The 103,934-nt window shown below is 38.4% G+C and overlaps 4 protein-coding genes, 1 long non-coding RNA gene and 3 pseudogenes across 5 annotated transcripts; 3 read left to right on the top strand and 5 right to left on the bottom strand.

Moving 5' to 3' along the window:
* Nucleotides 1-2,026: 2,026 nt before the first annotated feature.
* Nucleotides 2,027-2,979, bottom strand: LOC143890644 (protein FAR1-RELATED SEQUENCE 5 pseudogene; annotated as a pseudogene).
* Nucleotides 2,980-3,063: 84 nt separating this feature from the next.
* On the bottom strand, nucleotides 3,064-3,957 carry LOC143890643 (protein FAR1-RELATED SEQUENCE 5-like). Its single transcript, XM_077395338.1, has one exon. It carries the CDS (start codon nucleotides 3,955-3,957, stop codon nucleotides 3,064-3,066), a length of 894 nt encoding a protein of 297 aa, XP_077251453.1.
* An 11,206-nt stretch (nucleotides 3,958-15,163) lies between these two features.
* Nucleotides 15,164-17,643, top strand: LOC143889646 (expansin-A10-like). The gene is made up of 4 exons (XM_077393927.1): nucleotides 15,164-15,251; nucleotides 15,405-15,538; nucleotides 15,624-15,936; nucleotides 16,913-17,643. Coding segments are annotated over exons 1-4 (756 nt in total). The 5' UTR covers nucleotides 15,164-15,249; the 3' UTR covers nucleotides 17,220-17,643.
* Nucleotides 17,644-35,896: 18,253 nt separating this feature from the next.
* Nucleotides 35,897-46,160, bottom strand: LOC143890642 (pentatricopeptide repeat-containing protein At5g39680-like; annotated as a pseudogene).
* Nucleotides 46,161-54,535: 8,375 nt separating this feature from the next.
* Nucleotides 54,536-57,304, top strand: LOC143890745 (uncharacterized). The gene is made up of 3 exons (XM_077395425.1): nucleotides 54,536-55,476; nucleotides 55,820-56,206; nucleotides 56,809-57,304. The coding sequence occupies exons 1-3, from the start codon at nucleotides 54,930-54,932 to the stop codon at nucleotides 57,051-57,053; spliced, it is 1,179 nt and encodes a 392-aa protein (XP_077251540.1). The 5' UTR covers nucleotides 54,536-54,929; the 3' UTR covers nucleotides 57,054-57,304.
* Nucleotides 57,305-65,030: 7,726 nt separating this feature from the next.
* Nucleotides 65,031-69,762, top strand: LOC143890744 (pentatricopeptide repeat-containing protein At5g39680-like). Its single transcript, XM_077395424.1, has 3 exons — nucleotides 65,031-67,379; nucleotides 67,520-67,649; nucleotides 69,638-69,762. Exon 1 carries the CDS (start codon nucleotides 65,178-65,180, stop codon nucleotides 67,272-67,274), a length of 2,097 nt encoding a protein of 698 aa, XP_077251539.1. The 5' UTR covers nucleotides 65,031-65,177; the 3' UTR covers nucleotides 67,275-67,379; nucleotides 67,520-67,649; nucleotides 69,638-69,762.
* Nucleotides 69,763-75,582: 5,820 nt separating this feature from the next.
* On the bottom strand, nucleotides 75,583-76,482 carry LOC143890743 (putative calcium-binding protein CML45 pseudogene; annotated as a pseudogene).
* A 4,424-nt stretch (nucleotides 76,483-80,906) lies between these two features.
* LOC143890534 (uncharacterized) lies at nucleotides 80,907-81,432 on the bottom strand. Its single transcript, XR_013255198.1, has 3 exons — nucleotides 81,287-81,432; nucleotides 81,131-81,186; nucleotides 80,907-81,019 (listed from the first exon to the last, which is right to left on the bottom strand). It is a non-coding gene; the product is annotated as an uncharacterized LOC143890534 (long non-coding RNA).
* Nucleotides 81,433-103,934: the final 22,502 nt, after the last annotated feature.

Raw genomic sequence — 103,934 nt, 5'->3', positions numbered from 1 at the left:
ATTCGGTTGCCACTTTTGGAACGTTGAGAAAGCGGAAGAGAGAATGAATGTTACAAAGTCAGGCACCAAGATGAATAGCAAGTGGTTAATAAAAATTCTCAAACTAGAGTCAGTTCAATGAACGAGTAAAGGAAGGTGATCTCTTCGTGGTCCCTCAGTTTTATGAGGCCACAAAAAAGGCAGGGGACAACGGCTTCGAATGGGTAGAGTTCCAAACCTCAGCATCTCCCATGAAGAGCCCTCTGGATGGGTCTCGCTCTGCCCTCAGAGGAATGCCCCTTGATGTCCTCACCAACTCCTACAGGATCTCCAACAAGGAAGCCCAAGATATCAAATACAACAGGGAACAGCAACACATCCTTTTCCCTCCTAGCGGCCGCTCTTCATCTTAAAATGAAAGTTATGCTTATAAACACCCTCTACTTGAGTTAGAGGTGTACTTATGGAGATAGATGAAGGTTTTGTTTTCCTTCTCTATGAATAAAGATGCTTATAAAGCATGCACGGGTGAGTGATGTATTTTGTTGGACTCTAGTTATAAAGATATGGCTTTCTTCTCTGTTTGTTAATCTGAGTAGTCTTTGGAGCTTTCATGAATGTTGGAATTGGGTTGTTTTCATTGATCAAATGCTCGCAAGTGACAGCATAAATAGACCAAAAATGAACTGTGTATAACTTCAACAAGTTTTAAGATCTGAAAAATACTATACAGCAGGCCCTAGGAACCTTCTACCAAAATATGTCTTGCCTGAAATTTCATATATGGAGACATGCCAAAAATGCTGTCGTGTTGAAACTTTGGTGAAAATAAGCCTGTCAAAACCTAAATTTTGGACACCTTTAAAAGCAATCTCTGGAGACAATATATCTGGTTTGTGATTTGCAGCAAGATGAATACACAGCCTTTTCTTCTTAAAAATGGTTTCATCCAAGAATGATGAACCACTCACTCACTTTGTCTGCATATGTATCTCAATACCTAAAAAAAAATAAGACCATCAATTTATCATGGCTTAAACATCAATGTGGTAATAGTATGAATTAAAAATCAGTTCTTACAACAGTAGTTCAATTTGATAATAGTAGGAATTCAATTTACAGCATGCCAAAGATTGAAATCAAAAGAGCTGCAAGCATAGCACTAAATAACAGAGCATAAGACTCCATAACATTGCCATAACATAAAGTTCAATCCATAAACATTTCCCAATTTAGTAAGCCCAAAACAATTCGCAGAATGCACACAATCTGTTTGGAACTTCAAATACCTTGCATGAACAAGAATAAGGATCATCATCAGGCCGTTACAACTGATACAAATAAACCATTTCATATGAAGTAGAAATTACCTCCATATTGTTGTTCAATCTATATTCAGTCTTCGTCTTCTTCCTCTGCCTCTTCATCTTCCTCGTCTGCCTCTTCGTCTTCCGCTACGTCTTCATCCTCCTGCACCTCCGTTGTGGGCACCTCTGTTGTGGGCATCTATCGACACATATATTAAAGAAAAAAATGTACTACATGTTAAATCCCGTGAACAATAAATATTTAAGGGAAAAAAAGAAAAATGTTAGCAGTAATCCAAACCTTCCTTTTCTTTTTACACGTTGTCTGGTAATGGCCCAAAAGACCACAAATTCCACACTTCTTCCTCTTGCGCTGGGTTTGAGACACCTCTAAAGGAGATTTATGCCGTGTTGCTTTTTTCGGGCGGCCTTTGGCTCTCTCAACTTTGGGATCGCGAATAACAATCTCAGGAGTTTCCCTGATAAAGTTAGAATCCACTTGGCTGCCACTACATGGCATTGAAATTTGCTCAACCAACTTATTTTGTTCACATTCCGCTAACCAAGCATCAAAAGCTTCATTCATCTTCTTGAAGAGACTCTTATCACTCTGCATTTCTTCTAGAAGGCGTTGATGCTTTCCTATCAGGCACCATTTCTGAAGAGGACTAGCGTCATCACTATCTTCTTCTCCTGTAGGCACTCCACCACCAACATGATATCTCGCCCCAATACTCCATCTATGTAAGATATATCTCGCAGGAATGCTCGTTAAACGCTTCAAGGTCATAATGCGGAGTATATGTCTACATAAAATCCCTTCAATTTCAAACTTCGCACATGCACATGTAGCCTTTACACCCTCTTTAGATTCCTCATACACAACCTTCGACCATTTCCATATTGGGTCATCACTGAAACCAACAATGTATTCGGTGACGTTGCCATTCTTACATGTCTCATCTTCCCACAGATCAATACTTTTAGTAAACTCGGTTTGGAATATGGTAAACAATGCCCTCGTATAAAAATCTCCTGCTTGGGCTTCTAACCGATTTTTTCCTTTCAATACAGATTTTGTTGATTTAGTATTGAAGTCTTCTTGAGATTCGGACTTACGACGAGCAACGAGTGCCCTATCATATTGTTGGACAAATTCTTGTAAAGTTGTGTTTTGATTGACGAAGCCATCAAAGAAGGCATTTATGCTCTCACTACGTGAACTGGATACCATGCCAGCAGTGAACGTGCCTCTAAAATAAACTGGCACCCAATGACTCCGCGACTCCCACATTTTCGCTATCCAGTCTTTTTCGCCAATGTTATATTTCTCAACCATCTTTTTCCACTCCATCTCAGAATCTGATATTGTTTTCCTATAAAACCAATGAGAATAATCTTTTTCGAAGTCACTAGTTGGGTCTCTAAAAGCTGGAATATGCTCAACTAGATGCTTCTTGATGTGCCAATGGCAGAACCGATGGCGAGTACTAGGGAATACACTCTGAATTGCATTTCGCATTGCCCCATCCATATCGGTAATTATGCAACCAGGAGCCTTCCCAAACATACACCTCAACCATTGCTCAAACAACCATGTAAACGTCTCTTCCTTCTCGTCTGCTAGTAGTGCGCATCCAAAGAGGGCAGACTGTCTATGATGGTTCACCCCAGTAAATGGAGCGAAAGGCATTTGATACCTATTAGTCTTGTACGTAACATCGAAAACAATTACGTCACTAAATGTTAGGTACGCAGTCCTTGCCCGTGCGTCCGCTCAAAACATAGATCTTAAATTGCCCACCTCATCCAACTCCATAGAAAAGAAGAAGTTTGGATCTTCTGATCGTTTCTTTTGGAAATGTTCTGCTACTATGACTGCTTCTCTCCCCATATTGTTCTGTCTTCGTATTCTCAGACGGAAAACCACTTGAGTGGTTGTGATTTGTTCATCTGATCCTTTACATGACTCATTAATAGCCCTCGCAATACCAGCAGGCGGCAACCCACTATCTCGGAGCAAATCTATCAAATTCTTACAGGCATTGCTCTTATGGAATCCATTATGTGAACGATGCAATCGTATTCTGTCAAGGGAAGTGAGAGCATGACAATGAGTGGGTTGAAAAGCAGTGACAACCAACTTACCATTTTTGAGTGATATCTCCAACTTCGCTTCACAACCCTCCCGCTTATGGCGACACACTTTCACTTCTTTTCCAGCCCGTCGCTTATCATTCGAGCTTCTAAACCCCTCTTTATCGCATACGAATCTCCTCCATACTACAGCTTTAGTATCCTTCTTCGAAGTAGCGGTCTTTGCTTTCCGAATTCCAAAGCCTGTAACCAATGCGTATAAATTATAATACTGATAGGCAGCTACTTCATTCTCAAATTTCAAACCAACAAATGGTACAATACGTGCATTGCTCTGAGAATCATCCTTAATATGCGTACTAAAGTTCCCACCACATCCCACATCATTATCACCTTCTACCAAAGCAGCCTCATTCAGATTTTCACCCCCATCAACCATAACTACTTCATCTCCATCAACTTTCTCATTTACTCCTTTAGCTTCTGACATTGTATCTTCAATCAAAAGTAACATATTTGCATCAATTTGATCAATAGATAACACACAAGGTTCCAACTCATTACTGCTATCCATCGGTTCTATACAACGTCTTCAATCCCTTCTCATAAGAACAACCACAGTAAATAAAAAGCCATAAGAAAATCATTCCAATCTCAAATAAACAACATTTTACTTCGAATACAAAAATAGAAATAAATGGTTCTCCCAATAGAAACAGAATATATGCTTCCTCTGCTTCCTGTATAACGATAGCTAAATATCCATTTTCATGCTAATGAGTTGTTACCAAAATCCATTTTTTTCGTAAAAACCTTCTGTTTGAAAAATAAACAATAACCATCTAGCAAAAACCATTCCAATCTCAATCTTCTGTTTGGTCAATCCAGTTTTTCCTCGAAACCAAAACAAAAACAGCAGCTAGCAAAATATGAAGACCGATGTGGATGAAACTACGGTTTCGAAACAAAACAGCAGCTATAAAAGGAAAAAAATAAACAGTAGCTAGCAAAAAACCAAAACCATCTACCAAAACCTAGAACAACAGCTAACAAAAACCCCAGTTTCGAAACAACAAAGAAACCCATCTTGAAATCCATGGATTGAAAAATGCAGGTAGGGTTTCGAACCAAAAAAGAACCCTAGCTTTCTTTTCAAAACAGCTACAGATATTTCAAAAGCTACAAATCTTTCCATGGCTTTCAATCCATGGCTTCAAAAACATCTACAGATCTTTCCGAAAAAAAAAACCTAGCTTTCAATCGATGGCTTCAAAAGAAAAAAAACGAAGAAATCCGAGAGAGATCTTGAAAGAGGAGAGAGTTAGAGAGAAAGTACCTGATTTAATGTTGAAAACGAACGAGGAAGGAGGGATCCAAGCCAAAACCCCTTTCTTTTTTCTTTTTTAAAATCTCTGGAAACTCACCCAAATCAAAACCCACAGTTGAACCATTTTTGGGTTTTGCAACGTTCAAAGCCGCACCAAGACCTGAGAAGAGAGCTCCGGCTTTGAAAAGAAAGCTTTGATTTGGGAGAGAAATTTAGCAAATGGGTTTAGATGAAATGGGTTCTCACCTGTTGAGATCCCACAGCTCCGGCTTTGATTTTTTAAATCTCTGCAAATGGGTTAGTGGGTTTTCTGGAAATGGGTTGGGTTTTGATTTGGGCGGTGAAATGGGTTTTGAGAGAATCTCTGGAAATGGGTTAGTGGGTTTTCTGGAAATGGGTTGGGTTTTGATTTGGGCGGTGAAATGGGTTTTGAGAGTCTCTGCAAATGGACGGCGAGGAGCTCTGCAAATGGGCGGTGAAATGGGTTTTCCTCGTTCGTTTTTAGCGCTGGAATGAGACTCAAATTTTATTCGATCTTTTCTCAAAAGAAATAATGGCTTGGATCACTCACTTATGATCTAACGGCTTATAAACTGGGAGGAGTAGAGTGGGTTTTCTGGTCGGCAGACCAGACTCACTTTTCTCATATATATATATATATATATATATATATATATATATATATATATATATATATATATATATATATAGAGAGAGAGAGAGAGAGAGAGAGAGAGAGAGGAAAGTGTTGGCACATTGAGGCCTACTTTGTTAGGATGATCCAAAGCATTCATTTGAAAGGCCCTTACATAGATGGGGTGTGTACCAAAAATCAGCTCCATAGGATCATCCTAACCCATCCATTTGTGGAGGTCAAAATGGACAGACATTATTTGTCCACAAATCTGCCCATTTTTGTCCTCTACAAATGAAGGGGTTAGGATGATCCTATGAAGCTGATTTTTGGTACACACCCTATCTATGATAGGGCCTTGCAAATGAATGGTTTGGATCACCACAGAAAGTGTGGGACCCATGTGATTGGGGCGCTTAAGCTCACCAACACTTTCCTCATATATATATATATATATATATATATATATATATATATATATATATATATATATACACACGTGTGTGTGCGAGCACCCAAATGGGTTACATGTACAAAGACTATAATACCCTTGCACAACGATCCTACAAGTGGTATCAAAGTCGTGTGTGGGGCATTGCTGGCACAAAGCCTAGGACCATGCGGCCAACCTCTGATTTGGGCCAGTACGCTGCCCAGGCCAACAGGTTTCACCCTCTCCCTTCGAACTTCAATTCGAAGGCTCATAGCATCTTTTGGTCCAGTCTTAACCTACTCATGTGCTCTGTTGGCCATATGCCCAACAATTGCACATTCTATGCAATAGAGAATGTTGTTAGCCACATGTTTTACCAAACAAATTGGGCCAACAGACAAGGTTCAATCCCTAGCATCAGATTAACATCACCCCAATACGGAAAGTCCAACAGATCGAGGTGAAGGGACGGAACCAATAATGTTGTTAGCCACATGTTTTGCCAAACAAATGGACCCTGGTAGCAGTGCTTTTTGTTGGGCTTTTGTGGGTCATTACTGAAATGGGCATCTGACAAAAATTCTTTTTCATTTTTAGTTTTGCATGCTTGTATGAAAGGTTCTCATTTGTGTTTCTTCCTACAGTCGTATTAAAGCTTCAAGGGTAAAAGCTCCTAGTATTGGTCAAGCTTCTCATGTAGCCATGTGAGGATCATGTGGAGAGGGCCATACTACTTCCTATATTAAATGGTGCAATGTCTTTAGCTTTGCACGAGTGCTTGATCATGTGGAGAGGGCCATTACTTCCTATATTAAATGGTGCAATGTCTTTAGCTTTGCACGAGTGCTTTCCTATTTGAATTTTGAAGCCCCAAGCATGTATGACACCTTTGTCCATGCATGCAAATAACTTTTTACAAAAACAACACTGTGTTTAATGATGCATCAACTAGTGGCACATGGGTGGTGTGTAGCTGGATCCCATTAATTAAGAAAGAGAGATGCACTCTTAGTCTCTAAACCATGTCATGCCCACAGCATCTCTACGTACGTATAGATAGTCAAAAGAAGGGGTGGGAAGTGTACTTTCTACTTGAGCTTGATTTCCTGAGATTTTCAATCGTTTTCTATAGGTAATACTGTTCCTAATTCTCTTTTGTAGTGCATGGGCCACCTTATCCACATGGTTGTAAAAGCCTTTCACCCTTGTGGTTCAAGATCAACTATGTATTTCACCCTTAAAGAATGCTACTATCTATGTCGCATACTCTTTGGTTTGGGCGTGTTGAAGTTTAAGCTGTTAAGAGTTGGTGTATTATTTATAATCATTTATAGTTAAACACTCTTCCTCATGCGTGGCTCCTTTTTTTTTTTGGTTAGTCCTTACAGGGATTTTTATTATCAAGGAATTGTTCGGTTTAATTTCAACCCAAGACTTGCCTTGTCTCTGAGACCGTGTGAAACAACCAATTACTTCAAAAGCTTAAGCTCCTAGAGTCGGTGTTATTTTATCATTTATACTTCAACACAAAGGGCCAATTTTGCAACCCCCATTGCAAAATAAAATCTCTCTTACATGTTGGATATTAATCTTAGGCTAATTTCACTAGACATGTTTTTAAATATTAAAAAGTAAAAACATGCTAAAACATGCTTTCAAAAGAATAATAGTATATCAGTTCAAAACATGACCTTTTAGTTTACAAACATGGCTTAAGAATCATAAGTTGTATGTAAGAAAACCCTCAATACCTTCACGCGAAACCTCAAACTTTATCACCAAAGTCACCTAATATCAATATAGTTTCAATTTCGAAGTTTGATAACACTTTTAGAGTGACAAACAAGTCTTAAAAGTTCTCAAAAGATCCAAAACTTGGGTGAAATCCTAAGCAAACATCAAACTCTGTGGGTTCTGTTTAGCTTTTAGGAAAATGATTTTCTCTACTCAAGAACTCCAAAAGCTTGGGCCCACACGTCCTTTTTAAAAATATTTGTATAGAATTCAGTAGCAAAAGTACCCACAAAAATACCCCTCACCCGACCTATGTTTAGTTATCTTTTCTAGCAGATCTTTTCGTTACAGCTGAACGTTTGTTATAGTAATTTACATCCATGCAATGTGATTAGGAGGGAATTTTAAATGTTTTAATCCAATGAAAGATCCATATAAAACACAATATTGAAGTGATTGTATTTTATATCTCATAGAAAGAAGAACACACATTTAATAATATTGACTGTTGAGAGAATCAGCCTTCACCTTAGATTTGTTTAGGCTGCTTATTCCTTCACAATCAAGCCATACCAGCTTCCATATTCGCTGTCTCATTGTCTTGACTTTATCCTAGGGATTCAACATTTAAATTAAGCAACACACTTAGAAATCATCGGCACGATATGTACCCGAGCTCCGAAAGAAAATGGGAGAATCTTGTCTTTATTGATAACTTCACAGTCAGTTCGATCTACATGTCGGATCTATAAGGTTCACTATCACTAGATTCTCAGTAAAATTAAGAGAGAAATTGTCCAAATTCGCTAGTTTTAAGCATCGAGTACAAGGAGTATGATGTGGTAAAATAGCCTCAATGTGTCTTGCATTGTTGATTACAAGTATAGTTATTTAGTTTGGATTCGAGAATGATTTCAAAAGGCAAATGCTCAAAAAAATTCGAAAAATATTTTGTAAGAATTAGGGAAAAAACTAAAAGATGCATGTATTTTTGTATTTACAACAGATATCTATTATGCAGAGTCATTATGTGATGTGTGTGGCAGAAAAATACTAGCCTCCATGGGGACACATCATATAAAATCTCCTATTTTGTTTACTTATTTTCTAAATAAGACAGCAAAAGGCAAGGAAGGATGGTCTGTGGGAGTGTGTGTGTGTGTGTGTGTGTGAGAGAGAGAGAGAGAGAGAGAGAGAGAGAGAGAGAGACCCTTTTGGCAGCAATCCTCCAAACTTTTACCAAAGCGTTTAGACATGGGTTTTGTGAGAACTGAGAACCTTCTGTCGGCATAACGACCCTAGTAAAATTCTTCATGATTGATATGCACACACCCCAAATGAATTGCTACTCATTAAATATCCCCATTACACCAATCTTCAACCTCAACTTTATTTTTCTTTCATGACTCTTAAAAGCATTGCCTCTAGAAGTCTGCAAAGCTCCCCAAATCATAACCCAATTTTCAATGGAATCACAATCCACCTTGGTTAATTAAAGGTTTAGAGCACTTTGAGTGTAAAGTGAGCAATTTCAAAGTAGTTAGGTTAGGAATTAGGTTAGTAAGACCAAGACCATCCAATCTATTGAGAAGATTCATCCTCTCCCTTTCATAGACAAGGTTGCATTGATCACGGAAACTTTCCATATCTAAAATCCAAGCCTTTTGTTAACATGGATTCCTTTTTCTCTATAAAAAAAAAATCAAGAGTTTGATTCTCTCTTTCAAAAATCTGTTGTGAAAGGACAACATTCAAGATCATGCCTGGTTGGCTTCTGATCTAGACTAGTCAACTCTGTCATTAACCCAAATGGGTATGTTTTTTTAGCCGAAAGTCTCAAGCAATGTGTATCAGTGTTTCACACTCTTTTATTACTTGACATAAATCCTTCAAATACATTGAATATGGTTAGTTTTTTGGAGTGAAAACAGTCAACAACCCAAATGATGTTGTTTTTTGACTTGTAGTTGAGGAGAATAATATACTCTATAACAGTTGTTCAGAAAGAAGATGAACGGTCCAGATCAAATGGAAAAAGTAGAAGAAAAGATTCCCACGTTAGTGACATGCAAAGTGCAAACGACAAGGTGGTTAGCGGGTTTATAAAAAATTGAAGTAATATATTATCTTAAAACTTTCGGAGATTTTATTGGATAATACAATCGTAGCCCTCTGATTGCACCATTGCCATTGGGGTTAAGATCAAAGGTTAGGATCATCCAAAGGAGAAGATTTTCAATGGGGCCCAATAAATGCATAGTTTGAATCATTGAACAAGTGAAGAGAAGAACAATCTCTAGTTTAAAAGGAATATGTTTACAACCATTTTTGAATTTGAAATCGGTCATGTGCTCAACTGAGTTATCGGTTGCTAAATTCTCCCTTAGAAATGGTCATTTCTTTCAAGGGAAAAAGACAACAGTTACTCAATGAATTGAAGTTTAACATTCAAAGTAGAAGTTGGTAGCTATAGCAAGTTCCCTCTAAGAATCAGGAGCAGTTAAAGAAAATTATGGTAGATATATCTATATAAAGGGATGTATTAGTTACCAAACATGTATTAGTTTATCTTTATGTTACTTTATCTTTCTTCGCTATCTTTTATTTTTCATTAGTTGTAGTTTCTTAACATGAATTGAAGATCCGATGAAATGAATTCACCAGTTATTGTGAGCATTTCTCTTTGATTCTATGTGCTTCGCACTGACATTTGTTTGTGTTCTTTTGTTAAGAATTTAATCAGATTCTTCTCTTTGAAGTCGTTTGCAATGCGTATATCAGCACTATAGCCATCACTTTGGAATCGTGTCATTTAAAAGTCCTTTTGTTTAAAAGGAAATTATAGCCCAAGGAATAGGGGACATTCTCCTCTTCTTCTCTACCACATGAAATTCATCATAGGGAATGGAAATTGATTACCCCTAGAATTGAATTTTTGACATTCGCTCCGTAAACGCACATCACACTACTCAAACCAATCGACCGCTCACTAACCTGGGTAATCACCAGAAACAATTTTTGGCATGTGGGGAGGTTGTTCATGGATATGACATGATTAGAGAGTTTTACTTATTGGATGATTCTAGTTGTATGATCAATGGCTTGTAAACGAATAATTAAGATAAATGGACATGAACCCATATTTAAATTATATGATCAAATAGTTAGTTAAGGAGATTTTATATGATGTGTGGTCGTAAGCCCACTCCATAAGATGATCCAAACCATCCATTTGTTGGGTCACAACGTAAATAGGTTGTGCCCAAAAAATCTTTTCCATAGGATGACCCTAACCCTCCGATCTATAGAGGGAATAAACATTATGAAAACCTCTACAGATATGAGGGTTAGGATAATCCTATGGGAATGATTTTTGCGGCACAACCTATTTACGTTGTGGTAAAATAAATGGACGGTTTGGATCATTGCTATGGAGTGGGCTTTTAAAACATACAGGTTTATACGGCCACACATCATGTAAAATCTCGTGAGCTAAGTTATCTACATGTTGGGGACCTCAGAACAAGGATCATGATAATCTAGAACCATGTGGGCTAAAGCCTCTCTGTATTAATTATGAATCTGGTCACATAGAAAGAGCTTTTCTCCCCAATTCGCATATTTCTAAGGAAATATATCTCACAGAGAAAATGGCCATAGCCTCTTATCCTTTTCTGAATAGACAAAGAGAACATCAAATTTTAATGGACCAAAATGCTCTTTTAAAAACATACAAATGCCTACTATTTGCTAATCTTGCTTTTAAATCCTGTTGTTCTATACATAGCCAATCCATCCAACAAGACAAAAGGAAGATAATCCTAAAGTCAATTCAGGAAATTCAAGCTGTAGTTATCAATCACCATCAATTTGCGGATGAAGTGGGGGTTTTGATGAATGCAATGGGCAAAACAGTCATTTGCAGAGAGGTCATGGAGTTTAATTTTACACCTATTGTGAAAGAGAAAAGAGTTTCTACACACCAGTGTAGATAAGTTATCTACACACTAGCTTAAAATACAGTGGATGCCGCATTATTTATCTACACACTAGCTTAAAATACAGTGGGGGCACATATCTATTTGAGGGGCCCATCAAATGAATGCTTTGGATCACCCGAACAATGTCATCCCCACTGTATTTTAAACTAGTGTGTAGATAACTTATCTACACTATTGTGTAGGAACTCTTTTCTCATATAGTGTGGTCCCCACTAGCATGTCATGTTTTAATTCTTCCAATTTTAGGGCTAAACCAGTCATTTGACCACAAGTGAACCAGGATCCTGCTATGGAATTTAGATAAGAGAAAAACAAACTCTTTTTTCTAGACAACTTACTAAAATTCTATCATTCATTTCACCCATGGAGAAATTTTTTTTCTTAAAATAAGAATTAGAAAATAAGATGTAATTTCAACCCAAGTAAAGGGGCATATTAGTCATTTTAGGGATCGTAAATTATAAGCTCCTCATCACAGGATAGTCAAATTTAGGGACAGAACCTGATTTCTGAAAATTACACTTGACTACAATTTTCAAGCTTGGAATTTGAATTCTGGTTTGTTCCTATTGTTCTCTTTGATTGAATTTATTTGGAAGTATCTGGAGAGATAAAAGGAGATATTACAAGAAAAATGGAGCCAAATGGAGGTGAGGTAGAGAAAAGAAAGGAAAAAACAAATGACAAGTACATTGGATACTTGAAAGTTAACTGGAAATGACTTTCAAGAGCTAAATGGCAGGCATACATATGAATAAAACCAAACAAGTTATTCAAACTTCTGCCATTTTTATCAGAAGAATACAAACCAACCAGACCTCAAAATCTAATGATCTTTTACGTTTTGGTGAGAAAAACAAAGTGTAGTATCAGGTGTTACCAGACATTTGTTGAACAGAACAAACCCAGTTCAAAATTCAGTTTATTTTCAAAGAAAACTGCGGCAACAATGGGCTCTGAATTTCACCTATTTTCACTCTGGTTATAAAATGCTAAAAAGCAGTAAGGGCTTGAAAAGGTAGATGTAGTAATGTTTTTTTTTTTTTTTCTAGATTTATATGGGATTTGATAACATGATGTTGAAGTATAAATGGCACACAAAACACAAACTATAACAGCTTAAGCTGTTGGAGTAATTGGTTGTTTCACATGGTATCACAGCTATTGCCTTAAGGCAGGTCCTGGGTTCAAAACCCAACAGCTCCTTGATATTAAAAATTCATGTGTACATCCAACCCAAAAAAAAGAGAGGCCACACGTGAGGGGGAGTGTTGCAAGTATAAATGTTTAACTAGCACCAACTCTAACAGCTTAAGCTTTTGGACTAATTGGTTCTTTCACACATGAAAAGGGATACAAATATGAATGACATAAAATTCCACCCAAAAAAAAAAAAAAACAGAAAGAACATATAGGACTCATAAACAAACGACAATGAGAAGGAACTATCGTCTTGTCCTTAAAGACCAAGTAAAAAAAACACCCTCCATTGAAATGTTAATTTTTACCTTTTATTTACTTTGATTCTAACTTTTGAGTGGTTGAATTAAACGTTAAATCCCTATGGCGTGATTACAGGAAATATTGTGCTGTCAATCAACCAAACCATGGATTTATCTTCATTTTTTATTTAGATTTGGACTTAAAAAATTGGTTTTTTAACAGTTTCAAATGCATTGTTTAATCTCACATTCTTAAGTTAGTTATACCTAAAGAGTAGTGCTTTTTACGTCATAGTACAATAGTACACATTGAAAAAGGTATCAAAGTCTTTAGAACAAATTAGCTGAAGAAGACACCAGATGTGGATGCAGAAAATATGCAGCAAAGTGGTTGTTGAAAAGCATTCAATGTTAAGAAAGGTTAACCACATATGGGTTTTCCTCATTTCAACATGCAATGCAATTTGCAGGTTAACTTATCAGCTTTCTAGATTTATAAAATAAAACCCAAGTGGAGGTAAGTGAATAAAATAAATGTGGAATTTCTGTTTCTCAAATGAAAGGATGCAGAGAGAGCATTCTGCAATATCAGAAATTACATTTAATGAGGGGTTTTTGAAAGAAAGAAAGAAAAAGGCAAAAAAAAGAGAAATGTGGGTCAATTCATGTTAAATTCAATTCACTTTCCCAAGTCCTCATAAACGGCTTACGGCAGTACGGCTTGACCATGAAAGTGGAGTTTTTTTTTAATGGGAAGAGGGTTGTAGTTCTTACTCTTTTTCAAAATGTGCGGTACAGCCCACTCCCTAGGATGATCTAAACCATCCATGTTTTGGGCCCCAAAAATCATTTCCATAGGATGATCCTAGCCCTCTGATCTATAGAGGGACTGCACATTATGGAAACTTCTATAGATAGGATGGCTAAGATCATCCTATGGAAATTTTTTTTCGGCCTAACCTATTTATGTTGTGGCCCAACAAATGGATGGGTTGGATCATCCTATGGACTGGGGCGAATCATACTTTTAGAAAAATACAGGTTTATACAGTCAAACATCATATAAAATCTCTGTATTTGCATTGTAATTTCCATTAAGCAAGTCAGTGTGAGATTTTGGTTGTTTATAATTCTTTGTTAGAAATGGTATCAGGCCTGAGATTGCTTCTCTAGAACTAATCAACCCATAACATGTAGCAAAGCTGATAATCAAGCCAGTTTCAAGTTAGTCTACCAGTAAAAAAAAGCTGATAATCATGTTATTAGAAAAATAAATTAATGAAGTTATGCACATAAGAAAAGAGAGATCAAAATGAGGTAACAAAGCTGAAAAAATGTTAGATTAATAAATAAAAGGAATTGCTTTTGCAAAGATGAAAATCATGTTAGAGAAATGGATAAGAAAATCTACAGGTGGCAGAGGGTTTGGTCTTTTAGCATTTAGACCTAGCCTTAAAAAAGGGTAAAAGCCAATGTAACCAAGTGACAAAACAACAGAAGGCTACTGATATTGGCACTGCCATGTTTTGATAATTGCAACAACTCAGCTTGTCTTTTCTGTTTAATTGGGTCATGAGAGCTTTTTGGGAACTGTAATAACCTTTTTTTGGTGGGTAACTGTCATAACTTTTGATAGCTGTTTAAATAATAAAATTCACAATGAGTTTGTGCAATTATTAAAACATGGTAGTGCCAGTATCATTAGCCTAAAAAAAACAAAAAGATAAAGAAAAAGAAAAAGGTTACTCCTCCTTGCTAGATGTTAAAACAGAGGTAGGGAAATTTTGGGAAGTTAAAAAGGAATCTTGGTTGGAAAATTGGAATAAGTTATTGCACTTTTACCTCCGATTCAAAACCGCTTAGCCCACTTGGTTTTGGCCTTAATACCAAAAGGAAAAGTCCAAAACCACACGGTTTCTAGCCACAAAACAACTTTCACCAAAATGCATGAGAAAAAAGAAACCTCCTTTTCAAATAACAAAACCGCCTTCCACCTAGCGGTTTTTGTCCCAACATCTAAACAAGTGTCAGTTAGTTGGGGTTACCGATATTGACACTACCATGTTTTGATAATTGCACAAAATCCTTTTGTCTTTTATTATTTAAACAACTGTCAAAGGTCATTGCAGATTTGCAGGTCCCATTAAGCTCCCAAAAGTGCCATTATCAAAACATGGTAGTGCCAATATCAGTAACCTTAGTTGGCCCCAAACATCTATTTATTCTCCCCCTCACACCCAAACTTCCTCCTCCCAACTCCTTCCTTCTCTAGTTTTCATTCTCCCCTTTATCCCAATGTAATAATTCTCCTTTTCCCCCTTAGCCTTCTGTTTCAGTTCTTTTTTTTTTTCTTCTTTTCTTTGAGAATACCGTCTCATCTCATGAGTACTAACTCAACTTGGCTTAAGCTCTATCAAAATGCTAAATAGCCCACTTTTTTTTTGTTGCAGGGAAATGGGTCATTTTGGGTTCTTTGTGGTGGGTTTTCTCTCAATCTTAAAATCTGTCTATGGATATGGTGGGGGTGGTTGGACTAATGCTCATGCCACCTTCTATGGAGGGGGTGATGCTTCTGGGACAATGGGTATGTAATAAAATGAACATTTGTGGCTTTTTTTCACAGGAACCCTTTATTTGTAATGTTGTTTGATTGATGTTTTGTTTTGTAGGTGGGGCTTGTGGTTATGGAAACCTGTATAGTCAGGGTTATGGGACTAACACAGCAGCTTTGAGCACTGCTCTCTTCAATAATGGGTTGAGCTGTGGGTCTTGTTATGAGATTAGGTGTGTGAATGACCCTAGATGGTGCCTTCCAGGCTCTATTGTGGTCACTGCTACCAATTTTTGCCCACCAAATAATGCTCTCCCAAACAATGCAGGGGGTTGGTGTAACCCTCCTCAGCAACATTTTGACCTCTCTCAGCCTGTCTTCCAACACATTGCTCAATATAGGGCTGGGATTGTACCTGTTTCTTTTAGAAGGTATATCTTTATTTAACAGTCCTGAGACATTCTTTGAATTGGGCTCTAAAGTTATGTCTTTTTTGTTTTTCCCCACATCAAATCCTCCTCCTCAGACCTAAAACCCTTTTGTTTATGTGGATGTAGTTTACTTAAAATCATCTCTTGTTAGTGATTCTCACTGAGATTATGTTTTCTCTTTGCTCTGTTTTAGAGCAGAGTATCCTTAAGTGCCATTTATTACCCAAGAAGCATAGCTTATATTTGGTTCTTTTGTGGGTTACTAAAGCCTTCTCTTCTTTCTTAGTCATACTTTTTCTCCTCGTGAATGAGTATTCATGTTGGCTATTGAGATTGGCACTACCATGTTTTAATAATTTCACAGACTCGGTTTGTCTTTTCTTTTTTATTTGGCTTTTGAGAGTTTATCGGGAACTGTAATAACCTCTGACAGCTGTTTGGAAAAGAAAAAACAAGGTGAGTTTCCCGCACTTATTAAAACATGGTAGTGCCAATATCAATAACATCACTGGAATTGATATTGGCACTACCATCTTTTCACAAACTCAGCTTGTCTATTCTTTTTAATTGGCTTTTGAGAGTTTTTTTTTGGGAACTGTAATAACGTTGACAGCTGTTTAAAAAAGAAAATACAAGCTGAGTTTGTGCAGTTATTAAAACATAGTAGTGCCAACATCACATCATTGATATTGGGACTTTGGGAGTAGTTGGGACTACCATGTTTTCACAAACTAAGCTTGTCTTTTCTTTTTAATGGTTTTTGAGAGTTTTTTTGGGAACTGTAATAACCGCTGACCGCTTTTTAAAAGAAGTAAAGACAAGCTGAGTTTGTGCAGTAATTAAAATATGGTGGTGCCAACATCACTAGACTTCTTGTTGGTTATACTGTTTCTGCTGTTATTTTCAATTTATCTTTGATGGTGATTGATTTCCCCTTTTTTGGGTGCTGAGAGCTGTTTTACTTTGGGTCTTGTAGGGTACCATGCAGGAAGAGAGGAGGCATAAGGTTCACCATCAATGGACATTCCTACTTCAACTTGGTCCTTATAACTAATGTTGGAGGGGCTGGTGATGTTCATGCTGTTTCCATCAAGGGTTCAAGGACTGGATGGCAGGCAATGTCTAGGAACTGGGGCCAAAACTGGCAAAGCAACACTTACCTCAATGGCCAAAGCCTCTCTTTCAAGGTCACCACAAGTGATGGGCTTAGTGTAGTGTCCTACAATGCTGCCCCTGCTGGTTGGTCCTTTGGGCAGACCTTCTCTGGGGCCCAATTCAACTAGACAAATGCTAAATTCCAAGGGGGTGCCTCTATATTTAGGTCTACTTGATACTAGTACAGTATAGTGATAGTTGGTATTGGTAGTATAGCTAAGTGTTGGGTCAACATGAAAAGGGCTTATTTTAAGAGGGTCCTTCTCATATTAATTTTATAGTGACTTTCTATTCCCCCTTTTTAAGGGTCTTAGGGATAGAAACTCAAAATAGTAGTGTGATGTTCTGTTTAGGCAGAGGTGGACTTTTACCACCCGCCGTTAGTATACTAATGAGAGACTTATTTTTTGTTTCTCTTCTTTTTTATTTTTGCCTTGATAAGGTCATTGTAATCAGCTGGTTGCTGAATATGTCCTTTGCTCTGTTTGAGTTACTACTCAAGACCGTAAATGTAACTCCATTTACCTAGTAATGAAAAGCAGTTTATGTTTATGTGGTGCTGTAATTTTGTCAATTTCACTATCTTCAAACTGATTTATTGACTAAAGAAGGTTTAGTTATCCATACATGCATTTCAGTTCTTGCTCAGGAGGAAAACTTTAGTTTCGAATTAGGATATGTGATGTTTGAATGACTACCATTAATCTGGAAGCCTATTGTATGATTAGAAGGATTGATGATGTGGGAGTTTACTTTCCAAATCTTTTGTTGGGCCTCTAATAATTAATACTGTTGGTGATTGCATTTTATATAAGGTATTAGAAAATATTAATTATCAGGTGTTGTCGAGCACCCCCGCCCCTTCTAACCACGTGGCACTTCTTTTATCCGACCTTTTGCTTTGCCTTGCCCACTCATGTTATTTTTGCACTAGGTTTCATTCCTATTTCTTTGGCAAAAAGAAAACCCAACGACCTCCTACGAAAGTCTTCTTTCGTACGTCCGCCATTGGTTCCATTGCCACTACCATGTTGCATGGATCCAATGCCTACCACAACGGATTTTACTTCAGAGGCTGAAGAACGTTTCCTATGTACTTACATATATATATATACTTACATCCAATCTGTTCTTCGAACAAAATTAATATTCATATGTATTTTGAACAACATTTTCCAAGATGGTCCTCTGTTATATCACAGAAATTTTGTTTTAAGGATTAGAAATATGAGATTATTTTTGTTTTCGGGATTAGAAATAAGAGAGAATATATTATCAGCAAAGGAACATTATTAGTTCCTAGTCTAAGCAATATGATATAAGAGATTATTAATTTAATAGACCATTAATTATTAGAGTGCCAATTGTGCTTGTTCTGTTGAATGTTCCAAGTAACTACGCGTCAGACTTGCCGATGTAATTTCCGACTTCTTGGTAAGTAACAAATTAATAGCTTGTTTATGCTTGTGTGCTATAGAAATGATTTAATAGGGAAAAACATTCTGTCATGGAGGCTTATGGAATCTTTCTTTCAAGCTTTTTAATATTTGTACTTGAGGAAAAGTCCTAGATTGCTAACATGGCCATCATGTTGAGCTATGAGAGGAGCTGTATATGTATATTTGCTGGATTTGCTAAGGACCATTGCAGAAGGCATTTCGCGGATGGTCTGTTGCATGAGAGAGCAGCCGCATAGGCTAACTTTTCAATAGATTTTGTCTTTATTCATGAGATGGCTGCATTCTCATGCAACAGACAGTCCACGAAATGCCTTCTGCAATGGTCCCTAGCAAATCCCATGTTTGTAACATAATATGAAAACATTGGGTTCCGATGCCTACGCTTGTCATTACTATAAAGCTTTTAAATATAAAATTTCCTATAACTATTAAACACTGGGAAATGATAAATGCGCCTCTTTTCATCCCATGGGACACCCAGTGTACGTGGCAATCAGCCCCTCTGCAGTCATTGATACATTGTTCCTGGGTATCCCAAGTGATGAAAAGGGTCGCATTTATCATTTCCCTTAAACACCTTATAAATGTAAATTTCTTAATAGCATTTAGACATCTATACTACTAAGACTAGGCAAGGGCACCACCATTGGATCCACGTCACCAGATTGCATTTATAATAGAACTGAAAAATGTAAAAGTAAATTAATATCGAATGCACTTTGGTTATGTTGATCGAATGCACTTAGATTATGTTGATCCAATGAGAGTGCCCTTGGGGCTGTTTTTTTCAAGGGTGCCGTTCACTTTAGAATTCCTCTTATACCATCATACAAGGTAGCTCTAGTACCCAATGAAATGTCTAGAACAACCACAAGTTGTTCTAGATTTGAATTGGTGGACAACCACAAGTCTAGAACAATAAGGGTGATCCCGCAACAGAATTGGATGATCCTAAATAGGGGTGCAACTTGGGTCATGGTCAAGCCAAACCCGACAGGTTCAACCTGATTCCATCTCGGGTCAGGTTGGGAAAATCCACAGGTTTAATTTTGGGTTGGGTTAGGGTTGAGGCCTTGAACAATTCGACCCAACCCGACCAAAACTGAACCTGGCCCTTTCCCCTAATTTTATCGTGATCTTCAAAATCTTAGCTACATGGTTTCTTTTATATACTTTTGTTTTCATTTTTTTGCCCCGAGCCAACCCGAACCTCCGACCTGACCCGATTTAGAAAATTGGGTTGGGGTTGCAAGATTTAGAGGCGGGTTGGGTTGGGTTGGGTTAGGGTTGATCCTCTTCAACCCGAGGCTCGGGTTGAGTCGGTTTACGATTGAGGTAATGGCATCTCAAGTTGGGCTAGGGTTGACCTCAACCCGATCCAACCCGGCCTGAGTTGCACCTCTAATCCAAAAGTGTTTATCAGTAAGGCATCTTTAACAGTCCCCCAATAGGATCTACCAAATTAAAGGTCTTAGATTACACATGTGAGGTAAGACCCAAGGTTGATCATTAAGGTCATATCTTAATGTGTTTTCCACTAGTTAACTCATAAAATTTAAGCGCCCCACTCTAAATTTTTTCCTTTTTCCCCCATAAAATATTAATCAAGAAGCACTTTTTTGAATGAATCGTGTGCTGTTTTTTGTTTAATTAACAATAAAAAAGATCCTAACAAGAGAAACTCTGCTTTTGTTTGGCCGAATAAGCAGAATTGGTAGATGAAGTTTTAATAATTTAGTTCTGTCAAATTTACTGTCTGCATTTGCACCTAGTAAAAGCGGTTTTATTTTTTGGGTAGAGAATAAATCCAAGAAAGAAAAATTTCCCTATGTGGATCTGTAGTTGGGTATACTGTCAAAGCTGTTGCAACAACCTTGAAGAATTCAACAGTGGCTTTAATGAAGGAAGTTGAAAACTTACAACCTCTGATACACATGTTTGTTAACTGTCTCTCTTCATTAATGTGATGTTGGGTCGGTGTTTGCTTGGGTTTATTACATAACACATCAGTCAAACCAGTTCTGTTTATTTCTTGTGAAAATGGTGGTCAAGGTTTCATTTTACTAACTGGGTATTTTTATGAATCAAATTTACAATTCTCTCTCTCTCTCTCACATACACACGCGCGCACACACACATCAGGTGCACTTGGTTAATGAGGCCCTGGGGCTGGATTGAAGTTGGATACCTAACAACTAGGCCAAAAGCTCCGGAACATGGAACGCCTGCCTTTAGGCTATGATCTTTAAACTTGTCACATACCAAGCTGGGTCCCACCTACTCCTATACCTAGGCAGCCTCCCACTCAGGGTGGTAAATTTCCACCACACTTCCACATTTGTCGTCCTTGGCGGCCCACTCTGTGACGGCTTTCACTATGGCCTTTTTTTTTTCTAGGTAGCCCTTTCAGAGGTCTCCCCTTCTACGGCTGCTCACTCTAGGGCAACTTTAATATTGAATTTTTGCTAGGTAGCCCTACCTCTCCACATGTTGCTCCTTTTGATACTCGAATATAGGATGATACCAAATGTTAAGTACCTAACTGTTACAACAAAAGCTCCGTAGGCAAGGCCTTTTAAACCTGTCCGATACTAGGCTGGATCCCACCTAGTCTCAAACTTAGGCAGGCCGCAGGCCCCGCTCGGAACCGTAACAATTGAGAAACAGTTTTCTGAGAGGGTAATCTAAGTCCTAGGGGCTTCCATTTTGTTAAAATATAAAAGATTAAATAACGCCATCTCCAAAAGCGAGTAAGTGGTAAGTTTTACACGATATGAGAGCGAAAGGTCCTAAATTCAAACCTCGTTGATAGCAAATATCCACATGCAATCGCCAAACCCAAAAGAGGGGCCACATGTGCCATGTGTAGGCCAGACCCAAAAGAGGGGCCACACATGAAGGGGAGTGTTAAAGTATAAAAGATTAAATAACGCCATCTCCAAGAGCTTAAGCTGTTGGAGTAACTGGTTGTTTAACACATTTTAATAGGTTTCAAGCATTTATCCTGCCTGAACAGACTAATCTACCAGAAAGAAAAAAGCTAATTTTCTGCTGTGTGTTCTTTCTTTTAAATGCCTCCCCCTTGTCTCCTCTTTCTTTGTTTTTAATGGGTTTTAGCTGTGATAGAAGCCCACTATTTTTATCAACTTTTTTTTTTTGATGACGTAGGATGTCCCCACCCCCTTCGGGAGTAGGACTAGTCCCTACGGATACACGCAATGACCCACTCACCACGTGTATAAGGTAAGTTGGGGGGAAGGGGATTCGAACACTCATCAACAGCAAACCCGTGACTTTATGCCGAAGAGCCAACGCCTCGGTGGGTTCATTTTTATCAACTTGCTATTATTTATAACATTAGGAACAATTGCCAATGGATAAGAGAACTGCCAACGGCGGACACACTTTTGAAAAATTGTTAGAGGGATTAAATGGGGGTTATCAAGTCTCTAAAAGGGGGTTATCAACCTTCTAAATGGGGTTATCAAACTCTCAAATGGGGGTTATCAACCCTCGTTAACAAATTTTCAAAATTGTGCCCCCCCCCCCCCCCCCCCCCCTCTTGTATTTTGGTATCCCATTGGCAATTTTTCCTAACATTATTTCCAGAGAATCGTTGAAGAAAAATGAAGCCCCATGTTAACCATGGCCCTTTTTTTCTAAAATTTGCTAACTAACTGCAAGTAAAACAAACACAATTTCTGGGTCTTTTCCCATTTTTTTGAAGCTTTTTTTTTAGACTTAAATTGGCTAATGAAGTGAAAAATTGATGAAATGGGTCTTCATAAAAATGGTCTTTTTCTTCTGATCTTTTAAAATTTCTAGGATGATATTTCTCTCAAACGTTACTGTTCTTCAGATTCAGATCTGAACCAGTATCTTTCTAGCAGAACATATAAACCAATCGGGTAAGAAAATGATAAGACAAGGTGGCTTTAGATAAGGTAAATGATCACAACCCAAGAAGTTTCCTGGAAATTTCAGATTGGTTCCCTGCTGTTCACGGGAGATGCGTTAGTATTTCAAGAAAAATAGATGTAAGACTATTAAAGACTATTGATATGGGCACTACAATGTTTTAATAATAGCACAAACTTAGCTTCATTTGCTTTGAGAGCTTTTTGGGAACTATAATAACCTTTGACAGCATGTACATAATAAAAGACAAGGTGAGTTAGTGCAATTATCAACATATGGTAGTGCCGATATCAGGAGGCTGTTAAAATCTCATCTTCCAAGATTTTAATTGAAACATAATCTTTTATTCTGATGGGTGTTTTGAATTTAAAATTTGCCTTTTTCACTTTTAGTTGTAGACAACACTTTTATATTTTTCTTTTATGAGTATTTTAAATTTTAGAACTTATTTAAATTTGTGTGTTTTTGTTGAAGGGGAATCAGTGACAGTGGCATGCACATGGCTGTCCTATGGTTGAATCACCTTTCCTTTTCAGGGTCCATATCATGATCTTTAATACCCAACTTGAAATTTAACTATTCATGGTGGAAAAAAAGGTAGAAAGTTAAAGCTCAGAGGACTATTTTCATGATCTTTAACAATTCAAACTTGCAGTTTTGCCTTATGGAGTAAAATTATTTCAAAATAAAGCCCATGGGCCCATTAAATTTGAAGAGATTGCATTTGAACTTCAAATTTCAACATTTTGATTCAGATCTTAAAGCAGTGGGCTGAAAAGAATTTCTAGATTTCTTTTGGCTAAATTGGGATTCTCTCTCTCTCTCTCCCTCTCTCTCACACACTGAGTAAGGAATTTAGGAGATTTTAAATGGTGTGTGGTATAGTCCAGTATTTTTCAAAAGAAACTGTACGGTCCACTCCAAAGGATGATCCAAACTGTCAATTTGTTGGGCCAGATTAGACCTGGCAAAAGCGACCCGTGCCCGCGGGTCGACCCGACCCACCCGCAAATTTCCAAGCACGGGTCTGAGTTTTAGTGACCCGTCAAAACTAATCCGCGGGTGACCCAACCCGCAAAAACATGGGTCGGGTCGGGTCAACCCGCGGGCACCCGCAAGTCACTTGGTTTTTTTAAGGGTGGTGATTTGGTTATGCTAATCTAGTTAGATGGCTTTTTTTTCTAATGCAAAGGATGGTGATTTTGTCATGCTAATCTATTTTTTAAGGGTTTGATGCCTGAATAGGTTATGGCTAGCACCATAGGTTGATCCCAACCCTCCGATTTGAATGTTAGAGGGTTGATCACTTGATCCTAACCCTCTATAGATTGGAGGGTTGGGATCAACCTATTGAAATGATTTTTGGGGCACAACCTATTTAGGCTGTGGGCCATCTAATGGACGGTTTGGATCATCCCACGGTGCCGGCCATACCCTACTTTTAAGTTTTAACATTTTCCTAAATTAAAAAAATCGTTTGAATTTAACCACTGTTTGAATTTGTGGGTGACCCGCGGGTTGACCCGACCCACTCGCGGGCCGCGCGGGTCACGTAAATTCTCACCCGCAAAAATGCGGGTCATTTCCTGACCCGACCCGTGTGACCCGCACCCGCAGGTTGACCCGGCCCGGCCCACCCGTCCAGGCCAGATCATAAATAGCCTGTGCTCCAAAAATCATTTCCATTGGAAATCCAGACCTTTTTTTTTCAATTAGGTTGTACATTCCATTTGGGTTTTGTATGGAATTTCTAACATAATTTTTATGGGTCTGTCAGTCATGAATCTTTTACATTAAGCCTGTTAGTTTTAAGATTTATGTATAAGAGGTGGAAGAAGCACATAAGTACAGAACATTTATTGGTAATGTTCTATGTGTGGAAGTAACTTTCGTTTGGTTTATGTTCTTTCATCTACTTTTCTTTTGTTTGTTGTTGGTGGAGTTCTTTGGCTTTCCATCCAAAAAAACACAAGATCATATTACATCACTATCACACTAGGTATATGGGCTTCATTAAACAAGTCCACTATAAATACAAAAGCAAGGCACATGAAATAATAAGAAACTAAGGGGTCATTTGTATATGCGGATTTTAGTTTGAAAACAGTGTAAAATAGGGTTAATGATCACTGTTATTCCTAATCTCTCTCTAGACCGTTTACAAGATTTTGACTGTTTACGCTTCCCCAGGTAAAAAGCTACTGCAGCTTTCGTTTCATCCCAAGTATCGGCGCCCATAGCTTTTGTGGCAGTATTCGATTCTTCTTTTATCGGGTAGAGAGTCTTCAATTCAAAGACGTTCCTCCCAAAATTAAATACATAGTGCTAGAGTCAAGACTCCCCCAAAATGGGTCAGAAGATCACACGGGACATGGCATGGCCCTGTCACCTTTGGTTTTCTGTTTTTCACTCTCTAGGCTCTTTTACTTTTAGAGGATTGAAAGTTATATTTGCACTCCAATTTTTAATAATGGCACTCCTCTCATACTTTCTTTTTTTTTTTTTTTTTTTTTCATATATTTTTCAAGAGGTATTCTAAACAGAAGAGCGCCCTTCCACAAAAGGGTGAAAGGGCGCCCCTGAGTTTAGCATTCCTCATTTTTCAAAATGTCATGTGAAGCATCCAAACCGTTCATTTAATGGGCCTCAACTTATAAAGGCTATAACAAGTAAATCATCTCCATAGGATGGTCCCAACCCTCAGGTCCAATAGAGGGACTGCACATTAGGGCTCCGTTCCAATCACAGTAAAACTGTCCTAAAAAAATAAAATCCTGAGTAAAACTATTACATGGTGTTCTTTGGATTTGCTAGCGTCATGGCAGAAGGCATTTCGCGGATGGTCTGTTGCATCTGACAGCAGCCACAGAGGCTCACTTTTCAGCAGGTTTTGTCTTCATTCACTCTGTGGCTGATGTCAGTTGCAACAGACCACCCGCGAAATGTCTTTTGTGATGGACGCTAGCAAATCCCTATAATCTTTTTCATTTTAAACTTTCCTCTTTTTGTGTTGATCCATAGAGAGTTGCCATGCTTATTAAGTTATTAGGGACTTTCCCTTTGAAGCTCCTTCTTTGAGGACGTTGCTAAGTTGGAGAGATAGAGAATTCCTCTCGCTCTTATGTTCCAGGCAAGCTAGATTTCCTCTTTTAAGCTCAATGTTATGTGTCGATCATCTGAGGGAGGAGCGGATTTTACCCCTAACACACACACACGTACAATAATTACGTTGTAGTTGTATCGAGAATCCAATAATTATTTGGGGAAAGAGGCCATCTCAATTAACAAGAAAATCCAAGTTGATTGTGGATTAAGCTGAAAAAATATTTCACTAATGGATGTGACCAAGTTCATGGTAGGGGTGCAACTCGGGTCGAAAAAAAGATTGGGTCGGGCCAGGTCGACTTTTCCCAACCCGGGTTGAGTTCAGGTTGAGGGTTTGGCAACCGGACCCGAGTAAAATCAGTAATTTTTTAATGATTTTTTTAGTTCTTTTAAGCTTAAAAACTCTAGTAGGGTCGGGTTCGGGATGGAAAAAAGGGTTCCTCGGGTCGGGTCGGGTCGGGTCGAACCTCGTCGGGTTAGAAATCGGGACGGGTCGGAAAAATGGGTTCCTCGCTTCAGGTCGGGTTGGCCTCAACCCAACCCAACCCAACCCGAGTTGCACCCCTAGTTCATGGGTAACTCCATGATAAAATATTTCACTAATCCAAGTTGATTGTTGATTAAGCGGATAAACAATGCCACTCTTATGAAATTCAGTTTGGCTGCTGCAAGAAACAGGTTAACAGGCCAATCCAAGGAGCTATTTCGATTCATTGAAAAAAAAATTATTAATTAAAAATTCTCTTCAAAAATATTTCATGGAAAAAAATTCCTAGGTCAAGTAGGAATCAAATTTCCTAAAGAAAATACGGAATTTTTTTTTCCTACTTCCAAACACACTGTGACTGCTTCAGCTACTTTTGTGAAATCCAGAAATGGACCTTTGAAACATTTCTACTGGCAGGATCGACCGGCCTGTGAAAATACATAATAGATCCCCTAGAATTCATATGGGCACCCAATGTAGTTATCATTGGTCCATCAATTTGACCAATAACAACACAAGATGGTATGTTCAAAGGGACCCACCAAGGAGAACTTTAAGTTTGCTAGAATTTCCCTACCGCATGAGGTTGATTTTGACAAAACATGACAAAGGAAGTGTTCTAAGATAGTCTGATTCATGCATTGCTCATAGCAAAACCGAAAGAAAATGAGGCAGTCATGAATCGAATTGGAGAGACAACATTAAAAGCATAACTAATAGAACAGAAAACCAAGGGTGGTACTTTTTAAGTACAACCTTCACGGGACTTGACAGTCGGGCATCATATAATTTCTCAGAACTTTAAACTTTGAGAGCCGGTAGGAGGACATAAAGAAAAAGGGGCCCTTGAGTTGTGGAAAGTTTGCACATTTGTTGTTTCAAATAAAATGACAAGAATAGCCTTACATTGGGGTCCTATCTATGTGGAGGACAAGAAATAAATGATTTGGAATATTGAAAAAAAATGGACCCAACAAGTATTTCTACACATATTCATTTTCTTGGAAAAAATAGTGCCACACAACATATTATTCCTCTATCAAATTCGAAGAAACTTCAATTGCTTTTTCTCATATAGAGGCTGTTGTTGGATCAAATATCAAGGGTGGTACTTTTGAAGTACAACAACCTTCAAGGTACTTTTGCTTATGTCCTCCAGGTAGAGGCTGTTGTTGGATCAAATATAAAGGCTGATACTTTTGAAGTACAACCTTCACGGGACTTGACAGTCGGGCATCATATAATTTCTCAGAACTTTGAACTTTGAGAGCCGGCAGGAGGACTTGAAGAAAAAGGGGCCCTTGAGTTGTTGAAAGTTTGGACGTTTCGTGTTTCAAATAAAATGACAAGAATAGCCCTACATTGGGGTCCTATCTATGTGGAGGACAAGAATCTATGTGGAGGACAAGAAATAAATGATTTGGATTATTGAAAAAAATGGACCCAACAAGTATTTCTACACACATTCATTTTTCTTGGAAAAAAAAGTGCCACACAACATATTATTCCTCTATCAAATTCGAAGAAACTTCAATGATATTTCTTGCTTTTTCTAATATAGAGGCTGATGTTGGATAAAATATCAAGGGTGGTACTTTTGAAGTACAACCTTCACGGGACTTGACAGTCGGGCATCATATAATTTCTGAGAACTTTAAACTTTGAGAGCCGGTAGGAGGACTTGAAGCAAAAGGGGCCCTTGAGTTGTGGAAAGTTTGCACATTTGTTGTTTCAAATAAAAGGACAAGAATAGCCCTACATTGGGGTCCTATCTATGTGGAGGACAAGAAATAAATGATATGGATTATTGAAAAAAATGGACCCAACAAGTATTTCTACACACATTCATTTTTCTTGGAAAAAATAGTGACACACGGCATATTATTCCTCTATCAAATTCGAAGAAACTTCAATGATATTTCTTGCTTTTTCTAATATAGAGGCTGCTGTTGGATCAAAAATCAAGGGTGGTACTTTTGAAGTACAACCTTCACGGTACTTTTGCTTATGTCCTCCACTTAGAGGCTACTGTTGGATAAAATATTAAGGGTGGTACTTCTGAAGTACACCCTTCACGGGACTTGAGAGTCAGGCATCATATAATTTCTCACAACTTTAAAGTTTGAGAGCCGGTAGGAGGACTTGAAGAAAAAGGGGCCCTTGAGTTGTGGAAAGTTTGCACATTTGTTGTTTCAAACAAGGTTTAAAATTTCGGACCCCACTGAAAACCAAAATTTCAGCGAAATCCGAAATTTGGTAATTTGGTTCCAAATTCCAGACCCAAATTTCGAAATTTCGGCCGAAATTTTGTAACACTTTTAAAAAGAATAAATAATACCATTAAATCGAAATTTCGGACCGAAATCCGAAATTTGGTAAATGGCGAAAAAATGAATTTCGGAAAATTTCGGTTCGGTCGGATTTCGGTCTAAATTTAAAATCATGGTTTCAAATAAAATGACAAAAATAGCCCTACATTGGGGTCCTATCTATGTGGAGGACAAGAAATAAATGATTTGGATTATTGAAAAAAATAAACCCAACAAGTATTTCTACACACATTCATTTTTCTCGGAAAAAATAGTGCCACACAACATATTATTCCTCTATCAAATTCGAAGAAACTTCAATGATATTTCTTGCTTTTTCTAATTTTCATGCCTTGAGAGAGAATTAGGGAAAGCATATGCCCACAACTACCCAAGTGTAATAACCACAGAAAACAAAAAAGCAGAATATAACGGAAGCTTCCAAGAATGACATTTTTATGTAATTTCTTATTCATAAGACCACTTCCTCTGCACTGGACTGCAACATACAAGCAATTTCCATTTAAAAGCTAATTTGATACCTTTCCAATTTTTAAAAGAACACACCTCACTCACGCACTCACTTCGTCAAAACACTCCATTTTCAGCATCTCATCAAAAACCCATCAATGATCAACCCATTTCTCTTTCTCCTCGGAGCTATTGTAATACAATGGAAAAAAAAAATTAAAAAAATCATCAGACACTATATCATCCTCTTTCTCCTTAGCTAATTTTGATGGGTTTCTCTTCCTTCACAAAATTCACATTTGGGTCATCAGATGCCAGAACTTCTATTTAATATTCCTGTCTTTTTTTCAATCTCGAGTCGAATTTTACGCTACTAAATTCAATGACATACAGTGAGAGAAAGATCAAGAATTTCGAAATGGATGAGAGGATGGATACTCTTTCAAGTCATCAACATTGCTTCAAATGGAAGGGAGGGCTAGAGCAAAGCATAGATGGTGTAGAGATGGTGATAGGAAAGCTGCGTATATTTTGTAACTCAGGGAGAGAGAAGGTTAATGAGTGTATGGATTTGGATGAGCTTTCTGTCTTGTTTGATGAGAAGGAACCAAGCTTGGAGGAAGTTTAGGAAGCTTTCTGTGTGTTTGATGAGAAAAAAAATTGGGAATTCCCCAAAAAAAAAAAAAAAAAATTGGGAACCAAGCTTTCTGTGTGTTTCATCATTAAGTTCTATTTTTGGTTTGAGAACTTGAGATACCAATTTTGATTTGTTTAAGTTCATTGAAACTCAACCACTCAGCAGAAAGCAATGGAAATCATTAGAAAACAAATCTTGAAACAAATGGTGCATAAGAAAGGAATAAGAGAAAAGAATGGTGGGAGGAGAAACTTGGGCAGTTGTTTGGTTGGGTTTTGTCCTGTTTTGTAAAGACATATCTCTTAGTTTGAATATGAGATAAGTGCGCAATTGGGATTTCTCTCTTGTAGGTTCCCAGTATCTAAGGGAAGAGAGATCTGTTTGGGAGAGAGAAAGAAAGATAGGGGTGCAAATGCCATTAATAAGGTTTGAGTATGTGAAGTTGTCAGAGGTATATTGTATGGGAAAATGAGAGTGGAGTGTGAAGTTGTAAGAGATTGATGGGCCACGGAAAACTCAAAGGGATCTTGGAGGCTTCAAAATCACATAGCAGAAATCAAGGATTTAGTTCGATTAATCCGGCCTACCAATTCAACATAGACGGTGCTCAGCGAATGAAATGGCGGACGAACTGGCAAAACAAGGTGTACTGAGGGATTCGATGTGTATTCATATCCCACTGGTTGTAACCGGGGATGGGGAAGTGCAGCCCTATCAATTATCAATGATGTAATGTAATTGGGCAATGTCGTCGCCCTGTGGGGACATCTTGTCCCCTGTTTTTTATTGCATTATGATTAATAAAAGTCAATTTTTTCAAAAAGGTGATCAAAAAAGCTTGAGGGGCGAAAAAAAGGCGATAAAAAACGCTCCCTCCCTAGGGCTTCGGCCTAGGGAGGGAGGCGGTTTCTCCCTCTCGTCTTCCTCTCTCTCGTCCCCTCTCTCTCCCACATCTTCCTCTCTCTCGTCTCGTCTCGCTCTCTCTCCCTTTCTCTCTCGCTCGTTCTCCCTCTCTCCCCATTGCTAACCCTCTTTTTACCGTCTCTCCCATGGTTGGACAAAGATAACAGCGGAAGCCCAATCGGGAACCGTGGAGGCAAGATCTGGAACATGGCTTTTTCGTAGTGGCTAGATTTAGGGCCGTGGAGGCAGGATCTGGGGCCGGGGAAGCTGGATTGGGAGCCGTGGAGGCCGAATTTGAAGCCATGGAGGCCGTGAAGCTGGATCTGGAGCAAGAAAAAACCGTGAAGGTTGCCGATGGCCGTGAAAGACCGTGAGGTGCTAGACTTGGAGCATTGGAAGGCAAGCTATAGGTGGTGCGAGGTCGTAGAGGCCGTGGATTATCGGATCCGGCGGTCTTGGAAAGCCGGGGGCTATATATAGGGTGGAATGGCCGGAGCTGGGCTCGAGAAGGCCGGATTTAATGGTGAAAGGGCCGGATCTAGTTAGGGATTGATGGAGAAAATGGATGGGGGATTTGTTGGAGGCTGTGGAAGGGGCCGATGTAAGGAAAATGGTGTTCGGATTCAGGGGAAAAGGAGGAGGTTGGATTTGGAGGTGAGGAAGGTTGTGGATAGCGGCAATGAACCTTGTAGGGTTAAGGTTTGAAGGAGGAGGAAGAGGAGGAGAGTTTTATGGTTGTTAGGATTAGAGTTGATTGAGGAAGGAGGTGGGGGAGTAGTATAGTCTTTAGGGTTACGGTTTAGGGTTAGGGCTAGGAGTATACTTTTGGAAGGGATGATTTTTGGGTTAGTGGAAGTAGGTTTTAGAGAAGATGGTGGAAGAATTTGATATATTTTTAATGGGGAGCCGTCGATGTTTGGTGGTGGTTCGAGGTGGAGGCCGCCGGAGATTGGATGATGACGTTGGGTGGTTGGCTATTGTGCACAGTTAGGGGCGCACAATAGCTCTGGGCCTTTGAGTGGGATTTTTGAAAATTGAATTTGCAAGCGGATTGCAGTGGAGAAATCGGTGTGACATGGCAGGTCACGATCTTGACTTGGGGATCCCACAAATTTGGCACTTTTTGCTGGAATTGATTAAATTGAGGCTATTGGGTAATGTAAAGGGTAATGGGTTTATCTTTTGGGCCAAGGAGAATGCTCCTGGGCAATTCATACTATGTTAATCTAGTGGGACTACTGGTCCCCATTGTAATATTGCTGGTACGAATATATTTGTCAATTTTAAAAAAATAAAAATAAAAGTCAATTTTCAAAAAAGAAAAAAAAGTTGTAAGAGATTGACCAGCATGAAGCTCTTGTAATCTTAGTGTTCTTGCTCATAGTGGAATTTATCTACTCCATAGATGTAGGATTTTACAAAGAACCACATAAATGCTCATGCTTATTTTGTGTTCTTGTGTGATTACCATTTCCTTTTTTTCTTTTTTTTGAATGGCAAAGAATTGAATTAATCATAGAAAGAGAAAAACGGGGACACCCAGCGACCGAGATGGTTACTACAAGAAGAATAAGAGCAAGAGAAAAAGAAAGAAGAAAAAAAAATACAACAAATAACATGTCAAGGAGGGCGGAAGTTGAAAATCTCTACAGGCTCCCAAGCAACTCCATCCCTGGCTAGCCTATCGGCCACCCTGTTAGCCGATCTTCTTACATGCTGGAAGGAGGTGGAAGACCCCACCAAGGAGGGGGACGACTTTCCATCAACCATCTTATAACATTGAGCGAATCACCTTCCACTATGACTTGATCAAGGGTGTTGGGATCAAGTAGCCTAATGCCTTAAAGAATAGCTCTAATATCCACCTCATTGGAATATACGATCCCAACTGGACCTGAGAAAGCCCATTTCATTTCTACACCGTTATCTCTTAGAAGACCGCCTACCCTAGTAGGCCCTAGACTCCCCAAGCTTGAACTGTCAAAGTTCAGTATTAGATAGCCTCGACTAAGAGGGACCCATGCTTGGGAAATGGGCACCCTCTGCTCGTCACTGGTGGAAACCCGTCACTGGTGGAAACCCCTTTCCACTTATGCCATAAATCAAATGCTGAGAAGAACCTGAATTTGCGTAGACCCCTCATCCAAGATATGGTGTGCGCCACTGGATCTCTTCTGGCGCTTATTTTGATCAATAAATACTAATGATTTGATCACGGAGTTGTCACCTTTTTTACGATGAAATGAGGGCTTTTTTTCTTGGCCCTTGGCATTAGCCTCTTTCAGCATTACCCAAATAGTAGTCAGCAATATCACATTCCATAGGATTTTTCCATTTGCACAATGGAGTAAAGGACCAACTTTGTAGCAGAACAGAGAGTTTGGAAGGGAAAATCCATGTTACACCAAATATGCTTAGAATTCTGCTCCACACGTACCTGGCCATTTGCAATGAATGAACATGTTTTCTACCGACTCACCAGATTCCACACATAGTGTGCAATGGTCAATGATCAGCATGTGCCGGTTGTGTAGGTGATCTACTGTTTCTTTTTTTTTAGAGCTGCTATCCACGGGAATGCACATACCCTGGGCGGAGCTTGTATTTTCCACACTTTGGCCGACGGCGGAGCTTGTATTTTCCACACTTTGGCCAACGGCGAAGCTATAGGATTGGATGCTATGATTTAGCGGACACTTTGAATTAATTGCCGGCACATGTGTGCTGCCGTGTCCGACACGACACCCGTGTCCACACTTGTCGACACTCCTTTGGACACTTTTAGACATTGCTAGAAGTGTTACACTTTATGTGGGCATGTGGACACATTTTTGTACCGTGCCAAGTGTGACATTAAGTTTTATTATTAAATATTGTGTTTACCTCTTTTATTACTAAGTATTCTTTTATTATAAATTCTTCTTTTAGCTCTTCTTTAACTAATATTTGTTGCTATATCCCCTCCCATAAACCTAAAACCCTAAACAAACTCTTATTTCACCCGTGTTGGGGGTTTTCTGTGCCCAACACTTCGTGTCCGTGTCCACAAATCATAGATTGGATGTGTAATAAGGTAGTGGAATGATTTGATGCCGAATATCCAGCTTTTGTCTTCACTAGACCTCTTGATATAACAGGTCTCTAGCATTTCTAGTAAGCTTGCAACCCTGTCCAACTCTCCACCACGACTGCAAACAAATCAAGGAAAACTTCTTTCAAAAGAACCTCTCTACACCACTTGTGAGACCAAAACTTTATCCTCTCCCCTGAATACACTGATCAAATCGCAAAACATGATAGTTAAAAAGACTATTCGGGAGATTCTCCTTAGAGATGGAGTTTCGCTGCAAGATAAGCATTATCCAAATTTCTATCTATGATTTGGAAGGTTGTTGGATCAATCTAGGATATTCTTGACAGATCAGAGGAAATAGACTTGTGTTTGTCTTTCTTGGGTTTCGTGGTTCTGTCGAGACAACGGATCTGGGAGTGGATCATCCCCACAGTGAAAATCAACTATGTATTATGGCTTGTGAAAATTGCTAGAGGTCTCTCTGGGCTAATCAACCCTACTAAGAGGTATCGTTCTCGTTTTGTTTTGTTTTGTATGGCTGCAGTCTTGTATTGTAATATCATAGTAGCAGTGAAATGACCAGCTAAGAGTCCTAAAAATCTTTGTAGGTCCCATTCCAATGATTTTCTGATCCTACGTGAATGCAAAACCTCAACTCCTAGGCATATTGGTAAAATTAATAGAATAGCTACCCTTGATTCGGTCATTTCCAATGAATCCATGGATTGCCTTGCCTCTATTTGGATTTTCTTTAATTCTACCTCTCCTTCATCAATTTTTAAAATTTACAGTTCCTCTCAACTGATCCGTTGTTGTGTCTCCCATTCTAATGGAAACTCTTCTATCTTCCTAACTGTGGGTTTATGCTAGCACCTTCTACTCTAGACCGATTCTCACATTGAATGAGGCAATGAGCCCCTATAGATGATGATTGGTTCTTGCAGCTCCCTAACTCCACCCCCTGATCATCTTTCCAAGCTTGCTTCATATGACATAACCATTCTTGTCTGTGTCACCTGGAAATCTTGTTCTCAGCCTATTCCCTTTATGTTTGGGATGAGTTGGATCAAATATATGGAGTTCTTGAATTTGGAAGTGTTTGGAATGAGCCCATTGCCATGAAACTCCACCCTCTTATCATACCCTTAAGGTTCTTTATATTCTTGAATTTGGAAGTGTGTTTGAAATGAGCATATATGGAAAACTACAATTCAGAAAAGCCCTGAAAGTGCCGAACAAAGACACCTTTGGTCACCTGTATTCTAAGGTTCAGAAAGATGGACTGGATTTAGATATTCATGTCAAGGAATCTTCCCTTGATCAGGATGGTATGGGTGAAGCACTGAAGCTAGATCCCAGCTTCACAATGCCTTGCTGGATGAAGATTACCACTGGAACATTTCCTCTATCCCTTCAGTAGATGAGATTAAAGATGTCAAATACCACAAAATAGAAGGAGATGCCCATTTCAAAAGGCTTTATCATATTCTTCGAAGAATTCGTAGGGTATGAAATGAACTGATAAAAATTCTCATGGGAAATAACATCTGAAAACACATAACTTGGGAAGTGGTCATTTGATTATCGAGTTCGACTTGGACAAGTTCATGAAAAAATCAGCAATCATACGAAAAATGATAGATTTAGTTGATTTTCCATAAAACTGGAAACCCTGGACTTGGTACTCAGGTCCAAGCCAATCAGAACTGACCCAACCAGTTCCTAGTTCAGTCAACACATATTAGAACATTGGCAACATCAACCATTCTCTTTTTTCTCCATAGTTAATCTGGGATTGAACCCACAACTTCATGGTTTTGACAGAAAGTACTTGTCCAACAAATATACAGGCTCAACCAAATCATAAGTGATGGGAGTTCAAAAGGCTAAAAAACAATTCAAACAACTTGTGCTATTGAGAGCTGAAAGAAGCTCAAGAACAGTTCATATAACTTGTGGCATGAGGTTCTTACGTGGCATCCAAATAACAAGGATTCTCAAAAGAAGCATCGAGTTTTTGGATTGCAAAGGAACCTGATTTAGCGTCATTCAACATTTTAAGGACCAGCAAAATCACGAATCTGAGTTTCATGAAATGAACCAACCCTGCATGATGGAAAGAAAATTGCTCAACTTGAGAAGGTAGTTGCGGAATCTAAATCTGTACAACTTAATTGGAAGCCATCATATAATTTGGAAGGAAAAAACAACTGCAACAAACTCAATAGTTCAGATGTAATGCTTCCCGTTTCTCAGGGACTAATTCAGATCATATGACAGCCAAAGGGCATTCTAAATCCAAACACGAAGATAAACCCTCAGCTTCGCATTAGAAAATCCCCAATAAATACATAGCTCACGTACTGTAAAGTCCTTGGCAGTCACCAATAATCCCCACAAGAACATATCCCACTTTCAAAACAGTGGAACCGGTTGGCATCTCTAACAACTATTTTTCTGTTTGACATTTGAAATGAGCTTTGCAGCATTATAGCAGTCCTCGCACATTTGTAGGTTCTTAATGACATGGTGGATCGGTGGTCCAAAAGGCATGCTAATAAGACCAAAAGCTATTGCCAACTTTTCGCTGTGATACCTAAGATACTCATCCTTTAGTTGATCATCAACATCATGAAGCACAGTAGCAAATTCAGGAACATATCCAACTAGTTTTATTTGTGCAAATAATTCTGCTAGTTTCTCATAGGTACTACTCGAATCTGGGTGTTTCCCATCTTCTGAAACGAAAACATGGGTGTCACTTCTTACTTGAATCAAGCTCACTCCATGTTCTTTCTTGAGCATAAGTGAACTCATTAGCCTGAACCCAGTCTAATTCCATTTCTACGAATCGTTTCAGTGCTTCCTCAAAGCACCCATTCAGTGTGTAAGCACTCGTGATTGCCGTCCAAGAGACAACGTTCTTGGCTAGCAACCGATCAAAAACATTCCAAGAACTTATGATCCTACCGCATTTCTTGTTAGAGGAAATTAGGTCAAGCAAGGTTGCTTGAAGCATTACACCCAAGGTATCTAGTTTGGAATACCAAGTTTGTTGCCCCCAGCCCCTATATATAGAGATACACTAGGGTTACTGATTGGTTAATGGACTCTAGCGCATGTAGGCCCACTACACCGGTCCATTATCTTACTGGGCTTATATTAGAACATACATGGGTTATATCATATACTCAACAATCTCCTCCTATGTTCTACATATAGCAAAATCCAATAGATAGATAATGTGATGTCCAAACAAATATTGAATCATCCATAGCACCATATCAAAAAAGATCTATAATCCAACTGAAAACAAGAATACTTTTAAGACTAACCAATAGTTTTAGAAATAATCTAAACTCAAACGAACGGTAGTTTCACATATAAGTGAACCCCGCCGATCTTAGATGAATTCATTCATGGGGTATGATTCTCATCGAGATCCAAAATAAAGTTCCACAAAAAAGCAAACTCTATACATACTGAAATGAAAGCATAGCTTTTATGACTTTAGAAGATTTACTCATCAAGTAAGTCATCTTCATCAAAATCCAAGTCAGGACAAGCTCCTCCTTTTTCGCCAATTCCTATGAATTACCAAATATGGATTTCATGAAAATGAATCCAATCAATTGTGTAAAACACTACAGTATCTAGTTCTACCTGAAGAAGAACTTAGTACAATTCCATAATTCACGAAAGTATCTAGTTCTACCTAAAGAAGAACTTAGTACAATTCCAAAATGACTGAAAAAGTATCAGTATCACTCTCACCATAAGCATCATTGTCAAGTTTCAATAAAGAACAAGACCTAAACAGCTTCTTTTGCAAATAACCATTCATAATTGTCAAGTTTCAATAAAGAACAAAACCAAATAGTTTCTTTTGCAAAGAACCATTTCATGTTTCTTTTTTGAAATGTTACAGTCATCTTATCCATATTTGAGTTAAGTTGTATCATCAAGTTTGGAATGTACAACCTTTCCCAAAAAAGGACATGTTATCAAATGTGGAATGACATACAACAACTGTAAACATCATCGAAACATATCAAGTGCCTATCTTAGCCAAAACAGAGGGAGATTCGAAAAATTCAAAATAACATGGATGTAGGTTAAGACATGTCTACACGGTCTTTAACCCCATCTCCCCTACAATTTTGAATATTCGATCTTTAGTCAGTCCCTGTTGTGAGAGCTTCGGCCTATTATCCTTCGATTTCGTATCAATCAAAGTGATAATCCCGTGTTCTTGAGATAATTCAGCATATGGCCTGTTGCAGCCTAAGATGTCTCCTCTTATCATTAAAGAGTGAGTTCTTCACAACCATTGTTGTAGCTTGATTATCACATAACTCACATAAGGAACTAATCCTTAACCCACTAAAGAACTAATCTTTAATCGGGTCAGTGGAATGCCATAACCATAATCAGATTTTTTATCCCTTAGCTTTCATCTATAGCTGAAGTTAGGGCATAAAGTTCCAATTCGACTTCCACACAACAACAATAAATTTGCTGTCATCTGATTCTGAGCCCCATGATACATCAGAATAAACTTCCACAATAAGTGGATGGCCACCATAGTTCAGAGCATACTCTTGAGTACACGAAAGGTATCTCATCAGCCTCATAAGAGCATTTCGATGCTTATGGCCGGGAGTGCTAGTCAAATGACTCAGCATGCCAACTATAAAGGCTTTGTCTGGTCCAGTGCAACACATAACAAACATGATACTACCAATCAGTTTAGAATAATCTAACTGATCCACACACTGTCTCTGCCTTAGAGATCAACTTCTTGGTATAATCAAAATGGTGTCTCAATCGGTTTGCACTCACTGCATCCCCATAAGGAAAGTTTTTTTTTCTTCGTATAATGGGCTAGGCCAAGGGCGATTCCTTGCCTTTCAAAAACTTACTTTCGTACCAAGAATGGTGTTAACAACACCGAGGTCTTTTCATGTCGAATTCTTTACCCAAGGTTAGTTTCACATTACTCACCACAGAGAGAGATTGGAAACAAGAATCAACATCTACATACAAGCAAATAATCATGACCTTATTTGACACAAAATGATTGGTAAAAGCATTTATCAGAGTAATTGATCAGAAAACCCAAAGCTCTTTACTACTTTGTCAAATTTTTGATGTCACAATTTAGGTGTTTGATTAAGACCATAACAAAATTTTATATAAGCACATATAAATATCTACTTACAGCCCATAGTCTTAGCCTCTTTTGGCAAATCGACTAGCTGCCAAGGTTGATTTTGTAATAGAGAGCTCATTTCATCATCAATGGCTTCTGCCCACAACAAAGAGTCCCTAGATCTCATCGCTTCCTTATAGGTTGATGGATCATTCTCTACATGGTAGGTCACAAAGTCCTCACTAAAGTTCTTGGGTACTCTATCTCTTGTAGAAACTCTTAAAGGTTCTGATTTAGAAATCAGTGTCAGGTGTCAGAAATATTCTGTTCAAACTCTACATGCGATTCTGTAACCATCTCAGTATCGCCAGGTAGGTTCAAACCATGATCTCTGAGAAATTTATTCTCAAATAATACTGCATCTCTAGATTCTATAACCAAATTGGTAGATAGATCCAAAAACCGATCAACAGCACTATCTTCTGCACCACCTAGATAAACACAAGTATTGGTTCTAGGTCCTACCTTAGGTCTCCTAGGGTCTTGTATCCTCACATAAGCACTACAACCCCAAGTCTTAAGAGTGTCATATCTACAAGGATGTTTATGCCATAACTCATACGGAGTAGAGGTCAATTTAGAGTGAGGTACTCTATTTAGGATGTGATTTGCAGGTAAAGCTGCTTCTCCCCAAATGCAATTAGGCATGCCAGCTGACATTAACATGGAGTTTAACACTTAAGTTAACGTCCTATTCTTACACTCAGCTTTGCCATTTGATTGAGGCGAGAGAGGAACAGTAGTTTCAAGGATTACGCCCTAAGAGGCATATAATTCCTTGAACTCTGTTAATGTGTATCTTCTTCTTCTCTATCACTCCTAACTCTCACACTTGTCAAATGTAATGGACATATATAATGGTATCTTATGAGTATTAGTAAGTGGAGACCATTTTCTAATAGTGCACATGTCCCAATCGGTTGTATATCAACTTAGGAATAATTAACGATGAACTATCCTAACTAACAGTCTCACTATCTAAACTCAAATCAAACACACCATCTATCAAATATGCACAATCAAAATAGTATGATTTAACAATCAAAAGTTACTCTACCACACAGAAATGAAGTACATATGCCAGCATAGTCTAAAAGACTAATAGAAATTAAATTCTTTTGAAGAGCAAGAACTACTTTAACATTTTTTTTTAAATTAGTATTTGTATTAAAGAAAGGACCAAGTTCGCAGTACCAGCGTGAGTCACCTCTACCTCTGCTCCACTGGCCACTGTAACGGTCTCTTTCGCGGCAACAACATCAACTAGTAGTTTCTTGGAGTTGCAAACATGACACGTAGCTCCTGTATCTAACCACCAATCTGAAGAAGTATTGGCCTTACCGTTTGCCCAACATAGCAATAAAACTTTTAGGCTCAGCCTTACCCACCATAATATGAGCGTCCTTCTGTGGTGTGTTAGATTTAGGCTTCTTAGGTAGCCGACAGTCTGTTGCAAAGTGTTAGTGGCCAGTGGAGCAGAGGTAGAGGTGACTCATGCTTCTTAGGTAGTTTTAATACTTTTAAGACTAATCAATAGTTTTAGAAATAATCTAAACTCAAACGAAAGGTAGTTTCACATATAAGTGAACCCCACCGATCTTAGATGAATTCATTCATGGGGTATGATTCTCATCGAGATCCAAAATAAAGTTCCACAAAAAAGTTAACTCTATACATACTGAAATGAAAGCATAGCCTTTATGACTTTAGAAGATTTACTCATCAAGTAAGTCATCTTCATCAAAATCCAAGTCAGGACAAGCTCCTCCTTTTTCGCCAATTCCTATGAATTACCAAATATGGATATCATGAAAATGAATCCAATCAATTGTGTAAAACACTAAAGTATCTAGTTCTACCTGAAGAAGAACTTAGTACAATTCCATAATTCACGAAAGTATCTGGTTCTACTTGAAGAAGAACTTAGTACAATTCCAAAATGATTGAAAAAGTATCAGTATCACTCTCACCATAAGCATCATTGTCAAGTTTCAATAAAGAACAAGACCTAAACAGCTTCTTTTGCAAATAACTATTCATAATTGTCAAGTTTCAATAAAGAACAAAACCAAATAGTTTCTTTTGCAAAGAACCATTTCATGTTTCTTTTTTGGAATGTTACAGTCGTCTTATCCATATTTGAGTTAAGCTGTATCATCAAGTTTGGAATGTACAACCTTTCCCAAAAAAGGACATGTCATCAAATGTAGAATGACATACAACAACTGTAAACATTATCGAAACATATCAAGTGCCTATCTTAGCCAAAACAGAGGGAGATTCGAAAAATTCAAAATAACATGGATGTAGGTTAAGACATGTCTACACGGTCTTTAACCCCATCTCCCCCACAATTTTGGATATTCGATCTTTGGTCAGTCCTTGTTGTGAGAGCTTCGGTCTATTATCCTTCGATTTCGTATCAATCAAAGTGATAATCCCGTGTTCTTGAGATAATTCAGCATATGGCCGTTGCAGCCTAAGATGTCTCCTCTTACCATTAAAGAGTGAGTTCTTCACCACAAAAACGCCAATCCTCCCGGCATGAACCTGAAGCTGTCGGCTACCTAAGAAGTCTTTCATACAAGTGCAGAGAGGATTTAGGCTTCTTAGGTAGCCGACAGTCTGTTGCAAAGTTTTTCTCAAAATTTGGCAATGGACCTGAAGACCGAATTTCAAATCTTTCATACAAGTGCAGAGACCAAGAATGGTGGTGTATGTGACATGGTCCCATGCCATAGACTCATTCCCCATCTTACTCAAGACTTCCAATGATTCATTGAAATATTTATGTTCTATAAGCTCATAAATCAATGAATTACAAGAAAAACTATCCACTCTTGCCATGGTCTTAAAAACTCTCAGTGCCACTTCAGCATCAGAACATCTAGAATACATATAAATAAGTGCATTCTTAACAAATGAATAGAATACCAATCCAGACTTCAATACATAAGTATGGCATTGCATACCTTCTTCTAAAGCTTGAAGGTTAGCACAAGAAGAGATAACTGTGGCAAATATATACTCATTTGGACGCGGTGAAAACTCATTGTTCATCGATACAAATAATGATAGAACCTCTGAATAAAGCCCCTGATGAAAATATCACGCCATTAATGTGCTCCAAGAAACCACATTTCGCTCAGACATTTCATCAAACAGATGGCGGGCCAATGAAATTCGCCCACATTTGGCATATAAATTAACAAGAGTGTTGTTTTGAATTATGTTGGCATCCCTTTGGGTGGTTCTGATCAAGTGGGCATGGATCATTTGACCGAATTTCACATTGGTTTTGGTAGAAACAAAGGTATTGCTTGGTTTGAATTTGAATAGAAAAGGCGCATTCTTGAGGAGGAGAGCATACCCATCTGATGTGCTCTAGTGATTTTTGGGAGAAGTGGGTGGACTTGGCTTTATTTATAATTTATATCGTAACTGTTTTTTTTCCTTTTGTGAGAACCGATTGTGAGTCTAAAACTGATTATTTGAATCAAAATTAAGGGCACGTTTTTTTGAATTGTGATAACCGACCAGAAGTCCATACTTGATTATGGGACTCAAAATTAAGGCCCTGTTCTGTTTAGACGTTGCAACCGATTGTGAGCGCCAAACCGATTATTAGACTCAAATTCGGTTTGGGACCATAATCTGTTGTCATAATGTAAAATGAGGTTAAAGATTATGATAACCTATTGTGAGTCTAAAACCAATAAAATTGAGTCCGATAGTTGGTTTTGAACTCACAATTAGTTGTCATAATCTTAAAAGTGAGCCGGTTAGTTTTGGATTTTGGAGAACCGTTTGAGTCGAAAACTGATTAGTGGACTCATATTTAATTAGTTTTGGACTCTAGTTAGGGTCCAATAATCAGTTTTGGAATAAAAACGGTTCTCAAAATCCAAAACAAACAGATCTTAATTTTGAGCCCAATAATCAGTTTTGGACCCACAATCCGTTCTAACTATCCAAAGAAAACATGCATGAACTTAAATTTGAGTGCATGAACGTAAATTTGAGTGCAATAATCAGTTTTGGACTCACAATCGGCTGCGAAATCCAAAACAAACAAACTTAAAGCTTATGGTTTGCATGTCCAACCATATGCATTTCCCACTTTTTTTTCCCTAAAGACACTTCCAAAATTGCCATTCATCTTCGGTTATTTAATTAAGGAAAATGATATTGTAATGGAGATTAAGGCCGATGTGAGAAACCAACAATCCGAGTGGGCCATGTTTATAAAAATCACACATTTTCTACCAGGCAATGAACTCATCTTATGTGCAATGAGGGACTATTTGCTTACAAAATCTTCATTCATTAAGAAAGAAATTAGTGCCACGGGCTTCCATTTCTTGTGGAGATGCATTCGGTTAGTAGTAATCCGAGCCTGAGATCTTACGATAATTCAATTAACAATCATTTGGTAATTATTGACAAGATTGGGGTGTCAATGGACTTAGACGGTCCGTTGATCTAATCTAAAAGATTGGAACTTTAATGGATAGGATTTTGGCCATGCCGCTTGGATTCGACCATGCCCATTAGATCCATTCCGTAAGGCCATGTTTGGCTACTAGGAATTTTTTCCCATGATAAATCCGTTTTACGGTAAGAGAGGGGGCAGGGTTAGTGGTGCAAATCGGGTCTGGTTGGGTCGGGTTGAGGCCAACCTGAACCCGACCCGAGGAACCATTTACTCAACCTAAATCTAACCCGAACAATTTCCAACCCGGTGAGGTTCAACCGACCAGAGGAACCCTTTTCTCCAACCCGAACCCAACTCGACTTGATTTCTCAAGCTTACTGAAAAACACGATAAAAAAAATGTCGGGGTTTCAATCGGTTCAGGTTGCCCAGCCCTCAACCCGATCCCGACCTGAACTCAACCCGGGTTGGGAAAACTCAGCTGGAACCCGAACGCGACCCGAACTCAACCGAACGCGACCTAACTTTTTTTCGGGTTGAACCCGACCCGAGTTGCACCCCTAGGCAGGGTAGGTGGGAGGAGAGACTCGAGAGGACACGATTGAGTGGAAGGTGAGGAGTGGCTAAAAAACCATGAAAAGGTCGATCATATTTTGAGTGGAGCTTTTTGTTTTCTGGTTTTTCAAGTTTTTCTTACCCTCTCGTCACTCCGTCTCTCTACCACCCTCACTCACCTTTGGATAAGCATTAATTCAAGGGGAAAAAATTCAGGATAGCCTAACATGCCCTAAGGTTTGAAATTATTTTGGATTGTAACCCATAAGTAATTAACCCCAATCCGATGAAGTGTCTTGGATCCTAATGCACATGTCAATGTACAAAATTACCCTTCATAATTTCATTTATTTATGGATATTAATGAGGGCTATTTTCATAACATTAAAAAACCATACTCAAAACCGTATATAGTGTAAGAAGACAAGTCGTAAATACACTAGAGGAAGTGGCCGGGAGAAGAAAAAGGGGCCAATGTATCTCCTCTTTTCTTTTCCAAATGCCTTATTGACATAAATAAACCAAAGAAAAGGGTCGGTCTAGTACACGAGACTCCCGCCATTGTGGGGTCTGGAGAGGGCTAGATGTACATAGCCTTATCCCTGCTTTGCAGAGAGGCTGTTTCTGTGAATCCGTGAGCACTAGATGATAATAAACCAAATCAGGGGAAATGAAAGAAAAGGTGCGAATATATCATTTCTGGAAAGAAAAATGCTACTGACGTTGACACCGTGGTTTTAAATTTTGATTGAAATCCGAAATTTCAGGTTTCGATCGAGATCGAAACCGAAATTGGGTATACCCGAAACGGTATAAAATTTCGACCGAAATTTCATCCAAAAAATTGATTTTTTCCGTCATTTAATACTTTCCCAAATTTTCGGCTGAAAATTTCTATGAAATAAAATATTATTTTATTTGATTTTGTGGATTTCGCCCAATTTGAATGGTTGACAGTATCATGTTTTGATAATTGCACAAACTCATCTTGTCTCTTATTATTTAAACACTTGTCAAAGGCTATTACATTTCTTATCAAGCTATCGGAAGCCGATAAAAAGGAAAGGACAAACTGATTCTGTTCAATTATTAAAATATGGTACTGCCAATATCAGTAATTAAGAAAAGTGTCTTTTTCTTTCCACTAAACTTTTTTGAGTACATTACGCATCGTACTGGTTTCAAAAGGTCCTGAACCATGAACTGTTGGGCTTGAATTGTTTGTTTCGAATCATCACAAAGGAGGATGGGATGGCTTGGTGACACACGTGGGGCATGTTTAGAGTTGAAAGAGGATAAAAATTGAGTGCAGACAATTCCCTCTCTGTCAGCAAAGCTCTCTCTTTATTCACTAATCAATGCAGGGAAATCTCAACAAAATCATAACTGTCCTTTTTCTTCCATTTACCCTCTCTCTCACTCATCTGGTTTATCTGTATTTGTGTAAAAAACCAATATACTCCATCACTTTCTTCATCCTCTCCTTTTTCAGCTTCTTTGGATTCGTGCGGTTTACATCTTCTGAGGTAACTTGGACATCAGTGGGATAAGATTGGGTGTTTTAAAAACCAGTCCTTTCCTCTTTTTTGGGGTTTTTTGTTTAATATTCTGGTGGGAAATCCTTTTTGGGTTTGTGGGTCGTCTTGTTCAGGGTATGTTCGGTTGCACAAAAGCCGGGATGGCTTAGGGCTTGTTTGGCTGCTTGAGGTGGCTCAGAGAGTAGTAGAAGAATAAGACAAAGGGGAGGAGACAAGCATTTGGTTCGTCTAGAAGAATAGTGGAATAGTGCAGTAATGTTTGCTTGCATGGTAGTTTTCCAGAAGAGTAGAGGAAAAAGTAGGGGTGTCATTACCAAAAAAAGAGAGTGAAGAAAAAGAGAGAGAGAGAGAGAGAGAGAGAGAGAGAGAGAGAGAGAGAGAGAGAGAGAGAGAAGGCAAACCTTTTCCACCATTCTTCTACAAAAACTTAACATTTTGGTAGAATTTGATTGGAAGATGAGGAGATGGGACATTAGTTTCACATGGGCGCCAAGTGTACAAAAAGGCAATAATGATGATGCTTAGAACATGCTGAGGAGTCAAATGAAACTTCAATGTAATATATTGGCAACCAAACATGCATGGATTTGGCATTCATTGGCATTTGAAATTCTAATGAATGCCGAGCTACCAGAATGTTTCCTGCTTGGTTACCACCACGGTTTAAAATTTCGGTTTCGGTGATCGTTTCAGACCCCACCGAAAACCGAAATTTTGGTCCAAAATTTGGTAATTTGGTTCGAAATTCCAAATCAAAATTCTGAAATTTTGGACTAAATGGTGAAAAATGAAATTTCAGTTTCGGTCCCCACCGAAATCCAAAATTTCGAATTTTGGTTTTCGGTCGAAATTTAAAACCATGGTTACCACACCAGCAAAACCCCTGTTTGGTTACCAATATAGCATTGAAATCCCTCGAGACTACCAGAGATGTCTCCTTGCTAATCATTACTTGCCGATGTGTCATCTTTGTCTCCTCCTAATAAAATCCAAGCCAAACACCCACAAAAAGCTTGTTCTTTGCTTGGATTTCTTGGGAACGCTGCTTTTTGCTCTTTTTCTCTTTCTTCTCTTTCTTCTCTTTTCTCTTTTCTCTCTATATTGGTAATGACACCCCATATCACCACTCTATGAGGTTGACAACTAAACACTACTTACCACTATTCTACCAGGTAATTAAGTTCCAGGTAAATCCAACACTTGTCGATCTCCTCCTTGTTGACTACTTACACCACTACTCTACGAGGAAAATACATGCAACCAAGAACCCCGGAAAATTGTACTTGTGTGAAATGAGAGAGAGAGAGAGAGAGAGAGAGAGAGAGAGAGAGAGAGAGTACCCTATTGTTATCTTCTTTATGTTTCTGTCCTGTATTGTTATCATCCTTTATAAGGAAAACAGTGGGAATTAATCCACCTTTTGTGTACAACTAATGTCAATGAATTCAGCTCTCTTGTACGAGTCCTTAGGTCCATATGCCTTACATCCTATCTAAATGAGTAACTCATGGAAAACAGTAGGAACCCATCTCAAAAATAGGAAAGGAACAAACAAAAAGAAGTGGAAATATTATATAATTTCCACCCCCTTTCCCGGCACTCCACCCCTTTTCTCTGTTTTCACCTGGCATAAAGTCATTTTAAGAAAAATACAAATAGAATGGGTGGAAATGCAATCATTTTAAGAAACATACAAACAGAAAAGGCTGAGAAAATGAATGTTGGAAAGGGGGGACATATCTTTTCCCTACATGTACGCATTTAAAAATCAATAAATCCAACCCTTTTCTGTTTGTTGTTTTTCAACCTTCATTGATTGTTCTGTACTTCCAATACTTGCTCAGTACTTACTGTACATACTTGAACAACATGCATGAATAATCTATTTAAAAAGAGAAGGCATTTTGTCAACATCTTCCCACTATTTTCCTACAGGTGGTTAGGTGGGATATCATAAATATGTATGTCAATAGATAGTGGTGAGGTTGGATGTTAGCATAGGAAGACAAATTCTACAAATTTCATTGGAAGGAACATTAAAAACTTACTCTCATAAGGTATCTGTTAACAGGTTGTGGGTCTTAGGTTGTTATAGTTGTCATGGTAGGCATGAGTAGTAAGTGGTATAGGAGTATAGGACCTTACCCCTCTAGTGACAAGTATTGGAGAAGTATAGGACTCTACCCCTCTAGTGACAAGTATTGGAGAAGTTAAAATTTTGAACTTTTGTACCCTGCGAGATTTTCTTGCAATAAGTGGGCAACTTCAACTCCGTTCGGTTGCCATTAAAATTTTTGTCCTAGTAAGTTTTAGTAAAATTTTGGTCCTATCCCATGTTTGGTTGCCTTTTAGCACTAGCATTTTTTTAATCCCACTCTTGTAATAATTGCCTTTTAGCCCTCCGATCTGCAGAGGGATTGTACATTATAAAAATCTCTATGGATGGAGGGTTAGGATCATCCTATGTAAACGATTTTCGGAGTACCGCCTATATACATTGTGGACCAACAAATGAATGGTTTGGATCATCCTATGAAGTGGGCCCACTGTACTTTTTGTGTTTGCACTGTGTTTTGTCTTTCTCCAGCGTGTAAGGAATACTAAAAATTGAATGTAGGACCATAGAAAAAGTTTTCTAGCTAGAAGCACATGGTTTAGGTGGGGACGACCCACAAATAAAGTTAAGGGACCTTATACTACAAGTGTCAGATATGTAAAGGGAAGGGCAAAAGCAGTTGATTTTTTACTTTTACGTCTTCAACTAAGTGTTTTAACTTGCACTTCCTTCACAAGTTTCTTCTTTTGCGTTCCTTTTCTTGAGGTTTGGTTTTGTCTTGTAGTGAGAGGCTTGGATTCCCATTAACAACAGAAGAGTTAGAGGGGGGCATTACTGTGATGGTACACCACTCTACTTCAATTTCTTGTAATCCAAGGGGACAAACCCAACAAAATCTTATGGAACAACCCTTCCCTTTATATTGTGGGCCATGCCTCACCTTGTTACCTATTTTTTTTTCTTTCTTTTCCTGCCCTTTTATGACATTGTATATGTAGATTTCATGAAGTTTGATTGCCTCAAGATCCCTCATCCTCTCTCTTAGGTCACCCATCTCAAATGTTTTTTCATCCATGTTTAATTAATATGAGCACTAATGCACACGTTTGAAATGCCTTTGCAACCATTGTTTCCTTTCCACAAGAAACCTCTCACACCATTTCCAGTAATGAGATTCCTACACAAAAACAATATCATCTCAACAGTTCTCACACCATATGACAACAGCCCCTCTAACTGCCGATGTCTCTTGTTTCACTCAGGATGGATAATTATCGTAAATACATATGATTATATCTAAATGACACACACATGATACATGCGCGTGCATCTATATACAGATCACTTGGGAATGCTTTTTTCAAGATTCAAAAACATGTAGGATTAACTGAATTTTTTCATCCTAGATAAACATATATTGTGTTTGTTAAAGTATAAAAGATTAAATAACGCCATCTCCAACAGCTTAAGCTTTTGGAGTAACTAGTAGTTTTCACATGATATTAGAGCCAAAGGTCCCGAGTTCAAACTTCCTTGATAGCAAAAATCCACATGCAATGGCGAAATCCAAAAAAGAGGTCACATGTGCCACGTACGTATAGGCCAACCCTAGAAAGAGGAGTCACACGTGAGGGGGTGTTAAAGTAGTAACGCCATCTCCAACAGCTTAAGCTTTTGGAGTAAGTGGTAGTTTTAACAGTGTTGAGGGTAAAAATTGACAGTAATCAGAGGTGGACATGTGGTGATATACGACTCGAGCTTCAGACGGTAAAGAGTAACTTCATGCCTCTTCTGAAAGCTCTAGAAACCTTAAAACTACATCCTAAAGCTACAATGACCAAATATAAACTTAGAAAAGTGGAAAACGTGTTGACTTTGCAAAAATCAACGAGTGGGGGCACCTTTGGAGCTGATTTTTGCAAGGGCACCCTTCATCCTATCATTCCTCTTATTTATAAACTTGACTAGGAATAAAGTGTTTAGGTCCCAAACTCATACAAGATTTGTGATTTAAGTGACCATGTTGGAGAAAACAAATGTGGGAATTTCAATAGTTGATTTTTTGGTAGAAGACAAACCAGGTTAGATGACAAAATCCATCCCTTCAGCTTCACTTTCCACGTGTGAGACACAATTACATGGAGGTCATTCGCATTTATTGAAACTGACATCCCATGTAAAAAGAGCAGAAGGTTTGAACCAATCAAAAAAAAGGTTTGAACCAATCAACTAATGAGAGTCTTGCAGCAACCACTTGCAACTGCTAGCCCCACGTACCATTGATAGGAGGTATAAGGGTGATTGAACACGCCAGAGAGAGAGAGAGAGAGAGAGAGAGAGAGAGAGAGAGAGCAAAACAAAAACTTCCTCGATTTTGGCCAGAGGTGGAGATTGCATAATAAAAGCAAGATATTCTCCTTTCAATTGCTTGTCAGCACATGATTTCCACCCATTCGTTTCTTTGGGAGGTCTGAAAAGTTGGAGCCTGAATGATCTCATGTCTTCCTATGAAAAACCCTTGTGGTGGTTGGAGGCCTCTCTGACACCCACTCCCTCTGTTACCTATAATACCTTCACTAGGGCTGCAACAGGGTCGGGTTGGGTGGGGTTTTTCAAAACCCTAGCGCAACCCTGGATCCCATTATCTCGACCCTGACCCGCCGGTCAGGGCCAGAAAACCTCAACCCATTGCCCGCCCTACAAGGCTCAGTGCGGCCTGGCCCACCCTGATTGGGCCGGCCCGGCCCTGTTTGACCCTAGTGCAAATACCTGTTAAGAGTGCCAAAAATAAAGCAACCACATATCATATAGAACAAAATGATCAATAAACAGAGAGAGGGAACAAAATAAGACAATATGAATTCAACAACATGACGGGCAACAGAGACAATTAATAATAATAATCTAAAGAAACATCAATCCAAGATAATAGAAAACATTAGCAAAAGAAACATGCACAGATGGTTCAATTCTATAATAGAAAACTTAGGGTCGGGCCGGGTCGGGCTGACCCGGGGTATCAACCCTGAACCCGACCCTACCCTCAGTCAGGGCTTAAAAAATGAACCCTAACTCGTCCTCAGGGTTGGAAAATCCAACCCAGACCCTGTTCGGGCTCAGGGCTGACAGGGCCAAACTTGCACCCCTAACCATCACCAATATATCTACTCTTTTTAGGTTTGCCCTAGTAAACAAACATCAAAAAGCTAAAAGAACCACTTCTAGAATCCCTTTGATGGCTCAAGGTTTCAAAGAATATGAAAACCAAAAGATTGTTATCCAATTTATCCATCTTACCAATTGCCATGAATTGATGATCAAGGACTGAAAAGACCCACTTCTATCCGAATCCAAAGCTAAATGGACGGGACCTAGACACATTACTAGGATCCATGGAAATATTTTGGATCCTGATCATATGATTCGAAAAAATTACTGATCGGATCCAAACAACTAATAAAAGCGTGCTGGACGTCCTAAAAATCCGATATTGTTATATTAATTTATGAAAATACCTTCCAATTTTTATAACATTAAGTATTATTCCAAGGGTATAGGGATTGAACTGAACTACTAAACCGCTGCTAAGGGCACCGGCCGGAAGTAGGAAAAAAACCTCCCCCTACTAGCGTGTGAGCGTTCGATAGTAGTGTGAGGGAGGCTCCACTGAACAATTTTAGAGAATAAATATAACCTAAAAAACCTATACCTATAGGCGAGTGCAGTGACGGCCCTCGGGTGAGGGACCGAACGCAATGACTCAACTGAATGTGCCCAAGAAGGATAGTGGAAAGTGAAGAGAAGGTGACCCTAGAAGAGATGAAGGAAGAGACCCAACGAGCAAAAGAGGGACCTTCAGATGAGCAGATGAGCAGATACTGCCAGCTATTGTTATTGCCCCGCGAGCAAGATTTTAGTGAAAATAATCCATATCCAATTTTTGAGCTATTTCTATTTTGAGTATTTTATCATTCATATCTCAAATCTCGAGTCGCCCTCTTCTCTTCCTTCTCTAACCTTCGACTTTAAGTCCCTAATCAGTTGCTTCATCGCCGCTGTAACTCACCCTTGCCTTCTTTTGATAATTTTAACTATGTACAACGTAAGTAGGACCTACTAGGACACTTTGATGGACGGTCCAATTTGAAATGGATAGTGACCGAGACGTGGGAAATAGGATCCAAAGAACTCTCCGAATCCGATCCGCCTAATAAGGTATTTGATTGGATCGTGACCTGAGACAGGTGGATCTGTTGGCACCCCTAACTTCTAGAATCCCTTTGATGGCTCAAGGCTTCAAAGAGTATGAGAACCCAAAAGATTGTTATCCATCTTACCAAGTGCCTTGACTTGATGATCAAGGACTAATTCTCCCATGCAAGACCCATGTGTATTAGGACATTGGTCTTTTCTAAGAAACTATGTGGATCGTTGAGATAAAAGATAACGATTGACATGGACTTATTCGACACTCAGATCCTGTATTTTACATGTCCATGAGATCGAGTCTTTTGGTTTCCGAAATATTGGAATGTAAGAAGAAGTGCTTAGAATCATATAGACCTGAGTGAGACATCAAATTTGCTTTGCTTTGATTTTTTTAAACCAGGAATGGTACACTAAGGCCTCCGGGCGGACCCAAATTTTTTATTAATGCTTAAAAGAGCGATACACAGGTTTTGAGAATCCCATCTAGATGTGACTCTATTTCTTGATTCAATTGAAGCATTATTCAATGACTATGGTATGCTTAGTGATGAAAACATTAGTTTAAAATTTCAGTCACTCAAAATACACTGAACATACATAAGATACACCCATATTCATTAAGAAAAGACTACTCTAGGGCTTGTTTGGATTGCAAGAGAAACATTTCTAGTGGAAATTTTTTCATAGAATTTTTATATTTCCACGATTTAGACGGAAATTATGCGATTATTGTTAATTTAAAGAGATAAAATAATAATTCAAGGTCCACACAAGTGAAAAAGTTAATAAGGTTGGTTCAAGTTACATTTTGTGTGTAAAAAAAATGTAGGAACTTTACAAATATTTTTCATTTCCAAACTTTTCCAAAACGTTCTTGCAATTGAAACAGGGCTTTAGTTAAACATTTTTTCTAGACCATTGCCCTCCATGGGCATAGCTACTACCCCTCCTACTATTTTGTTTTTTAAAGGATAAGATTTATTAAATAAAAGATGATTACAAGTGAACTTTCATGAGGTAGAGATTGCCCCATATACAAGGTAGTTCTAGAAGCTCCTAATTTGGCAAGGCAATCAGGGAAATCCTTAGTACTTCTAGTTAAGCACCATGCATACAAAGATCTAATCTGGGTAATGAAGATGGATAATCCCTGGTGGGGCAGTCGGACCTTGGCTTTAGAGGAATCAGTGGTTACGATAGGTCCTATGCTGGGGTCGTCATAGGAGCAATTGTCAACATTGAGTTTAATGACGTTTCTAGGAGGAGGTTTCCATTTTGCTACTGCCCCTGCTACTAATGATAGGAACCAGGAGCTCCATATCCCACTGCGGTGATTAACACATTTTGCTTTACCTAAAAAACAGAGAAGCTATTGGTTAAATAATTTTCTTTTACTGGGCAAGGTTTGTAGTTTTTCTTCTAGCCATGTTTACTAAGAAAACTGAATTAGTATTCAACATTTATTAGCTTTACAAGATGATTTTATGGAAGCCCTCCACAGAATTTTAACCTCAAATTAACACACCTACATTGATGTGTCTTCTACCAAAATCTGGAGTTTCTCAAGAACTACTAAGTATTAAATATAGGCTACTGATATTCGCACCGCCCATGTTTTGATTATTGCACTAACTTACCTTGTCTTTTATTATGTAGCCACCTGTCAAAGGTTATTACAATTCCCAACAAGTTCTCAGAAGGGAATTACAAAACAAAAGACAAGGCAAGTTAGTGTAATTGTCAAAAGATTGTAGTGCCAATATCAGGAGCCTAAATATATTTCTATTTTTATAATTTGGTAGCAAATGCTTCTTGACTGGAGCAGCCCAGTGTCTCTACCGCCAGAATTGTACATTTCTGTACCTCTGCAGTTATTAAATGAAGCGTCTCCCACTATGACTTTCATTGGTTAAAAAAAAATATTATAACTCAATTTTACATTTAGTTTTAGGAAATAAGCCTGCAGGGTGAGTACAATCCTCTGATGGGAACACAAAAATCTTCCCTTTAATGGGTTTCTTGTCTCTGCTTTACATCTGGAGAATTGGAGGTAGATTTGTCATTTTTCCCAATGCACTGAACTTTTTGACTCCTTGTGGAGAACTTGGGTTAGCCTGAGAGGCAGGACCAAAGGGCTTTTCTTGTTAATGACTAGTGATTTTTAGCAAGTAGGATGGGGACCTAGTGTTTAAGAAGCCTCAAGAAGTAAAAGAACAGTCTATTTCTAAGGGTGGCCAGAACCGAACCGGAACCGAAGAACCGAACCGGAACCGAACTGTAAAAAAATATTTTTGGTCCGGTTCGGTTCCACTGATGAAGAACCGAAATTATTCGGTTTGGTTCCGGGTCTAATGTTCTCGGTTCGGTTCCGGAACCGAAGAACCGAACTTTGAATATATATATATATATATATATATATATATATATATATATATATATAATATTTTTATATTTCTATTATACATATACTTAATAATATAAATTACTTATAATATTAATAAGTAATAGTTAATACTATTCTTATAATAAGAAAGTAACTTATATTATAACTTTAATTAAAAGTTTTTATAAATTATAATTAATAATTAATAATTAGCCATTAGAACCGAAGAACCGGACCGGACCGAACCGATTATGTTCGGTCCGGTTCGGTTCGGTCCTACTGTGTACTACGGTTCGGTTCGGTTCTTACGGTTCATGGAACCGAGAACCGAGAACCGAAAAAAAAGGAACCGAGAACCGAAAAGCCTCAATATAAAAAGGCTCCTGATATTGGCACTGCCATGTTGTAATAATTGAACTGACTTACCTAGTCCTTTGTTATTTAACCTTTTGTCAAAGGTTATTACAATTACCAAAAAGCTCTCAAAAGCCAATTAAAAAAGAAAAGACAAAGTGAGTTTGCGCAATTATCGAAACCTTTGGACTGGTTTTACTTATGGTTTTGGTATAGGGTCTCTTTAGGTGTGTTAACTGAAACCCAGGTTAAACTCTCGAGTTAAAAAAGAAAGCTCATATACAATGATTTCCATAAGGTGTTGTGTCAAAAGCACATTTTCTGCACTGAAAAGAAAGCTTTGTATAGGCCTGTGCAGCCTCATGGTAGCAGACAACACAGAGGAGGTTTTTGTCAAGGGAGTGAGAGACAAAGAAAGGGGAGAGAGAAGCAAGGTCTTCCCTTTTCACTCTACACACGTCTTCTGAGTTAACACCCACACGTGTGAATGATGTGTGTTTGTTAAAGAATAGAAAGGGAGAGTGGTATAAGAAAAAAAAAAACAAGTCCTGAACTCCTTAAATTAAAGGTCAGGTTCTGTTAGGGTGGTGAAGTCTCTCTGAGGAGAAAGAGGAGAAAACACTTCAAATGAACTCCTTGTGCTGTTTCACCTTGTTTTTCTTTCAGCCCCTTCCCTATGTTTTTCTTTCAATCTTTTCTTTTTTCTTTTTCATTCCATTTGTCTGTCAATAAAGATGACCTTGCAACAGTTCAACAACACCTCCATGTGTCATAAGGATGATGACAGCATGGCATTCAAGTATACCCATCAGCCATATAATTCTCATGACCTTACAAGTTACTCTTCTTCTTTTTGTTCTTCTCCAATGGGGATGTTTGGAGATATTGCTTCTCTTTCCATTAGTCATAGCTATGGAGCTTCAGTAGCATCTTCTTCCAAAGAGAGTTATAACTACAGTAGCTCTGAGAAAGATGGGAGAGTTTCTTGGGCATTTCCTTATATGGGAAATTGCAGAAATATCAGCTTTGAAGACCACCAAAACAATGAGATGGCTGATGGTAAGGGCTCTGATTTAAGTGATGGGTGTGAAGAAAACAATGCCATGGAAGAGAACAACCCAAATGAAGAAAACCCAAATGAGAATTTTGTAGGTGGGCAGTCAAAGCTTTGTTCCAGAGGCCATTGGAGACCTGCAGAGGACACAAAGCTGAAAGAACTTGTTGCTCTCTACGGCCCTCAGAACTGGAATCTTATAGCAGAGAAGCTTGGGTGGAGATCAGGTAAAAGAAAACACCATAAAAAACCAGACTGTCAATAAATTAGGCTAATGATATAGACACTACCATGTTTTAATAATTGCACAAACTCATCTTGTCTTTTCTTTTTTGATCAGATTATGAAAGTTTTTTGGGAGATATATTAACTTTTTGTAGCTGTTTAAATATTAAAAGACAAGAAGAGTCAGTGAAATTATCAAAACATGATAGTGCCAGTAGCAGTAGCCTAAACTCATCTGTTTTTCTTGTTTCACTATATTAGCTTGTTGGGTTTGAATAAAATCCTTTTTTTTTAAAGTTTCTACCTTTATTTATTTATTTTATTTTTGGGTTGGTGTAATTGAAGGTAAGAGCTGCAGGTTGAGATGGTTTAACCAGTTAGACCCCAGGATCAATAGAAAAGCTTTTAGTGAGGAAGAAGAAGAGAGGCTAATGGTTGCCCATAGATTATATGGTAATAAATGGGCTATGATTGCAAGGCTCTTTCCTGGTAGAACTGATAATGCAGTAAAAAACCATTGGCATGTTATCATGGCAAGGAAATACAGAGAGCATTCCAATGCTTATAGGAGGAGGAAACTGAGCCAAGCTGTTCAGAAAAGGTTGGATAAGGCTTCTATCTATGACTGCAAAGATACAACAAGTACAGAACCCATCTTTCTTGGTTCACCAAGTAACAAACTCTCTTACAATGGTTCTTGTGCAGAGGAAACACCTTTTGATTTCCTTTCTGGTGAGTCCTTTGATCTTTAAATCTCTTCTGCACTTTTGGATTTGGGTTTCTCTGCTTGCTTCTCATTGGTTTCCTTTTTTGCGGTCTACCAATTTTTTTGATTATGCTTCATGTTCTGTGCCTTGCTGTTCTTCCATTTGATTATCTTAAAGATGTAGGCATTTATGCTTTGTCCTTAACATGCACAACTGTACTAAAATCAGTTGAATTCCACCTCTATTTTATCTATTCTAACTACTTGCAAAATGTTCTCAAGACACATTTTTTTGGGGGGTAGGTAAGCTGGGATTGATCCCCTAACCTCAAGGTTGAAGAACACAGCCTTAACCAATTGAGATAGATGCTCAACCCCTTGCTCAATACACTTTCTTCCTATATAAACTCCTGATTTACTTAAAACCCAGAAGTAAGTTTTTACAACAAGAGTAGTAAATTAATCCAGAGAGAAAACCCAGAGATGTGGACATTTTAAGAAACCTTGCAGGGTTAACTTGTGCATAAAAAAAGAGAAAACCCCCACAAAATTAGTTGTTTTATGTAATAATGTAGCTGAAACAGAACGACCGTATATCTTTATTTTTTTTTCTGATCATTGTTTGCAGGTTCTAAATATTCTGAGCTGAGAAGGCACTGGGATAATCCAGTAGATGATTCCTTCACGGGTTATTACAACCCACCTCCATTGATAATGACAATGCAACATTCAAACAACCCCTATTACTTCTCAAACTCAATGACATCAACTTCTCAAGTTCCAGTCACTGAATCATCATCAGTTGCAGAGGACACATTGAACCATTTTGACACACCATCATTCATAGATTTTCTTGGAGTTGGAGCCACATGAATGGAAGAGCTCAGAAAGAAAGAAAAGGAAAGGTAACTTTTAAAGGACGGAGAGTTGATTCAAAACTAAATTGTGGTTGAAAACCCAGGTGCATTAGAGATAAAAGGATTGTATATTTAGTTCAGTTGGGTTGCTGAAACATCAGCAATAATAATTCTTTGAAGCTCCTCACACATTGGAACCCACCACTTCATGAAACCACCAAGGTGAATCCGTGAATGATAAAAAAGATATTGACTAAATTACCAAACTACATTGTCTCTTTTTCTTTTTCTTTTTTTACTGCATTAACATATGTACACAAAGGCTTAGTTGAGTTGAGTTGAGTTTAACATATGTACACAAAATAAGAAAGGGAGAAGGTAAATTTCTACTATGATATTTCAAAAGTCAAACAAGCATGTCTCTCTTCAGAATCTCTTCTTGGATGTACTCAAATTTTTTCCTTTTTTATTATGTGTTGGAAATATTTTGAAAGTAAAAGGTTTTGTTTTTAAAAATGGGTTTTTTAAGTTGTGTAGAAAGCTTGTGAAGTCTAAAATTTTGTTCCAACATGAGAAGTTTGGAAAGGTAGAGAGGGGAATATTAAGCCTCTCATATTCGAGTTTTACTTTAAAACAACAGTTTATTCACCCTGGCAAAGGCAGGATCCGATGGTCGATTACCTTGCCTATGTGAAAAGCATTTCAGATGTGTTGAGATCTGTCCATCAATCCTTATCATCCAAGGATTTGGTACTGCTCACACTCAATGATCATCTTAGTCTGAAAGCTTTGTCACTTTGGTGACCACTTGATAAGAAGGTCTCTTCTCTTTCTATTATATATCTTAATTAAAAGTTGTTTAGCCAAGAGAGTCTTCTCGAATCCCTGGACAAAAAGAAAACACATATTGCCGACTCCATTGCTTTATTGTCTTATCATGTTCGTATCCGCAATGCTCATCGTGGTGGCAGTGGACTCACTAGCTTTTCATCTATGCGCACCTCGAACCAACACGATGACTCTTTCCAACTCCCTCTTCATCGGTATCGACACAATCGTGGTGGTCATTATCACTCACATGATGGATAAGGACAATCCTCAAATGTTGATGTTTGTTAAATATGTGCTAAACATGGTCATAGCGCTCGTAATTGTTTCAAACGATGAGGTCAAGCTTTCCAGGGTGACAATGTTCCATCCTCCTCTGGGATCATGGACTTGGAGGTTACGACCTGGTATCCTGACATTCGCATGACAAATTACCTCATCGTTGATGGAAAGTTGAATCATCCAGCTATCATGGCATGGATCAGATCATGATTGGAAATGGTACTGGCTTATCGATATTTGGCACTGGTAACAGAACTCTTTTTACCTCATCACAAGCATTTAAATTAAAGAATGTGTCGCATGTACCTCATATTAAGATATATTTTTTATCTGTGGCTCAATTAGTTAGTAACAATGACAGCATCTTCGAGTTTAACACTTTCAGTTTTCGTATCAAGGACGACAGAAGAAGAAACTTCTCTTCGTGGACTGAGTAGAGGCGGACTATTCCCCATCCAATCTTCGGACTTTGGTTATTGTTTTTGTGGCATCAAAATATATTGATAGATGGCATGGATGACTTGGACATTCTATTCTTTAGAAAAATAAATGTATATTGTATATTGGTCATTGACGATTTAACAAAAAAAAGAAAGAATTCAAATGCTACCATTTTCTCCTATTTCGGTTATCACCTCTCCCTCTGAACTTGTTCATGCTGATCTTTGGGGTCTTGCTCCAATGGAGGCTCGCACGGGCCATAAAGGCTAATTTTTTGGTTGATGATTTCTCAAAAATGAAACTATGGATTGCTTTGTATCTTTTATTAATAGGGTTAAAACTCAATTTACTATAAGAAAGGGTGGCCCAGTGCACGAGGCTCCTGCCATTGCAGGGTTTGGGGATGGCTAGATGTACGCAATGTCCACAATTTACTATAATAAAACTCAGCTTACTATATGAAGGTTAAATGTCCACAATGCGACGGATGCCGTCAATTTATTAATTGTTCCTTCACAAATCTTTTGAAATCTTGTGGCATTTTACAAGAAGTATTCTTTTTCTCGGGACTGCTTGGCAAAACGGTTTTGCCGAATGCAAGCACAATCATATGAAAGAGATAGGTTTATCTATGATGTTTGCATCTTATGTACTGAATGTATATTGGCTCTGCATTTCACACATTTATCCATATTATCAATTGTCTTTCCAGTATAGGCCTTCAAAAGAAATCTTTGTATGAAGTTCTATCTAACCAACCTCCTACATATGGCTTCCTCCGTATTTTTAGTTGCACTTGTTATCCGTATTGAGGCGGGTACACGAAAGACAAAGTGGCTCTTCGCACCAAGGCTTGCATGTTTATCGGTTATCCTACTGGTGACAAGGTCTATTTATGCGCCGATATTTGCACCAATCGCACCTATATATCTCACCGCATGTTTAATGAAAACCGCTTTCCTTTTACAGGTGCCACCTCCACCATCCCGTTTGGCGATGATCTCAAAGTCTTTTGCATACATTCCTACCTGCCCCAACCGCAGTTGCTCCACCATCATTTCGAGCACTACTATTACCAACTACAACGACATGTAATGCACATTCTATTGCTCAACTTATTGAACCCCAACCAATGTTTGCTAATAAAGTCGTGCATCATGTCAATTCGAGCCCAACTCTAGTCACAAGACCAAGCCCATTCTCGCCACCATAACTGGTGCTCCCTGTAACATCCACCTTATCCCAATACTGTCAAATTGATACCAATAGCTCAGAGCTTCCTCCATCCTCTTCCTTACCCGGCAATGCTCTAATAAGTGATGATTTGTAATGCGGGTGCTTAAGAGAGGAGAAGAAGAAAAATAGAAATCAAGAACACAACAAGAGAAGAAGAAGAAAATGGGAGCAATGCTCAACCCAATTGATATTCCATCAATTACATAAGTTTCTCAACATCCAAAATCCCCTCTCAAGATAGTTTCTAACTCTTTAAATAAAAGAAAACCAAAGCAAATTCGTTCAAACTCCTCCACTAGCTAGCTTAGGGACTAATATAACATTAATTGCAAAGGAACTCACTAACTTTGACTGTTTTGGGAACCCACAGACACAGTCCACAAAAACTACCATAATTTTCTACTCTCTTGTCCAATTTTCAAGCACAAATACTTGTTGGAAAGATCTCAAAGAGACCTACAACTTTATAGTTTACCACTTTACATGATTCTTCCATTTAAAAGCTCAAAAATCAAGTTCAAAACGGGCCAGCAACATTAATGAGGGACTGCACCTTGGAACTCCACCAAAACCACCTAGGCATGACATGGCTGCAATGTTGGCACTGCATCATTATCTCCGGGTGAGAAAGAACTCGCCCACGAGTTCTCATCAAGCTCTTCATGATAAGTTATCAAGTTTGTAACATTGAAGTTGGGTGAGTATTGATATTTGGAGGGAGCTCAACCTTGAATGCATTATCCCCAATTGTCTTAAGCACTTGAAAAGGGGCATCCACATGATCTTGAAATTTGCTAAACTTCCTTGGTTCGAAAAAACTCGCCCTCGAACCTTGAAGTATCGAAGAATGATCATCAATTGAAACTTCCCAAGATCAAACTCCGCTTCATAATCTCCATGAAGAAGTGATAATTTGTCTAGATTTTGAACATGTTTGAATATATAAATATCAACTGTGAGCTTCAATGTAGGATCGAATAAAAATGGATCGATGTAATTGGATGAAAAAATTGATGTAATATTTTTCCATTCATCCATCACTTGAATATCCATCGGTTTACCTAACATGCAATCGGATCCAATTTCTTTGGTGATGAATTCATTGAATTGCCGTTGAAGTTCCTCGTACTCCTCGTTAGTTTCAACAAGTAGAGCATTGAATTTACCATTAGCATTGGTCTCTTGATCAAATTCGTTTTTGGAAAAAAGAAGTTACTCTCATACCCTTTCTTGAACCATGCAATCCGATACGGCTTTGGATGTTGTTCGGTTTTGAGCTTGTGCTTGGTCACCATTTTATGAGATACGATGTTCTCACAACTCCCACCATCGATCACAATGGAGCAAACCTTGTCATGAGATTCGCATCGAGTCTTGAAAATATCGAAACGAAGCCAATCATTATCGGATTCAACCTTTGGTGTAGCAAATGCTCTTTGGATCACCAAACTTTCTCCTCTTCGAGTTCGATTTCTTCATTTTGTATGTTATCTTCCTCATCATATATGGGTTGATTTGAATAGTCAATAAGATCCTCATCATATATGGGCTGATTTGAATCATCAACAAAATTATCATCATTTTCTTCATCACCGAAGGCAACTACTTGCCTCTTTGGACAATCTTTGAAACGATAGCCAACTTGACCACACTTGAAACAAGCATTTGAATTGTTGGGACGATTGGGCTGATTTACAACTTGATGTGTGGGGGCTGATTTTGTAGAATTTTTGTTGAAATATTCGGACGTTGACTTTGTACCTCCACAATGTGAAGATTCACCTTCGAAAGAAGGATAGAGACTACGAACATCCACATACTTTTTAGCACCACGACGAGAAAGCTTAGCCTCCACCTTCAAGGCTAGTTGATAAGCATCATTGACGCTCAATGATCGGTGCATTTTCACCTCATCACAAATGGAAAACTTCAAACCATCAACATACCTTGCCATAAGTTGATCTTCACCCTCTTGAATATCATTACGAGCCATGAGTTTGTAGAATTCTTCGGTGTAGTCCAACATACTCTTGGATTCTTGGTGTAGGTTGTTGAATTGAGAAAAGATAATTTGGGAAAAATCCAACGGAAGAAATTTCTCCTTAAGCCTTGACTTCATTTTCTCCTAAGAAGAGATCTTACGCTTTCCTTTGCGGATTCTCATCTCTTGAACCTTATCCCACCATGTTGACGAGTAGCCACGAAGCCTTGTAGCCACAAGCTTCACACGTTGGCTTTCGGGTGTCTCCTTATAATCAAAGAACTTCTCAATGGCACTAAGCCATTCAAGAAACTCTTCGGGTTGTAGACGACCATGGAACTCCGGCAAGTCAATTTTGACGGTGTTGAAATCACGATAGAACCTTCCCAACTTAGCCTCTTCACGAGTATTGGCGAAGGGATTCACATCGGATTTATCACTAGAACCTCCATGGCTTGATCTACCACACTCACTACGAGCCTCTTGGCATTCAAGTCGCATGGTAAGTTGCTCAACTTGTCTTCGAAGTGCTTGAAGTTCATCATCTCTTTCATCTCTCAAATCTTCCATCATTTGGTTACCACGCCTTCCTCTACCTCTTCGTGCCGCCATGAAAATCAAATCGAAGCTAGCCCAAGAGAGTAACGTTGGCTCTGATACCAGATAATGCGGGTGCTTAAGAGGAAAGAAGAAGAAAAATAAAAATCAAGAACACAACAAGAGAAGAAGAACCATTTCAAAAAAACAAGAGAAGAAGAAGAAAATGGGAGCAATGCTCAACCTAATTGATATTCCATCAATTACATAAGTTTCTCAACATCCAAAATCCCATCTCAAGATAGTTTCTAACTCTTTAAATAAAAGAAAACCAAAGCAAATTCGTTCAAGCTCCTCCACTAGCTAGCTTAGGGACTAACATAACATTAATTGCAAAGGAACTCACTAACATTGACTGTTTTGGGAACCCACAGACACAGTCCACAAAAACTGTCATAACTTTCTACCCTCTTGTCCAATTGTCAAGCATAAATACTTGTTGGAAAGATCTCAAAGAGACCTACAACTTTGTAGTTTACCACTTTCCATGATACTTTCATTTAGAAGCTCAAAAATCAAATTCAAAACGGGCCAGCAACATTAATGAGGGACTGCACATTGGAACTCCACCAAAACCACCTAGGCATGACATGGCTGCCATGTTTGCACTGCATCAATTTGCCTCATCAACTGCATCATTCCATGATCACTTGCTCGCAAACTAGTCACCTTAAACTGAAATAATTTTTCTCCACACTTCCATTCTCTCTTGCTACTTATTGAACATTGATGAGGTTAGAGCTACTTCTTACATGCAAACTTCCACAAATCTGTCTTGGGTGGCTATCATGCTTGATGAATTTGATGATTTGGTAAAAAAAGTTACTTGGTGTCTTGATCCTCAAGTGACTGGTTATGTATGCATGGGATCCAAATGGCTCTATATATTGAAACATAAATCTAATGCCACTATTTTTCCACGAGCAGAGCCAATCTTATATCTACTCTAGTTTCTTCGGGCTCTAAAGTCTTGAAGTGCAATGATAATACCATTTCTAATCCTCATGCATATAGTCAGTTAGTAGGTGCAATACAATATGATATTCTCATTCTATCTATAGTTCTATACCCAGTGCAGGATCCCTGCGAAGTGTATCTTGCAGTATCTCAAAGGTACCCTCTCCCATAACCTCCTTTTCACCGGCTCTTCAAATATTTTTGCAAGTGAGAGAGTCATTTTCTTTGATTCTTCTGAACATAAAAGGAGTAGACTTTTCAAACATACTTCCCTCATGAGGTTTTGCAAAAATATGTCAAGGATTCTTCTGAAGCACTTTACCTGTTTGTTATGCTTTATTTTATGATGGGTTCTCCTCCCTTCTCTCAAATAATGACTGATTTCAATTTCATGCCACCAGCATGCCATGGAAACTGAAACTTGTTTTATAATCAAATATCCAATAAGGTGATCAAAGTATCAAACTCCTACTTCATTTTTCTAAAACAAAGAGAGATAAAAAAATACAATGAGGCATGGGCTCGACCTCCTTGCCAATGAACATACCTTGGATGTGTTAGTGTGAGAAAAATGACCTGTCGAAGGCTTATAATAAATGAAGTGCATTAACACTAACTTCTTGACATGAATACATGAAAAGTGGAAAAATGAAATGCTTTTTGTGGTTTGAGACTTTGAGTATGGTTTTTTAATGTTACCAAAATACCATTCATTAATGGGCATAAATCAATGAAAATATGAAGGGTAATTTTGCAAATTGACATATCTATTCGGATCTAGGACGCTCCATCGGATTGTGGTCACGGGTCAAGATCCAAAATAATTTCAAACCTTATGGATCCCATGGACGGACATGATCGAATCCTATCGATTAACGTTTGGATCACACCAAAACTATCTATGGTTTCTTTAACTATTTTATTTTGGGCAGTGATAAATCGACCCCCCAAAATGATAAATCGACTCCCCATGTGTCTATCTCTCTCCTCTTTCTCTCTCTAACCCAGAGGAGAGAGAAAGACACATGGGGAGTCGATTTATCATACTCCCCTTTATTTTTCAAAATTTTCTGCAATAAACCATACAAAATATAAAAAATTCAACATCTCCTGAAATTTTTCCTTTGCTGAAAAATTATAGTGACATATATTTGTGACCATTGTTGTCGCCCATCAAATGAATGGTTTGGATCATCCTAAAAAGTGGGCCCCATTGTACTTTCTGAAAAATACCCCGACTTTCCGTTCCCACATCAATATAAAACCTCCTGTTATGTCCTAAGCCAAGATTGGAATGCCGGCCAGGAAATGTTTTTCTTAGGAAAATGTTTTTGGTTTCCAAAATTTACAGGTCTTTCTAGATAAAAACTAAGTTCTTTATTACATTTTTTTTTATGTGTAATCAAACACTGGAAATGCAAAAGATTTTGTAAAAGTTTTTCAAACTTTCCCAGGAAATTCTTGTAATCCAAACCATCCAAACAGGGCCCCAAGATATGCAATTAATGATATTTCAAGACAAGAATAAAAACAAAACAAAAAAAGAAAAGAAATAAAAGTGAGAATTTTCTTCTCAGGCCCTATTTGGATTCCAAGAATTTTCTGGAAAAGTTTGGATAGGAAAAATATTTCGAAAGTTCCTAAATTTTTTTATACAATAGAAAAGATAAATTGAACGAACCCAATTCAATTTTTACATAGAGGGACCTTCAATTTATGATAATATCCCTCTAAATTAATGACACTCATATCATGCACATGCCCATCTTTTCTAATGCATGACAGTTCTAAACACAATTGACCCTAAGATTTTGTTCCATGCAAACCCACAAATCCATATCAGATGGGTATGCTCTCCTCCTCAAGAACGCACCTTTTCTATTCAAGTTCAAACCAAGTAATACCTTTGTTTCTACAAAAACCAATGTGAAATTCGGTCAAATGATCCATGCCCACTTGATCAGAACCACTCAAACTGACTCCAACCTAATTCAAAACAACACTCTTGTTAATTTATATGCCAAATGTGGGCGGATTTCATTGGCACGCCGTCTGTTCGATGAAATGTCTGAGAGAAATGTTGTTTCTTGGAGCACATTAATGGCGGGATATTTTCATAAGGGGCTCTCTTCGGAGGTTCTCTCATTGTTTGTATCAATGAACAACGGGTTTTCACCGCGTCCAAATGAGTATATATTTGCCACAGTTATCTCTTCTTGTGCTAACCTTCAAGCTTTTGAAGTAGGTATACAATGCCATGCTTATGTATTGAAGTCTGGATTGGTATTCTATTCATATGTTATGAATGCACTTATTTATATGTATTCTAGATGTTCTGATGTTGAAGGGGCATTGAGAGTTTTTAAGACCATGCCAAGAGTGGATAGTTTTTCATGTAATTCATTGATTTATGGGCTTATAGAACATAAATATTTCAATGAGGCATTGGAGGTATTGAATAAGATGGGGAATGAGTCTGTGGCATGGGACCATGTCACATACACGACCATTCTCGGTCTATGTGCATGTATGAAAGATTTAAATTTGGGTCTACAGGTTCATGGCCAAATTTTGAGAAAATATGTTGAGTTCAATGTCTATGTTGGAAGTGCAATCATAGATATGTACGGCAAATGTGGTAGGATCGTAAGTGCTAGGAATGTTTTTGATCGGTTGGTGGGCCCAAATGTTGTCTCGTGGACGGCAATCATGAGTGCTTACAGTCAAAATGGGGGCTTTGAAGAAGCACTAAAACTATTTGTAGAAATGGAACTAGACGGAGTTCGGGCTAATGAGTTCACTTATGCCGTTATGTTGAATTCTTGTGCGGGTTTATCTGCACTAAGGTATGGAGATCTATTGAATGCCCACATAGAAAAGATGGGTTTTAAGGCACATTTGATTGTGGGGAATGCTTTGATCAACTTGTATTCGAAGAGCGGTAGTGTTGATGATGCAGGCAGAATATTCGAAGGCATGCTTTATCGAGATGTTGTTTCATGGAATTCAATGATAGCTGGTTACGCTCATCACGGGTTTGATTCCGAAGCCCTGGAAGTCTTTCGACATATGTTAATCGTAGGAGAGGTACCAAATTATGTGACTTTTGTTGGGGTGCTGTCTGCTTGTGGCCATCTGGGTCTTGTGAGTGATGGGTTCTACTATTTGAATAATTTGATGAAAGATATTGGAATTACACCTGGTGTGGAACACTATACTTGCATTGTGGGGCTTCTGGGTCGAGCCGGGCTTCTAGATGAAGCTGAGAAGTTTATGAGATGTACACCTGTTGACTGGGATGTTGTTGCATGGAGGACACTTCTTAGTGCTTGTCATGTCCACCAAAATTTTGGTCTAGGAAAGCGGATTGCAGAAATTATCCTTCAATTGGATCCTGTTGATGTAGGAACATATATCTTATTGTCTAATATGTATGCAAAAGCAAAGAGGTGGGATGGAGTTGTAAAGATTCGAAAGTTGATGAGGGGGAGAGATATCAAGAAAGAACCTGGAGTGAGTTGGATTCAGGTAAAAGGTGACACCCATGTGTTCGTTTCTGAAGATAGGAAACACCCAGATTCGAGAAGGATATATGAGAAATTAACAGAGTTATTAACAAAAATAAAACTAGTAGGATATGTTCCTGACTTTGCTACTGTGCTACATGATGTTGATGATGAGCAAAAGGAAGAGTATCTTAGGTATCATAGTGAAAAGTTGGCGATAGCTTTTGGTCTTATTAGTATGCCTCCTGGAGCACCAATCCATATCATTAAGAACCTACGGATGTGTGAGGACTGCCATATGGCTGCAAAGCTCATTTCAAATGTCACAAACAGAAAAATAGTCATTAGAGATGCCAACCGGTTCCACTGTTTTGAAAGTGGATTCTGTTCTTGTGGGGATTACTGGTGACCTTGAAGGACTTTACAGTATGTGAGCTATCTATGGTTTATCTTCGTGTTCGGATTTAGAATGCCCTTTGGCTGTCATATGATCTGAACTAGTTCCCGAGACACGGTAAGTGTTGCTACTAAACTATGGAGTTTGTTGTGGTTGTTCTTTCCTTACGAATTATATGATGGTTTCCAATTAAGTTGCAAGGGTTTAGATTCCGCAACTACCTTCTTGAGTTGAGCAATTTTCTTTTCATCATGCAGGGTTGATTCATTTCATGGAACTCAGATTGAATTTGCTGGTCCTTACAATGTTGAATGATGACAAATCAGCTTCCTGTGCAGTCCAAATGCTCGATACGTCTTTTGGGAATCCTTCTTATTTGGATGCCACGTAAGAGCCTCAACTCACAATTTATTTGAATTGTTCTTGATCTTCTTTTGAATCCCAATAGCACAAGTTATTTGACTGTTTTTTTCTTTTTTTAAAATGCTACGATTTAGCTGTAAGCATATCACAGTCACGGGGACAAGGCGTCCCACCCATATAACACTTTTGCAGAAAATACACCACTGAAAGAATCCCAACCTTCCTTTTTCTTGCCCCTCTTGAAGCATATAAAGCCTAGCTAAACACATGAAGGAGCAGAAACTGCTGGACATAAACTAGGAGAAAACAATGAACTCAAAAACTCTGTCCACCATAGTGAAATCACAATGTCTGATATGGATAATTTCAGGCCTTGCTTGAATCCATGAAACTTTACTAGATCCAAATCTTGACCACCATAATGAGATCACTGATCTGCTCCTCCTGATTGATTCCTGGTATCATTCTCCTTTGCACCTATATTATTACCAGTTGCGCCAAGAGGGTGTTATCACCCCTGATTGCAGCACCCCCTTGTGCCCTCCATTATGTTTCCATGCCCTGCTGTTTGAATGTTTATCTCTTCCCTTTCTGCACCATCCTTTGTTAATTTATCCGCCTCTTCATTCGTAGATTTACGCATGTGTTGAAACTTTGGTGCAATTATTGCTACAAGGTCTCTAATTTCTGAAATGAAATTCGCTAATGCCCACGGGTCCACCACCTTATTTCTCTCCCAAGAAATTGCATTTATTGATCTCCTTCAATGATCAAATTACCTGATCAATGTTCTACGAACCATCACAATCCCCATAAAAAGGCTTTCGCTCCTGCCTCATTTGTAATTGCACACACCTACTGGGCCTGAGCATGATAGAAGGAGGCACCCATTTGAATCCCGAAACAGTTCACAGATGCCCGCTCGTCCCGTGTTTCCTTTTGAACTTCCATCAATGTTGAGTTTAATCCACCTACTTGAAGGCGGGCATCTTGGTGTTTCCTTTTTATTTTGCTTTCTTTCAAAGATTACTTTCTTCCAATTCCGTTGGATCTCCCCCACAGTATAACGTGAAGCCTTCTAGTTGATATTAGTCCATGCTATGAGATCAGATTTGGTATCAAGCGCTAGTCCCTCAGGTACGCCTTTTTTCTTTGAAGATTTGTTTGTTTCTCTCTTCCCAAAGTTGCCAAATTATAACGTATGGTACCGATCTCCACATCCAACGACCAACATCCCCAAACGGTCCTCCACTTCACTCCAATACTATCGTCTTGATCGATATCTGGAGAGGCATTTCTAGCCCAAAAGATCTTACCGTTGTCATCCATAACTGATGGGCGAGAGTACAATGCACAAGAAGATGGTCCAAAGATTCTTCATTATTTGAGCTGACGACACACCAACTCGCCAATTGTACTTTCCTCCTTTTTAGCCTGTCACATGTGTTTATTTTTTTCCTTGCTACCATCCAATCAATACCCACCACCAAGTTATTTGACTTGTTTTTGACCTTTTTTAACTTCCAACTCCTAGTGATTTTGTTGAGCCTGTATATTAGATGGAAGCCACTTTCTGTCACAACCATATCAAAACCATGAGGTTGTGGGTTCAATCCCGGATAAATTATGCAGAAAAAAGAGAATGGTCGATGTTGCCCATGTCGAAATATGTGTTGACTGACTAGGGACTGGTTGGGTCAGTTCGGATTGGCTTGGACCTGAGTTCAAAATGCATGGTTTTCAGTTGTATGGAAAACCAACTGAATCTATAATCAGATTGGCTTATTTTTTGCATGATTGCTGTTTTTGTATGAACTTGTCCAGCTCGAAATCGGTAATCAAAAGACCGCTTCCTAAGTGTTTTTAGACGTTATTTCCATTCTGTCATACCCTGCTGTGCTCTTTTGATATTTTCAGAGCTTTAATATTTGAGAAATAAATTGTCATTATTCAACTTGTATGCCGTAAATTGTCATCGTTGATTCAATGCTATCAATGTACTATTATTATAGGATACCACAACAATACAAATTTCGTGACCTGAAAGCACTCAGTGGTGGAGGGGATCTTATGCCTCTTAAGTTTCAGATGGGAAGGCATGGTTGATTTGGGTTCAGAGGATGATGCAGTTGAGGCCGCCAATCAGTGTTGGCTTTGCTGAATGAAGTACCATCGTACAATAATCCTTAAATAAAGGTGAACCCGGAAAAGGTTAGCTGGTATATATTGGTTTGGTTGATTATAGAAAGCGTAAATGGCGATGGTTCGATGGAATCCCCATATAAAAAAAGAATCACCATGGTATGTAACATTGTATTTTAAAGCTTTCTTAGCTATGGTTTTTATTTCTTATTTTAGCTGTCTGATTTAATCAAACTTTAGCAACATTAGTAATTTATGTTGGAGAATTCGAGGGCACTGTGATAGAAAACAGAAACTAAAGACTGTTGCTTCAAGGCGTGATATCACTTTCTTTAAGACAAGATTCGCTCCCACCAGTAGTGTGCAAAGGGGATCTGCGAATTGCCTCCAAGATACAATGCAGCCTAGTAGGGAAGCCCTGATAAAGTTTGATGACGCCTCGCACTAGCGGAATCAAACCCGAAATGCCCTTCAGAAATTTCAAGTCTTAGAGAAATTTCCAGATATTGTTTCTGCAGAAGAACAGTATCTAGAATAATAAAATAAAAGAAAGCAGTATGTAGAAATACTTGGGGAGTTTGTAAGAATGTAGAAGTGTGTTTAGAATCTGTCAGAATAGCAGAAGGAAATTGGTAATTCGATTTTGTTATTAAATGACCGAATTCTGCACATTTTACAGACCACAGGTGTCTTTTCAGTGTGTAAAACACCTCTACAGGGCACCTTTCCAGAATGATTGAAATCTAACTGTTAGATCGCACCCATTTGATATTGAACGGTCCTGATCGATTTTAGAGGTGACTGTTGGTTTGAGTAAAACCTCTCTCCAACCCCGTCATCGTTAGATCAATTATCTATGGTGCGGATCACATTCCTTGACTGTTGGAGTGCGAAGTGAGAAGTGCAAAGTGCGCCTAAAAAAGCGCCACTATGCGCCCATTGCCCACGCCTAGCGCGCGCGTGCGAACGGTGCATTGCACTGTCCCGCGGGTCCAACCTAATGTGCAATCAACAAGTATTAGAGAAGTGTAGTGCTTTATAAGCCATTCTCTTTTCTTTCTCTCACTCGGTACGGGATTATCTTTTCAACTACACTTCTACATCCTTTTGTAAAAGCAAATCTTTCCAAGAAAACAGTTTCTTTTTCCCAAACGCTTTTGATAAAACATTTTCCAAAACACTAAAACATGAAAAATACATGATTTTGAAAAAACCAAAATCACTAACAATTTATTCATGATAAAACAGTATGGCAAGAAGGGCTAAGTTGTCCTTAACAAAATGTATACTCTTTCTAATTAACTATTAAAGGCTGTCACAATCACAATTCCTCAGAAAGCTATCAACATGTGTAATCAGAAGGGGCTTAAGAAAGTGAAGGGTGCCATTATCAAAACATGGGTGTGCGCATATCATTTCCCAAACTAATGTCTTTGTGTTTTTTTAGCACGATCACTTGCAGCCTAATCTTAAATTATAATGTTGCTGTTTTTATTTTTGCAAAACTGATGCGAACAAAAAACAGCTTTGCCAGTTGGATATCACTGTTCTAGCTGTGATTTGTCCAGACAAGTTCTGGTAACTAACTACAGTAATATCCTTGAATCATTAAAATACTGTTGGTTAAATTGAAATGGTAACTTGAAGCCTCACTCATTTGAAAAATGGTCAAGGAAAAGAGTTTTCAACACATAACATTGGATACGCAGCCATAGAAGTTACTTTAGTATTACCCATTCTTGACTTACATAATAATTTACAGCAGTAAAAAAATATAAAGATGCAATGATTTATGTGTTACAATTTGGTGGTTACACCTACAGGCATAAACATACAAGTTTTGTAGTTTATGAAGTATTAGAAATCCAATTGAATCAGAGATTGACTGGTTGAACTGTTTCATAAACCCAGTTGAATTTATGAAAGATTCAAGTGAACCCAGTTGAATTAATGAAAGATTCAAGTGAACCCAGTTGAATTAATGAAAGATTCAACTGTTCACTTTGAGATTATCCACCAATTCTTTTTCTAATTTCTCCTGGACCAGGGATTTATTTTAATAACCCCCCAATCCTCAGAATTTCCCTTACCCTTCTAAAAATCCTAAAATGTTCCCTTCACCCATCCATTTTGTAATTTTCTTTGATCTCCCTACCCTTGAGCAGTTAAGTGTAACCAACATGTTGAAATCGTCAGGACAAATCAAATCCGAATAATTAACAAAAAGACAATTACTCAAGCATGCAAAGCTATCATGAGTATTTGTATGGTTCCACCCACGTACACAGGCAAGTCAAATATCTCCACTGTGAGAAAGAAGAAGAAGATTACAATGATATCTCCCTGACCAATCTAATACCAAATTAGTTCATATATGTTGAAACCCTTTCCTGGATCCTTATGCAAACCTTCCTATTCTCCTCTCTTGTTTTTCCACACAGGCGACCTCTCACGACTCCATCCACAAAAACCCTATTCACGATTTTAAGGAATTGTCATTTCGCATTCTCTTTCCTAGCCAAAGCAAGAAACTACATGAGAGAAATCTCAATTACCTATGTATCTCGTAGTCAAACCAGGATAAGCATTTTTGGAAAGTTTTATAATTGTTATTGAATTTTCTAGGCAAGACAAAACCCAATAATCTCTACCTATGCTTATTTGTGGCTGCTTTGAAGATTTCATGTTGATGTCTCTACTTATTTGTTCTTATCGTAAACATCTTTCAGGATTTTGAAGCACGAGCTACACACCATCAGTACACAGCCAACACACATATGTAGCTGCCCCGAGTCAACTTGTCTGGTCAACTTTAGAGAGAGATCTTGACTTGTACTCTCCTATCACAGGAACCAACACTTTTATCATCTTCTGCCGCCTAAAAACTCATCACATCAGTTGGTACTTCAATTGTAAAGAGACCCTACATAAGGCCTTGTTATTCACTGCCCTCTGTTTCCAAGCACCCATTGAGGTCATAAGAATATTGCTAGCCACTGCATTTCCAGCCATATGATATAATATGCCACACTTCTCTCCTTTCATTAGAACCATGCAAGCACATGTGATTTTCATAGTTCCACCTATAAGTAACTACATCCTTTGGAGTTGAAACTACTGAGGGATATAAGATACCACTCTACCTTTAAGACATACGTCATAAAGTACAAATCATTCTATCAAGAATCTTGATATGCATTTTTTTTTTTTGAAAGTTAGAATCTTGATATTCATTGCCCCAATGCCCGTGACGTTACAAGTAGTCTCATCACCCAATGACACTACACTTTCCCTTCTCTCTTGAAACCTATTGGATTGATCTATCCCAATGCATATATAAACGGAACATCTGGAATTTGGAATCTATTCATCAAGAGAAGTGATACTACCCATGGAGACTTTGGGGATATCTCTAACGACCTGTTTTTTTTCATTCATCAATAGTACCACTGTATAATCAGAACTGTTATCACTCTCCTATTTGTAAGCAAATCTTGGGTAGTTTTGGTTCAAGTGACCAAACTCCTCATAACGATAAGTCGATAACATTGGGTGTCTTTCTTGCTAACTCTTGATCTCAACCTAACTAGCCCTATCAAAGGACATTCCTATGTGATTTATTATAATTCCAAGTAAATAGCCCCATCAAGCTTGACTGTAGTAATTTGAAGACTTGGGTTTTCATTATGGACACCCATGGCAGACTCACAACCAAGACCACTTATAAAATTACATAGATTGCTTGTGACTGCTTATGTATATGCTTTGATTTATGTCTAACATCTTTAGGAAACAACACATCTCACCAAGACCCTTAGGATGTTGCACCATGGATAATACTCTTCAAAGCTTCCAAAGCAATAAAATCATCACAGGACACACAAATTCAAATGTTTATTTTTTTGTTAAATTTTTGGTCATTATCAATGAATAAAATGTGAAAGGGGAGGAGGGGGTGGTCAATATTCCTGTCGGAGAATCACCACCATGATCTCAAAAGTTGCCTGACTACTTGAAACCAATTTCCTCCTTTCTATAAAATTGAAACAATGCAAAATCATACTAGGCAAACCCTTTCAAACAGAAGCTTTCATCAACGAAATGATCCGATTTGGCAGATCTATTTTCAGGAGTAAAATGAGGATTTCATCATATATACCTGGATTTAGAGATTTTTAATGCTCCTAAAAAACACATGAAAATCTCTTAAATCACCATCTTTTAGGTTTTGCTATTCTAACCATACAGTTGCTTACACCAGTCGTAACTCGTGCGGTCAGACGGAAAAACTCACAAACTTAAGGAGCTTTGGTCGTCAATATCCTTTTATGATACCAAACTGAAATAGTTGATCATTGGAATATGTGAGAGAGAGGGGAGATAGGAGAAAGAGACTTTTGGGGAGGAAGGGAAAACACAAACATATGAACATATGAACCTCTCACGATTCCTAAAGGTATTAATTATAATAACAAGGAGATAAACAGACTACAATGACCTTAAAAGACGTGGGCTATTACATCACTGTAATTCAATAGAATTAACCCATGATCTTGACTACCCTCATGATTGAGCTTCCTCCTTATCTCATTTGATAGGAGCAATGTTGTGACTTCTTCAAGATTCAATGTATGTTTCCCGAACATTAGTGTTATCACCATATTTCCTATGAATTAGTAATTTGTGCTTGTACAATTGACAATCCAAATACATTATATTAGCGATGCTCTTCGACATATAGATTATCTCAAACTTATCCCATAAATTCTGTGCTAATTGTTCTTTAATAACGTTGAAAATAATGTTATTGAGGCCATTGACTCGATGTGCTCCCCCAGCTGTCAGTCTTCTTCTCTGGTTTAGCATCTTTTTCCATCATCACCTTAGCCATGTCCTGTTGAATGGGTATGTCCTTCACCCTTTTCTTTCAAAGAGTGAAATTACAACAACCTTCCAATATCATACGACTAGTTTCTTTCTCCGGTCTCGTGCTTCTGTTGGGACGAGAGGTCTGGGAGAGGGGTGAAGGACATCTATTTCCTCAATGTGATCAGTCTTGCTTATCAACAACCTTCCAATATCATACGACTAGTTTCTTTCTCCGGTCTCGTGCTTCTGTTGGGACGAGAGGTCTGGGAGAGGGATGAAGGACATCTATTTCCTCACTGTGATCAGTCTTGCTTATCCTAGATGGATCCAACAACCTTCCAAAATCATACATAAAAGTTTACTTAGTGGTTATCGTGCTGTGAAATCTCTATGGAGAATGTCCTGAATAATCTTTCTAACTATGTCGTTTTGAGATTCGGTCAGATCAATAGCTCTGATAGCAATTGTAGAAATCTTAGGCCAAATCTGATCCGATAACGAGCAAAGAAATAAGAAAATGACAATAACACAAGAGCGCAAAAATAGCATGAGCATTTATGTGGTTTGGTGTAAAAGCCTACATCTATGGAGGAGTTGAGAAATTCAACTCAGAGGAAGAACGCTACGATTACAAGAGTTTCACCTCGATCAATCTATTACAAAATAGATCGACCCCGAAACCATTCCCTAAATCTCTTTCAAACCTTCACACTCTCCTCTCTCATTTTCCCATACAATAGACTTCTCACAACTCCACAGACACAAACCTTATTAACAGCCTTATAGAACTCTCAGATCTGTCTCTTTCTCTCTTAGACAGATCTCTCCTCTCTTAGACATACTAGGAAATGACAAGAGAGAAATCCCAATTGCCTACTTATCTCATATTCAAACAAGGAGATATATCTTTACAAAACAGGACAAAACCCAACCAAACACCTGTGCAAACTCAACCTTAATTTTTATATTACTCACAAGGTAAATATCTGTTGAAGTTCAGAATCATTTTTGAGTCCTCACTACAAGAGCAAAAAAGGAAAACAAACAAAAAGATCAGCAAAAACTTCTTTCCATGAATTTCAGAAACTCATTGAAATCTATCTGGCCATCTAGGTTCTCATCATAGGCTTTGATCATCCTTTCACATGCGTCAACACTCGATCCTTCCATGAAACCTAAATTGCATAGAACTCTCTGCAACTCTTTTGCATCAATGAAACCATCTTTATTCTCATCAAACACACAGAAAGCCTCCTTTACTTCCTCTAAGCTTGGTTCCTCATCCTTAAACAAGACAGAAAGATCATCCAAATCCAAAGACTCCTTAACTTTCTCGCTCCCCGAGTTACAAAAGATCCCCAGCTTACCCATCACCATCTCTACATCTTCTTTGCTCAGCTCTAGACCTCCCTTGCCATTGAAGCAAAGTTGATGACTTGAAATAGTATCAGTCCTCTCATCCATTTTTGATTTCTTGATCTTACTCTCACAGTATATATTAGATTTCGGAGCGAAAAATTTGACTTTCGATTGAAAAAAAGACAGGACTATTAAATAGAAGTTCTTGCATTTGATGACCCAATTGAGAATTTTGTGAAAGAAGAGAAACCCTTCAAAATCAGCTAATGAGAAAGTGGATGACATGGTGTTTGATGATTTCGTCTCCATTATAATATAGTAGCTCTGAGAGAAGAAAGAAATGGGTTGATGGGTTTTTAATGAGATGCTGAAAATGGAATGTTTTTAGGATGAATGTGAGGGAGGGTATTTCTTTTATATATTGGGATTGCATCAAATAAAGCATTCAACTGGGAAGGTGCTTGTATATTGCAGTCTAATGCGGTGGAAATGGTCTTCTGAATAAAGAAAAACAGAAAGTCATTCTAGGAAGCTTCCTTTATATTCTGCTTTAGTGAAGTGAGTCTAACGGTTGGAATTTCCAATGAAATTACATGAGACAAAAGAAAACGTTGGCCTGCCTTTTAGTTTTCTGTGGTTGTTACATTTGGGCTGTTGTGGGCACAACAAAACTTGACTCAGGTCGGGGTCTGGGTCTGAGGAACTTTCCTCAGATCCCCTATAATAGCAAAGAGTGTGGGAGTGTGGAAATATCAATTCCATGCTTACTTTTTATTTTCAGAAGTAATTGATATTTCCACACTCCTTGCTATTAGACTATTAGCAAGGGGTCTGAGGAAAGTTCCCCCGACCTGAGCCAAGTTTCGTTCGTGTGGGGCTGTGGGCATATATTTTCAGAAATAGATGTTGGGTCCATTTTTTCCAAACCTTTTATTTCTTGTCCTCCAAGTAGATAGGTCTGTGCTTCAAAGATCTTCTCCATTGGATGGTCCTAGCCATTTAAAATTGTTCAAAAGTAGACGGACAAAAATCTCCACAGATTGGACGGTTTGGATTGTCTGAACTGGAAGAGTTATGGTGTAAAACTTGATAGTTTGGGATTAGCTATCCAATTTGGCAGAAAGCAACTTCGCAGCTGACTTTTGCATGACACTGGCTCAACAAATTGTCTTGTTCATTTAATTCATCTTAGGTGGTTGTTCCATGGTGCAAAAGTCAGCAGCAAAATGGCTTTCCGCGAAATTGCCTAGCAAATCCCGAATAACACGTTCAAGGAAAATGCTTTCAAAATCGAACTGTTACGGAGATAAAACTGATGGGTGAAAAAATACTAAAATTCCCATCAAAAGGGTTAAATTTTGTTTTTTTTCATTTTATTGGTAGGGAAAAATAGCCTCTTGGCTACCAACAAGCTTCTTCTTGTCATCTTGCTACCAATTCTGTCTCGATTTTTTGTTGTATTAGTTATGCTTTTAAGGTTGTCTATCCAATTTGATTCATGGCCAGCTTTGTTTCTTTTGCTTTTGTTTAAGAGCAATGCACGAATCAGTCTATATTAGACCAATTCGTTTACCAAGTTTAGAGAAATTAAATGAGAAAACCTTCTCGGACTTGTTCTTAGCCACCAGGGACCAAGCATACGGAAAGAGAGGAAATGAAAAATAGAACGGGACTACTAAGGTTGGGAGACAACGGTCTTGTAGATATGATGCATGTTTACGCCTTGGATGGCTGACCTTTTAGGTTTGGTGGATTGAGACATGGCCTGAGTCTTACCTTGTTCCTAATTGGATTTAGCTATATGCGCAAGATGTGTAGAGTCGTGTAGGGCTGCAAATGAACCGAGCTGGCTCGCGAACATGTTTGGGTTCGGCTCGGGCTCGTTCGTTTACTAAACGAGCCGAACCCGAGCCCAAAAATTAGGCTTGCCAAATAAACGACCCGAACTTGAGCTCTGTATAGTTCGGCTTGGAAAAGCTCGCGAGCTCTTTAGGCTCGGTTCATAAACGAGCCGAGCCGAGCTTTAAAGCTTAGATTATGTTTGCTTTTTATATATAAAATAAAAGAATGTGGGTTGTTTATCACAAATGAAAGTTTGGCGGAGTGGTTAAGGTGTTGGATTTAGAGGGGGGGCTTGGGTTCAAATCCCATTGATGTATGTTTTTATCATTCTTAAGATGAGCCGAGCTTAAGCTCGGTTCGTTCCACTTAACGAGCCAGGCCGAGCTTTTTCGAAAACTAAACGAGCTGAGCCGAACACCAGCCTTCATAAAAGCTAAACGAGCCGAGCCCGAACACCCCAAAGCTCGGCTCGGCTCGGCTCATTTGCAGCCCTACTTGAGTGCTCGAGTACAGTACAGACTCAGAGGGCTGGGAGGAGCAGCAGAGTGTGACTAAAGACCTAGCCTTGTCTATAGATGGCTCTATTTGCTATGCAAGAATTTTGGTCTTGCCGATTCATTCATGACATGGGGTTCTATGCCTTGCACTATTGGGTTGTGAGACATGGATGACCTATGCGGCATGGACATGCCTCTCACTTGGACAGATTTACTCTGGGCGTGCGAGTCACGTGTTCATTTTAAATGCTCCTAGACTAGAGGAGGTTCCCTCGTCACTCTGATCCTCTCAACTCATACTACAGGGAAATCTACTTTTCTGGACTGGGTCTTCCTTCTCGGAGAATGTGTGAGTTCATTAACATATACATAGAGAGACAATGCGTGAGTAGTGTTGTCCTTCCAAGGCTTTGCACTATGGTAGGCTTGCTTTAGCATATGGCATGTTAGGACATCACATGACCTCATTGTTTTATATGATCAAATTTGGGAAAATGATATCAACACTCCAATGTTTTGATATCACGCTCTACTAGCTTGTCTTTTAGCATTTTAAAGGCTGTTAGTTCCCAAAAAGCCTTGTCTTTTAGCATTTTAAAGGCTGTTAGTTCCCAAAAAGCTCTCACAAGCCCATTAGATAATAAAAGACAAGCAACGAGAGCGTGGATATCAAAACATTGAAGTGCTGATATCATTTCCCTCAATTTTTATAGGCTAATCAATATAGTTGTTGACTCTTTATGTGAAAAGAAGTCTTTTTGTAATTCAAACTTACAATTGGGTGTTTTTAGTAATTTTATGTATGCTTTTGGGCTTCCCTCCAAAAAGACTAAAGTCATGAGAAAACTTTAGTCCTAGATGGGAAGTGTGAGAGGATGAGAGTGGCCATATATATACTTTCACTCTCTTAACCTTGTAAATGAGCAAGAGGTTATGGGGATCCTACGCGCACGGATCGCCCACTTGGGTCCGGTGGGCTTTTGATCTTACCACACGCGCGCCGCCCGGCCCGGCGCGGCCGGCCGCGCGCGTGGACCTAAGGCTTTTCTTTTTATATTATTTATTTTTCCTTTTAACGGTCAAGAATTTATTTATTTTGTTTTAATTCTTTTTTTTACCGTTTGAGATTCCTTAATCGTGGTTTAGTGACCGTTTGGAAAACGTCTCTCACGCACTAAAAGAGTGAGACGTTTCATCATAACGGATCGATTACCTTTCTATATAAATCGGTTTTAGAGAAAACAGAAGATCATCCTTGACGGATTCTTCTTCTGCTCTTTCTCTTCTCTGGCTTTCTCTCTGGTTTTCTGCTCAAGGCTTTTGGCAAATATAAGCGAGTTCTTAGGCATCCGGGCTGCGTGAGTGCACACCCCTGGAGCGAGAGTTGTTGTATCCTGGAGGCATACGCCGAGACGCCTATCTGCACCGTTGATTCGTCATAGTGGGGGCGAGATTTGCCTTAAGGACATCGAAGATTCTTCGTGCCTCAACTCGATAAGTGATCTAACGATTTCTTTTTCCTTCACAGATTATTATTGTAGAAAATATTATTAGTAATCTCTGTCTTCAAGTTGTGAGATTAATTTCTTATAAGGTATTTTTTCGAATCCTAAATTACAGATTTGCACATCAATTTTTTCTAACAGTGATTAGTGTGCGACCCTAGATACTTCATCCAATAACAACAAACTTTAAATGATGTTATTGTAAGCTAAGCTTCATTTTATAGTTTAGCCCTTCATATAAAACAAGTCTTTACCCGTACTTGTATGATGGTGGAGAAATTAACCTTCATTGTCAATCAACATGTTTTTATTTTCTTTGTTCATTTCGCCTGACATGTCTAATGGTGGATTTGACCTCCATCTCCACTAATTGTGTAACCACCAAGAATTATATGGAGACCAAAAGTACGACCAGATGGAGAGCCCAACGATGAGAATGTTCCTTACGTGCAAAAAATATTACTTTTTTGCTGATTTTCCTAAACTTGAAGAGATGGATTAGGGCATTTGTGATCATGGTTCTAAATTTCGACTGAAACCGAAATCATACATACCCGAAAAGGTCGTTTATTTTAACTGAAATTTCGGTCGAAATTTCACCTAAAAATCTCGATTTTATTAATTATATATTATCTTCCGGAAATTTTGGCTGAAATGACTGAAATTTCAGCCGAAATTCTGTGCGAGATAAAATATTCTTTTATTCGATTTCATCCGTCCGAAATTTCGGTTTCGGTGAGGGCCAAAATGCATTCCGAAGAAGCCGAAATTTGAAATCATGCTTGTGATGTTGCAGCCTGAACCCATTTATCCTGTCACTTGTTTGTGCTTTTGGTCTCCCTAGCATTACTCTTCCTTGAATGACTCAGATTATAATCCTGAAAACAGGTCTTTTAGTCACAACCATATACGGAATAGTGAATTAGCTGATTTCGGCCTTAAAGTTATATCTTCCAACTGAATTCAATATTACAATTAACCACGCGATGTGCCAAATTGAGTAATGCAGCTTCAAAACTTCATATTTTTGTGCACTATAGAATCTTGAAGCATACTTTTCATCACAAAATTAAAGTAACACCTCTTATTTAGCAGAAAGAGAAAATTACATAGAAACAGTAAGATCCTAGTGCCCAACATTTCCATTGCGATCCGGCCCTGAGTAATCCATCATCGTCACCTGAAAACCCAACAAAAGCAAGAGGAAATTTTTAAAATTTTAGCTAGAAAAAATTGCTGAAAGATGCAAAATACTGGTTAGAGAAATAGATTAAAAATGGGAAATTCACACCTCAAGTAGATTGAAAGGAGCTGCGTTCTCAAATATCATTAATTTTCTCCCTAGTGCTAATCAAACAAAGGGAAAAGAGTCTTAGGGACAATAAAGAAAGAAGAAAATTATGAACTATAAACATAAAGCAAAGAATGAAAAGAAGAACATATATACCTTGAAGGAAGAAGAGAGAGAAAACAACTAGAACCAGAAGAAGCATTTGAATGTAAGATCGACCCATGTTCTCTTCGGTTTTTCTTTGAAATGGGTTGTTCTCAAGTTCTATAAATGGAAAAACCAAAGCAAATAGAATCAGAAGACCCAATATCTCTTCATATCTCTTCAATTTGTACACTTACTTGATTTCAAAGTCGCCCTCCATTTCAACCAACCATTTATCAGACCTGGTCACGAGACTCACGACTCACGACACAATATTGTAAGATTCATCAACCCAGATGTATTTACACGCCTTATTTTTTTATAGTGACACCCCCCTTATAAATGGGAGAAATTATATGATGGGTGGAAGCACTGGTAGCAGACCCGTAGTTTTCAAAAAGTATGGTACTGCCCACTCCATAGGATGATCCAAACTGTCCATTTGTTGGGCCACAACGTAAATACGTTGTGCCCCAAAAATCACTTACATAGGATGATGCTAGCCCTCCGATATATTGAAGTTTCCATATTCTGGTGATTGAGATTGCGGTGTGAATTGCCACTCCTCCTGCCTCCGATCTACAGATCGACTGAACATTATGTAAACTTCAATATATCGGAGGGCTAGGATCATCTTGTGGAAGCGATTTTTGTTGCACAACCTATTTAAGTTGCTGCCCAACAAATGGACGGTTTGGATCATAATATGGAGCAGGTCGTACCGTACATTTTTTAAAAATACGGGTTCATACGCCCACCCATCATATAATTTCTCTATAAATGGATGGTTGAAATGAAAATAGGCCAACGGTTCAAATTCTACTCTAATATCATTTCGAAATGGACGGCTAAGATGATTATCTAGATTGGGTCCCACTTTAAAGAAAATTTGAATTTACATATAAAATATTACAATAACAAGTCTAAAGTAAAAGAAGAAAACCAGGGCAAAATCCCCCTACAAAAAGCAGTCTAAAGTGGAAGAAGAAATGCAGATCAAATGTTCTCGGTTTCAGCGCGTCTATCTAGAGAGGGAAGGTCTTGGTAGCATACCCTATTGACTTGTTCTATTTCCCCCTTTTGCCGTGTTATGGTTGATGGAGTCTTTGAATGGCACCAAATTGAGTTCTTGTTTGGTGTTGTAATTAAATCTTATTCGCAAATGGGACACAAAGACCTCAGTGGGAGACATAAACTACATCATTTCTAAGAAAATCATATGATTGACGAATAATCATATTTAACTTCAAAACCATTTGTCTATAAGATTACAAGTGAGCATCATGTGTGTATGGACTAACATGATTAATAGATAAAATATGAGCTTTTATGACCTAGTCTTTATGAGGACATACTGCAATTTTGCCGTGAACTTTGTAGGTTTTCACATTGTTAGGCAATTTCAACGAAAGCCATTTTCGCGGCTGCTTCTTTCTCACATGCAAAAAGCCAGCCGCGAAATGGCTTTATGCAAAATTGGCTAGCAAATCCCTTTTTATGATGATCTTTGAAGGACTATTGAAAATTGAGAAAAGTACCGAATGCGGGTAATGATTGCAAGCATATCGAACCATAATCTCTTTGGGTTTTCTTTGAAATGGGTTGTTCTCAAATTCTCTTAGGGCCCGTTTGGATGCTGAGAAGATTTTGATTTGGATTTCTCACATTTGCAGCCCATTTTGTGTTGTGATTTGGATCCTGATCAAATTCTTGAATTTCCAAATGAGCCACTGACAGTGAAAAAAATCAGATTTCCAAATATGCTGTGAAAATAAGTCAGGAAATCCACATATCTGGCAGTTTCCTTCACCCTCTTTGCTCCTCAACCTCTCCCCTTCAGTAGGAATTACCCCCTTACCTCTTTGTCTCCCTCAACATCAGCTGGCAATTCTATTCATTTTGTATTCAAAACTCAATTCCAAATCCAAATACAACATATCAGGTATCCAAACGGGCCCTAAGGCTCTGTTTCTTTCGACATAAAATTGGACATATAATTTGTTTTATGTTCAATTAAAACAAATTTTATGTCCAATTTTACGTCGAAAGAAACAAAGCCTAAATGGAAAATCCTCGTTTTGGAAAAGCCAAAGCAAATAGCAAAAGTTCAAACTAGAACACCCAATATCTCTACCATTTGTACACTTATTTGATGTCAAAGTCGCCTTTAGTTTCAACCATCCATTTATCGGACCCGCTCATAAGACAATCTTGTAAGTAGACCAGGCAAACGGGTAACCCGTGCGGGTACCGGTACCGGCGGGTACGGGTAAGAAAGCCCGGCGCGGGTACGGGTAGCCTTTCATGAACCCGGAACCCACCTGGGCGGGTTGGGTATACCCGCGGGTAACTCGGCAAATTTAAAGAAGAAATTATATATATATATATTTACCAAAAGAAATTATATGATGAATGGGTGTATGAACACATAAAGGTGGTACGTTGGATGTACAAGCCTTGATATTTAATCCAACAGCAACTTCTTAACAAGTCAGCTGTTGTTGGATCAAATATCAAGGATGGGATAATGAGTACATGTTTATACGCCCATTCATCATACAATTTCTCATTTACTTTAACAAGTGTTTGTTTTGGTACAACCAAAGATACCAGTCACCTGTAATGGCACTGATTCACAGGAACTTGGGACATTTGAATGAATTAGGAAAAATAAAAAAAGGATGCCACTGTTTCACCATATCTTACATGAAAAACAACCAAATAGATATTTTTTAACACTTACGGGTAAACCCGCAGGCACCAACGCCCGACCCAGACCCACAAAGTCTATTGCTTTGCTTGTTTTGTTGGCTACCCACATAGTCTATTGTTAACTGTTTAGTGTTTAGGCCTTAAGGATAAAAAGTTGAAAACCGAATGGCAGGTAATCCGCGGGCACCAGCGCCCAACCCAAACCCACCATTTGTTGGGCCAATACATAAATAGGGTTTGCCCCAAAAATTATTTCTATAGGATGATCCTAACCCTACGATCTATTGAATTTTCCATAATGTGCAGTCCCTCTATAGATCGGAGGTTTAGGATCATCCTATGGAAATGGTTTTTGGGGCACAACCTATTTACATTGTGGCCCAACAAATGGACGGTTTGGATCATCTTATATAGTAAGTCATACGGTACTTTTTGAAAAATACAGCTTTGTACGGCTACCCATCTTATAATTTCTCTATAAATGGATGGTTGAAATGCAATTAGACAAAGGGTTCACATTCTACTCAATTCTTATTCAGAAATGGACGGCTAAGTTGAAACGAAGATTACCTAGATCGGGTCCCACGACAATGAAAATTAGACTTTACATCTAAAAGAATACAATAACCTGTCTAATGTAAGAGTAGAAAAACAGGGCAAAACCTCTTTGAGAGTCATAAACCATATCATTTCTAGGAAAACCATAACCATATTTACTTCCAAACCATTTGTCATTTACAATACAACTGAACAACATTGTTATCATGATCTTTCAAGATTGCTAAAGGGCTAGGACGATAATTAATTCCGCACCCACTATAGGATAATTCGCACCACTTAAAAGGAGGGTATGTGGCAGACTTTTAATGCTTTTTTTTTATAACGTTAAAGTGGTGCGAATTATCCGACAGGGGGTGCGAATTTATCATCAGCCAAGGCTATTGAAACATTAATTTGCGAATTGAAAAGTCATGGTTGTGGAGTTAATGATTAGTCCTTCAGGGGCATGCTAATCATTATCATCATGACCGTGTGGCATTCGTCCAACGATACAATGCCACCCAGATTTAGCCTGGTTCAGCTGGCCTAGTCTTGTACCTCAGACAAAGACACTTGGATACTCAGCAAGGAAGCACACGAGCAAATGAAAAGTGCGTTATTACTTTACCTTCTAGGGTTGGATCCTAAGGTTCTGGTTGAATACAAGTAGAGTGGATGTGTAAGTGGATTGGATGGGGGAGACCAGGATTAGGAAACCTGGAACTTATCTGGTCTTGGTGCTATTTGTATATGTTTGATTTTCAGGTATAATACAGGTAGAATAGAGCATTGGATTAGTGGTATAAAATCACTTGGAATTAATTTCGGTGAGAAGGGCATTCTTGGAATGTGTTTTATAAGACCACTAATGAGGGCTTTTATCTTTAGGTGGGGGACTAGTTTTCTTTAGCGTGGTTAAGAGCTTTTCTCTACAAGAAAAGGAGTTTTTTCTCTCCAAGGGTTTCTTCTTCTTCTTCTCTTGCAAAAGCTTTATCCAAGGTTATTGGGTTTCTTTTATGGTGCTTTCGAGGTTGTGAAGACATTGTAAATGAGGTTTTAACCATTTCTTTGTAATTTCCCATTGTTCATAGTGATTTTCTACTTGCTGGATTGCCTGTGGAGTAGGCCAAGTGCCGAACCACGTAAATCACTTGTGTCTCTTGCTCTCTTGTTTTCTTTATTTATTTCACTACATACTTGTATTGTTGCTTAAACTTGCTTGAGCTAATTCCATGGGTTGCCAGTGGCTATTTGTTATTGTTTTCTTTGAGTAGTCTCTGATAACCGGATTTTTAGCGCTAGGTTCTTGCCGGAATAAATGATATCAAAGCAACCGGGTTTTGCACACAAGGTATTTGTGAAATTGCTTGAGAGGCAAAGTTAAAGAAGATGGCTAATCATTGGTTTGAGGTGGAGGAGTTTGATGGAAAAAGAATTTTGAGTTGTGGAAATTAAAAATCCATGAGTTGTTATTTCAACATGGGCAACATAAGGCGTTGCATGGAAAAGATAAGAAACCGGAATCCATATCAAGTGACAATTGGGAGGAATTGGATTTGAATGCAAGATCTACTATTCGCTTGTGTCCAACGAATGATGTTTTATTTAACACAGCGGGAGAAAAGACAGCCATCGATCTATGGGCTAAGTTGGAAAGTTTGTATCAAAGAAAGTCTCTGACCAATCAGATTTTCTTAAAGAGAAAGCTATAATCTTTGGGAATGAATGAAGGCAAAAATATATTCGAGCATTTGAATATCTCTTCTTTAACACAATAAATAGGAGGCTCCTAAAAATTAGCCGTCTTACCCATCCGAATTTCCTAAAGCTCTGATGGTGATCTCCAAAAAACCTTCTTTTGCTAAGTTTGTGACCAAACTAGCTTAGTTGTTTCCTTTACTTCTTTCAATTAGGACTTTAGGAAAACAGAATTAACTAATTTTAGGAGTTTCCTCAATTTAGAATTATCCATGAGGAAACTCCTAAAATCTCTCTTTCTCTGTCTAATCCAAGATCCAATCAATTCCAAATAATTAATTCGAATAGCACCCCCCTAAAATTGATTTGCAACTAAAACCCCTCTTGGCCGAAAGTTAGAAAGCTCTAAAACGAATTTTGGGTATTCAATATCCAGTTTGATAAAAACACCCCTTACAAAACATAACTCAGATTTGATAATGGCACTCTCTATAAGCTTTACAAAATTTAAACCTAGCTTTTTAATAAAAATACCCATTGTAAAAATAAATAAATAAATAACTTCTTACGTACGCTTTGATACCAACTAATGTAGGCAGAAGCGTGTGGAAAGGCGAAGAACACCGTCTTCAAGCCGTTGGAGAAGAAGAATACCGTCTTCTTCGATAAAATCCCTTGAGTCCACAAGGAAATAAGATAAAACCTTGAATCCACGAGGCAGAGAAAACTAAAACGAAACTTTATTCCATCAAAATCTGATTTTTACATACACAAAACCAATATTTATAAAAAATAAAGAAGAATCCTACTCAACTCTATCTCTATCTCTAAGGATAAGGATAAACATCATCTCTAAATTCTATCTCAGTATTCCTAATCCTATCCAAACTAACTAAAGAGAGAGAACGTCCTACATCAGATCATCCCCACTTGAAAGAAACTTGTCCTCGAGTTTAGCTCTAGTTACTCCTTCCTGAAGCATGATGTCGTATACTCGTAACTTAGTGCACATTGTATGACTAGTACCCATGTCCACAGCATCGTATAAACATTAGTCTTGATAATAATTTTTAAAAGTAATACGGCGTTGTGGCGAAAGCTTCTTATGATTCATGAACTTGAAAGCTTCATATGATTGTTGAGGATCTTCCTTTCGTGTCGGCATGTATAAGAACTCGCAGGCAAACAGATCTCGATCATCTCCCTGAAGATCTAGCTCATGATCGCCATATGTCATCTCGCCACTTTCTTCTTTGAAAAATTCTTCTTTAGGCGAATCTGGAGGTGTACATGAGCTCCATTGAATGATTCGGGCTCTTCAAGCGCGTTGGATCACATTAGTGGCACACTTGATGCATATGTAACTGTCTTGGACAATCTTCCGATGATGCAAACTTTGAATCAGAATGACGGAATCGATGTAACTTTTATATTCTTTTCTGGTACGGTACATGCAGCATGCCTTTTGAATTAGAATACACATGGCTTTCTTCTTGGCACGATCCTTGGCCTTTTGGGCTTTCACTCTCTTGACTTTAGCCTTGATCTCCAAAGATTCTTTATAAGTAACTGGTGCAAATTCTCTTATGAAGGGATCACAAATTTCATACCAACAACTGAAGGGCGGTTGACGCGATCTATATCGTTCTCGTTCCATCTTTATTAAGAAAGATTTGGCGTGAAGGCCTATAGTAACTCTGTCACACTTAATCGTCTCTTTTTCGCTTATGCCATATTTGTCTCTACAGTCCTCAATTGCGCCAAGCACTCAACTTCACAATTATCATATCCAAAAAATGGTGGGACTAATTGTAAATCCATGAGGTTAAGGATAAAAGGAAGGAAAAGGAGAAAAATGAGGTAGAAAGGAATTAAAAGGCTCAATGGGCTCTTATTTGGGAAGGAATAGGGATTTGCGAAAATTATGGATGGGCTAAATCTTAGGGCATTTAAAAGATTTGTTGTGCCTCTAAAAGAAAAGGGAACCTGATGATTTCCATTAAGCGGGTAAGGGGTGATACATGGGGATTTGCAGACTTGGGCTAATGCTAAATAGGGAACTAGTGAGGGGTCAGGTAGAATTTGGTCGGTGAGAGGTTAATATTTAGGCCATTATTTAGGAATTAAGGTACATGGGATGGTATAAAAAAAAAGGGACTTGCAGGTGTTACTTTTTCTTTCTTCTTCTTCTTTTTTTTTATCTTAGCCCTTTTTCCAGGAGATGACAAGTCTGTGATGTCGGAGAGGAGATGACAATTGGCTGATTTTTGCAAGGGTTTGTAGGGTTTTACTCTTGGTTCAAGGGAGATTAAAAATGGGGTGCGGCTATTTCGTTGAACCAGAAAGAGAGGATGGGCTACATAGGTGAGTTTGATTCTATCATCAAGATACAAGAAATATGCGGTTAGGATCGATTTGAAGGGGAAGGCTGTTCTGTGCCTATCAATAAGGCGAAGATGGATTCAATCGGCCAAAAATCAAGGATGATTTGGGCCTAACTGAGAAAAGGTTTCGGGTGAACCTAGGAGGGTTGAAAACAAGATCAAGGTGAGTTGAATTTTTTTTTTTTTAAAATGAGTTTTTGCTTTGGCTAAAGGAAAGACGGGCGGAAGGGCTGGTTTGGGTTCGGTGGGCTGAGAATAAGATTAAAGGGCTGGTTGCTTGGGTGCTATGTTGGGAATAGGAAGATAAGATGGCGGGCAACATACAAAAAGTGCAATGACTTGCATTGGGGGAGCGTCTTTGATTGGGTTGAGGTGGTATGGCAAGAGGGGTTTGACGGCTGGGAAGAGACGGTGGCTCAGTAGGCTGAAAACAAGAGACAAATTAAGCATGGTGATAAAATACTTGGGTAAAGATCAGTGAATTTGAACTTATAGCAGGAAAGGATGATTGAGCCAAGCGGGTTTGATTCGAGGATAAGCCTCGCTCTGATACCAACTTACGTAGGCGGAAGCGTGCAGAATAGGCGAAGAACACTGTCTTCAACCCGTTGTAGAAGCGGAATACCGTCTTCTTCGATAAAATCCCTTGAGTCCACAAGGAAATAAGATTAAAATCCTTGAATCCACAAGGAGAAGAAGCAAACAAAACTTTATTCCATCAAAATCTGATTTTTACATACACAAAACCAATATTTATAAAAAAATAAAGAAGAATCCTACTCAACTCTATCTCTATCTCTATCTCTATCTCTAAGGATAAGGATAAACATCATCTCTAAATTCTATCTCACTATTCCTAATCCTATCCAAACTAACTAAAGAGAGAGAACACCCTACATCAACTTCCCAATGGTGGGGCAAGGTATTACATCTGTATTAGGCCTGACATCGGATACACAGTAGGGATGCTTGGCAGATACTAGATTAATCCTAGGATGGATCACTAGATATTTGAAAATAATGTTTTACGGTAACTGAAGGATACGAAGAATTACATGTTTATATGGAGGAAATCAAATCACTTAGAAGAGATCTGAATTCGGACTCGGAATTTACTAGGTGCCTCAATTCTTGGAAGTGGATACCGGGGTCTATCTTCCTACTTGCTGGAGGTACCATCTCGTGGAAAAGCTTGAAGCAACGGTTGAACACTTCTTCCACTATGGAGGTTGAGTTCGTTGCGTACTATAAGGGGACTATGCAAGCGTTATGGTTGCGAAATTTCATCACAGGTCACAAGATAGCGGATTCCATCTTTAAGACGTTCCTAATTTATTGTGAAAATTCTGTTGTGGTATTCTTCTCTAACAATAATGAGAGTGAGAGTCGTAGTAAACACATCGATATAGAGTTTATTCAAGCTATAGAGAAATTTGTGAATCACTGAGTGACTATTAAGCACATTTCTACTCTTTAGATGATAAAAAATCCCATGAGGGGCTTTTGTCCAGGTTGTATAAGGAACATGTGGATGCTACGAGACTTGTTATGTTTACTACTTAATTATATTTATGTTATTATTGGTTGCAACTTAAGGTTGATGATTGTTGTTATATATTTTATATATATGCATTTTGTTATATATAAATTGTACACATTGACGTATGATTAGACTGACTATCCATGAGGAGAGATAAAGGTGGACCCAAATGTCATTAGGAGCCTATTAAATAAAGTACTAAACTACATATAAAGTGAACATTAGTGTGAATTGGTGTATGTAATACATAGAAGGTAACATATCCGGTTGGAGGTGTGTGCCCTATGATCCGTACATTTGAGACACAATACAAAGGTGTACAACAAGGACAAAAATGATGACATTTCCAAAACTTGTATGGCCATGTGCCTTTTCAAAATAAGTATCTGAAATTCGAAAGTTTCTTTTAAAAAAAAAAAAAAACTTATTTGTGTGTTAATGTGGACAGAGTGGGAGAGTGTTGGGGTTAATATTTGTGTGGCACACATGGACCCACACACTTGAGTTGGACGCCCAAGTCATTCTAGAAGAAATCCACTTAAGAGTTTTAATAAAAGTGGAGTTTTAGTGATAATTTTCAAATTATCTTCTATTTAATTAAAGAAATTCACAATTAGAGTTATGGTCCGGTTGGAGTTTTATATCTAATTAAATTGGACTCTTCCCTAATCTGAGAAGGAAATGGTGCCTCAAATTGTAAAGTTTTGTATGAAGTTTCGTAAGACCTTCATCAGATTAGAAACATCACTTCACATATAAGAAGCATTCATGGAGATTGCCACAATCAACACATCGGATCGTTGGAATTAGCAGCGTGAGGATCTAATTGCCGTGGCCGAAGGTAAGCTTCCACTATTTACTCTGTTAAATTAGGTTAAAACTCCGATTGCCATGCTTAAATAAGGTGCTGCCCTTCATATTTGATCCAACAACAGCCGACTTTCTAAGAGGTAATTATTTGATCAAACACCAAGGGCTGCAACTATGTTTTACCAGCTAGGTGCTTACACCATATAATGTTGCCATTGATTCTATAACCGTAAAATTGGAAATAGTAGTTATGCAATTTCAAAACTTGATAGAAAATGTGGCTTGAAATTAAGGACTTTGGGTAATATAGAACCAGGAAACATACTTTTCATGACAAAATTAAAGAAGGAACCCATTTATTTAGCAGAAAGAGAAAATTATACATAAAAGGTTACAATTATTTATTCATTTATAATCATTAATGAATTCGGCCAATGTTGGGACCATGATTTGGCGGATCGTAATCCATCATAGATTCAATCGAGGCCTGAAAACCAAACAAGAACAATAGGGTTATTTCAAGATCATGGCTCGAAAAATTGCTGAAACTTGCAAAATATTGAGAGACAACTTGATTTAAAAAAAAAAAAAAAAAGGAAAATCCCCACCTCAAGTAGACCCAATGGAGCTGCTTTCTCAAATCCCATTATCTTTCTCCCAAGTCCTAACCAAACCGAGGGAAAAGAGTCTCAGTGACATAAAGAAGAAAATTATGAAATATCAACATAAAATTTTGAAGTATAAATGATTAAATAACACCAACACTAACAACTTAGGCTTTTGGAGTAATTGGTTGTTTTCACATGGTATGAGGTCCTGGGTTCAAAACCAAACAACTCCTTGATATTAAAAATTCACGTGTACGGCCAACCAACCCAAGAGAGGGGCCACACATGCAACACACGAGGGGTATAAATGATTAAATGACACCAACTCTAATAGCTTAAGCCTATGGAGTAATTGGTTGTTTCACATAAAAGGAAAGAAAGAAAAGAATGTTACCTTGAAAGAAGCAGAGGGCCAAAACAACTAGAATTAGGAGAAGCATTTGAAAGTAAGATCGACCCATGATCTTTTTGGTTATAGGATTGAAACCAAAGCAAATAGCAAAAGAAGTTCAAATCAGAATACCCAATATCTATACCATTTATACACTTATTTGATGTTCAAGTCGCCATTCAATTTGGGTCCTTGAATTTCCTCCTATAGGACCCGGTCACAAGACTCACCATTTGCGATTCATCATCTGATTTGTATTTAGGCCCCTTTTTTCTTATAGCGACACAACTCTTATTAATGGATGGTTGAAATGAAAATAGGACTAGGTTTCACATTATACTTAATTACCATCTAGAATTAATGGACGACTAAGTTGAATCCATGAATATCTTGATTGGGTCTCACCAAAAAGATAATTTGAATTTACATCTACAAGATTGCAATAACCAGTGTACGTAAAAGAAGAAAAAGAGGGCAAAATCCCCCTACAAGAAGCAGTCTAAAGTGATGGAAGAAAAACAGATCAAATGTTCTTGGGGTCAGAGCATCTCACTTGCCAGGAAGGTCAAGTTCCCTAATGTCAAATCTCCCATACCTTATTGACTTATTCTATTTTCTCTGTGTTGAGTTATGGTTGAGAGATTCTTCGAATGCTTATTTGCAAACTTGGCACCGTAGTTTAAACTTATTTGCAAATGGAACAATAAGAGTCTTAAGACCTCTCTAGGGCCAAAACTATATCATTTCTAAGAAAATCATAACCTTTCTTCTAAAATTATCATACTTAACTTCAAAACCATTTGCCTATAAGATCCACAGACTAACATGATTAATGCATTAAGTATGTGCTTTCTGACCAAATCTTTATGAGGAACTTCATTCCAGTCGTGAAATTGTGAGGGTTTCACATTGTTAACATGATATTTCAATTTTGCTGAAGGACCATTGAAACTTTAATTTGCAAATTCAGAATTCATTTTTGTTGAGTTAATGACTTGTCATGCCCCAAGAATTTTCAGTTCGCTCGTTCTTCAATAGTTTAAATGAAGGGAATGGCCTTAATTCCAGGAGGGCCCGCATATGGAAATCAATGGTCGCCCCTCGTATTGAGGCTTTTCCTTGGATGGTTGCATTCCGCTGTATTAATACCTGTTATAGGCTCAGGAGGAGGGGATTTCAACTGGCGAGTCGGTGTGTATTATGTCACGATGCTGAGGAATGTATTCATCACCTCTTTATTCAATGCTTTTGAGAATAACTTTATGCATTCCTTTTCATTCTTCATTCAACACTTTAATTAAAGTTTAAATGTACCGTCCAACACCTTGAAAATAGGAACAACCAGAATCCTAAACTAAGACTCCAAGACCGATAAAATAGGTAACTGCATCAGATAAGGATAAATTATAATCTATCTCTTAGGTGGATTATCCTAATCTACTTAACTCAGTCAAATGGAAACAGTAAAGATAAATCCTAACCTATCTACTAGATAGATAAAACTAATCTAGCCAACTTATTCAAGAGACCAAAACTAATTAAAGTATTAAACTCCGTGACACGTAACACCATCTCACACCATTGCCACAAAATCCATGGAAATAAAAATAAAAGACCGAAATAGTGTTCATCGATCTGCAAATTACTCACTGAAATAAGGTCCAGTAAGAATATAATGCTAAATAATATTGACGCATCTGCAGAACCCTCCTGATCTCGAGGAAGGTCAACTCTCGGGATCTATAAAATGTAAGCAACAGAGTGAGCTAATGCTCAAGTAAGTCATATGGGATCACTAGCAGATCACTGCATGCCAAGAGAAACCATGAGGCAAATGATGGGTAGTAATTCATGTAAACAATGCACGAATAACCGAGAATCATCATGATGCATAAATGAATGCTCATTTAGTGCCTGTTTGGGTGCCGAGAAGATTTCGAATTAGACTTCTCACATTTGCAGCCCTTTTTGCATTGTAATTTGGATCTGATCAAATTCTTGGATTTCTAATTCAGCTGCTAACAGTGAAAAAAATCAGATTTCTAAATTTGCTGTGGAAATAAGAAATTGGAAATCCACAGATGTGGCGGTTTCCTTCACCCTCTTTGCTCCTCAACCTCTCCCCTCCACTAGGAAGTACCCCCTTCCCTCTCTGCCTCCATCTACATGAGCTGCCGGATCTATTCAATTTGTATTGAAAACTCAATTCCAAATCCAAATACAAAATGTGAGGTATCCAAACAAGCCACTAGTGAATTCCCAAAATCTTTATTTTTCTGAAGCCGACAAAACAAGTAATGATGCAACCGGTGATTAATTAATGAATTATCTTGGGTACCCAAGCTATTGACCCTGTCTAACCGTCCAACTGCTTCCAACTGCTACTAAGCATGTAGCACGGGGATACCTTATGGAACCACAAAGTTTCCAAACGCTATTCGCAAAGGCAGCACGAGGTCACCTACCATTGACAGGATTGGTTCAGTTCATAGCTTTTGCGAAATGCAAATTGTAATGAAGCCTCTCCATATCATATTCATAAGACCAGTCATGCCCTCGACCCAAGATCCAGGCCCGGCACACGATAGCGCCACACACCTGCAAGGCGAACCCCTCAAGCGTGCAAGGCATTTAATATCACATATAATAAATTCAAATATTTATCAGAGCAACTAACATTCCACAATGACTAAATCAAACACCTTTATTAACTTCAATAAACTATTAATCATTACAGTCCTTCAATATAGACATAATGAATAGTACTCGCGAACAATGTCTCTCCAAACTAAGCTGGGAATGCTCTCCTAGGTTCATACCATAATAGTCAAGATCTTAAAAATATATACCTTGGGCGAGCTAACGTTTAGACAAGTAATAAAGCATTACTCTAGCTGGGTCTAAGTATGCCAAGGGAACAAAATTTAGGGCAAAAGGTTAGACTGAATCGCAATCACAAAATGAGGAGCATGATCACACATATGGTAGATCATATCTTTTGGTTTACCATCAAGAAATTCAAAACGAAGTTCAATAAACATAAACTGAGGATAATCTAAAGTATGGTACGTCCCCTTTCGATGCTTCTTATATTCATCAATAAAATTTTTGGCGTGCCTGGGCTCCTATATAAATTCCGAGTAAAGAAAAGTCCATTCAGACTAGCGTATTATCGATAGAACCCTTCATCAACCCTAACAATGCACATGGTGGATAGAGCAAGAGAGATGCCATAGTTGTGAATAAGCTGTAGACTGAATCTGCTACATAATTTCGGCATCTTTTCGAATTTGGAATTTTAGTTAAAAAATCTTTGTAATTCCACTAAAAGTGATCGATACATTGATAAAAAACCCATCGTGTCTTGACTTTAATTGGTAGAAATTGACAAGTCATTGGGCAATCAATAGATATTTTGGGTTCATTTCGCCAGACAAATATGCATTATATCATATCACATCCTTCCAATCAAGTCTAATATTATAACGATCAGATGTGCGAAATAGGAAGTGAAACGATCTCTGTACAAAATTCTTAATTTCAAGCCGGGTTTTCTAAGAACTATTCAACCTAGAACTATCGTGCAACATAGTGTCAGGAAACATATTTTACATCACAAAATTAAAGAAAGAACAAGGCCCTGTTTGTTTTAGATTTTGAGAACCCATTGAGTCCCAAACTGATTATAAGAGGCAAAATTTAATGTAAATTTGTGACCAATAATCAGTTATGGACCCACAATCGGTTGTCAAAATCCAAATCAAACAGGTCCTTAGCACAAAGTGAAAGTTATACAGAAACTGTTACATATATACAGAAACTGTTACATATATTTATTCATTTCTATCATTAATCGGATCCTAGAAGCCAATATTGTGATTGTGTCCTGGTTTCTGGTAATCCATCATAGATTCAATCGTGGCCTGAAAACACAACAAAAGCAATAGGAATATGTCAAGATCGTTGATTGAGAAACTATCCAAATATACAAAATATTTGGAGAAGTATAATTTAAAAATCATGAGAAAACCCAACCTTGACCAGACTGAAAGGAGCTCCTTTCTCAGTCCTCATTACCTTCCTCCCAAGTCCTAACCAAACAAGGTGGAAAGAATCAGAAAGATAAAAAGAAAGAATGAAAATTATGAAATAAACGAGGGATTATAGACTGAAGGGCGCCCTTGCAAAAACTCAGTTACAAGGGCGCTATTGGTCCATCTCAAGTATGTGCATTTATGTGGGCAGTGGCAAATATGGAATTGGTGTTGACAAAAATAACATTCAGGGGCCGTTTGGATACACGAATTTTAGAATCTTTGACTTCTTCAAAATTGTAGATGGGAGACGAGAGAAGAAAGAGACCAGCCGTTGTTTTCTGATTTCTAGCCCTTCTTTCCGACAGCAAGAGCGCAACAGATCGTCCCATGTTTCCAGGTTTTAGAAATCTCAGGATGCGGGAGAGATTTCTAAAACCTAGATTTCTTACTTAAAATCCTAGAAACACTGCCAGCTTGATCATGAAACCCTCTTTTAGAGTGCTTTCAAACTAAACCCTGGATTCTAAAATCTGCGTATCGAAACGGCCCCTTAAGGAACACTAAATGCAGTTTTATGGAGATGGACCAATAAGGGTGCCCTTGTAACTGGTTTTTTGCAAGGGCGTCCGTCTGAAGGGTGCCCTTGCAAAAAACCAGTCAGCCCAAAGGGCACCCTTGCAAAAAGCCAGCTACAAAGGTGCCCCTATGCCAATCCCACATTTTTCTCTGCCCTCATAAATTCACATACTTGAGATGGACAATAGGGGCGCCCTTGTAGCTGGCTTTTTGCAAGGGTGCCCTTCAATCTATCATTTCTCTGATCATAAATGAAAGAATGAAAAGAAGAATGCTACCTCTACCTTGAAAGAAGCATAGAGCCAAAACAACTAGAATCAAAAGAAGCATTTTAACGTAAGATCGAGTCATGATCACTTTAGTTTTTTTGAAATGGGCTGTTCACAAATTCGCCTAATACACCTGTAGCTTCGAAATGGCGGGAGCCTCGTGCACTGGGCCGCCCTTTTTACACCTGTAGCTTCGAAAACTTGGAAAAACCAAAGCTAATAGCAAAAGAATTTCAATTCAGAAGACTCAGTATCTCTTCCATTTGTACACTTATTTAGTGTTCAAGTCGCGGCCATTTTGGGTCATTGATTTGTTTTCTTTCTGACCCGGTCACAAGACTCACAAAGATTCATCAACACAGCTGTTCTTTCATTCTTTTTTTTATAGACATCCCTCTTAATAATGAATGATTGATATGAAAATAGGCTTAGGGTTGACATTCTCCTCCATTACGATTGAGAAATGCACAGCTAAAATGGACAGCTAAGTTGAACTGATTGGGTCTCACCAAAAAGAAAAATTGAATTTACATCTAAAAGACTACAATAACCAGTTTAAAGTAAGAATAACAGGGAAAAATCCCCCTATAACCTGTTTAAAGTAAGAATAACCGATTTAGCGACCAAGTATGCAACCCAACAAATAACCTCTTTACACATTACCATTCTTTCCCTTGATTTTTGGCTTTTATCTCCATGAAAATGGCAAAACTATGCCTCCCATGCCATGCGGCATGTGGGGATTTGTTTGGTTCCACTCTCGTTCTCCATAACAGCACTCATTCACAGATAATCATATTTAAGTTCCACACCACTTGTCTATAACGTTACATGGACTAATATGATTAATGCATGAAATGTTTTCTTTTGTGACCAAGAATTTATGAGGAACTTCTCCAATTTTGATGTGAAATTGAAAGTATTTCACATTGTTATCATGATATTTCAAAATTGCGAAAGGACAATTGAAACTTCAATTTCCGAATTGAGAATTCATGTCTGTGAGTTAACCCACACCTCAATTGGGCGTCTAGTTAGTCAGACAAGAATCACACTTGATACTCACAAGCAAGTGCACAAGTAGATTTGTGTTTAATGTAATTAGCTATTTTGGAGAGCTTCCCATAGCAGTTTTGCAATTTGAAAAAGCTACTGTGAACAGCGAGGTCATTTGATTGAGCAAACCATCTTGGCACCATTCGTTTGGTGTGTGTTGAATGACAATGGAATCCAAAATCTCATCCAAATGGAGCTCTGTTCACACGGTTTTCATCATGCTCATATATGAAGCCATTGTCTAGAGCACAGGAATGTTAAAAACCTGCTATGATGTCTGGAATATTATTCTTCCTGGACTATACACAAGTTTCAACTAAAGCTAGTTCATGTGATTCCAAAGAATATTGAATGCTAAGAGGTTTCATTCATGAGCCACTCTCCTTCAAGAGGCCTGAACCGAGAATCCAATCATATAGCAGAACTGCCATCACTGGTTCACGATTCTACCTAATAGCCATTTCTTTTACAACTGAAAGGGAGTCAGTATTTGAATATTAGAAATACAATAAGAATGTTCAGTTCTTGCACGGGAATCTAGTCACATTTGAAGGAGCCGAGCCATATGCAGGTTTAGAAGAAACTTGTTTGAGTGAATGATCCGATCGTGTGCTTGCATGTAGATAAGATCAGGTTTGGGACCAACTAGAACACGAAATGTCTCAATTTGCGTGGTTAACATTTGATGCTTGGATACTTAGGTCTTTGGTTTATGCTGAAGCATATTGAGATTGGAATTCAGTTGGTCACTGTATGGATGTCTGCAAAGGGTTTAGATATACAGAGAGGTGGCTAATGAATCTGCTATTTGGGAAAGGGAAATGATAAATGCGCCCCTTTTCATTACTTGAGACACCCAGGTGCAGGGTACGATTCAATCAAGTCCCTTCAATCCTTCTCATGTGAGGTACAGCGGCCTCTTTGTAGTCATGGATAAATTGCAACTGGGTGTCCCAAGTAATGAAAAGGGGCACATTTATCATTTCCCTTTGCCAAATAGTCTTCGTTTTTGGAAATTAATTGCAAGAACATCCCAAAAGTAAACGGCCGTTACTATCTTCCATTAAAATTCTTAAAATGAAAAATTCACCCTCAACTTTCTCTCTTTTTCAGTTCTCACACACAACCATTGCACTCACTCTCTCCAAAACCTGGACAGTTGGTTGTGCCAACAGACTGAATGATTTAGGGGAAGTACTTCTATTGTGTTTATGACTAATTTTTTTGGGCGATGATATTTTGCATTCACCCCTCTTATATCGTGAACAGGGGCAACTTTAACGCTTTTTTGACGTCAAATCACATTAAAAGGGGGGCGAATGCGTACTGCAGGGGGAGTGCAAATATCATTGCCCATTTTTTACACAAAAAAGAGTGGCCCAAGAATGAAAAGGGGTTGAATATATCATTTTCCTTGTTTGGATCTTTGAAGATCCAAACTGATCATTCGTTGGGCACCAATGTAAATAGGCCTCACCCCAAAAATGATCTCCATAGGCAGATCCTAACCCTAACCCTTTCGATATGTAGAGAATTAAATATATCATCGTCTTTCAATAGATTGGAGGGCTAGGATCATCCAATCAGTTTTTGGGCATAATCGCTTCTCAAAATAAAAAAAACAAACTGTGGAACAGGGCCTTAGCACAAAGTGAAGATTAAACAGAAAATGTTACAATTATTTATTCATTTTTTTATCATTAATGATCGCGATGCCAATATTTTGATGACGTACTGGCGGTGCATAATCCATCATAGATTCAATCGTGGCCTGAAAACCAAACACAAACAAACTGAAGATTTCAAAATCATTACCCAAAAAAACTGCAGGTACTTAGAAAATACTGTGAGAGAATTAAGATAAAAATACATGGGAAAACCCAACCTTAATCAGACTGAAAGGAGCCCCTCTCCCAGTTCTCATTACCTTCCTCCCATGTCCTAACCAAACAGGAAGAAAAGAATCACAGAGAGAAACAAGAGGGAGTGAGAATGATGAAATATAAACATACAGGAAATAAAGAACAGAAAGAATGCTACCTTGACAGAAGCAGAGAGACAAAACAACTAGAATAAGGAGAAGCATTTGAAAGTAAGATCGACCCATGATCTCTTTGGTTTTACTTTGAAATCGTCCGTTCTCAAATTCGCTAAGTAGTTTTACCCGAAAATCAAAGCAAATAGAGAAAGAAGTAGAGATCAGAAGACCCAATATCTCTTCCATTTGTACACTTATTTAGTGTTCAACTCGCCGGGTCGTTTTGGGTCATTGATTTGTCTTCTTTCTGACCAGGTCACAAGACTAACAAAGATTTATCAACAGAGCTGTACTTACATCATTTCTTTTTATAGGGACACTCCACGATTGAAATGAAATAGACCAATGGTTGACATCAACTCTATTATGATTTTGAAATGGCCAGCTAAGTTGAACTGATCATTAAAAAAAATATAAACAATTAAATAAATAAAAAGTTGAACTGATCATTAGATTGGGTCACACTACCAAGAAAATTTAATCATATTTGCATTGGTAACTTTAGAGGAATATATTTTTTGTTTTAATTATATTTGGATTTGGAGGGAAGGTGAGATGTCCCCCTCTTGTATATCTTATTGATAAATTCCGGTTCAAAAAAAAAAGAGTCTAATTTGCAAGTGGGCCATTTACTGTATCATTCCTAGGATAATCATAATCATTGTATGCGAATAATCATATTTATGTTCAAACACTAGTTGTCTATATATTACATGGACTAAAATGATTAATGCATGAAATATGTGCTTTAACGATTGTTGGTGCTCAAATCTGGCGAAGCGAACGAACGGCTACGATGGTAACGATCCCGCCCATTGTTCGAAGCTTGACCTGTGACCTGCGCTCACAGACAACAGGTTAGGGACCGCCTAGAGTTGGAACTCTAGGGGAACCCTCCTAAAGTCAGTTTTGAGATCAACAGAATGATAGCATAGCACAAGGATGTAATGCATTACCTCTAGAGAAGTGATTTGGTCCCATGGGGAGCCGATCCCATCACGTGGAGCGAGGGTTCCCGTTGTAGGAGGAGGTTCCGTGTTCCGGGTGCAATGTGACGGCTTCCTAGTGCCGTGATTATCGCTAGTGAGAATATAGTGACTTGATAAAGTACAATGGTGGTGTGAGGGAGTATGTTACGGTTCTGAGTGGGGGCCCACCTAGGTATGGGACTGGGTGGGACTGAGCATGGTATCAGACAAGTTTAAAGGGCTTTGCCCAATGCATTCCATCAGCTCTGAAGCATTGGGTGTATTGGTAAGGTACCTAACATTCGGTATCTGAGCAGTCACCACGTCCTGTGTTCAAGTCATGGAAGGGGCGACCTGTGGAATGGGCTACCCGGAAAAAAGGCCAGAGTGAAAACCATCACAGAGTGGGCCATCGAGGACGGCGAATGCGGAAGCATCGTGGAATGTTACGGTCTTGAGTAGGGGCCCGCCTAGGTATGGGACTGGTTGGGACCCAGCCTGGTATGGGACAAGTTTAAAGGGCCTTGCCTAACGCCTTCAATCGGATCCAGAGCTTTTGGCATATTGGTAAGGTACCTAACATATATGGCGCATGTATGATCCATGATGGTTACAACGTGGGAAGGGTGCGTTTCAGTTTCATGGTTGAGTATTCTTCATTTTCCTTACTTTTTCCTTTTCCTCTTGCTGGAATGCTTGATAGTCACAGAGATTGGGATGGAGACGCTCTAGGAAGAGTGTGTGTCAATGGAGGACGACAGTTCGACCCCACTCGAGGTGGTGCTTTTAAGTGAAACGGCTCTGTCTCCGGATTGTGAAGAAGGTCCGTCTCATGATTCGACCATGGTAAAGGGAGTCGCCTCATGCCTTGACTGTGGTGTCGAGATGGGGTAAAACTCACAACGCTCTCTGCGTGGGCCCTGGGCAGAACTTGGCGATTCATTGGGGAGAGAGGGCCCATGTTGGGGGGCACTGGCAGAGTGGTTGATGTCGAAGAGTGGGGCTCTTCCTGGAGCTCGCGAGGGCGGTGTCTGTCCTCAAGTGATTGGACTTCTTGGTGACCCTGTACTAGGCACCTCCTTGGCGTTCCTCGGAGTTCTGAGGATTCTGGCACTGGCTGCTGGTCCAGATTACAAATCTTGTGCCTATGATTGTGTCTCCCTTCCATGTATGTGAAACCTAGGAAAAAACATTGACAACAGATTTGGGTCTAGCATGCTTACCTTCTCTATTCATACAAACCTTGTAGCATTCTTGCTATTCTTGATTATTGAGCACTTTGTTGTAAATGTGATTCCTTCGATTTAATGAACCTCGTATGGAACCCATGATTAAGCATTGTCTCTTTTGCACTTCTATGAATTTACTTGGCATTATTTTGATATGAACACTTCTTGTGGAGGCTTAGGTTACGTGGACCCTACCAATTGGGGGCTAGTGCATAGGTTATATAGACCCTTCTAGTAGGGCTAGTTCATTGTCTATGTGGATCCCGTCAGTGGAAAGGAACGTTGGCCCTGTTGACAGGTATATGATGTGTGTAGGAACTCGTTCCGAACACCGTGGGCAGTCGGTGATAGCCATACCATGTGTTTTGGACTTGGCCAATGACCTTGAAGTGAAATTGTTATTTGTTCTTTGAATGAAGGACATGTGTTCCTTTTGAATTTCTAGTTATGCTCTAAGATTGTATTGACCATGCTATTCTTTTGCCTAGCCATTACATGTGATCTGTTTCTTTTGAATCATGACACTCATTTCATGTGAACCATTCGTACCCTATTTGACCGCATTGATTGACCCTGTCTTTTGGCATACATAGACCCAACTGAAGTAACACGTTATTATGTACTAGGCCTTGGCCGTTATTATGTACTAGGCCTTGGCTGACTGTTGATTGAACAATTTTTAGATTTTGATCCCCGTGGTGCGGACGAGGGAGCGGAGGCGTAGTACTTCCATTTATTCACAGTAGTTTTATTTGAATTGTTAGCCAGTGAGTATTATTTGAACATTGTACAAGACTACGTTTAATTGTTTATGTTAGCTAGAGAGATAGAACGCGAGAGATTTTATTTATTTTGATTCGTGTGTGACCTTATATCATAGGTTGATTTAGATGGATCTGATATTGTTCAGCTTAGCCTCGTATACTTGTAGAGTTTCCTTTGTAGGTATAGGGTTCTGTCATGTGTTGGGGCGTGAGTACGGTTTGGGGAGTGACAGAAAACTTGTATCAGAGCCTACGCTTTAGGTCCTAGGTAAACTTGGTATAAGACAGTGATAGTGAGAACTGAGAACCTAGATAAGGAGCCAACTAGAAAGCGCTTGATGGATTCGTGTATACCGAGGACGCCTAGATAGCACAAGAGTCAGCCGCGCAAACACGGCCCTGGTACAACTCAAATGCACCCGGGACATTTAGGAAGCATAAGAGTTCGTGGTTGGGTAAAGAAGTAAATAAAATAGATAAGAGCTCAATGGGAGGCAAAAAGGACATCTATAAACCTTCACAAATTAGTCCATTTTTTGCTACCACAGTTCGAATCGTTAGGATGATCTTATGGATCTGATTTTTTATGGACTTCCTATCTATGTGAGGGCCTTTAAAATGAATGGTTTGGATCACCCAAATAATGTGTGCCCCTACTGTATTTTAAGCTACTGTGTAGGAATCCCTATTTTAAGCTAGTGTGTAGGAATCCCTCTCTCTCTCTCTCTCTCTCTCTATATATATATATATATATATATATATATATATATATATATATATATATATATATATATATATATATATGAGGAAAATGATTGTACGCTCGACCGTACCTAAAGTTAGGTACGGTAGAGTGCCAAATCACATGGGTCCCCCATTTTTGGTGGGCATCTAAACCATTCATTTGCAAGGCCCCATCATAGATAAGGTGCATACAAAAAATCAGCACCATTGAATCATCCTAACCCCTCCAAAACTGGAGGCCAAAATGGGCAGATTTGTGGACAAACACTGTCTGTCCATTTTGGCCTCCACAAATG

Source organism: Tasmannia lanceolata, unplaced genomic scaffold (assembly GCF_043159265.1).
Source record: "Tasmannia lanceolata isolate RefF3 unplaced genomic scaffold, GAP_Taslan_0.1 ptg000013l, whole genome shotgun sequence".
Lineage (NCBI taxonomy): Eukaryota > Viridiplantae > Streptophyta > Magnoliopsida > Canellales > Winteraceae > Tasmannia > Tasmannia lanceolata.
The sequence above is the reverse complement of the archived record's forward strand: the minus strand, read 5'-3'. Positions and strand labels throughout refer to the sequence as shown.

Excerpts from the sequence above, each read along its gene's own strand:
- LOC143889646 (XM_077393927.1), top strand. Across the intron at positions 15,539-15,623 it reads TGATGCTTCTGGGACAATGG|GTGGGGCTTGTGGTTATGGA; the intron begins GTATGTAATAAA and ends TTTGTTTTGTAG. Across the intron at positions 15,937-16,912 it reads GTACCTGTTTCTTTTAGAAG|GGTACCATGCAGGAAGAGAG; the intron begins GTATATCTTTAT and ends TGGGTCTTGTAG.
- LOC143890744 (XM_077395424.1), top strand. The coding sequence starts at position 65,178 with ATGCAAACCCACAAATCCATATCAGATGGGTATGCTCTCCTCCTCAAG.
- LOC143890643 (XM_077395338.1), bottom strand. The coding sequence starts at position 3,957 with ATGGATAGCAGTAATGAGTTGGAACCTTGTGTGTTATCTATTGATCAA.
- LOC143890745 (XM_077395425.1), top strand. The coding sequence starts at position 54,930 with ATGACCTTGCAACAGTTCAACAACACCTCCATGTGTCATAAGGATGAT. Across the intron at positions 55,477-55,819 it reads GAAGCTTGGGTGGAGATCAG|GTAAGAGCTGCAGGTTGAGA; the intron begins GTAAAAGAAAAC and ends GTGTAATTGAAG. Across the intron at positions 56,207-56,808 it reads ACCTTTTGATTTCCTTTCTG|GTTCTAAATATTCTGAGCTG; the intron begins GTGAGTCCTTTG and ends CATTGTTTGCAG.